General features: G+C 37.1%; 5 long non-coding RNA genes, 37 other non-coding genes and 6 pseudogenes across 43 annotated transcripts; all 48 read left to right on the top strand.

Annotated features, from left to right (window-relative positions):
- The first annotated feature begins 12,432 nt into the window (after positions 1-12,432).
- On the top strand, positions 12,433-12,504 carry LOC117071871. Its single transcript, XR_004432602.1, has one exon. It is a non-coding gene; the product is annotated as a small nucleolar RNA SNORD113/SNORD114 family (small nucleolar RNA).
- A 9,246-nt stretch (positions 12,505-21,750) lies between these two features.
- On the top strand, positions 21,751-21,822 carry LOC117071861. The gene has a single exon (XR_004432595.1). It is a non-coding gene; the product is annotated as a small nucleolar RNA SNORD113/SNORD114 family (small nucleolar RNA).
- Positions 21,823-28,604: 6,782 nt separating this feature from the next.
- Positions 28,605-28,679, top strand: LOC117071863. The gene has a single exon (XR_004432596.1). It is a non-coding gene; the product is annotated as a small nucleolar RNA SNORD113/SNORD114 family (small nucleolar RNA).
- An 845-nt stretch (positions 28,680-29,524) lies between these two features.
- Positions 29,525-47,905, top strand: LOC117071376. 2 transcript variants are annotated; one of them, XR_004432270.1, is made up of 13 exons: positions 29,525-29,611; positions 30,998-31,074; positions 32,487-32,572; positions 35,204-35,280; positions 37,539-37,602; positions 39,748-39,830; positions 41,704-41,790; positions 42,242-42,324; positions 43,479-43,552; positions 44,408-44,490; positions 45,365-45,449; positions 46,329-46,400; positions 47,878-47,905. It is a non-coding gene; the product is annotated as an uncharacterized LOC117071376 (long non-coding RNA). The 2 variants fall into 2 exon arrangements; XR_004432271.1 differs by having other exon boundaries at positions 29,543-29,611; positions 35,204-35,268.
- On the top strand, positions 30,306-30,383 carry LOC117071865. The gene has a single exon (XR_004432598.1). It is a non-coding gene; the product is annotated as a small nucleolar RNA SNORD113/SNORD114 family (small nucleolar RNA).
- Positions 31,676-31,750, top strand: LOC117071866. The gene has a single exon (XR_004432599.1). It is a non-coding gene; the product is annotated as a small nucleolar RNA SNORD113/SNORD114 family (small nucleolar RNA).
- LOC117071855 lies at positions 33,249-33,325 on the top strand. The gene has a single exon (XR_004432590.1). It is a non-coding gene; the product is annotated as a small nucleolar RNA SNORD113/SNORD114 family (small nucleolar RNA).
- Positions 35,894-35,967, top strand: LOC117071859. Its single transcript, XR_004432593.1, has one exon. It is a non-coding gene; the product is annotated as a small nucleolar RNA SNORD113/SNORD114 family (small nucleolar RNA).
- On the top strand, positions 38,381-38,452 carry LOC117071857. The gene has a single exon (XR_004432591.1). It is a non-coding gene; the product is annotated as a small nucleolar RNA SNORD113/SNORD114 family (small nucleolar RNA).
- LOC117071830 lies at positions 42,561-42,632 on the top strand. The gene has a single exon (XR_004432570.1). It is a non-coding gene; the product is annotated as a small nucleolar RNA SNORD113/SNORD114 family (small nucleolar RNA).
- On the top strand, positions 42,959-43,033 carry LOC117071864. The gene has a single exon (XR_004432597.1). It is a non-coding gene; the product is annotated as a small nucleolar RNA SNORD113/SNORD114 family (small nucleolar RNA).
- LOC117071827 lies at positions 43,891-43,965 on the top strand. The gene has a single exon (XR_004432567.1). It is a non-coding gene; the product is annotated as a small nucleolar RNA SNORD113/SNORD114 family (small nucleolar RNA).
- LOC117071853 lies at positions 44,815-44,889 on the top strand. Its single transcript, XR_004432588.1, has one exon. It is a non-coding gene; the product is annotated as a small nucleolar RNA SNORD113/SNORD114 family (small nucleolar RNA).
- Positions 45,812-45,881, top strand: LOC117071847 (annotated as a pseudogene).
- Positions 46,691-46,757, top strand: LOC117071870 (annotated as a pseudogene).
- Positions 47,906-48,665: 760 nt separating the features above from the next.
- Positions 48,666-50,962, top strand: LOC117071375. Its single transcript, XR_004432269.1, has 3 exons — positions 48,666-48,726; positions 48,998-49,084; positions 50,062-50,962. It is a non-coding gene; the product is annotated as an uncharacterized LOC117071375 (long non-coding RNA).
- LOC117071868 lies at positions 49,060-49,133 on the top strand. The gene has a single exon (XR_004432600.1). It is a non-coding gene; the product is annotated as a small nucleolar RNA SNORD113/SNORD114 family (small nucleolar RNA).
- Positions 50,963-55,226: 4,264 nt separating the features above from the next.
- LOC117071858 lies at positions 55,227-55,303 on the top strand. The gene has a single exon (XR_004432592.1). It is a non-coding gene; the product is annotated as a small nucleolar RNA SNORD113/SNORD114 family (small nucleolar RNA).
- Positions 55,304-56,941: 1,638 nt separating this feature from the next.
- LOC117071872 lies at positions 56,942-57,034 on the top strand (annotated as a pseudogene).
- Positions 57,035-58,191: 1,157 nt separating this feature from the next.
- Positions 58,192-58,263, top strand: LOC117071829. The gene has a single exon (XR_004432569.1). It is a non-coding gene; the product is annotated as a small nucleolar RNA SNORD113/SNORD114 family (small nucleolar RNA).
- Positions 58,264-59,231: 968 nt separating this feature from the next.
- Positions 59,232-59,303, top strand: LOC117071846. The gene has a single exon (XR_004432584.1). It is a non-coding gene; the product is annotated as a small nucleolar RNA SNORD113/SNORD114 family (small nucleolar RNA).
- A 983-nt stretch (positions 59,304-60,286) lies between these two features.
- On the top strand, positions 60,287-60,361 carry LOC117071854. Its single transcript, XR_004432589.1, has one exon. It is a non-coding gene; the product is annotated as a small nucleolar RNA SNORD113/SNORD114 family (small nucleolar RNA).
- A 759-nt stretch (positions 60,362-61,120) lies between these two features.
- Positions 61,121-61,195, top strand: LOC117071836. Its single transcript, XR_004432576.1, has one exon. It is a non-coding gene; the product is annotated as a small nucleolar RNA SNORD113/SNORD114 family (small nucleolar RNA).
- A 358-nt stretch (positions 61,196-61,553) lies between these two features.
- On the top strand, positions 61,554-64,611 carry LOC117071374. The gene is made up of 3 exons (XR_004432268.1): positions 61,554-61,718; positions 63,732-63,949; positions 64,445-64,611. It is a non-coding gene; the product is annotated as an uncharacterized LOC117071374 (long non-coding RNA).
- Positions 62,048-62,121, top strand: LOC117071837. Its single transcript, XR_004432577.1, has one exon. It is a non-coding gene; the product is annotated as a small nucleolar RNA SNORD113/SNORD114 family (small nucleolar RNA).
- Positions 64,285-64,359, top strand: LOC117071848. Its single transcript, XR_004432585.1, has one exon. It is a non-coding gene; the product is annotated as a small nucleolar RNA SNORD113/SNORD114 family (small nucleolar RNA).
- Positions 64,612-64,852: 241 nt separating the features above from the next.
- On the top strand, positions 64,853-64,925 carry LOC117071842. The gene has a single exon (XR_004432580.1). It is a non-coding gene; the product is annotated as a small nucleolar RNA SNORD113/SNORD114 family (small nucleolar RNA).
- An 852-nt stretch (positions 64,926-65,777) lies between these two features.
- Positions 65,778-65,847, top strand: LOC117071849 (annotated as a pseudogene).
- A 99-nt stretch (positions 65,848-65,946) lies between these two features.
- Positions 65,947-69,106, top strand: LOC117071373. Its single transcript, XR_004432267.1, has 3 exons — positions 65,947-66,391; positions 67,595-67,680; positions 68,241-69,106. It is a non-coding gene; the product is annotated as an uncharacterized LOC117071373 (long non-coding RNA).
- LOC117071832 lies at positions 66,994-67,068 on the top strand. The gene has a single exon (XR_004432572.1). It is a non-coding gene; the product is annotated as a small nucleolar RNA SNORD113/SNORD114 family (small nucleolar RNA).
- LOC117071835 lies at positions 68,010-68,081 on the top strand. Its single transcript, XR_004432575.1, has one exon. It is a non-coding gene; the product is annotated as a small nucleolar RNA SNORD113/SNORD114 family (small nucleolar RNA).
- On the top strand, positions 68,655-68,729 carry LOC117071850. Its single transcript, XR_004432586.1, has one exon. It is a non-coding gene; the product is annotated as a small nucleolar RNA SNORD113/SNORD114 family (small nucleolar RNA).
- A 1,824-nt stretch (positions 69,107-70,930) lies between the features above and the next one.
- Positions 70,931-71,019, top strand: LOC117071856 (annotated as a pseudogene).
- Positions 71,020-71,907: 888 nt separating this feature from the next.
- LOC117071869 lies at positions 71,908-71,982 on the top strand. The gene has a single exon (XR_004432601.1). It is a non-coding gene; the product is annotated as a small nucleolar RNA SNORD113/SNORD114 family (small nucleolar RNA).
- Positions 71,983-75,817: 3,835 nt separating this feature from the next.
- LOC117071852 lies at positions 75,818-75,889 on the top strand. Its single transcript, XR_004432587.1, has one exon. It is a non-coding gene; the product is annotated as a small nucleolar RNA SNORD113/SNORD114 family (small nucleolar RNA).
- Positions 75,890-76,815: 926 nt separating this feature from the next.
- On the top strand, positions 76,816-76,887 carry LOC117071831. The gene has a single exon (XR_004432571.1). It is a non-coding gene; the product is annotated as a small nucleolar RNA SNORD113/SNORD114 family (small nucleolar RNA).
- Positions 76,888-77,767: 880 nt separating this feature from the next.
- LOC117071841 lies at positions 77,768-77,839 on the top strand. The gene has a single exon (XR_004432579.1). It is a non-coding gene; the product is annotated as a small nucleolar RNA SNORD113/SNORD114 family (small nucleolar RNA).
- A 456-nt stretch (positions 77,840-78,295) lies between these two features.
- LOC117071149 lies at positions 78,296-80,458 on the top strand. Its single transcript, XR_004432162.1, has 3 exons — positions 78,296-78,377; positions 78,944-79,029; positions 79,911-80,458. It is a non-coding gene; the product is annotated as an uncharacterized LOC117071149 (long non-coding RNA).
- Positions 79,346-79,417, top strand: LOC117071844. The gene has a single exon (XR_004432582.1). It is a non-coding gene; the product is annotated as a small nucleolar RNA SNORD113/SNORD114 family (small nucleolar RNA).
- On the top strand, positions 80,338-80,409 carry LOC117071843. The gene has a single exon (XR_004432581.1). It is a non-coding gene; the product is annotated as a small nucleolar RNA SNORD113/SNORD114 family (small nucleolar RNA).
- Positions 80,459-81,480: 1,022 nt separating the features above from the next.
- LOC117071867 lies at positions 81,481-81,551 on the top strand (annotated as a pseudogene).
- A 903-nt stretch (positions 81,552-82,454) lies between these two features.
- LOC117071838 lies at positions 82,455-82,526 on the top strand. The gene has a single exon (XR_004432578.1). It is a non-coding gene; the product is annotated as a small nucleolar RNA SNORD113/SNORD114 family (small nucleolar RNA).
- An 889-nt stretch (positions 82,527-83,415) lies between these two features.
- LOC117071834 lies at positions 83,416-83,487 on the top strand. The gene has a single exon (XR_004432574.1). It is a non-coding gene; the product is annotated as a small nucleolar RNA SNORD113/SNORD114 family (small nucleolar RNA).
- An 890-nt stretch (positions 83,488-84,377) lies between these two features.
- On the top strand, positions 84,378-84,449 carry LOC117071833. The gene has a single exon (XR_004432573.1). It is a non-coding gene; the product is annotated as a small nucleolar RNA SNORD113/SNORD114 family (small nucleolar RNA).
- Positions 84,450-85,998: 1,549 nt separating this feature from the next.
- On the top strand, positions 85,999-86,070 carry LOC117071860. Its single transcript, XR_004432594.1, has one exon. It is a non-coding gene; the product is annotated as a small nucleolar RNA SNORD113/SNORD114 family (small nucleolar RNA).
- A 1,208-nt stretch (positions 86,071-87,278) lies between these two features.
- On the top strand, positions 87,279-87,353 carry LOC117071845. The gene has a single exon (XR_004432583.1). It is a non-coding gene; the product is annotated as a small nucleolar RNA SNORD113/SNORD114 family (small nucleolar RNA).
- Positions 87,354-88,297: 944 nt separating this feature from the next.
- On the top strand, positions 88,298-88,371 carry LOC117071874. Its single transcript, XR_004432603.1, has one exon. It is a non-coding gene; the product is annotated as a small nucleolar RNA SNORD113/SNORD114 family (small nucleolar RNA).
- Positions 88,372-92,523: 4,152 nt separating this feature from the next.
- Positions 92,524-92,596, top strand: LOC117071875. The gene has a single exon (XR_004432604.1). It is a non-coding gene; the product is annotated as a small nucleolar RNA SNORD113/SNORD114 family (small nucleolar RNA).
- The last annotated feature ends 24,391 nt before the right edge of the window (positions 92,597-116,987 follow it).

Raw genomic sequence — 116,987 nt, 5'->3', positions numbered from 1 at the left:
GAGAGAGGCATGCCAGCAGGAAGGATGGGAGTGGGTTGTAAACCAGGGATGGTGATTAATTCTCCACAACTGAGGGGCGTTAAAAAAAGAGATCAGAGCAGTTTGTGGCTATTAATTTTGTTGTTAAAAATAATCAAGGAATAAAGAAATAAGGTAATAAAGGCCTCGAACGGAACAATTTTGAGAATGTGTTCTAGGCAAAGGATTATGACTAATCCAGGTCTGGTAACCTGATATTAACAAACAAAAAAGGCCTCGTAGGCTATTTTCTTTTTTTTAACCAGCTTTATTTTCCATAGAATGGGCACACTGGGGTTTCTCTGCCAGAGAAGGTGAGTGCAGACAAAAGCCGGCTTCATGGGTGTTGATTGAACAGTTAAAAATGAATGAATGTGCAAATAAAACTAGAGACAGCCAAGCATGTACCAATGATGGCAATGTGTTCCTCACTCCCCAGCTTCATAAATATATCATTGACAAATAAATATTATATGTATTTGTATTGTATGTATTTAAGTTGTACAGTGTGACATTTTGATATACATATGTATTGTGAAATGATTACCATAATCAAGCAAATTAACATATCTGCCATCTCATATAGTTCCCTTTTACTGTGTGTGCAGTGAAAACACTTAAGGTCTACTCTTTTAGCAAATTTCAAGCATGCAGTACATTATTATTAACTGTAGTCACCGTACTCTGCATTGGGTCACCAGAACTTACTCCTAACTGAAAGTTTGCATTCTCTAAGATCTCCAGATTCCTCTCACGCCTGACCCCTAGTAACCACTTTTCTAGTCTCTGCTTCTGTGAGGTTATTCCAAAACAAAAGCCAGGTTCTAGGCTGTTGAGGTTGACAGCAGGCAGTCTATCAACAGGTATACAGAATAATCACTGGTCTTGGGCTAAATGGTGACTTCAGGTGTGGTGGCTGCATAGTTAAAAGTGAATTCATTGAGTACAAAAGTGATGAAATGAAAGAATGTCAAGAATGGACCACAAAGACAATGTTTTATGACCCAAAGATTAAGATTCATCCACTTACGTACAATTATGGACTATTTAAAATAAAACAAGAGTTTTACCTCAGTGGATAAGAAGTATTTGGATGTACTAATCAATATTTTTGTTTTGGATCAGTGATGGGTTCATCTGTGTTTACTGTGTTTAAAAAAATAAATGAAAAAGTTGAAAAGGGTGAGTAGGAGTCAAATATGATTGTTACTCCAAGTCTGCGTCATCTACATCTGTTAGGAAGAATATCTGAGTTGGCTCCTTCTTGGGTAAGATGCGTAGGGACCTATGTTTGTGATAGTCATGATTCTTGTTTTTGATTAGAGTGGCGAATTAATATATACTCATTGTAATAATACAAAATTAATAAATGAATAATTTAATACAAGGAGAGCTGTGCTTGGGCCAGTGGTGAAACTGTCATGAACTAAAGATTATGATTAATACTGTGCTTCTCACCTGATGGCCATTCAAAAAATCTAGTTTTTTTCATCCTTTTTAATATCTGCCTTGTGTTCCACAGAATGGAGGCTCCAGAGTGATATTAATGACACTTTGTCGATGAAGATCTTGATTGTGACCTCTGTGGGAAATGAGCCATGAACCAACCAATGTGAGTAATGTTTAGTGTTGTTGTTTTGAAGTTGGGTGGTTGTTGATGGTTTATTACATTATTAAACGTGAATCAACACATAAATAAAGTCAAAGATGACGGGCATGATGAGAATGTCATGAACCAAGGGTGATTAATTTCATTTAGCATAACTGTCACCAAATTAAAACACAGTATTACTGGGCTGTTCTCTGTAGCAAATGAGCAAAGAAAAAAATGCACACACACACACACACACATCCTACATATATATCACATATATCATGTGTTATGTTTATACATGTATCCTATATATATCACATATGTAATATGTATTATGTTTATTTTTTGTGTTTTCAGGCTGGGGGTGGGTTTATATATGTTTATGGGATAATTAAACATCAATGGATGCATGTATAAACAAGATCAAAGAGAGTCAAGCATGACTAATGAAGACAATATATCCTGATCTAAGATTTATGATTGCACAGTTCTGCAAATTGGAGAGACATCAAAACACAAATATTTATGCTGTTTCATTCATTTCAGTAGCATTCCACTATTAATTTATGCACTACACTTTTGCATCAACACTTCCCTATTGAAGAAGTTTGGGATGTTAAGTCGGTGGCAGAGGGTCACATAGAGAGGTAAGGTATTGGCCGTTTTCTGTTTGTTGAATAGGATTCATCATTGTTCTTTCATGATTTTGGTTTAAAGTGATAAATAAAATTTAAAAGGGCCAAGCATAGATAATGAGGATAATATTTCATGTAAAGTGAGGCTTATTAATTAAATTCTACACAAGTAAAGGCCATTAAAAATGATCCAGGGTGTTTAATTTTCTAATAGTTGCTGTTTGTTGCACAGAATGGACAAATCATAGTTTATGTAGTCATGCAACATTTATGAGAATTTTGACTCTTACTTGGGTAGATAAGGTACTTAAAGAAAATGTAATTAATAGTTGATGTTCTTAAATCTTGGCTGGAGAGTTGTTCAAGGGTGTTCATCAATAAGTAAATGAATGAATGAACAAACACATGAATAAAGCAAGAGAGAGCAAACATGGGACAAAGGTGATCATATCTCATTGTCGTAATTTCTTTTTATTGTATGTAGCTTCAACATCCATTTCAAACCTAAGTTTAACTTTCTCATTCCAGAAGCAGGCTTAGTCACCCTTGACACAGTTTGTAGTTCTCCACCTCCTCCCAGTTCTTAATGTGATAGATCCAGATAACTGCCTTGTACAGCCACCTCCAGGATACTACCTTCCTAAGGAACAGCTAGATACACTGACCCCACAGCCTATATGGACCACACAATTATACTGGCTTGCTCTAAATGCACCAGTGAGAACTCTCTGCAGGAAACCTGCTTGGGAAATGCCATAGCCTGCAATACAGGCTTTTCCCTTCCGGCTGGTCCTGTGAGGCATGCAGGATCTGTAAGTAATAAACTGCTTCTGTTGTTTCATTTCAAGTGTTTTGTTGAGTTGCTTCCTCTGTGTCTCACCTGACCAACACACTTCTATCGAACTTCTTTCCTGGTCAGGGATCTCCTAGAGAGTAGCTACCTTGGTAGGAATAGATTGGACATAGGTCAGACAAGAACCACAGGGGGACTGTCAGTGTGAATAAGTTTCCTGTGAGAGGGACACCTGGTAATGGATAGGATACTTAGACATTAGACTGTCTGCTGGGATAAAGACGTATCCCGTAAAAGACACACTGTAAACACCCATGACCACCCCTCCTGGATCCCCATCAGGCAGAGCTAGAATTTATATTCACTCTCTTGAGACAGACCTCAAGACCATGTTAGAGGAAAGTATAACACTCATTATCCTAGAATTATGATTATTCCAATTCAGTTCATCCAAGACCCCTTTAAAAGTGCATTGGTTAAAGAGTTAGTTAATATTCTTGTTTTTGCATGGTGGCATGTTGGATGTTGATTTTAGTACTAAAAATAAATAAATAATTACATAAGTGTGTAAAATAAACAAAAGGCCAAAACATGGACTGGCGATGAGAATGGTCCAAGAATGAAAGGATTATAGTTAATTAAATTCTGACTTCCATACAAATAACCTACCTCATTTAACTTCCTTTACCAGCTGTTTTGTATTTCATTTTGTACATGTACATAGTTTATTTACACGTTTGCCCATAAATAGAAATCTGGGCTGTTTACTCTGACCAAGGAGCACATAAAGAGATGAAAGATGATGTCAGTATTCTATTGGTGGAGTAAGAGATAGGATTTATGGTTGCTCATTACAACTTCTTTAGAAATAATCAAATCAGATAAAAAAGTGTCAGCATAAACCAGTGATGATGCTTCATGAAGCAGAGATCATGATTAATCCAATTAGGTTCATTAGAAAAAGTTCTAGAATATAACCTAAGTGTATTTTCTAGTATTGTCCAATGGAATTTTCTTTTTTTTTTTTTTTTTTGCCTTGAGACAGGTCTCACTCTGTTACTCAGGCTAGACCTCCCTAGGCTCAGGTGATCCTCCCACCCCAGCCTCCTGGGTAGCTAGGACTACAGGTGTGCACCACCACACCCAGCTAATTTTTGTATTTTTTGTAGAGACAGGGTTTCCCCATGTTGTCCAGGCTGGTCTTAAACTCCTAGGCCCAAGCAATCCACCAGCCTTGGCTCCCAAAGTGCTGGGATTACAGGTGCGAGCCACCATGCCCGTCCCACATAGAACTTTCTGCAGTGATGGAAATGTTCTGTAATCTGTTCTGTACAGTGTGGTAGCTACTAGTCCCATGTGATTATTGAGTCCTTGAAATGTGGCTGGTGTTCATGAGTAACTGAATTTTTAATATTACTTAATTTTTATTAATTTAAATTTAAATAGTCACATGTGGCTACTGGCCCATGCAAGTCTGATATCCAGTGGGGCAGTCAAATTTTAAAGCTACTACATTAGTCAGTTGTGTTAGGTGGTTGGTTCATGGCAGTTTTTTGAATATTAAATATGAATATATAAATACAAAAGTTAAATAAAAGAGAGTTAGTTATGAGGCAGTGTATTAGTCTGTTTTCACACTGCTGATAAAGACATACTCAAGACTGGGAAGAAAAAGAGATTTAATTGGACTTACAGTTCCACATGGCTGGGAGCCCTCAGAATCATGGCAGGAGGTGAAAGGCGCTTCTTACATGGTGGAGGCAGGAGAAAATGAGAAATATGAAAAAGTGGATACCCCTGATAAAACCAACAGATCTTGTGAGACTTATTCACTACCACAAGAACAGTATGGGGGAAACAGCACCCATGATTCAAATGATCTCCCACCAGGTCCCTCCCACAACATGTGGGAATTATGGGAGTACAATCAAGATGAGATTTGGGTGGGGACGCAGAGCCAAACCATATCATTCTGCCCATCGTCCCTCCAATCTCATCTCCTCACATTTCAAAACCAATCATGCCTTCCTAACAGTCCCCCAAAGTCTTAACTCATTTCGACATCCAAAAGTCCACAGTCCAAAGTCTCATGTGAGACAAGGCAAGTCCCTTCTGCCTATGAGTCTGTAAAATCAAAAGCAAACTATTTATTTCCTAGATACAATGGGGGTGCAGATATTGGGTAAATACAGCCATTCCAAATGGGAGAAATTGGCCAAAACAAAGTGGTTACAGGGTCCATGCAAGTCCAAAATCCAGTGGGGCAGTCAAATTTTAAAGCTCCAAAATGACCTCCCTTGATTCCAGGTCTCACACAGGCCACGCTGATGTGAGAGGTGGGTTCCCATGGTCTTGGGCAGCTCCCTCACTGTGGCTTTGCAGGGTATAGCCTCCCTGCTGGCTGCTTTCACAGGCTGGCACTGAGTGCGGCTTTTCCAGGCACATGGTGCAAGCTGGTGGTTCTACCATTTTGGGGTCTGGAGGATGGTGGCCCCTTTCTCACAGCTCCACTAGATGGTGCCCCAATAGAGACACTGTGGGGGGCCGTCAACCCCACATTTCCCTTCTGTGCTGCCCTAGCAGAGGTTCTCCATGAGGGCCCCACCCCTGCAGCAAACTTCTGCCTGGGCATCCAGGTGTTTCCATACATCTTCTGAAATCTAGGCAGAGGTTCCCAAACCTTAATTCTTGACTTCTGTGCACCCTCAGGCTCAACACCATGTGGAAGCTGCCAAGGTTTAGGGCTTGCACCCTTTGAAACCACGGGCCGAGTCTTGGTCCCTTTTAGCAATGGCTGGAGTGGCTGAGATGCAGGGTACCAAGTCCCTATGCTGCATGCAGTGTGAAAACTGTGGGCCCGGCCCACAAAGCCATTTTTTTCCTCCTAGGCTTCTGGGTCTGTTACGGGAGGGGCTGCCGTGAAGACCTGTGACATGCCCTGGAGACATTTTCTCCATTGTCTAGGGGATTAGCATTCAGCTCCTTGTTACTTATGCAAATATCTGCAACCAGATTGAATTTCTCCTCAGAAAAAGGGTTTTTCATTTCTACTACATTGCCAGGCTGCAAATTTTCTGAACTTTTATGCTGTTTCTCTTTTAAAATGGAATGCTTTTAATAGCACCCAAGCCCCCTTTTGAATGCTTTGCTGCTTAGAAATTTTTTCCACCAGGGGCCGGGCACGGTGGCTCAAGCCTGTTACCCCAGCACTTTGGGAGGCCGAGGCGAGCGGATCATGAGGTCAGGAGATCGAGACCATCCTGGCTAACACAGTGAAACCCCGTCTCTACTAAAAATACAAAAATTAGCTGGGTGTGGTGGCGGGCACCTGTAGTCACAGCTACTTGGGAGGCTGAGGCAGGAGAATGGCATGAACCTGGGAGGCAGAGCTTGCGGTGAGCTGAGATCGCGCCACTGCACTCCAGCCTGGGCGACAGAGCGGGACTCTGCCTCAAAAAAAAAAAAAAAAGAAAGAAAGAAAGAAAGAAATTTTTTCCACCAGATACTGTAAATCATCTCTCTCAAAAATATCTAGGGCAGGGGCAAAATGCTGCCAGTCTCTTTGCTAAAACATAACAAGAATCACCTTTGCTCCAGTTTGCAAAAGGATACTTAGGCATTAGACTGACATATTAGGAGATAATTCCTCATCTCCATCTGAGACCACCTCAGCCTGGACCTTATTGGTCATATCACTATCAGCATTTTTGTCAGAGCCATTCAACAAGTCTCTAGGAGGTTCCAAACTTTCCCACATTTTCCTATCTTCTTCTGAGCCCTCCAAACTGTTCCAACTTCTGACTTTTGGAACTGTTACCCAATTCCAAAATCACTCACACATTTTTGGGTATGTTTTCAGCAACAAACCCCACTCCTGGTACCAATTTACTGTATTATTCTGTTTTCATGCTGCTGATAAAGACATATCCGAGACTGGGAAGTAAAAGAAGTTTAATTGGACTTACAGTTCCACATGGCTGGGGAGGCCTCAGAATCATGGTGGGAGGTGAAAGGCACTTCTTACATGGTGGTGGGAAAAGAAAATGAGGAAGATGCACAAATAGAAACCCCTGATAAAGCGATCAGATCTCGTGTGACTTATTCATTACCATGAGAGCAGTATGGGGGAACCGCCCCCATGATTCAAATTATCTCCCATCAGGTCCCTCCCACAACATGTGGGATTTATGGGAGTTCAATTCAAGATGAGATGTGGGTGGGGACACATAGCCAAACCATATTAACCAGTTTGATGGGAATGTTCCTTGAAACAAATATGATTAATCCGGTTCTGTACAATTGAGACTCACTGGCAAAAAATGTCTTTCATTCATGAAAAAACAACATAGGCTTATTCATTTATTTTATGACTATTGAGCGTTACATGAATGTGTACCCCATAGTTTCTGTGAACATTTCTCTAATGTTGAAGGTCTATGTATCTTGGTGGTAAAGGATCAAAAATGTATTGTCAAAGTCATAGTGTGTTGAATAGTGGCTTTGTGGATATTCATCATATGAAGTTATTTACTTCAAAAATGATTAATAAACACTAGAGATTCCATTACATGTGGCAAGGATCATAATGTGACATAGACTAGGGCTTGTGATTAAGTCACCAGAAGTGTAGTCCATAAATAAAAGATCTCGTGTTACATTTGTTAGTGAGGAATATGTAGATGGATGCAACTCATTGTCATTATACATAAAGAAGCCTAAGCATGGACCAGTGATGAACGTGTGTCATGGGTCGGGTGTGTGGTGGCTTGCGCCTGTAATTCTAGCACGTTGGGAGGCCGAGGTGGGCGGATCACGAGGTCAGGAGATTGAGACCATCCTGGCTAACACGGTGATACTCCGTCTCTACTAAAAATACAAAAAAAAAAAAAAAAAAAATTAGCCAGGCATGGTGGCGGGCACCTGTAGTCCCAGCTACTCAGGAGACTGAGGCAGGAGAATGGCATGAACCTGGGAGGTGGAGCTTGCAGTGAGCCGAGATTGTGCCACTGCACTCCAGCCTGGGCAACAGAGCGAGACTCTGTCTCAAAAAATAAATAAATAAATAAAAGAAAGTGTGTCATGAACCAGATATTACACCCATACATTTCTGAACAGATTAAGTCCATTATATAAAGGTTTCTGTTTCTCCAGTTATGGTTAAGGATTAAAAGATTATCTATCTATCTATTAATTATATATCTCTCTCTATAATATACTACGTTTTTCTTGGTTTTGATGGTAGATTCATGGTGTTTTCCTTGATTATATTATAAAAATCAGTAGTGAATAGATTTTTAAAATTCAAAGACCTTAAATAAATAGGTTATCTGTCTCCTGTATGGTAAATATTCTATAGACATGAAGGCCACAAGAACCGCTCCCACTTACAAAAAGAATAGGAGGCACTGAGCAGTGCCACCCCACGGCAACTCTAGTGCTGCTGGGCAGATAATGTGGGCTCTCCCTACCTGGGCTTGTCACTCATATAAGAGGGGACACATAGACGGGGTTTGTATTGGTCATCATTCTCATTTTTATTTTAGGTGATTCACTCAATGGTGTTTATTAAGTTAATAATTAAAATAATCAATTGATTAAGTCAATTAAGAAGGAAGTGTTCATTGTGGGTCAGTGGTGAGAAAGAGGGCAAGCCATGGGCCAATGTTGGGAATGTGGCACAAGCCAAGGGTTATGGTTAATCCAGTATTTTGCAATTTTAGTATTTCTTTTAAAAGTTTAAATCTAGTCTCTTTCACACCTTTTCACGCGTGCTTTCTCTTCTACAGAGTGAGTGCACCGCAGGTGATCAGCTATTCTGTAATGATGAGGGCCGGGCTGCCTTCTCTGTGGGCAAGGAGCATGGAGGCTGATGACGGGACAGTCAGGCTCCTTGTTCTTGGTTTGGATAATTTGCTCACAGATGTTGACTGTATTACTTAAAAGAAGTAAATAGCTCCACATATTAAAATACCACAGAACACGCATGTGCCAATGATGAGAATGTTATATGAATCAGTGTTCATGATTAATCCAACTCAACACCACTTCCATTAAGAATACAGTCAGGCTATTTTATTTGTGCTGCTGGCAGTTTAATATTCGTATACATTTTACATCACTGTTGATTTAAACAGTCCTCCTCCGTTGATATAGACCTATGCCATTAACTGCTTAAGAGGGTAGCACATAGGAAGATTGAAAGTAATTATCAGTATTCTACTGGGCAAGAAGATGGTGGATTTATGGTAGCTCATTGTGTCATCTTTCAAATATAGGCAAATTACAAGAAAGAGGGCTAAGGATGGGCCAGTGATGATTGTGGCATTGCTATGTATGAAGAATGTTGGTTGATCCATTGATCCATGTGTGTCATACTTAGATGTATTATAGGAAGATATCTAGTGTATTATTTCTGTGGGAAATTAAAGACATGCACTGTCTAATACCATCACTGCTAGCCACGGGAACTACTGTGTACTTGGAATGTGACTAATCTAATTGACATGTGATTTACATGGAAAAATACATACCGAGTTTAGAAGCCTCAATATGAAAAAGGTAAAATATTTCTAGAATTATTTATATCGATTAAAAGATAGTATTTTAGATACTGGGCTAAATAAAATACACAATTACAGTTGATTTCACCTGTTTCTTTTTACTTTTTTTTTACTATTCTACTTTAAGTTCTAGGGTACATGTGCATAACGTGCAGGTTTGTTACGTATGTATACTTGTGCCATGTTGGTGTGCTGCACCCATCAACTCGTCAGCACCCATCAACTCGTCATTTACATCAGGTATAACTCCCAATGCAATCCCTCCCCCCTCCCCCCTCCCCATCTTTTTACTTTTTAAATACTGTAGCTTCTAGAAAATTTACAAGTATTTGTGTAGGTGGCATTAAATTTTTTATTGCTCAGCACTGCTATAATCCAATGAGAGGAATATTCAATTTCATGTTTTTCTAATCCATGGGTACTGATTGTATTATTATTGGCTAATCAGTGACAAATCACTAATAAGTGAATAAATTAAAGTGTATACTGCTGAAACAAGGATTACTTTCCTTTTTTTTTTTTTTTTTTTGAGGCAGAGTCTCACTCTGTCACCCAGGCTGGAGTGCAGTGGCACAGTCACAACTCACCATAGCCTCGACCTTTAGGCTTAAGCCATCCTCCTGCCTCAGCTTCCCTAGTAGCTGGGACCACAGGCGCATGCCACCACGCCTGGCTAATTTTTTTGTATTTTTTGTAGAGATGAGGTTTCACCGTATTGCCTAGGCTGATCTCAAACTCCTGGGCTCAAGCGATCCACCCTCCTTGGCCTCTCAAAGTGCATGAGCCACTGTGTCTGGCCTATTATAAATAGTTTTTATTAAGCACCAAAACCCGTAAAAATAATGGCTATGGTTTCATGGTTAATTCTTTTAGGTAAGGATGGTTAGTTTATTTAGGTAAGGAAGATATGAAAAGATCATGTAATAATCCATGCTGTTTTATTTTGTTGGTGGTGTCTTGCTAGTCTTCAGTTTTTTTTGTTTCAAAGATAATTACTAACAGCAAATACCTGATTAAGTAGCTGAGTAAATGGAAGAGAATTAAGCATGCAAGTGCTTAGTGAGGGCAGGATTAATCTATGTAGGCACCACGGAAATCCACTGTAAGAGATACCCAGTCTCTTACCTTCATAGGTGGGCCTGTAGCAGTATCTTGATCTTAACCCTTTTATGGCTCATGGTATTGATTACATTAGTATTGTTTAAGTGAATTGATGAGTAAATAATTAAACAAATTGAACAAATGTATAAAATAACTTTTTTTTTTGGAAAGGGAGTCTCACTCTGTCGCCCAGGCTGGAGTGCAATGGTGCGATCTTGCCTCACTGCAACCTCCACCTCCTGGGTTCAGAAAGTTTTCCTGCCTCAGCCTCCCGAGTAGCTGGGATTACAGGTGCCTGCCACCATGCCTGGCTAATTTTTGTATTTTAGTAGAGACGGGGTTTCATTATGTAGGTCAAGCTGGTCTCGAACTTCTGACCTCAAATGATCTGCCCGCCTAGGCCTCCCAAAGTGCTGGGATTACAGGTGAACTTATTAAACAAATGTGTAAATGAATAAAAAAAGAAAGCCAAGCATGAACCAATGGATTATTATTATGTTTTTGAAGCATTGAAGTCAATAAAATACACACAAGTACAGGGATGGATGGTTGCTCTTATTTCTAAGGTAGAGATTTTTACGGAAATAAGAAAATGGAAGACAACCAGTGTTGAGAATGTGTCAGGTGATAAGAATTAATATTAATCCAGTTCTATTCATTGAGTTCATTGAATAACAATGAGAATGAAGATCTAGTTGATTATCTCTGTGGGTAATGGGCAGATTGACAGATGTTAGTTTTATTCAGAGTTTTTTGAACAGTTTCTTTGGATTCTCAGCTATAGATTGTAAGGGAATGAATGAAGAAGTTTATGTCACAATAAATTAAAAGAAGACAAAGGACAGACCAGTGATGGTCATAAATTATGAAGCAAGTATTAGGATAAAGTCATTTCTACACTACTGATGTCCATATAAAGGATATAATGTCTGGACTCCTAACTGCTTAATGTCCACAGATGGGTTCATGTTATATTCAGTTTTGGATGCTGGTAGATTTATCCTTGTTAATTTTATTTCAAAAGATAGATGTAAGATTGAATTAGCCTATTACAAATTAAACAGTAAATAAGCAAATAGATGCATACATAAAGAGAGGCAAGAAGGATTTGTCAATTAAATACAATTTTATTTTATTTTAAGAAGAAAATAAAACTTAAAAAAAGAATGAGCATTGGTGAAAATGTGCCCTGAAACAAAATTTAAGATCGATATAATTCTGAACAAGTCGGTTCCACTAAAAAACGGATGAAAGAAGATACTTCATTCAGTTTACAATTGTTTAGTATTTCACTTTTTCACTACTCTTAATTTACACATTCTACCATTGATAAAGATTTAGGTTTCTAAGCTATTGGCAGAGAAAACACAGGGAAGGAAAAAAATGTTGTCAGTGAAGTAAAACAGTATGTTCCTTTATGTTCTTTGTTAAATGTTTAAAATTTGAAAATAGTTGAGGGAAGGCTAGAGAAAGAGGGCCCTGCCTGGGCCACGTTGAGTGTGAGACTGCATAAGGAGTTTGGTTGGTCCATACGTGTAACAGTGAGATCCTCTGTAGAAGGAGATCTGGTGGATTAGCTCTTGGAGAAATTAGCCTACATATATCAGTTATAACATTCATATATCTTATTCTTGCTTTGTTGTGATTCATGAATATTGATTAAGTAATTTTTAGTCAATTAATGAACTAAATCAATAAACAACTGTATAAATAAATAAAAAGTCTCAAAACTAAACCAATGATAAGTACTCTGGGGTGCTTGAATCAAGGATTTTGATTAAACTATATGACTCTGAGGTTCATTGTAAAAACAAACCTAGTTTACTGCCTCAGTGGGACATGAGCTTGTAGCTGCAGTGAGGAATATAAGCATCTCATGCTTAGGATTTTGCAGGTCTAATATGAATCCTACTATTAGTAGTAAATCAGTGCATGAGTAAATAAAGACACACACCAATGAATTCAACCAAAGAGGGCTGGATATGCACCAATTATGAGAGTATGTAATGAGATGTAAATTATTATTAAATATTTCTGAGAAGCTGAGTTCTAATAAACAAACAGTTCAAGGCTGTTACCATATTGGTTAGGAACATATGGGCAGATGTATGTTTCTGGGTTGCCAGCTGTTAATTTTGTTCTGTATTTTAATATGAAAAGGGAAAAGAAGGGAACATAAATAATTGCTTACAGAACTACCTAATTGAAAGATCAAGCAGGCACCAACTGTTGAGCTTATGGGCAGATGTTAGTGTTATTTAGAGCTCTTGTTCAGGGTATTTAGGTTAACAAATTTTGATGTTATTATTCTAAGTATATGAAGGAAGGGATTATTTATTTGCTTATTTATTTTTTATTGGCAGAATTTTTTTTATTAACTGTAGCATCAAGAACAATACTTCCCTCATAGCAATGACAAAATAAAACTATAATAATAAAATAATAAAAAATAATAAAACTGTTAGTAATATAGCTAACAATAATTGTTTACTATATATTAACCACTGTGCAATTTTAAAAATTTTTCTATTTTTATTTCAATAGTTTTGGGGGAATAGGTCATTTTTGGTTACATGGGTAAGTTCTTTAGTGGTGACGGTGCATCTGTCACCTGAGCAGTGTACACTGCACCCAATGTGTGGTCTTTTATTCCTCATCCCCTACCAGCCTTCCCCGAGTCCCCAAAGTGCATTATGTCATTATTATGCCTTTGCATCCTCATAGCTTAGCTCGCACTTACAAGTAAGAACATATGATGTTTGGTTTTATTCCTAAGTTAATTCACTGAGAATAATGGTCTTCAGCTCCATCCAGGTTGCTGCGAATGCCATTATTTTGTTCCTTTTTATGACTGAATAGTATTCCACAGTTTGTGGAATTTTTCCTTATCCACTCGCAGGTTGATAGGCATGTAGGCTGGTTTCATATCTTTGCAATTGTGAGTTGTGTTGCTACAAACATGCGTGTACAAGTGTCTTTTTCATATAATGACTTCTTTTCCTCTGGGTAGATACCCAGTAGTAGGATTGCTGGGTTAAATGGTAGTTCTACTTTTAATTCTTTAAGGAATCGCTATACTGTTTTCCATAGTGGTTGTATTAGTTTGCCCTCCCACCAGCAGTGTAAAAGTGTTCCCTTTTTACCACATCCATGCCAACATTGATTAACTTTTGATTTTTTAATTACGGCCATTCTTGCAGGAGTAAGGTGGCATCCTATTGTGGTTTTAATTTGCATTTTCCCTGGCAGTTAGTGATGCTGAGCATTTTTTCATATGTTTGTTGGCCATTTGTATATCTTCTTTTGGAAATTGTCGATTCATGTCCTTTGTCCACTTTCTGATAGATTATTTTTGTTTTTTTACTGATTTGTTTGGGTTCCTTGTAGTTTCTGATTATTAGTCCTTTGTCAGATCATAGTTTGCAAGTATTTTCTCCCACTCTGAGGGGTGTCTGTTTACTCTGCTGATTATTTCTTTTGCTGTCCAGAAGCTTCTTAGTTTCATTAGGTCCCATCTATTTATTTTTGTTTTTGTTGCATTTGTTTTTGTGTTGTTGGTCAAAACTCTTTGCCTAGGCCAATATCTAGAAGAGTTTTTCCGAAGTTATATTGCAGAGTTTTTATGGTTTCAGGTCTTAGATTTTAAGTCTTTGATCCATTTTGAGTTGGCTTTTGTTTAAGGTGTGAGAGATGATGATCCAGTTTTATTCTTCTCCATGCGGCTGGCCAATTATCCCAGCAGCATTTGTTGAGTAGGGTATGCTTTTCCCACTTTATGTTTTTGTTTGCTTTGTTGAAGATCAGTTGACTGTAAGTATTTGGTTTTATTTCTGGGTTCTCTCTCCTTTTCCATTGGTCTACGTGCCTATTTTTATATGAGTATCATACTGTTTTGGTGACTATAGCTTTGTAGTATAGTTTGAAGTTGGGCAATGAAATGCCTCCAGATTTGTTAGTATTACTTTGGCTATGTGGGCTCTTTTTCACTTCCATATGAATTTTAGGATTATGTTTTCTAGTTCTGTGAAGAATAATGATGGTATTTGGATGGTAATTGCATTGAATCTATAGATTCCTTTTGGTAGCATGGCCATTTTCACAATACTGATTGTATCCACCCATGAACGTGGGATGTGTTTTCATTTGTTTGTGTCATCTGTGATTTCTTTCAGCAGTGTTTTGTAGTTTTCCTTGTAGAGATCTTTCACCCCTTTGGTTTGGTATATTCCTAAGTACTTTTTTGTGCTTGTTGCAGTTGCCATACAAGGGATTGAGTTTTTGATTAGATTTTTAGCTTGGTGGTTGTTGGAGTATAGCAGTCCTACTGTTTGCAGGAAAGCAATTATTTAAAAGAGGACAAACATAGACGAATAAGGTTAATTTATCATTAAAAATGTCTGTATAAATAAAAGGGGTATGGGTTCTGCACACTGTGGATAAAACGCATAGAATCAGTTATTTGCAATAATATTTTAGGCCATTTTGCATTTTCTTTGAAGAAAATAAAAATATTAACAAATTATTCCATGAGTGAATAAAAAATAAACAAATAAATGAATAGATTCATAAGTTAGGCTCAAACACAGACCATTGGTGAAAATGTGTTAAGAAATGGGAACATAAATTTATCCAATTCTAATCAAGGAAGACCTATAAAAAAGATCACCTTGGTTCTTACCTATGTGGGTGGGGCTTAAGTGATAGAATTTGGAACATGCATAGTTTTTTTTATTTTCTTAGGATGTAGGTTCAGGAGTTTTCCCTATAGTGCCTAAATTAGTAATTAAACAAGTCAATAAATAAAACCAGAGCCATTCTTAGGCTAATCATGGGAATTTGACAAAAACTGCAGTTTTTTTTTTTAAATATATAAATTTGGTACAACAGGACTTAGGTACCTTAAAAAATCTAAATCTGTGCTGCTTCTTGAATTTTCTAAAAATCTGGTTTTCACTCCACATTCCATATGCCAGATCTGACTTATTTGTTATCCAGGGATGGAGATCATGTCTGTCACTTTTGTGGATAAGAAACAGAGAGGCACATGTGAGTAACAGAGTTCTTGTTCTTGCTTTGAAGGGGGCTATTCATGTTGTCCATCGAATTAATTCAAAGAATGAATGGCTACCTCAAACATAAATAGAATTAAAAAACACTGAGAGAGTGGATGTGAAGTGTTCTCACCACAAAAATGACAACTATGAGAGGTAATGTTTATATTAATTAGCTAGAGATAGTCAACCAACAACGTATATATACTTCAAAACATCATGTCGTACACTATAAATACACGTAATTTTATCTGTCAATTAAAAATAAAATAACAAAATCAAAACCAATTAAACAATGTCATGCATAGACCAATATTGGGAATATGTAATGAACCATAGGTTAAGATGAATTCATTTCAGTACAGCTGAAGTCCCTTACAAAGATGAATTTATTTTGGTACAACTGGAATCCCTTAACAAACATAATTGGAGGGGGTTGTATTCATTTTCATGGTTGCTTAATATTCTCCTCTATTGTGTACCATATTTTAAGAAGATTTCTCTATTGATAAAGATCTAGGCTTTTACATTGTTGGGAAGGGAGCACCTACAAATATGGAAAGAACTGCCAGTGTTCCAGTTGTGGAATGAGATGATAGACTGTTCATTGTATTGCTGTTAAGTTATGAATAAATTAAGTGAAAGATGATTGAGCAAAGAGCAGTGGCACACGGGATGGGTAGGAAGCAAGGTTATTGATTAATTATAGGCACAGTCTGAGGCCCAATTAAAAAGAGATCTTGTCTACCAGCTCTGTGGGAAATGAGCCTGGAGATAGCATTCTGCAACACTCAGAGGTCTTGTTGTCTTTGTGATACATGGGTATTAAATTATTTTGTGGGTGAAACTATTAATGAAATAATATGCATAATCAATAAACAGTGTATAAGTAAATACACGAGAAAAAAGTGAGTGATAAATAGTTCTGGGGCATATGAATCATTAATTTTGATTAAACCCTAAACTCTGAAGTCCATTAGAAAGAGACCTTGCTCTTCTCTGTAAGGGAGTGGAGTTCAGAGTAGAAGTTCAGATTCTTAGGCTTCAGTGAGTGCTTAGGTAGGGATTGTAAGTGAATCAATGAATGCATTAACAAAGAAATGTGTAAGTGAAGATAAAGACTATCATATGTGGACCATTTATGACAGCATGTCATGAAACAAGTATTACTAGTAATATATTTGTAGAATACTGAATTTCGATATAATACCTAGGCAAAAGCTGTCGTTTGGAGTACGTAGGAGCTCTAGACACACAGAAACACATAGACAGATGCATCTAAGTGTCCATGTTGGCATTCTGGATTGGTAAGAGGTTGCTGGTTGTCAGTTTATTAAGAAGGGAAAATATTTACATAAACAAAATATTACATGACTGTAACAGAAAAGGAGCAAATATGTGCCAATTTGAGGATGTGTTACATGACACCAGTTATGATCCATCTAATTGCATCTACTGAATTTTATAAAAAACAACAAAAAATGGCAAGGGATAGAGTCAGTTATTTCTATGGGTAATGAGCCTGTGGGTTGTTTTGTTTTGTGTTCAAGTATAGAATCTAGGATCTCTGGTAATTATATATTGTTTTTTAAGTTGAATGAATATAATTATCTCTCAAGGGTCAACTCTGGACAGTGTGGAGCATGTGATGTGGAGTAAAGCTTATGACTAATACCGTTCTACCCTACCGATGTCCATATAGGGAAAGTGGGATCTAGGCGCTTCTAACTTGGGTTTACTTGGGTTAAGTTCATAGAGAGAGATCATAGAGTATTTCAGTTCTGGGATGCTGGTGGGTTTACTATATTTTATTGAGATAGAGCCAAACATGAACCAATATTGAGAATGTGTCATATGACCAGGGTTATAATTAATCCAACATTATTTAGTGAGTTTTATTTTTAAGAAAATTAAAAGAGGAGGATTTTGTTGACTGTAGCTATGGGCTATGAACATGTAGACAGATATTGACAGTTTGTATCTTTCATCTTGGAGTCCACTGTTATTGATATATTGTTCTATGGGAATATAGGAGGTTGTTCATATCTAGATCAATTACTTAAGAGAAGGCCAAGCATGGGCCAATGAGAAACATGTGTTATGAACCAAAGATAATGATTACTCCAGTTATACTCTAATGTTGTCCAGATAAATAGAGCTCCAGGTTGCCCCTGCTTTGGGTAAAGCACACATTGAAATTTCCATGGAGTAATTCTTTAGAAAAACAGATACGTAATTTATTCCACGCATAATTGCATATATGAATAAATAAGCAAATCACTAGACATATAAATCAGAAAGATTCTGTGTCATTGATGAGAATATGCCATAAAACAAAGGTTTACATTTATCTAATTTTACACAAGTGAGATCCACCAAAAATGATCACCTATCTGTTAAATTTATGGATAGGGAGTATGTAGACAGATATTTATGATAGATATGGCTCCTATTCTCATGTTGATATTCATTGTATTATTTAAAAGTCCAAACTACACAAGTCAATAAATAAGGAGTGCCATTTTTGGGCAATGATGAGATGACCCAAGTTTATGATTAATCTAATACTGCCAAACAAATTTCCGTTAAAAAGTCTAACTGTAGGGTCTTTCTTTCTCTTGATAGTATGTATTTTACTTCACCAAATGAGCACATTATGGTGAAGAACTGGTTTAATCATTCTCTAATGCTAAAGATCTTGGCTTTTACGTCTGTGGGTAAGGAGAGAAGAGATTTATGTAAGTAACAATTAGCGTTTACTGTTCTTGGATTGGGAGGTTGGTTTATGGGTGTTGCCTGAATTTATTAAAATAATAACTGGATATATTAATAAATAAAACTAGGTAACACCAATATGGACCAGTGATGAGAATATGTTCAGAATTGGGATTTGTGATTAATCTGATTCAGTACTAGTAAAATTCAATAAAAAAGATACAGGGTGTTTCATTCATTTTCAGAGACGATTCAAATTCTGTTTTATTTTTGCATTGTGATTCAGTTAAGTACCTCTCCATTGATAAAGATTTAGGCCATTAATTCCTTGAGGGAGGAGCATATAGGAAGATGGACAATATTGTCAGTGTTCTAGTTGTGCAGCAGGATTATGATTCCTTGGTAATTTATTACGTCATCTTTGGCACTTGAAAAAGGGCCAACCGTGGACCAGTGAGTAGCATGGAACTGACATGAAACAAGGATGTTGATTAATTTATATGTGCAAAAAGTGCATATATGTGTGTGTATATATATGTATGCAAATACACACACACATATATGTTGCAAAAAGTGACCTCATCTATTAGCTCTGTGCTCAATGGACATATATACGATTATTAGTAGTCACAGATGTTGTTTTTGAGCTTTTTGATTCATGAGAATTGATTATACTATTATTAATGAATCAATGAATAAAGAAATAAACAATGCATAAAGTATGTCAAGTATCACCAATCATTAGTATTCTGAGCTGTAGGAATCAAAGATTTTGATTCTCAGAGGTTTGTTAGAAAAAAGAAACTAGTTATTTCTTCTGTGGGAAAGAGGCTTACAGCAAAAGTTAGGAATAGCCAACGATCTGATTCTCAGTTTTTCATGCCATGAATGGTATGAGAAGTGAACCAGTGCAAGAATAAAGATGCAGAAATTAATGATGGGCTAATTATGCAAGTCTGTAATGAAACAAGGATTATTACTAATTGTTATTATTTTCTGAAGCAGTGAGTTTCATAACATAGATTAAGTTTCCCTTACAATTTTCCATAAAAGACATATCTAATTTCACAAGAGTCCCTGTTGTAATTCTGGACTGATGTTGGGTTGTCGGTTTTATTTAGAAAACAAACAAATCATTTACATTAAAAGTAATTTTTCCAATAATTGCCTAATTGAGAGAAGGCAAGGTGTAGACTAATATTGAGAATATGATCGTAGGTATTATTAATCCAATTCTGTTCACTGAACGTTATTTAAAAAAATAATAATGATCTAGCCATTTGTATTTTTGGGCAAGTGAGCATACAAACAGATATTAGTCAGTGTTCTTGTCCAGTTTCTTGGATTTTATTCATTTTGATGTATTGTAAAAAGCGAATGAACAGATGAGTTTGTGTTTCAATTATTTAAAAGAATATGGAGGATTGACCAATGTGTCATCAAACAAAGATAACGATTAACCCATTTTTACAAATTAAAAAAAAAGAAATCTACATGGATCCCACTTTGGACAAAGTGCATGTCAACAGTTGCATGAAATGGTATTCCACTTCTGGATTACTGTTTGGTTTTATTCTTTTTTTTTAAAAAAGATGAATACATCATCAAATCATTTTTGGGGTAATTAAATAAAAGAAAGAACACAAGTGAATCAGTAAATGCTTAAATTAAGGTAAATCTTGGATCACTGCTTCATGGCACACTCTCAGCAATGCTCAAATATGGTCCCTTAAAAAAGATTAATGAGGTTTGGGTGTTTATATGGTTAAGGAGGATACAAATGGATAGTTGTAATGGTTACATTTATTACTCTTGTGTTGGATGGATTTAAGGGTTCATTATATTAAAAATTAAACAATAAATCCAAAAGGTATGGTTATTCTGACTCAATAATGAGAATGTGTTAGGAACCAAGGTTTATGATTAATCTAAAATAATTTCTAAAAGAAGTTAAGTCTTTGCTGTTTCATTTTTTCTAAAATGTGTATTTTCCTTCACACAATGAACATGCCACACCTAATTATTCATTAACAATAAAGATATGGGTGTTTCGCCTCTGTGGTTAAGGAGCTCAGAGACTGTTGCAGATAATAGTCACAATTCATGTCCTGGGTTTAGGTGGCTTGTTCATCACTAAATTATGTTAGAAGAATAAACGGCTAAATATATACGTATATGAAAAGCATACCATGCAAAAATCAGTAATGGAAGTGAACCAAAGTTTATGATTAGTCTTTATTCAGCCCAACTTAGGTCCATTACAAATGATGAGGGCTTTTATTTTTCAGAGGTTTTTAATATTGTATTTTATTTTGTGCCGTGGTTTATTTACACACATTTCTTTAATGTTAAAGATCAAGTCTATTCACTCCTCTAGGGCGAAGCAGATAGGAAGAGGAAGATAGTGTCAGTGTCCTCATTGTGTGTTAAGATGGTGGTTCCACAGTTGTTCATTCTATTGTATTATTATCTTCTACTGTGTAATGAATTACTGAACAATTTAATGGATTAAAACAACAATAACATTTGTTATTTCTCACGGTTTCTATGTGGCAGGAATCCAGGTGAGGCTTACTGGGGGCAGTTTTGGCTTAGGGTCTCTTGTGAAGTTGCGGGCAAGATGTCAGATGGAGTTGCAGTCATCTGAAAGCTTGACTGTGTTAGAGAGTCTGCTTCAATTACATGGCTGGAAAGTTGGTGCTGATTGTGGGAAGCCACAGTTTCATCACAGATGGACTCTTCCTCAGGACTGCTTGAGTATCCTCACAACATGGCAGTTGATGTCCCCTAGAGCAATCAATCTAAGGCAGAGAAATGTGGAACTCTCAAAGTATTTTATAATCTGGCTCCAGAAATCATACACCATCATTTCCACAGTATTCTATTGGTAACACAGGCGGTCATGATTTAATATGGAAAGAAGCTACACAAGGCTATGCGTACCAGGAGACATGGGCTTTGGGAGCCATTTTGGAGGCTGGCTACCTCATGTACTATCTTTAAAATATGGACAAATTAAATACAAGAAAGTCTGGGTGAAATATTAATGTGAGATTGGTATGAAGCAAAGAAGTGTAGTTCATTATTTGTATAATGCTTGGATCCATTCTAAAAAAATGCAGTATCACTTCTATGGAAAATAAGTTTATAGATCTCAGTAATATTCAAGGATCTTGTTCTTAGATTTTTTTGATTTGTGTCTATCGGCTTTGTTGTTAGTGACTCAATGAGTGAAACAATAAACAAAAGTATGAATGAATGAATAAAAAAGGAATGCTAGGCCTAGACCAATGATGAGTATTCTGGGGTGTCTGAATCAATGATTTTGATTAAACCCTGTAACTCTGAGGTCCATTACAAGAGGAGACCTAGTTAACACCTATATGGTAAATGATATCATAGTAGAAGTTAGAATTATTTGGGATTTTGTTCTTAGGCGGTTGAGGTTCATAGGTGTGGATTGTATTACTAGAAAAGATTAAGTAAATGAAAAATGAAACAAATATGTAAATAAAGGAAGACAAGTAGAGCCATATGTGGCCTAATTATGAGAATGTATAATGTATTTATTATTATTAACACATTTCTGAAGCACTCAGTTTCAACATAAATTGATTAAATCTGATACTTACTTGGGTAAGGAGTAGAAATCAATGTTGTTTGTCCTGCATTATTTAGGTGGTGCTATTTCTTAATGAATACAAGAAAATATGATCTAGTCTGGGAGTAATGAGCAAATGGACAGGTGTTAATGCCACTCATATTTCTGATGCAGTCTGTATGTTCACAGATATTGATGATATCATGAGTGAATGTATACACAGGAGTGAATGTATTCAGTTATTTGAGGAACGTAAAGCAGTGTTTCTTGACTTTGGCTCTATGGACATTTTGGGTAATTCTCTATGGTGCAGGATTGTCTTGTATATTGTAGGATGTGTAGTAACTTCATTGGCTTCTACTCAGTAGATGCCAATATTGACCCTCCTCCCAGTGTGACAATCAAACATTTCTTCAGACTTTGGCAATTTTCATCTGTGGGGGGCAACATTGTCCCCAGTTGAGAACCACTGAGGTACAACATGGACTGAAGAGGAGCATGTGTTAAAAAAGTGTGAATTATTTATCCTGTAGTATCTTACTGATGTTTGGGTAAAGAAAAAGCAAAACAAAAGACCTAAAACTAGGCTCTTCCCATACGGGGTCAGGTTCATGTGTATAGTTGCATTTAATTGTATTACAATTCTGGGTTGTTGATGGGCTGATCATACTGTGTTTTCTCTGAAAAAACAAATAATTGTTCATGAATGCTTACTAAATGAATAAGTAAAACAAAAAATGAATAAAGAGATACATAAAGTAGAGTCTAGCATGGACTATTTTGGCGAAATTTTGCCATAAAAAAGTGTTTAAATTTACCTAATTCTGTATTGTATAAATGAGATCCATGATTGGGAATAAAGTTCTAGACTTTTACCATCTGGGTAGAAAACACATAGATGGATACTTGTAATAGCTTTTATTCTTGTGTTGGGTGCCAGATGAATCAGTAAATAATATTCCAGGCCATTCTTTGGCCACTCTTTAAAATGTCGTGTGAATGAGAGTTTATAATTAATCTTGTCCAGTCCTACAAATGCCCCTTGAAAGATTTAAATGCATGTATGCTGTTCTTTCACAAATCTGCTCTTACTTTACACAATAGATGCACCATACCTGATTTAATTATTTTTCAGTGGTGAAAATTATGGCTCTTACTTCTGTGGTGGGTAAAGAGTGTAGGAATGGATTTAAGTTAATTTTTATCTTCTTGATTTGTGGGGAGTTGTTCATGCTTTTTATTATTTTAGAGAAATAAATGGGCACATTTTTAAATAAAGTAAAAAAGCTCTGTGCCGAGATGGCACCACTGCACTACAGCCTGGGCGACAGAGTGAGACTCCGTCTCAAAAAAAAAAAGCTCTGTGCATTGCCCAGTGATAGAAATGATTGTAAACAAAAACAAAATTCTATTTCCATTCAACACAATTGAGAACGTTAAAGAAAATAAGGGAGTTTTTAAATGACTTTTAGAGTTGAGGATTATTCCATTTTATTTTTGCACCCCAGCTAAACTACATTTCTGTTGAACATATATATATATATACATATATATATATATATATATATATTTATATGTATTTTTTTTTTTTTTTGAGACGGAGTCTCTCTCTGTCACCAAGCTGGGGATCACTGCAATCTCCGCCTCCCAGGTTCAAGCGATTCTCCTGTCTCAGCCTCCCAAGTAGCTGGGACTACAGACACGTGCCAACATGCTCAGCTGATTTTTGTATTTTTAGTGGAGACAGGGTTTCACCATGTTGGCCAGGATGGTCTCAATCTCTTGACCTCATGATATGCCTGCCTTGGCCTCCCAAAGTACTGAGATTGCAGGCATGAGCCACCTCGCCCGGCCAATCTGTTGAATGTTTAAGGGCAGCACATAGACAATGGTTTATATTGTCAGTGTTCCTATTGTGGGGTAAGATGGTGTGCTTGTGGTCATTTATTGTGCCATATTTAAAATACAGACAAATTAGGCCGGGCACTGTGGCTCACACCTGTAATCTCAGCATTTTGGGAGACTGAGGTGTGCGGATCACCTGAGGTCAGGTTGCCCAGGCTGGAGTGCAGTGGTGCAATCTCGGCTCACTGCAACCTCTGCCTCCTGGATTCAAGCCGTTCTGCCTCAGCCTCCTGAGTAGCTGGGATTACAGGGACATGCTGCCATGCCTGGCTAATTTTTTGTATTTTAGTAGAGACAGGGTTTCACCATCTTGAACTCCTGAGCTCAGACAATCTGTCCGCCTGGGCCTCCCAAAGTGTTGGGATTACAGGGGTGAGCCACCACCCCAGGCCAGAGACTTTATATTTTTTAGAGTAATTTTGGGTTCACAGCAAAATTAAGCAGAAGGTACATGTACAAGCCTCCTGAGTAGCAGGGATTACAGGCATGTGCCACCATGCCCAACGGATTTTTGTATTTTTAGTAGAGACAGGGCTTTGTCATGTTGGCCAGGCTGGTCTCAAACTCCTGGCCTCAAGTGATCCACCCATCTTGGTCTCCCAGAGTATTGAGATTATAGGCGTAAGCCATCATGCCTGGCCTTATTTTTTTAATCATGAATGAGTGTTGAATTTTGTCAAATGCTTTTCTATATTTATTGATATGATCTTGTGATATTTTCCCCTTTGTCTGTTGATGTAATGGATTAATTAACTGATTTTGAAATGTTGAGCCAAGCTTGCATGTCCGTGACAAATTCTACTTGGTTGTGATGTTAATATTTTTTGAGAATTTTAACAGGTATGTTCATGAGAGATATTGGCCTGTAGTTTTTCTTTTCTTTGAATATTTTTTAATGGTTTTGGTATTTGGGTAATGCTGGCCTTTGGGAATGAGTTAGGAAGTAGTTTATCTTCTGAAAGAGAGTACAGAATTGGCATAATTTCTTCTTAAGTGTTTGGAAGAATTAATCCGTAAATCCATCCATGTCTGGTGTTTTCTGTTTTGGAGAGTTAACTGTTGATTAAATTTGTTTTACTAGATATAGGCCTATTCAAATAGTTTTGCTTGTGTGAGTTTTGGCAGCTTGTATCTTTCAAGGAATTGGTGCATATCTTTAATGTCATCAAATTTGTGGGCATAGAGCTGCTTATATTATTCCCTTATTATCCACTTTAATGTCCATGGGGTCTGTAGTGATGTCCTTTCTTTCTAATATTAGCAATTTGTGACTTTTCTTTTTTTTCTTAGCTGTCTAGAGGCTTTTTGATTTTGTTGAACTTTCTAAAGAACCCATTTTTTTTTTTTGGTTATTGATGATTGTTCTCTACTGATTTTCTCTTTTTAGTCTCAATGATTTCTGTTCTAGTTTTTGTTATTTCCTCCTTCTGCTTACTTCAGATTTAATTTGCTCTTTTTTCTAAGGTGGAGACTTAGATGAATAATTTTAGATTTTCTTTTCTTTTTAAAATTTAATATTAATATTATTTTAAATGTAAAAATATAATTGTATACATCTGTGGGGTACAATGGGATGTTTTGATATAGGTGTACAATGTGAAATGATTGAATCAAGCTAGTTAACATAGCCACCATTTTTATTGTTTACCTATCATTTTTATTGTGAGACATTTGAAATTTACTCACTTATTTTGAAATACCCAGCACAGTTTCATTGACTGTAGTCATCCTGCTTTGCAGTAGATGTCAAACTTATTCCTCCTGTCTATCTGAGACTTTGTACTCTGTGATCAACAACTCCCCATTCCCTCCCTTACTCTCACCCCATCCTCCGTTAACCATCATCCTACTCACTACTTCTATGAGTTCAACTCAGAGAATATGTGGCATTTGTCTTTGTGTGCCTGGCTTATTTCACTCAGCATAATATCCTCCATGTTCATCCACACTGTCACAAATGACAGAATTTTCTTCTTTTAAAAGGATGGATAGTATTCCATTGTGTGTATATTCCACAATTGCTTTGTTCATTCATCCCTTGGTGGACCTTAAGTTGGTTCCGTATCTTGCCTGTCGTGAATAATGGTGCAATAAACATAAGAATGCAGATATGGGCCGGGCACGGTGGCTCAAGCCTATAATCCCAGCACTTTGGGAGGCCGAGATGGGCGGAACACGAGGTCAGCAGATAGAGACCATCCTGGCTAACACGGTGAAACCCCGTCTCTACTAAAAAATACAAAGAACTAGCTGGGCGAGGTGGCGGGCGCCTGTAGTCCCAGCTACTTGGAAGGCTGAGGCAGGAGAATGGCTTAAACCCGGGAGGCGGAGCTTGCAGTGAGCTGAGACCCGGCCACTGCACTCCAGCCTGGGCGACAGAGCGAGACTCCGTCTCAAAAAAAAAAAAAAAAAAAAAGAATGCAGATATTCCCTTGACATATTGGTTTCAGTTTCTTTGGGTAGGGTTTCTGGATCATATGGTAGTTCTATTTTTATTTTTATTTTTGAGGAACCTCCATAACTTTTTCCACAATGGCTGTACTAAACTACATTCCTACCAACAATATAGAAGAGTTCCCTTTTCTCTGCATCCTTGCCATCATTTGTTACCTTTCATTTTTTTGATGAAAGCCATTCTAAAAGATAAGAGATGGTATCTCATTGTGATTTTAATATGTGTTTCCCTAGTGATTAGAGTGACTGATAATTTTTTTATATATCTGTTGGCCATTAGTGTGTCTTCTGTGGGAAAATATCTGTCCAAATCCTGTGTCTGTTTTTAAATTGGGTTTTCTTGCTATTGAATTGTTTGTGTTCCTTATATATTTTGCATATTAATGCCTACGAGATGTATGGTTTGCACATTTTTTTCCCTGACTTGGAAGTTGTCTCTTCATTCTGTTAATTGTTGTCTTTGCTGGAAACAATTTTAATTTGGTTTTTAATTTGATGACATTCTACTTGTGTATTTTTACTTTTGTTGTCTGTGTTTTTGGGGTTATATTAAAAAAATCATTGTCTAGACCAATGTTGTGGAGCTTTTCCTCTAGTAGTTTTATAGTTTCAGATTTTATGTTGAAGTTTTTAATCCATTTTGAGTTGATTTTTGTATATTGGGTGAGATAAGGATCTAATTTCATTCTGCATGTTGATAACCAGTTTTCCCAACACCATTTATTGAAGATACTGTCTTTTTCCCATTGTGTGCTCTTGGCACCTTTATCTAAAATCAATTGATTGTAAATGTGTGAGTTTATTTATGAACTTTTAATTCTGCTCCATTGGCTGATGTATCTGTTTTTATGTCAGTATTATACTGTTTTGATTATAATCACTTTATAATATATTTTGAAGTGAGGGATTGTAATGCCTCCAGCTTTGTTCTTTTTGCTCAAGATTTTTTGTATGTAGCTATTCAGTGTCTTTTGTGGTTCTATATGGATTTAAGGATTTTCCCCCTATTTCAATGAAAAATGACATTCAAATTTTAATAGGAATTGAATTTAACCTGTAGATGGGTTTAGGTAGCATAGACATTTTAACAATCTTAGTTCTTTCAACCCATGAACACAGGGTATCTTTCCATTTATTTGTGTTTTCTTCAATTTCTTTCACTAGTGTTTTATAGTTTTCAATATACAGGTCTTTCACCATTTTGGTTAAATTTAGACAATATTTTTGGTGCTATTGTAAATGGGCTTATTTTCTTCATTTCCTTTTAAGTTAATTACCTATTAGCATATAGAGTCATTACTGAATTTTTTTTTTTGTTGATTTTCTGTCCTGCAATTTTACAGAAGTCAGTTCTAACTGTTTTTTGTGAGGTAGTTTGGATTTTCTGTATATAAAATCATGTCACCAGCAAATAGAGACCCTCTCACTTCTTCCTTTCCTATAGAGATGCCTTTTATTTCTTCTTGTTCTTCTAGGATAAGTCTACTTTTCTTCCATGTAACAACCACAGGATAGATGACATTCATTTTCTAAGAAACAAAATCTTGGCAGTTAGATCCGTGGGGTAAAGAATATAGATACTAATGTAAGTTACCACCTCAAGTTCATGTCCTTGATTTGGATGCTTTGTTCAGGAGTGTTTAGTGGTATTTCAAAGGAATTAATATCTATAACAGAAATTAAAATCACCAGGAATGGACCAGTGATGGAAATGTGTTCTGAAAATATGTTTAATATAATTTGGCACAACTGAAGTGACAAAATTATAGTAGTTAGACCATTTATATTCACAGTTATTGAACATTGTATCTTATTTTCTACCACAAATGATTTAATCTTTTCCATATTGGTATGGTCCTGGCTGATAACTCTTTGTGTAGCAGCCTGAGAGAATATGGAAGACATTGTCAGTGTTGGAAGATGGTGGTTTTATCTATCTTTAAAACATGGGCAAATTGACTAAGACTACGGAAGAAATAATGGTGGATGTGGATTTGGTATGAAGCATGGATGTCAATTAATCACACGCGTTCTCTGAGGTCCATTGTAAAAGGAGACCTAGTCTTTAGGGAGAGAGCCACTAATGGGGAGATCTTATTCCTAGAGTTTTGTGGTTATATTATTATTCATGAACCAATGAATAATAAATGAATGATATAAAGGAAGAAAAACGTGCTTGGACCAATGATGAGTACCATGGGGTATCTGAAACAGGATTTTTGATTAAACCCATATGCAACTCTGAGGTCCATTACAAAGAGACACGTAATTATTCCTTTTTTGGGAAGTGAGCTTATGGTACCCTGTCCTTGGACTTTGTGGTTCTTGGGGATGGATTGCATTTTTGTTATAAAATCAGCCCATGAATTAAAAATTTATCAGTGAGTAAAACAAAAAGCATAAGTCATGTACTTATTATCAGTGAATGTAATGAAACATGGATTATTATTAAAACTTATCTGAGACTCCCAATAAATTAATACCCAAGGCTTCTACCATTCTGGTAAGGAGCATATGGTCATTTGTATGCAAGAGTCAGAGTTTTTGTTCTGTGTTGGTGGTGGGTTGCTGACTGTTTTATTAAGAAAATGAAACATCTCTAATCATATAAATAGTTGGTTAAATAACCACTTAATTGAGACCAGAGACCAATGATGAGTGCATTAATCTAATTTTTAATGGATTTTTATTAAACAAATAAAAAAAGAAACATAGTCTGTTCTTCCTGAGGGCAATGACTCTAGACAGATGTAAATATTCTTCAGTGTTCTTGTCCAGTGCTGTGAGAGCACAGATACTGATGTCTTTTGTATATGAGAAGGGAGGTGCACTTCTATGTCTCTGTTTGTATTTTAGAGTCAGCAAACCGTGGACCAATTAGGAACAAATGTTATGATATGAGAATGCTGATTCATGTTCTTTTTTCATGACAGACATTCTGAGAAAAACTCTAGGCTCTTTCATTGTTTTTGGAATACATATATGGGCCTTTCCAAGTTGTAGTAATGTAGTTTCTTAGAAAAATGTTTTTAAAAAGAGGCTTTTAAAAAGAGCCTTTTAAAATGTTTTTGAAACAAGGCTTTATTTTTCTCTATAGAATGAAAACCATGTAGCTGGTTTTATTATTCTCTAATCATGAAGACCATTATTGTTATTTGGTGGACTAAGGAACAGAATGACTGATGTAAGTAAACATCAAATTGATGTTTTGGGCTTGGAGGGTATTCATTCATGGGAACACACTACATTATTTTGATAAAATAAATGGTTAAATAACACATGAAATTAAGGAATGCCAGCCATGGACTTATGATTGTAATGTGTCATCAACAAAAATTTATGATTCATTCAACCCAACCCAACTGAAGACCATTGTTAAATAAATGAAGAGCATTTCATATATGGCCAGAGTAATTTCAATTCCCATTTAATGTTTCTGCTATAGTTGCTTAACATATTCCTTCACTGACAAACATTTAGGTTGTTGACTTTTTGAGGTAGAGGTACCTTGGAAGATATTATGTATTAATTTGCTCAATTGTAGGCTCACATGGTAGGTCCATGATTTGCCCCCACATTAATGAGTAGACAAACCAAGTGGAAGAGAAGCTGGTAGACACCAATCACAAGTATGAGATTTAAATGCAGCAGAGTCGCTGATGAATATGCGTAAACTTGAGGTTCATCACGAAATATGATCTAGTCTATTTGTTCTGCGTGAATGGGAGTAATAAACAGATCTTGGTTCTGTTAAAGTCTTTTGTTCTCAGTTTTGTGTCATTAAGGAATATTGATCATATAATTATTATTCCTGAAACCATGAATGACTGAGTCAGTTCAAGAAGGTATAAATGAATGAAGAAATAGAATGCCTAGCCTGGATCAATGATGAGTATTGGTGGAGGTGTCTGAATCAACACTTTTGATTAAGCCCTCTGTGTAACTCTGAGATCTGTTATTGAATGAGAACCAGCCAATATTCTCTGTAGAAATTTCCTAGTAGAAGTTAGGAAAATTCAGTAAAACTTGTTCCTGAGGTTTTGTAGTTCAAAGGTATGGAATGTATTATTTTAAGCGAATTCAATGCATAAATAGAGGAATGTGTACATGAGAGATTAACAGGCCTACTTAAGGAACTATTCTTTGAGTACAATGAAAAAGTATTATAAATATTAACACTGGCAATAAAGCAAGTATAATTATTAATCTGAGATAAAATCCTATTATATGGAACATATTGTATCTACAGTTGAGACAATTTTTTGATTTTTATAGTTTGCTTTTTTTTAATTAAGAAAAGGGAAAGTGTTTGCATCAGCCAGAAATCCATTAAGTGATATCTACTTAACGGATTTTTATATAGACAAATGTTTATAATCATTATAGATCTTATTCTTGGGCTAGGTGATGAACTCAACAGTGTCTATTATACTATTTAAAAGTAAAAGTTTATTACTGGCCTGAAAAACATTGCATTTTTGAGCCAATGTTTATTGTTATCTAGTTCTGCTTGTCTAACATCCATTGAAAAAACCCTATATTGATTCTAAATCTGCCTTTTTCTCTCCAGAGTGGCCATAGGCCAGCTGATTTAATAATTTAAGAAAGAATTGTTATCCTGAGTAAGGAGCATAGAGACAAATATAAGTAAGTGCCTTATTTCATGTTCTTTCTTTGAATGGTTTGTTCTTGGGTGTTAGCTAAAGGATTTCAAAGGAATCAATGTCTACATACATGAAAGAAATAAAACACCCCAAATAGACCAATGATGGGAATGTGTAATGAACCATTAATTATGTTTAATCTAAATTGTCACAACTGAGGTGATTATAAAAGAAGACAAAAGTTAACTTATTCTCAGAGCAGCTCAGCATTATTCTTTATTTTATGCCATGGTTATTTTACACATTCCCTTATGGGTAGAGATCCTGGCTGACATCTGTTTTGGGGCAGCCCATAAGAATATGGAATATAGTGATTTCATTGTTTTTTATCGGACCATCTTCGACATATATACAAATTAAATAGAAGTGGGCTTTATCAGATTGAGTGCTGAATGTGAATTGAGAGCATGCAGGGGCGTTGAGCAATTCACATGTGCATCTTTAAGTGTCATTGCCTAAGAAATGTAGTCTGTAGCTCTATGGGCCAAGAGCCTAAAAGTTAATGATCTTGTTTTGGGGATTTTTGATTGCATCATTATTTGTGAGTCAATAGGTTAATCAATACATGAAAAAAATGCACATTATGGACCAGTGATGAATGTCATGGGGTTTCTGAAACAACAATTTTGATTAAACCCATCTGCAACTCTGAGGTCCATTACAAAGAGACACCTCTTTATTCTTCATGGGAAATGAGTCTATATGACCTTGTTCATGGGCCTTTTGTGGTTTGAGGGTATGAATTACATTATTATAATAAACTTAGTCCATGAATATAGAATTTTATCAATGAATGAGAATAAGAAAAGTATGCATGCACTTGTCTCTTAAGGCATGTAATGCAACATGGATTATTGAAACAATTTTGAGATTCTTAGTCCCAATAAATTAGTAGTTAAGACTCTTATCAATTTGGTAAGGAGCATATGGTCATCTGTGCACAAGACTGAATGTTTTTGTTCTGTGTTGAGGCAGGTTGCTGATTGATCATTTTATTAAGGAAAAGGAAATACATTTACATAAATAAATAGTTGACTGAGTAACTGTAATTGAGAGAGGGAGAGCATGGAATGATGATAAGATCTATATACAACCACACGCATGATTAATTCAATCTTTTATGGAATTTTACTTAAGCAAACAAACAAGTTTGGTACTAGATTCACAGTATTTATTATATTATCTAAAACAAAAAATTTCATAGTGGAGATATTTCATCTTGACAAAAACAATTTATGTAAGTTAATAAATAGAAAGCAGTGCTCTTTCTTCTCAAGTGTTCAGAATAGGGTACAAAACAAGGTTTATGATTGTTTACTACACAACTATGATTCATTTTAAAGAGCTAAACATATAGTATTTGATTCTTTTTAAAATTTGTGTTTTATGCTGCAGAATGAACGCACTCTACCTGATTTAATTATAGTCTTCTAGTGAAGATCTTGCCTTTATCTCTGTGAATCAGGAGAGAAGAGATCAATGTAAGTAAAAATCAAACTTTATGTTCTTGCTTGGGAAACTTGATCATGTTTATTCATTGAATTATTTCAAAGGAATAAATGGCTACATACGTAAATGAGTCAAAGGTGGTTATGCATGGACCAATGGTAGAAATGTGTTATGAATTAAGAATTGTGATTAATCCATTTCAGCACAACCAAATTCATTAGGACAAAAAGTTGAAAGGTATTTCTGTCATTTTCAGAATGCCTTAATATGCTGTTTTTGTACCATAGTGGATTTAAACACTTCCCCATTGTGATTGTTATTGACTGTTAACTAATTGAGGGAAGAACATAAGAAAATGGAAAATCTTGCCTATAACTGTGGTATAACTTGGTAGTTATACCATGATATAACCATAGTACTGTCTTAAAAATATGAATGTTAAATGAAAAAAGCCCAACCATGGACGAATGGCTAATGAGGAATTGATGTGGTGCAATTTGTGGAAAATAATTAATTCACCTTTGCAACACTCAGGCTCATTACAGAGAGAGCCAGTCCTCTAGTTCTGTGGAATATGAATCTTACAGACCTAGTTACATCTTCAAGGATCTTTTTACCCTCTAATTCATGGATAGTGATTTTACTATTAGTGAACCAATGCATAAATCAAGAACAGTATATTTGAATGAAAGCACAGAATACCAAGTCTGGATCAATGATGAGTATGCGTGGGGCATCTGAATCATATATTCTGATTATACCCTGTCTGTATCTCTGAGGTCCGTTCTATCTATGGGAAATGTGCTTCGAGAGAAAGTTAGACATATTCAAGGAATGTGTTCTTGGTACTTTTTGGTTAATGGGTATGGATTGTATTATAAGTAAATCAATGAATGAATAAAGAAAAATACAAATAAAGACAAGGAAGGCTACATCGCATTCAATCATGAAAGGAGCTAATGATGTTTTGAGTTTAAATAAAATAAGTCTGCTCCTCTTTTGAGAGCATATAGATAGATATGGATTCAATGTTCCTAGTTAGTGGCAAGTTTCTGGTTGCATGTCTTGTTTGATTTGGAAAAGGATAAAACATATACTTAAATGATGTATTTAGTTGAATAATACTTAATATAATAAATATTAGCCAATAAAATTAATATTTATATTCAATAATAACAATGTTACAAATCATGCTAAATATATCAACTTACATTTTTACAATAAACAATAATTTAATACAATTAATAGTAGACATTAAAATACTAATGATTAGGTTGTGAAGTATGGAGAAAGTCTAAGGATGAACATTGAAAATTTGAATATAATAACTAAAAATCCTCTTATGTTTGCTCATTATTATTTAAAAAGAAAAATGCAAATGCATTTTCATGACTTTTATGAGTAATAAGTGAATAAATAGATGCTAGTGTCATAAAGGGCTTTTGTCCAGTGTCCTTTGAATTCATGAATAGTGGCATTATTATTATGAGTAAAAGAATCATTTTATATCTCCATCCCTTATTTAAAAGAGGGTAGATCATGGACTAGTGAGAAGCATATGTAATGTGTGAAGGGGTGTGATTAATCTTGTCTATCCTCTTGAAGTCCACTTAAACAAAAAAGATCCAGGACCCTCCTTCCTTTGGAAGGGTTGTAAAGACCCACTCTCTAGACATATTTTGCTATTAACATTTAAATGAGCCGGGCGCGGTGGCTCAAGCCTGTAATCCCAGCACTTTGGGAGGCTGAGACGGGCGGATCACGAGGTCAGGAGATCGAGACCATCCTGGCTAACACGGTGAAACCCCGTCTCTACTAAAAAAAATACAAAAACTAGCCGGGCGAGGTGGCGGGCGCCTGTAGTCCCAGCTCCTCGGGAGGCTGAGGCAGGAGAATGGCGTGAACCCGGGAGGCGGAGCTTGCAGTGAGCTGAGATCCAGCCACTGCACTCCAGTCCGGGCGACAGAGCGAGACTCCGCCTCAAAAAAAAAAAAAAAAAACATTTAAATGGAAATTAATTAAAAAATAAAAATTCAGTTCCTCAATCGCACTAGCCACACCCCAAGCCACAGGTTGCAAGTGACCACCATTTTGGAATCGCCAATAGAGAACATTCGTGTCACTGAGGAACGTTCCAATAGCACATACAGGGCTAATAGGAACAGTTGCATGTAATAGCATTTAATTTTAGGTAGCAGATGACTTCACCATTTTGAGTTTTCTTTAGAAAAGAGAGTAGATAATTAAATTATTTTTTGAGTTATTAAATAGATGAGTAAATAAACGAATCAGTAAATGGCTTGAATTAAAATAACTGTGGCCCGCTGGTCAGATTATGTTATAAAACAACAAGTTAAATTCATCTTATAGTGAAAAGGTTTTCCTCATTAAAAATGTGTCTTCCCTTTATGCTAGGAGTACCTAGGCAGATATTGAAAATTGCTCTTCTTGTGCTGGGTGGTAGATTTGAAAATGTTCATAATATTATTTCATGCTAAGAATTAAGTCAATACATGAAAAAGAACTACTGTTGGGTTGATGATTAAAATTTGACACAAACCAATGTTTGTGATCTATCTAGTAATGGAGAACTAACTTCTACTTAAAAATGGATTTTAAAATGTACACTTCTTATTCTTATAAAAATCTGCCTTTTCCTCCAGAAAGACTAGATGAGATTGGATTTGGTCATTTCTCCAAGGTGAAGAGCATGACGATTTCTTCTGTGGTAAGAAGCAATGTTAGTAATGGAGTTTCTGTTGGTGGGTTATGCGGTTGGTTCATGTGTGATTATCGAAGAAAGGAACAAAAGGCCATATACACAAAAATAAAAACACCAAGTAACAACCAATAATAAGAATGTGTTGTAGGCCAAGGAGTAGGACTGACCCGTTTCAGCACAATAGAGACTTACTTTCTAAAAAGGTAGAAGGAATTTAATTTTCAGAAATGTTTCATGTTGCATAGTATTTCTGCACCATACTGGATTTAAGCATTTCCATACTGGAAGAGATTCAGGCTGTTAACTGTTCAGGAGAAGCTCTTGTAATGGAGAAACATGCTGTTTGTTCTAGTGGGGGATACCATTGTGGATTTTCATTGTTCATTATATCACCTTTAAAATTACACAAATTAAATGAACATAGCCCAGTCATTGGCCATTCATATTGATAGTACTGATATGAATCAACATTTATTGATTATTCCACGTGTGGCACTGAGATCTAGTCTGACAGCTTTGTGGGAATTGAGCCTAGAGATATATTGTAGTGATATCCAGGGTCTCGTTCTTAGAATTTGTGATTCATGGGAAAATGAAGGTATATGTGAATGAAGAAAAAGAGTGCCAAGCCTGGACCAGTGATGAGATTGGAGGGTGTCTGAATCAAAACTTTTGATTAAAGCCATCTGTAACTCTGAGGTCCATTTAAAAAAGAGGCCCCAATTTTTCCCTCTGGGGAAATGAGCTTATAACACAAGTTCAGAATATTCAGGTATCTTGATCGTGGGTGTTCACAGTTTTTTGGTATAGATTCCATTTTATAAGTAAATCAATGCATAAATTTTGCATAAATGAGTAAATATAAGGAGAGCTTGGCATTGACCAATTATGAGAGTATGTAATGATGAATGGATTAGTATTATATGCTTCTATAGCACTGAATTCCAGTGATATATACTGATAGAGGCTGTTGCCTTGTTTTGGAAGGAGTATGTGAACAGATATATGCAAGACACAAAATAATTGTTTGACATTTATGGTTGTTTACTGATTGGTTTTATTTAGAGAAGGGAAAATTGCTGGGCACGGTGACTCACACCTTTAATCCCAGCACTTTGGGATGCGGAGGAGGGAGGATCACGAGGTCAGGAGATCGAGACCATTCTGGCTAATGTGGTGAAGCCCCATCTCTACTAAAAATACAAAAAATTAGCCAGATGTGGTGGTGGGCACCTGTAGTCCCAGGTACCTGGGAGTCTGAGGCAGGAGAATGGTGTGCACCTGGCAGGCGGAGCTTGCAGTGAGCCGAGATCGCGCCACTGCACTCCAGCCTGGGCGACAGAGCGAGACTCCGTCTCAAAATGAATAAGTAAGTAAATAATAGGTGAAACAGTTATTTAATTGGAAATAAATGAGCATATTTCAACTTAAGAATATTCCTTATGAAAAGTTATTATGAATCCAACTCTGTACTAAGTTTTATTAAAAACTTAAAAAAGCATCTAGTTTCTAAATCTCTGTGGATAGCATAATGGACATATGGAGACATAATATTATTCAAGCTTCTTCTATAATGTAAGTAAATTCCCATATATTGAATTGTTATATGTGAATAGAATCTGTCCTTGTCACAGTTAATTTTTTAAAAGAGGGCATAACACAACTGAGTGAGAAATGAAAATGAAAGTTAATCTGTCTGTACTACTGGTGCTCTCTTCCTGGGTAGGTGTGGGAATATAGACATTGAACATGAAAAGCATTTGTGTTCTGGGTTCTTCATTAGTTTACTGCAGTGTGTGTGTGTGTGTGTGTGTGTGTATTTGTGAATGTATAATAAAATATTCCATGCGTCATAACATAAATGAACAAATAGAAACAATAAATGATTGAATTAATATGTAAGTAGGGTAAAGCATTTACCATTGGTGAAAATATGCCATGAATCATGAATTTAAATTCATTCATATCTACACACGTTGAGTCCGTTAAATAAAAAAGATGATCTAAGCGGTTGCCTTTGTGGGTAGGTGTCTATAGACAGATGTGGGCAGTAGTCCTGGTTTTTGTTTTGGGTGATGAATTTGACAGTGTTTATTGTATTATTTAAAGTTAATAGTTAAATCAAGAAATAGATGTAAGTGTAGTTCTTGGGTCAGTGATAAAAATGGGATTTGAGTCCACTTTATGGTTAATTTAATATCACACAACTAATGTCTATTAAGTCAATCTAAATCTGTACTGTTCATTCTTTTGAAAATTTGTATTCAACTCCACAGAATGAAGACCATGGCTGATTTAATCAGTCTCTGCTGATGAAGATCTTGGCTGTTACCTTTACGGGTAAGGAAGCTAAAGACTTAAGTAAATAACAGTCAAAAAGCTTCTCAATTAGGGTTAATTTTTCATTAATGTTCACTGAACTACTTAAAGTCAAGGCATATGTAGATCAATAATATGAATGTGTTACAAAACTTAGATTATGGTTAGTCCAATTAAGCACAATTTTGGTTAAAAATAAGATGAAAGACATTTTATTCATTTTTTACTTCTGATTAATCATCTTATTTATACTGCATTTAATTTAAGATTTATTCAGTAACAAAATCTACGGCTGCACAGTTCAATGTCGTTTCCTCTATTCACTTGCGGCTATTTATATTTAAAATAATTAAAGGTACATGCACTTTTAAATGTAATTTCTCGGTTGCATTAGCCACATTTCTAGTGCTCAGTAGCTGTATGTGGCTATTGGTGACTGTATTGGAGAATGCAGTTACAGTGCATTTACATTATATGCAAAGTCCTGTTAGACAGCTCCTTAATGAGGGAGGAATGCATGGAAAGGTGGAAGATAAGTGGAATGAGATGGCTAGGAAGCAAGGATGTTCATTGCTCTATACTTGCTTCACTGTGGGCCACTACGAAAGGAGATCTAGTCTACTGAGAAAAGGGCTAGTCTATGCAAAAAGAGTCTGTAAACAGATCTTGATCTTGGTTATATTCAAGGATATTGTTCTTAGATGCTAAAATAACAATGGGTATTGACTTTGTTACTGCTACTGAATCAATGAATGGATCAATAAGCAAAGGTATAAATGAAGGAAAAGATTGCTTATCCTGGATCAATGATGAGTACCCTGGGGTGTCTGAATCTTGGATTTTGATTAAACCCTGTAACTCTGAGGTCCATTACAAAAAGAGTGCTTTTCAGTCTATGGAAAATGAGCTTATTCCAGAAGCTAGCAATAATCAGGATTTAGTTATTGTGCTTCTGAGTATGGATTGTATTATTTTTAGTAAACAAGTACATGGATAAATCAAGAAAAGTGCTGTATAAATGAAAACAAAATGGTTATTCCTGTTCCAAATATGAGAGTATATAAAATAATAAGAATCATTACTAATACATTTCTGAAGCACTAAGTCCCAGTAAAATCAATTAATCAAAACTGAGCCTTTGGGTAAGGAGCATTTAGATAAATGGATGTTAGAGTCCATGTTGTTCTGGTTTAGGGTATTCATTTTTTGTTTTTTTAAAGAAGAGGGCAAAATATTTACTTAAATTATTGCTTAAATCACTACCTAATTGAGAGAGGGTTTACACATGGATCTATCTTGAGAATATGTCAAATGATCAGTTATAATAATGAATTCTAATAATGTTCACTATTTAAATTCAGTTCCTCAGTTTAATTTACGAAAACAAGGAAACTGATCTGAATTTTCTGTCTAATGAGCATTTGGACAGGCATTGATATTGTCCAGTTTCTGTGAAGTCACAGATATAATGATTTTATTATAAATGTAAAAAGGAACAAATTAATGTCCCAACCAATTATTTAAAATAAGGCCAAATTATGGACCAGTGAGGGCCGGGTATTGTGGGACAAAAAGAGTAATTAATCCAGTTCCATACAATGGCTCTCCAGTATTGTCGTTATTTCCATAAACAAAACTGAGGTAGGCTCTTGCGTTTTTGGAATGGTGAATGTATTTATATATTTGGATAGCATTTCCCTTTCAGTCTTGTTGGTGCAATTTCCTTAAGACACGGAATAGACAAATGACTCCATGTGTAACTATTTAACTTCATATGTATGTATGCATGCATGCACAGTTGTTCAGAATATATTCGAATCCAGGATTCAGATTAATTTAATTCTTTCTAGCAAGATTCATGTACCAAGGAGATTTAACTCTTTCCTGATTGGGTAGAAGGCAGATAAACAGACAGACATGTTTAAAAGTCACAGTTATTATTCTTTTGCCTGGTGTTACTTATAGTAGTTAAATTTCATACCTAAGTCAATGAATCAATGAATCAATGGATATGTTATTCATCTTTTAAACATATGACAAGTACCAGGGCTTATTTCTAATCAATAATTGTCAACCTGAACTGAATTGAAAAAATCTAAATCTAGGCTGATCCATTTTTCTCTCTCTCTCATCTACCTACTTTTATATTCACCTTGTACTCCACAGAATGAATGCGCAATGATTCAATTATTCTCCAGTGAGGAAGATCATGGTTATTGTCTGTTTGAGTAATGAGTGTAGAAACCTATGTAAGTAACAAAGTGATTGCTTTTGCTTTAGTGGTTGTTAAGAGAGTTAACTCTTACTGGAAAGGAATAAATGACTACGTACACAAATAAAATGAATAAAGTTTATATGTGAATCATTCAGCACATCTGTGGTCAGTTAGGGAGGAAAAAGCAAGACTATCTTATTCATTTTAATAGTTTATTATTGAGTTAATTAATGTAAAAATTAATTATTCAGTTTTATTTGAGTCACAGTTGATTTTAACTTCCCTCTATAAAGACAGCTTAGTCATATTCCAAGATGGAGGATATTGTCAGTGTGGAGTAAAATGGTAGGTTCATAGTTCTTTATCGTCACATCCTTAAAATATGGACAAGGTCAATGAAAGATGATCAAGCCTTGACCAATTAAGAGTATGGGATTAATATGAAGCAGATATGGTCATTAATCTGCTAATCTGAAAACCTGAATCTATCACACAAAGGGATCTATCTTCCTTCCTCTGTGAGAAATGACCTATGATGAGATGTCATGGTTGTCTGATTTCTTGTTACTGGGTTTTTGGGATTCATAGGAACTGATTACGCTGTTAGTAAATCAATGAAACATGAGATAATGTATAAATGAATGATGATGAAGAATACTAAATATGGACCAATGGTGAGTTTTTGTTGGGTTGAACCAAGGATTAAGATTAGTTCAAATATACAGTAGTAATGTCCATTTCCAAGAGGGACCGTCTATTCGTCTTGTGGAAAATGAGCCCACAGACAACGTGGCAGTACTCATGGTGTTTAAGTTTTAAGGTTTTGATGGATATTGATTATATTACTATAAGTGTATGATGATTGAATTAATGCCCTAATGTAGAATGAAAGAAGAAAAGAATCTACTATGAGCATATAGAATGAAACAATAATTTTTGATTTCTTTTTTACATTTTAATTTTATTTTAAGTTCTGGGGTACATGTGTAGGGTGTGCAGGTTTGTTACCTAGGTAAATGTGTGCCACAGTGCTTTGCTGCACCTATCAACCCATCACCTAGGTATTAAGCCCAGCGTGAATTAACTATTTCAAAAAATATTTCTGAAACACTGAATTTCACTAGGGCTTGATGAAGCATGTTATCCCTTTGGATGAGGAGAATATAGGCAATTTTTGTAATAGTCAATTTTCTTGTTCAGGTTATAGAGTGAATTCATAGTTTTTCATTTTATTTAAAAGAAAAAATCTGTTAAATAAATAAGTAAAAGATTAACCCAGTAACTAAACTAGAGGGCCAAACATTGACTGTTAAGAAGCCTGGGTTCCTTTTTATTTAACTGCTGTTCAGATATAGAAAGAATTTCAAGGATCTGTCCACTTAGGATATTTTACATGTAGACAGAGGCAAACATTTATATTTTAGTTCTTAGTTGTTGGTTTTCTTAACCTGTACACTTTCTTTAGAAATGTGAATGATGATTAATTAATCCATAAGGAAGTATAGACACAAATACATAGATACAGATGTATACAAACTGATGTATACCTAAACAAGGGATACTGTAGACCATTGATGAAACTGTGCCATGAAACAATCATTTAGATTAATTTCATTTAAATGCAGTTCATTTAAAAGTAAACTTAAATTATTGTTACCTATTTCAGAGAGGCATAGAGACAACTATTCATTATATAGTTCTTTTTCTTGTATTAGGAATGAGGTTTATTGTACTTATTGGTTTATTAAAACTTAACTTTGAGCTAGTAATAGGCCAATCATAAGCTAGTGATAAAAGTCTGTTACCTATCAAGAGTTTCAATTAATCCAGTAACAGACAACATCCATAAACAGAAAGAAAAATCACAGTGGTTTCATTCTTTCTAACATCTGGTTTGTACTTCACAGAATGGAGGCATGATGGCTGATCCAATCATTTGCCACTGATGAAGGTTTTAATGGCTACCCATGTGAGTAGGGAGGACATAGGCTGCTGTTAGTAATTGTCTTAAGTTCTTAAGTCTAATATCAAGGATTTTGTTAGTAAATTTTGCTTTTATTATTATAAAGGGATCAATGACAGAACCAATAAACATGCATATAAACAAGTAAAAAAGGAGACTGAAGCATTGTTCAACTATGAATAAATGTAATTAGGCAAGAAAAACTACTAATATAAATGGAAAACACTGAAGTCTCAAGAAATATATGTACCAAACATGATATTTCTTTGTCTAAGGGTCTTAAGACACTGCATATAAGAAATAGTCAATATTATTGTTCTGGATGAGTTCAAGTTCAAGGTTAATTTTATTAAAAGAAAAATATACAAATATCATCACAGATTAATAAATACCTAAACTATTGTGAAAATGAAAGGGTAATACAAAAGTGAATGAGGACAAGTTATCGACGTTTATCATCTGGTCTGCTTTGTACTCCTCAGAATGAACAGCCCCATGATGATTTAAGCACTGTGCTATGACCGTGAACTGTACGGTTACCTCTGTGTGTCACAGGAAGACTCTTGTGAGTAGCAGTCAAAATTCTTGCTTTGTTTTAAGGGTATTCTCTGTATTCTTAAGAAGTCTAAAATATAATCAAATAAGGTCAAGCATTTTTATTATTCACTACTTAAGTATAAATTTATTTTTAAGATTTCCCTCTTCATAGCTACTTATTTTAGTATTACAGCACTGTTAATGAATTGATTAATTAATCAAAAAACAAATGTAGATAGACATGAAGAAAGATAGCGTCAATCTTGGACCAATGATGATGACTGGTGGCGTATGAGTCATGGACGATGAATACAGGTCTGGAAGTCTGAGGTCCAATATAATAAAAAATCTGGTCTTCACCTTCTGATCCTAAGGATAGACATTAGGAATATTTGAGGATGTTGTTCTTCGTCTTCTTGTTCATGCATTTTCCCTCTATTTTTATTACTGGATCAATGAATCAATAAGCAAATATATTTTAACTGCATAAAGATAAAAAGAGTGAGGCATTGTCCAATTACGGAAATATATGGTGAAATGAGAAATACTATCCATGTATATTAAAAACACTGATGCCTTCTTTCTATTAAGAATGAGTGAGTCAAAGGTATTACTGCTTGCTGGAGGATGGCATATACGAATGAGGAGAAAGTGGTCCTTCCTGGACCAATAGTAACAACTGCCAGCGTATGCATCTTGCATGATGAATAATAGATGTCTGAAACTCTGAGGTGCAAACCAAAAGGAATCTAGTCCATTCCATCCCCTCTGTTTAGATGCTCCTATAGACAGATATCAGGAGAACACTATGGCCTATTCTTGTCTTTATGTTTATTAATTCTAAAAAGTATTTTAATTAAAGTAGCAATGGTAGAGTCAATAAACATGTATAAATAAAGATGAGACATAAATTACTGTTTGATGTTAAAATGTATAAGAACAAATAATACCAATATAAATTGAAATTGATAAGTAGATCAACATATCACATCTTTCACTAAAGATCCTATAGTCAGTGATAAGTAATAGTTATTCCTCTGAATCAGTTGCAAGTTTAACATTTGTTGTATTAAGAGAAAAATTAATAAATACATAAATAACTGTGTAAATGAACAGTGGAAAATATGGACCAATAGAGAGGATGTCTCAATATTTTCATCTTCTCTGCCTTGCACTCTTCAGAATGGATGCACTGAGCTGACTTAAGCATTCTTCTATGATCAAGATTAAATGTCCTTCTTAGGAAAGAGACCAATGTGAGTAACAGTCGAAGTTCTTATTTTGCTCTATGCCATTTGTTTCAGGGTGTTAGTGTTAAAGTAAATTTAAAAAGTGTTAAGCATATTTAAATAGCTAAATGACCCACTTTAGATATGATACAAAATATTATTTTGATTAACTGTCAATGTACATTGAGGTCAATTAATGAAAGATGTATAATCTGTGTGGGAAATGATTCCATAGACTAATGTTAGGGATTTTCAAGGATCTTGTCTTGGGCTTTTGTAAATCACATGTTTATTTAGTTATTATTAATGAATTAATGATTTATTCAAACAAATGTAGAAACGAATGAAGAAAAGGGACCCAAACATGGACCAATGATGACTACTGGTGGCGTTTGAGTCATGGACGATGAATACTGTGTGTCTGAAACTCTGAGGTCCAACAGAAAACATAATTGGATAGATATCAGAAATGTGGAAAGATCATATTCTTACTTTGGATTAATAAATTTAGATTTATCATCAATAGATAAATAATAGAACAATTAAACAAGAATTAGTAAATAGTGAATCATTGTTCAATTATGAATATACATGATGATGTAAGAAATATTATCATTAAAAATTTTAAACACTGATGCCCTTTAAAGAAATGGATCATGAATGTCACCTCTTTGGCTAAGGTTCATCTAGACTCTAATAAGAAGAGTCAGTTTCATTTTCTGGTTCGGTCTCATTTGTTATTTTTCCTTTTGTTATGAGAGAAAACATTTCCATTCTGAAAAAATAATCAATATCAAAATAACTGAATAACGGAAATGTGGAAAGGATCAATGGAGATAAGTTTTGAATTTTTTTTAGTTACCTGCTCTTTGTATTCTGCAGAATGGATGCACTTGAGCTGACCTAAGCATTCATGGTCATGAGCTTCATGGTTGCTACTGTTAGTTAGGAGCATAGAGATCGGTGTGAGTAATAGTTAAATTTCATGTCTTTCTCTAGGAGACTTTTTAAAGGGTATTCATAATATCATGGAAGTGTAAAAAAACATCCAAAAGAGCAACCTCAGCCAATGATAAATATGAGGTTAGTTGAAACAGTATATTTACTAGCTCATTTATGACACATTGAGGATAATTCACATAAGATATATCAAACTGACAGATTGTGTAGAAAGTTCTAGAATATTCTATACTCTTTGGATATTATATTTACATGGGTTATAAAATTAATATTAGTGATTTAATGTATAAATACATGTAGATGAGAATTAAGCTAAAGAGTCCTAAGCCTGAGCCAATGATGAAAACTGGTGACGTAGAAGTCAAGGATGCTGAATAATGTGTGTCTAGAACTCTGAGGTTCAATAAAGGAGGAAATATAGTCTATTGCTTTTGAAGTGATCCTGTAGTTAGGTTTTGGAAATACAAAAGGACCATCTTCTTGAATTGTTTTTGTGAATTTTGATTCTTCTTTAAAATAAATTCATTGATGTAATAATCAATGTACACATATAAAAAAGTAAAGATGAGGAATGTGAAGCATGTCCACTCAATGTAAATTGTGAGACAACAGAAATCATTAAAACCTACTGAAAAATCTGAATACCATTAAAAAAACAAACAGTTCAAGTGTTGTTTTTTGACTAAGGATGACAAAGGCAGTATAGTCAAGTTTCTTATTTTGCATCAGAACAAGTGTGTTATTGTTCATTTTTTTAAAAGAAAATTGATAAGTATTACCACAATTAATAGATACCTGAATGACTAAGAGAAGGGTCGAATGAATGAATCCATGAAAAATATTTCAATCCTGTCATCTTCTCTGCTTTGCACTTCCCAGAATGGACACATCTGGGCTGGCAGAACATCTGGCCTTGATCTGGAGCCCCATGTCTGTCTCTCTGTAGAGGTGCACATGGGCCAATGTAAGTTAATAGTAAAATTATTTTTTGCTTTTGCTTATTTGTTTAGGATATTCAGTGTAATATTTTAAAAGTATTATATATTAATGTAATGAAGGAAGGCCAGCCATGTCCCAAGGATACATATGGACTTGACATGAAATATTGTGTAGATTAACAGATGTTACGTTAATGAACGTGACTGATGAAGGAAGTATTAATATACTAATCGAAGCAAATGATTATATAGACAGATATTAGGGATACTTAAGGATCTTGTCCTTAAAACTTGGTGATCCAGAGGTATTTATGTTATTGTTAGTGAATTAATGAATCATTAGGAAACTACTTATAAATAAAAAGAGAGAAACAGGGCCAATTCTGGCTGGACTAATGATGACCACTGGTGGCCTATGAGTCACACAATGAATATGTATCTGGAACTCTGAGGTCCATCACAAGCAGTATCTAGCCTAGTCCTTCTGTTTGAAAAACTCCTGTAGACAGATGTCAGGGAAATACAAGAACCTTGTTCTTTTTCTTTATGTTTATGAATTATAAAAATATTATATTATTAAAATAGCAATGAAAAATAAACAAACATGTATAAATTAATACAGATGAAGGTGGAGTATTGTTTAATGTTGAAATGTATAGTAAAGAACAATAATACTAATATAAATTGCAATGGATGGATAATTAATGGACCAAGTGTAATACATCTTTGACTAAGGATCATATAGACAGCAATAAGTAATGGTTAGTGCTCTGAGTTAGTTGCAAGTTTCACATTTGTTGTATTAAGAAAACATAAATACTCAAATGACTATGTAAATGAATGGTGAAAAATATAGATTGATGGAAAGAATATTCAATTTTTTAATCATCTACTCTGCTTTGCAGTTTTCAGAATGGATGCAGTGAGCTGATCTTTTCTCTGTCATCAAGGCTATGTTGCCTCTGTGTTAGGCCAATGTGAGTAATGGTTCCTGTCTTGGTTTAGGTTGTTTAATAGTACTCCTGGTATTATTAAAAATTATTTAATATAATAAAAAGTTAATTGGTTCAATGACAATGTGCAACATTGCGGTTAATTAATCAAAGAGATATAGTCTCTGTGGGAAATGATCCTGTAGACAAATGTAAGGATTCTTCAAATATCTTGTTCTTGGGTTTTTGAAATCGTGTATTCATTTTATTATCAAAGAACAAATGATTTATTCAATAAATATTTAGAAATGAATGATGAAAGAGAGACCCAGCTATGGATTAATGTTGACAACTGGTGGCATAAAAGTCATGGATGATGAATATGAGAAGAAAATAATCTAGGTTTTTGCTTCTGTTGGAAATGATCCTGTAGACAATGTCAGAAACATATAAAGATCGTTTTCTTATCTTGGGGTCATAGATTTAGGTTTATTATTACTAATATATGACTGATAGAACCATTAAACAAATAGATAAAAATACAAGTAGAGGTTAACTTCTTGGACCTCAGAGTTCCAGACATGTCTTCATCATATATGACATGAGTGATGTGATTCCATAGATAGATGTTAGGGATATAAGAATCTCTTTTCTTTGAGATTTTTTGATTCACAGATAATTATTTTATTATGTTTGATGAATTGAGAATTAATCAATAAGCAAATATAAAGTAGTATGAGGAAAAAGACATGTAAACCTGAACAAATGATTGATGGTTTAGAAGTCATGGGTGATGAATAATATGTGTCTGGAACCTAAAGATTTGCAGAAAACAAAATCTGATCTATTTCCCAGGGTCATTTGCAAATGACAATCAATGTTTGAAATGATAGATTGATGTTAAGAATATGTAAGAATCTACTTCTTTTATTTTGGATTCATGGATTTACATATTATTATTATTTAAAATTGATCCATGATGAAAGTATTAAATGTATAATTTGACAAATATGAAGATGGTGTGATGGACTTCAACCATGTGATGATTCAAGATATACTATCAACATAAAATGAAACACTAGCTCCCAATATGGTGAAATCCTGTCTCTACTAAAAATACAAAAAATTAGCCAGATGTGGTGGTGCACGCCTGTAATCCCAGCTACTCGGGAGGCTGAGGCAGGAGAATCACTTGAACTCAGGAGGCGGAGGTTGCAGTGAGCCGAGATTGCACCATTGCACTTCAGCCTGGGCAATAAGAGCAAAACTCCATCTCAGAACGAAATGGACCCAAGGGTGTTACCTCTTTTTGATTAGTGATCATATAGATACTGGGAAGTAGAAGTCAATTTTATTGCTTGGATCAGTCCATTTGAGGTTGTTTGTTTTGTTCAGAATGAACATATATGTTATGAAAAGTTAATAAATAACTAACCTACTGGTTTGGAATAAAATATGAAAAGCAAAATTGACAAAGAGGTCTTAGTTTTTAAAATCACCTGCTTTGCTTTGTACTTCTTAGATGGGATGCACTGGCGCTGATTTTAAAAAAGGATGAGTTTGCGTCCTTTGTAGGGACATGGATGCAGCTGGAAACCATCATTCTTAGCAAACTATCACAAGAAGAGAAAACCAAACACCGCATGTTCTCACTCATAGGTGGGAACTGAACAATGAGATCACTTGGACTCGGGAAGGGGAACATCACACACTGGGGCCTATCATGGGGAGGGGGGAGGAGGGAGGGATTGCATTGGGGAGTTATACATGATATAAACGTCATGCACATGTACCCTAGAACTTAAAGTATAATTAAAAAAAAAAAAAATAAGGAAAGGTAAAAGTTTTATCCTTCACATAGAATAATAGATTTCTGAGAAACCACTTCTTTTTCTTTTTCTTTTTTTTTTTTTTTGAGACGGAGTCTCGCTCTGTCGCCGGGGCTGGAGTGCAGTGGCCGGATCTCAGCTCACTGCAAGCTCCGCCTCCCGGGTTCACGCCATTCTCCTGCCTCAGCCTCCCGAGTAGCTGGGACTACAGGCGCCCGCCACCTCGCCCGGCTAGTTTTTTGTATTTTTTAGTAGAGACGGGGTTTCACCGTGTTAGCCAGGATGGTCTCGATCTCCTGACCTCGTGATCCACCCGTCTCGGCCTCCCAAAGTGCTGGGATTACAGGCTTGAGCCACCACGCCCGGCCTGAAACCACTTCTTTTTCATATACAGCAAACACATTCTATGTATTTGATAACTGAGTAGAATTACAAATAAAAAAAAAGCACAAACAGCATAAGTAAAAAAAAAAAAAAAAAAAAGAATTATCTCATAGTCACAAGACGTATGGTTGCCTCTGTGTAGGTTCCTGAAGACCAATGTGAGTATGAGTCAATATTCTTGTCTTGGTTTGAGTGTTTTTTTAAGAGCTATCACTGTATTATTATACACTTTGACATATAATCAGTTAATATCTTAAGAATGGAATTGATGTAATGCATTATGTTGATTAATCTGTATGTGAAACACTGCATTAAATTAATAAAATATTTCTAGTGTCTATGGGAAATAATTTGTAGACAGATATTAGATATTCAAGAATCTTGCTCTTGAGTTCTTCTGACTCTTTGGTATTTACTTATTTTTATTAGTGAGTTGATGAATTCATCTATCAATAAATGAAGACATGAATGAAGAAAAAGAGCTCCCAGTCTGGACCAAAGATGAAGTTTGGTGATGTATGAATTATGAACAATAAATACCTGTGTCTGGAACTTTGAGGTTCGACATGAAAACTAGTCTGCTCCCTAGTATAGACTAAGTATGTCCCCTATAAAGTTGCTGTGATTTAGAAACAAATTTTTGGATTTAACTAGTTTTATTAAGATTGGCTAGGCCGGGCGCGGTGGCTCACGCCTGTAATCCCAGCACTTTGGGAGGCTGAGGCGGGCGGATCATGAGGTCAGGAGATTGAGACCATCCTGGCAAACGCGGTGAAACCCCGTCTCTACTAAAAGTACAAAAAAAAAATAACTAGCCGGGTGTGGTGGCGGGCGCCTGTAGTCCCAGCTTCTCGGGAGGCTGAGGCAGGAGACTGGCGTGAACCCGGGAGGCGGAGCTTGCAGTGAGCAGAGATCACACCAGTGCACTCTAGCCTGGGTGACAGAGCAAGACTCCGTCTCAAAAAAAAAAGATCGGCTAGGCATTTCTGTTCTAGATTTCTGAAAATGAAAATATTACTCATTTTCTTGAAAAAGAATAGATGGTTGGAAAAATTAATTCATTTGTTCCTGAATTATAAACGTCATTTATACTAATAATGAATGAGTTAATAGATAAAAAGGTCAAGAACTGACCACTCATGAGAATGTGTTATAAAGCTAGGAATGAGAAGAAGCTGATTCTGTAAGTCGAAGCTAACTTGCAGAGAATACCAAGACGATTACATGTGTGAGTGGAGGCACTGAGGCCAATATGTCCCATAGTCAGATGTTTTTCTTAATGCAGGTGATGGATTCAAGAATGTTCACTATTTGATGTAAAATTAATAACTGAAATAATTCAATAAATAAAAGGATTGTGAATCTAATCTAAGGATAGGGAGTGTCATGAACCAATGTTTGAGATGAACCTAACCCTTACCATTTCATATTTATTCAGACACAGCCTGAATCTTGTTGTTTCATAACTTTAACATTTACTTTGTACTTTTCAGGGTTGATGTTCATGGGTGATTGATCATCCTGTAGCGACAGTGGTATTGACTGTTCCACAGCGGACAAGGAGTGTGTTCTTACATAAGTCATAGTTGACATTCTTGTTTTTGATTGGGTAGTTTGCCTGTTCATTGATATTCATAGTACTATAGAAGGTAGATAAATGGCCACATACCTAAATAAAATCAAAGGAGACAAAAGGTGAGAATCTGTTATAAACTAAGGATTATAATTAATCTAATTCAGTACAACTGTGGACAATTTTGAAAAGATAAAGATTGATGTCATTTTAGTCATTTTATGAGATAAACTAAAAATGGGACATTTTTGATATCCCATTTTAGCATTTTTCATAGTTTACACAAACGTTCCTATATTGCTAGATAGCCTAGTCTGTTAACCCCCTGAGGAAGAGCATATGTGAAGTAAATACTTGTCATTATCATAGTAGGGTCAAGTGGATTATTCTTCCAGTTTATTGTTACATCTTCATAGAATATATAATTTAAACAAAAAGGTTCAAGCATGGACCAATGACATAACTGAAATCAAATCTGGACAAACGTATAAAATTATTATATTTCACAATATTTTTATAGTTCATTACAAAAAAAGACCTAGTCTATTACATTGTTTATTACCTCTCTTGGATGAACCCACTGACAGATATTAAGACTATTCAAGAAACTTGTTTAGGGGCTTTAGTGGATTGTTAACACATACTAATTTTATTATCAGTGGATCAGTATGCAAAAACATCATGTAAATTAATATAGATAAGTATGTCTAAGTGTGGTCTCATTTTGAGTGTATTTACTGGAAGAAGAATTATTATGACATGTCTCAAAGGTTATGATCCATTAATAAAAATAGACAAAGCTTGTGACCCAAGTCAGTAACCTGCATATACGCATATGTGAATACTCATTGTCTTTATTTCTGGAGCTTTTTAGTTTATACTTGTTTTTGTTTTCTCTTTTAGTAAATTGAAAACATTATATAAATACATAAATCAAAACATAGGTAAGGAAATGAGAGGAAGCTAAGCATGGACTACTTATGAGGATGTGTTTTGAAGCAGGGATTATAACTTAATCCATTTTAGTATAATGGAGCACAATTTAAAAAGAGATCAGTGTTTTCCATTCTCTTTTCATGGCTATATATTATTCCATTTTAGGTTTTACTCCTGTTTATGCAACATTCCTTGATGGATAACAATCTATGGGTTAGATCCAAGGCTTACAATTTAGGCAGTTGTGTTTTTGTAAGTCATTATCAGAGTTTTAGATGTTGAATGCGGTGGTGAATTGATGGTTGTTCATTGTTCCATCTTAAAAGTATGTACACATTAAATGAAGAAAAGGCCAAGCACCAGTGATATGAATAGATTGATTGATCAGTTTTATGATTAAATTCATTTCTGCACTCCTGCAATTTATTTAAAAAGGAGATTTGGTATATTAAATCTACAGGAATTTGTCTGCAGACATATTTCAGTAATAATCCAAGAACTGATTTCTGGGGTTTTGCTGGGTTGATTATAATGCATCAATGGTAATATCAATAAACACATAAATAAATGAATAAAGAGGAAAAGGACAGAACTGGACTAATTGTCCAAATAGATTATGATGGAAAAAATTTGTTAATGTAATTCTGAAAACTAATATTTATTAAAAAATAAACAGAGTATCTGAAGGATGATTTAGGAATATGTACATAATAGTCAAGGTTCTTGAATTTGATTAGTGATAGTCTAGGTTTTTTGCTTAATTAAAAGTAAGAAAGTAATTATTATATTAGCTAATCCCTATGTCAATGTCTTAGAAAATGAAACGAGGATGGCATGAGGTCAGTGGAGTGATTGTCTCGTGGTTTGCACACCTGTCCTATATTCCACAGAAAGGACATCATGATTGTGATTGTCTTTATTAACTTTGTCAGGAGAGTAAAGACCAATGTGGCCAGGCCTGGTGGCTCATGCCTGTAATCCTAGCATTTTGGGAGGATCAGGTGGGCGGATCACATGAAGCTGGGAGTTCAAGACCAGCCTGACCAACATGGATAAACCCCGTCTCTACTAAAATTATAAAATTAGCTGGATGTGGTGGCACATGCCTGTAATCCCAGCTACTCAGGAGGCTGAGGCAGGAGAACCTCTTGGACCCAAGAGGCGGAGGTTGCGGTGAGCTGAGATTGTGCCATTGCACTCCAGCCTGGGCAACAAAGTGAAACTCCATCTCAAAAACAAACAAACAAACAAACAAAAAACCAAAAAAACAATGTAATTAGCTGTTAAAGTTCTTGTTATGGTTCAAGTGGTTTGCTTCCTCACTGTGTTTTTAAGAAGTTTGAAGTATATTTAATGAATGTCCTCCCTTCCCACTGGCCCTGCCAGGCATGCTGCCTTCTGTTCTCTGGGACTTGTGAGTAGTTCACTGCTCCTGGTATTTCATGTGATTTGTTAAGTAGTTTCTTCTGTGTCTCACCTGACCAACACACCCAGACCTAACTTATTTCCAGGTTGGGTCTGTCCTAGAGAGTGCCTGTCTTGGTAGGAATAAACTGGACACAGACAAGAGCCTCCAGGGTGTCTGCCTGTATAAACAAGTTTTCTATGAGGGGGACCCTGGGTCATAGATTGAACACTTGGGCATTACATCTGTGAGAATAAGTCTATAGTAGATTTCAGTAATTTTCGAGTATCTAATTATGGGGTTTTGGTGGATCCTGGGAATTTATTGCATTATTCGAAGGAAATAAATGAAAGAATCAGCAAAACATACAGACACACATATAAATAATTAAAGATGAAGAGGATAAAGCTGGATTAATTATGAAAAATGTTATCAGACAGGATTTTTGGTTATATAATTCTGAAACACTGCAATGCATTAAGAAACCAGTACATCAAGGGTGTCACCTGTCTAGGGTAGGATAATATAGAGTAGTGGTTCTCAAATGTGAGCATTGAAGTGACCTGGAGGGTTTGTAAAAACACAGAAGGCCAGTTACATTCCCAGGATTTCTGATTCAGTAAGTTTGGTGTGGGTTCTGAGAATCCAAATTTCTAATAACTTACTTTCTATAGGTTCCAGGAGTTTCCCAAGTCATGCTGATGCTGCTTCCTGAGAAGTATTTTCAGAATCACTGAGAAAAATGTATGAAATAGTTAATGTCTTTGCTCTATGTCAGTGGTAATTTCCAGTTTGTTTGTTTTATTGAGAAAGAGAAGGTAATTAATTAAGCAATTAATATTTATTTATTTATTTATATTTGAGATGGAGTTTCACTCTGTTTGTTCCCCAGGCCGGAGTATAGTGACATGATCTCAGCTCACTGCAACCTCCGCCTCCTAGGTTCAAGCAATTCTTATGCCTCCGCCTCCCAAGTAGCTGTGATTACAGGTGTGTGCCACTAGGTCTGGCTAATTTTTGTATTTTTAGTAAAGACGGGGTTTCACCATGTTGGCCAGGTTGGTCTTGAACTCCTGACCTCAAGTGATCTGCCCACCTTGGCCTCCCAAAATGCTGGAATTACAGGCATGAGCCACTGCGCCCTGTCCAATTAATATTTAAAAGTCTAAGTAAATGAAAGAGGAACAACATGGTTCAATGGAGGAAATGTCTAATTTATGTAATATCATTGTTATATTGTACAAAATGGATGCACCTTAGGTGATTTAAGCATTCTGAAAAGACCAGGCTTTCTAGGATACTGCTACATTTTAGGAGATTAGCAATCAATGGAATTGGCACAGTCTTTGTCTGTTGAGTGGGTTTTCATGGGTGTTCATTGTACATCTTTAAAATGAGTAAATGACTGCATACATGAATAAAATCAAACAAGGACAAGCCTATACTAACGATGAAGAACCACAATTTAGGGTTAATTTGATTTAGTGTTATTTAGGATGGTTTCTTAAAAAGATCAAGTCCCTATAACAGATTGTTCTGTTTAGAATTCTACTGCAGGTTTCCCCTAAGCATTCCTCAAGTGATAAAAATGTAAGTTATGAAGAAGGGACACATAGGAACTAGAAGCACTTGTCAGCGTTTTAGTTCTGGTGGTTGATTCATGTTATATATAGAAAGAATATACAAATTATGTGAGAAAAGGCCAAGGAAGGACCGATAATGTGAGTGGAATACATTCTGAAATGTGTTTTATGATCAAAATATCTGTGACCTACAGCGGTCCACTACAAAGAGGGATTTAAGTGTTTACATCTGTAGGAATGCCTACAGATAGATTTCAGTGATATTCAGGAATCAGGTTCTCAGTCCTTGGTGCTTCATGGATTTTGATTTTGTTGTTATTCAATAAGTGAAAGAATAAACAAATATGTCAATGTATAAAAATGAATAGAATGAAGTGTATCTAACTACGAAAATATGGGGTGAGGCAAGAATTATTGTTAATATACGTAGAACCACTGGAGTTCGTTAAATAATGATATCTTTACCCCAAAATGTAACACCTTAATGCATGAAAGGGGTTACATTTTGGGATAAGGATAAGTAGGCAAGGTAGTGATATAGAGTAGTCAGGGTTCTTGCTTTGAGTCAGTGACGAGTTCAAGTGGTTACTTACTGCAGAGGGAAAAAAATAAATTATGCCATAAAATAATAAATATCTAAATGACTGAGGAAATGAAATGGGGAAGGCATGTATCAGTGGAAAGAATATCTCAGCTTTCTATTATTTGCATTGCTTATATTTCTCAGAATGAAAGCTCCTAGCTGATTCTCAGAATGAAATGAAAGCTCCTAGCACATTCTACTGTGGTCATGAACTCTGTGTTAGGAGCATAGAAACCAATGTACGAGTCACAGCACTTCTCTTATTATGAGTGGTTTGTTTAAAAATACTCAGCGTACTATTTACAAAACATGTTAAAGTTAGTCAAAGAAGTTGACTATGGTGTACTATGGCATTGATGTGAAACGTATGTTCATTAATGGATATGTACAACACAAATTAATTAATGAAGGTTATAGATACTGAGTGAATTTACTCTGTAGACAATTGTTATGGATATTTAAGAATATTGTTCTATGGAATTTGTGATTCATATACATTTATATTATTGTAATTATTCTATTGAAGAACTAATAAATCAACAAATATAGAAATGGATGAGGAAAAAGATGTCAAATCCTGAACCAGTGATGATGGCTGGTGGCATATTTAGTCACAGATGATGAATAAATACATGCCCGAAACTCTGAGGTTAGTACCTAGACAGAGATCTAGTCTGCTATTTTTGATGGATGTAGTCCTGTAGAATGATTAGTTATGCACGAAGGTATGTTCTTGGACTTTTGTAGTTTATGAATTTTGATAGTATTGTTACAAAACAATTAATGACAAAGTTTATACAACTGCATGAAGATGAAGACGGTGAAACATTGTCCAATTATGAAATATGAGGTGAGGACTGAAATACTATCAATATAATTTGAAAGTCCTAAGGTCCATAAGTAAATAAGTGTCACCTCTTTGGTACAGTATCATATAGACCAAGAGTCCCTGACCTCAGGGCTGCAGACCAGTACCAGTGCCTGGGGTGTTAGGAACCAGGCCACACAGCAGGAGGTGAGTGGCGGGTGAGCAAGCATTACCACCTGAGCTCCACCTCTTGTCAGATCAGTAGTGGCATTAGATTCTCATAGGAGCAGAACCTGTTGTGAACGGTGCATGCCAGGGATCTAGGTCACATGCTACTTATGAGAATCTAATTCCTATGATCTGAGGTAGAACAGTTTCATCTGGAAATAACCCCTCCCTGCCCTGGTCCATGGGAAGTTTGTCTTCTACAAAACCCATCCTGGGTGCCCAAAACGTTGGGGACCACTGGTATAGACAGTGAGAAGTAACAGTCAATGTTATTGTTCTGCATCAATGGCAAGTACCATCCTGTCCTATTTTTAGAAGAAGAGACAAATAATAACATCAATTAGTAAATATTTACGTGACTAAATAAATGAAAGTTGGAAAGCCATTGTCAATGGAGAGAATGTCTCAATTTTTAAATCACTGGTTCTCCTTTATATTCCTCAAGGTGGAAGCTGTCTGCAGTAGGAGCATGGAGACCAATGTGAGTAACAATCACATTTTATGTCTTGGTTTGCATGGTTTATCTCAGGGTATTCATTATATAATGGCATTTGAAATATAATCAGACAGGGCCAAATGCACCCCAGTAATGAAGTTGGGATTGATGTAAATTATGTTCTTTGGTGTATATAAAACATTGAGTCTTTCTGTATCAATCAAATTTTATTTTCTGTGTTGGTTGCAAGTTTGACATTGTTCCTGTTGTTGAGACAGAGAGAAAGAATACAAATATATAACGAAAAATTAATAAATAAGTAAGTGAAATTTGGAAAGGAGGGATAAATGCAGATAAGGTCTTAATTTTTTTTATCAAATGTTCTGCTTTGTAATCCTAGAATGGAAGCTCTTAAACTGATTTAAGTACGCTTCCATGGTCCCAAGCCCTATGGTTGCCATGGGGCATTAGGAGCATGGAGACCAATGTGAGTAATAATCAAAGTTTGCGTTTTGGTGTGGGTTGTTTGCTTAAGGGTATTATTCACTCACTGTATTATTGAAAAGAGTGAAATATGATCAAAGAAGACCAATTGTTGTGCAGTGACAAAATTGATATAAAGCACTATATAAATTAATGGATATATAAAAAAACTGAAGATAATAAAGGAGATACGATGACGTAAGATGACTTTATATACGGACTAGAAATATCAAGGGTCTCCTTGGGTTTTGTGAATATAGGGCTTTAAAATTATTAGTGAACGAATTAACTAATCAATGGATAATGTGGAAGTGAGTGGAGAAAAAGAGAACGAGTCCTGGATCGATGATGTGATGACCACTAGTGGCGTATGAATCTTATGTGGCATATGAGTCTTATACAGTGAATACATGTTTGAAACTCAGGTCTGTTGGGGAAGATACATGGCCCATTCTCTCTTTCAAATGATGCTACATAAATGTTTCAGAAATGTTTTTCTTTGTGATAATTTCATTCTATTTTTATAATTGGATCAATGTGAGAATCAATAAACATATATATAAATAAAGATAAAGTGGATGAAGCATTGTTCAGGTATGGCAGGATATATTATTAATATGTATTGAAAACAGTGAAGTCCAAAGAGAAATAAATGGCACATGTCTGTCACCTCTTTGGCCAATGATGACATAGATAGTATAATTATAGACAATGATCAATTTTTTGGTTAGTGGCAAGTTCAAAATTGTTCATTTTCTTAAGAGAAAATGAAATAATATACTCCAGATAATTACTGCCTAAATGACCAACTAAATGAAAGGTGAAAGGCAAAGATCAATGGTGATAATGTCTCACATTTGTTATTATCTTCTCTGCTCTGTACTCCTCAGAATGAACCTAATTGTACTGTTTTAAGAATTCTTCCATGGTCCTCTGTTTGCACCATGCTTAGGAACGAGCATGCGGACCCATGTGATTAGTGATCAAAGTTCTTGTCTTGGTGGTTTGTTGAAGAGTATGTCATGTGTTATAAAAAAGTTTGTAATAGGCTGAGCATGGTGGCTCACACCTGTAATCCAAGCACTTTGGGATGCCGAGGCAGGTGAATCACCTGAGGTCAGGAGTTTGAGATCAGCTTGGCCAACATGGTGAAACCCCGCCTCTACTAAAAATACAAAAATCAGCTGGGTATGGTGGCCTGTAATTCCAGCTACTCAGGAGGCTGAGGGAGGAGAATCACTTGAACCCGGGAGGAGGAGGTTGCAGTGAGCTGAGATTGCATCATTGCACTCCAGCCTGGGCAGCAGAGTGAGACTCCGTCTCAAAAAAAAAAAAAAAAGTTTATAATACAAAGATGGCCAATGTTATCCCAAAGATAGATATGAGAGTTATATAAAGTATTATATTGATAATGCATAGATGAAAAACTGAGGACAATTATATCAATGTTAGAATGATTCTACATACATATATGGAATATCCAGCTTATTCTTGGTTTTTTTTTTTTGAATCATAGGGACTTACTAGTGAGTTAACAAGTCAGTCAGTAGACAAGATAGAAATGAGTGGAAAAAGAGATGATCAGTCCTGGATCGATGATGACTGCTGGTGGCGTATGAGTCTTACATGATGAATACGTGTCTGGAACTCTGAGGTCCATCACAAAAGAAATTGAGCTCCTTCTGTAGTTTGAAATAATCCTGTGTATATAGATGTCAGAGATATAGAATTTATTTGTTTTTGGTCTTTGTTTTTACTTATTTTCATTGTATTTTTATAGTTGCTCAATGTGAGAACCTATGTGTATATATATATAATTTCCATATATTATATAAAAAGATGAATAATGTTAATCATTGCCCAATTATTAAAATCTGTAGTGAGGCAAGAAACATTTCATATGTATTGAAAACATGGAGTCCAAAGAGAAATAAATGGGACATGCCTGTCACCTCTTTGGCCAATGATAATATAGCCGGTAGAATTATAGACAGTGTTCAAATTCTTGGCCAGTAGCAAGATCGAATTTGTTAATTTTCTTAACAGAAAATGAAATTACTACGATTAATGAAATGAAATTTTCTTAACAGAAAATGAAATTAATATGAAATTGAAATAATGATTGCATGAATGACTAATTATAGGTGAAAAGCAAGAATCAATGGTGACAATGTCTCAAATTTGTTATCATTTTCTCTTCTCTGTACTCATCAGAATGGATGTTCTTGTTCTAATTTGAGGATGCCTCCAAGGTCACATACTCTGTTTGCACCATGCTTAGGAAGGAGCGTGCAGACCAATGTGAATAATAGTCAAAGTCCTTACATTGGTTTGGGTGGTTTGTTTAAGAGTAATCAACGTATTATTTAAAAGCGTGAAATACAGTCAAAGATGGCCAATGTTATTCCAGTGACACAGGAGTGACATGAAGTATTATATTGATGATGCATATATATAAAACAGGATAGTTAATGAAACACACCACTGTTTGAGTGATTCTGTATACTGATGTGGAATATCAAGAGTGTTACTGAGTTTTGTGAATCATGGGCCTTGAAAGTATTATTAATGAATAAATGACTTAATCAATAGACAAGGTAGAAATGAACAGCAAAAAAAGATCAACCCTGAGTCAGTGATGACTACTGGTAGTGTATGAGTTATATATGATGAATACATATCTGGAACTCTGAGGTCCATCACAAAAGAAATCTGGCCCATTCCTTCTGATTCAGATGATCCTATGAATATGCAATGTGTTTGCTTTTGGTCTTTGGGTTTGTTCACTTCATTGTATTATTATAATTGGATCAATGAACTAATTTATACATATACATGTACATATATGAAGGGGGTGAAGTAGTGTCCAATTATAAAATAAGTAGTGAGGCAAGATGTACTATTATTATTATATTAAAGCATTATATTAAAGCTTTAATATATTAAATAAATATCTAATATTAGTTAATGCATAATAAATGCAATATGTAATATATATTAAATATAATAATATATTAAAATATTAAAGCATTGAAGTCCCAAGAGAAATAAATGTTACACTACTGTAACTTCTTTGACTAAGGATGATACAGATAGTATTTATAGATAATGGTCAACCTCAGGGTCAAGGAAAGTTGCACAAGGTGTTCATTTTCTTAAGAGAAAATGAAATAAGTATCCTTCAGATAATGATTTCTCAAGTATCTTCCTAAAGGGAAGATGATAAACACAAATCAAGGAGGACTGTTTAATCTGTTTGTGATGTGCTCTGCATTGTGGCCTCAGGATGAATGTTTGCCAGCTGATTCCATGGTTACAAGCTCTACAGCTGCATCTATATTAGGAGCATGAAGACCAATGTGAGTAATAGTCAATGCTCCTTCTTGTTTTGACCATTTAAAAATGTTATTTGCTATATTATTAAAAAGTATTAAACACAATAAAAGAAGGTGAAATATGCAATATTTAAAAATTGGATTAAAAACTTTAGGTTAATTAATGCATATGTGAAACATTGAGCTCAGTTAATGAAAGAAATATGGTCTTTGTGGAAATGATTATATGAATGAATGCTAGGAATATGCAGGAATCTTATTCTCTTTTTGAAGACTTATGTGTATTTCCTTGTTAGTGAATTAGTCAACAAACAAATTGAGATGGTAATAGAGAAAGAAGGCTGATCCTGGAGCAGTGATGGCGACTGGTGGTATGTGAGTCACGCTCAGTGAATATCATGTGTCGGGAACTCTGAGGTCCAATACAATGGGATCTTGTCCATTCCCCCCTTATAAACAGATGTCAGGATACAGGATATACAAGGATCTTCTTCATGATCTTTGTGCTCATGAATTTAAAAAATATCATTGTAAAAGAATCAAGGGCAGGATGAATAAATCAGAGTGTAAATGAAGAAGATGAGGTGAAGCATTGTTTATTACTAAAATATGTACTAAGAAAAATGGATTTTAATTTAAATTGGAATGGACAATATAGGCATGGATGAAAGGTATCATGTCTTGGACCAAAAATAACATAGATTGTGATAGGTTATAGTTATTACTTTCAATTAGTTGCAGCCTTGAAGTCTATTTTTTTAGTAACTATTACCATTAATTAATAAAAGCCAAAGTGACAATGTAAATGAATGGTGAAGTGTATGGATTGATGGAAAGAATGTCTCAATATTTTGATTGTCTTCTCTGCTTTGCACTCTTCAGAATGGATGCACTGAGCTGATTATGAATTTAGCCCTGATCAAGACTTGTGTTGCTGTTATGCTATGAAAGATTCCAGTGTGAGTAATAGCCATGTTCTTGTGTTGTTTGGGTGGTTTGTTTAAGGATATTTACTGTGTTATTGAAAATTTTAAAAAGTCAGGTAATGTGTATATATATATATAATGAATATCAATTATAGACGAATTATGGGAACCATAAATTTTTATAATTATTAGACATGAATTACTGAATTAATCAACAAATAATATCTAACTGAATGAAGAGAAAGTGGGCCCTTCCTGGACCAATGATGACAAATACCGGCGTATGAGTCTTGGATGATGAATAATACATGTCTGGAACTCTGAGGTCCAACACAAAAGAAAGCCAGTTTTTCCTGCTCATGTATTTTCACTCTATTATTATAATTGGATCAATAAAAGAATCAATGAACAAATATATAACTAAATAAAGATGACTCGTGTGAAGCATTGTCCAATTATAAAAATAGATGATGTGGCAAGAAATAATATTAATATATACTGGAAACTCTGAACTTCAAAGAGAAATAAATGGTACATGATTGTTAAATCTTTGGCTAAGTATTATGTAGACAGTAATAGGTAAATATCTGTGTTCATTTTCTGGGTCAATGGCAAGATTGACATTGTTAGCCTACATAGGAGAAAAATAAACATTATTACAAATTACTAATTATGTATGACTGAATACCTGAAAAGAGGAATTGAAGGACCAGTGGAAAGAATGTTACAACCTTTTAAAATCATCTGCTCTGCTCTGTGATCCTCAGAATGAAAGCACTTGAGTTGAATCAAGCACTCTTCTATGGTCATGATCTCTGTGGTTGCCTCTGTGTGTTAGGAGCATGGAGACCAATGTGAGTAGTAATTAATGTTGTTATACCAAATCCACCAGTTTTTAGAATGGTATTTGCTGCATTATTTTAGAGTTTTAAAGATAATCAAATAAGGGAAGTCTGTCTATGTTAAATATCAGATTGATATGAAACATTATACTGAGTAATGCATTTATGCAATAGCTCAGTTAATGAAAGAAATTTGGTCTCTGTGGAAAGGATTATATAGATGGATGTTAGGGATATTCAGAATCTAATTCTTATTTTTCTTTTCAGATTTCTGTGTATTTCTTTGTTAATATATTAATCAGTAAACAAATTTAGATGGGAATAGAGAAAGAGGGCTGATCTGGACCAATGATGACCACTGGTGGCGTATGAGTCATGCACATGAATACCATGTTTCTAGAACTCTGAGGTCCAACACAAATGGGATCTAGTCCATTCATCCTTTGTGAAGGGATCCAATGGACAGGTATCAGGATATGCAAGGATCTTTTTCAGGATTTTTGTGTTAGTATTTAAAAAATACTATTTTAAAAGAATCAAGGGCAGGATAAATAAACGAATGTATAAATGAATAGAAATGAAGAGAGTGAAGCATTGTTTATTGCTAAAATATGTAATAAAGAAAATGGATTATTGGTGTAAGTTAGAATGGATAATATATGGATGGAATTTATTATGTCTTGGACTAAAGATGACATCAACTGTGATGAATAATAGTTATTACTCTCAGTCAGTTACACATTTGAAGTTCATTTTATTGAGAGAAAAATAAGCAAATATTTCTATAAATTATTATTATTATTATTACTTTGAGACAGAGTTTGGCTCTTATCACCCAGGTTGGTCTGCAGTGGCACAATTTTGGCTTGCTGCACCCTCAGCCTGCTAGGTTCAAGTGATTCCCATGTCTCAGACTCCCAAGTAGCTGGGATTACAGGCGCCTGCCACCACGCCTGGCTAATTTTTGTATTTTTAGTACAGATGGGGTTTCACCATGTTGGCCAGGCTGATCTTGAGCTCCTGACCTCAGGTGATCCACCTACCTCAGCCTCCCAAAGTGCTGGGATTATAGGCGTGAGCCACTGTGCCTGGCCCCATAAATTTTTAAAAACCAAAAAGATGACACAAACGAATAGTGGAATATATCAGTTAGTGAAGAGAAATTCTCAATCTTTTATCATCTTCTCTGCTTTGTATGAAGATGGATCAGAATGAATGCATCAAGTGGGCTTAAGCATTCTGCTTGATGGAAAGCTGTATTGCTGTTGTGTTTGGAAAGAAACTAACATGAGTAATAGCCAAAATTTTGGTCTTCCTTTGGGTACTTGACTAAAGGTATTCATAGTATTATTAAAAATTTTAAATTATTATAAAGTTAACCATGGCCCAATGGTTAACATAATATAGAACAGTATGTTTATTAATCAATAATGTGCCACATAGAGGTGAATGAATGAAAGCGACATTGTCTAATGTGGAAAGGATTCTGTAGACAGACGCTTGGTATGTCTGGCATCATGTTCATAGGTTTTTGTGAATCATGTTCTTATTTTACTCTTATAAATTGATTAATAATTTATTCAAAACAAAAGTAGCAATATATGAAAATTGAGACCAATGATGGCGTGAGCCATATACAATGAGTTAAACATGTCTGGACTTTGATGGGTCCAACACAAAAGACATATAGTCCATATTCTTGATATACGCATCCTCTAGGCCCATGTTGGGAATATCCAAGGATCTTGGGCTTGATCTTTGGGTTCATATATTTTCATTCTACTATTATAATTACATCAATGAAATAACCAATGAATAAGTAAATTAATGAAGTATTGTTCAAATTAAAAATATGTAGTGAGCAAAGAAACACTACTAATATATTATGAAAACACTGAACTCTAATTTGGAATAATTTTACATGACTTTTACCTCCTTAGCTCAGAATGGTGTAGATGGTATAAGTTAGAGACACTGTTCATGTTCTGGACAGATGATGATTTTGAATTTGTTCATTCTCTTAAGAGAAAAAAATACTCGAAATGTGTGATTACTGAAATGACTGACTGAAGGTGAAAAGCAAGGATCAGTGGAGAGAATGTCTCAGATGTCTGTTCTCCTTCGTTTTAAAATCATCTGTTCTGTCCTGTATTTCTCACACTGGACCCATCTGAGCTGATTTAAGAATTCTCCCATGGTTATGACTGTATAATTGAATCTCTGTTAAGAGCTTGGAGACCAGTGTGAGTAAGAGTCAAAATTTTTGTCATGGCTTGGGTGGTTTGTTTAAGGATGTTCACTATATTTTAAAAAGTGTGAAATATAATCACAAAAGGCCTAATGTAAACATCATGATTTGGGATTAACATGAATCATTATACTGATTAATGCATATATGAAAAACTGAGGATAAATAATAAAATTTAAATACTGATTTGTGAATAATGATGGATACCTAACAAATAGGTATGCTTTTGTTGGAGGTTTGTGAATCATCAGCTTTAAAAAATATTATCAGTGAATTTATGAATTAATCAATAAACAATGTTGCAAAGAATGAAGAGGAAGTGGGCCTTCCTGGACCAATGATGACAATTGCCGGCGTATGAGTGTTAGGTGATGAATAACACGTGTGTAGAACTCTGAGGTCCAACATACAAAACACCTCAATAAGCAAGGTTCAGTGGAGGAATATCTAATTTAAAAAAAATCATCTTCTCTTTTTTTGTACTCCTCAGAGTGATAATCTGGAGGTGATTTATGCATCCTTCCATGGCCACCAGCCTTATGGTTGCATCTCTGCGTTAGAGTTTAGAGATCAATGTGAGTAATAGTCAAAGTTCTTGGTGTGGTTTAGGTGGTTTAAGGTATTCACTGCATTACTAAAAAGTATGAAATATAGTCACATAAGGCCTGCTGTTACAAATGACAAATATGAAGCATTATATTGATTAATACATGTGTGAAAAGCTGAGGATAATTAAAGCAGGAAATACATGGAGATGAGATGATAATATGTACAGATTAAGAATATCAAGGCTGTTCTTGGGGTTTTGTGAATTATAGGGTTTTGATTTATTGTTAGTGAACTAATGATTAAGTCAACAGACAACATAGAAATGAATGGAGAAAAGGAGGCCCAATCCTGGATCGATGATGACCACTGGTGGTGTATGAGTCATACATGATGAACTGTGTGTCTGGAACTCTGAGGTCCTTCACAAAGGAAATTGAGTCTTTTTGTTCATTCTTTCTTATGTTATTATTATGACTGGGTCAGTGAAAGAATCAGTAAACAAATACATAAATGAATCAAGGTAAAATGGGGGAAACATTGTCTAATTATAAAAATTTGTAGTGAGGCAAGGAATTTTGTTAATATGTGTAGAAAACACCAAAATCCAAAGAGAAGTAAATGGTGTATAATGGTTTATTTTGGCAAAGGATGATATGGACAGTATTAATTAGGTAATGTTTTTGTTCTGGGTCAGTGGCAAGTTCAAAATTGTTCATTTTAAGAGAAAAGGAAATAAATATACTCCAAGTAGTGATTGCCTGAATTAATGACTAAATGGAAGATGATAAGCAAGGATCAATGGAAGATTTTCTTATTTTTTAATCATCTGTTTTGCTCTGTACTCCTCAGAATAGATGCTTTAGAGGTGATTCAGTCTCTTATCCCTGCTCACCAGCAGGTTGGTTGCATCTCGTTTTGGAGTATGAAGGCCAATATGAGTAACAGTCAATGTTCCTGTCTTTCTTGGTGTAGCTTTTTAAAAAAGATATTTCCTATATTATTAAAATGTGTTAAATATAACCAAAGAGGCCCAAACATGCCAATTTTACTATCAGATTGATAGATGTATTATAGTGATTGGTCAGTATATGGATCAAAGAAGATCATTACCATGGAAGACAATAATGAAGAGATTTAGTCTGTGGAAATGAATCTGTAGATGAATGTTAGGAATCTTTATGAATACTATTCTTGTGTTTTCTGACTGATGTGTATTTATTATTAATGAATTAATCAATGGATAAATTTGTATTAGTGTGAAATCAAAGAGATCCTGGACCAATGATGACGACTGGTGTGAGTCATGCATAATGAATACCATGTGTCTGGAACTTTGAGGTCCAACACAAATGGCATCTAATCCATTCCCCATTTCGAAGGGATCTTATGCACAGATGTCAGAATCTATGAGGATGTTGTTGTTGATATTTTTGTTCATGAATTTAAAAAATATTATTGTAAATGAATCAAGGACAGAATAAATAAACAAATGTATAAATTAATAGAGATGAAGAGGGTAAAGCATTGTTTATTACTAAACTTCATAGTAAAGAAAATGAATATTACTAGAAATGGAATGAGTAATAAATTGATCAGGATATTATGTCTTGAACTAAGGATGACACAGACTGTAATAGGTAATAGTTCTTGCTCTCATTCAGTTGCAAGTTTTGAAGTTTATTATGTGAAAAATATATAAATATTAGCATAAATTAATAAAAGCCTAAAAGGCAGTGCTAACAAATGGTAAACAATGTGGATCAACGGAGAGAACATCTCAATGTTTTTCTGTGCTTTCTACTCTTCAGAATGGATGCAGTAAGCTGTTTCAACCATTCTGTTGGAATCAAGATTGTTGTGTTGCCTCTGTGTTTGGAAAGAGACCAAGGTAAATTATAGTCAAAGTTCTTATCTTGGTTTCAACAATTTGTTTGAGGATATTCTTGGTATTATTATAAAATGTATTAAATTATTCAGTTAGAGAGGAGAGATGCGCTCAAGAGAAATATTATACAACATGGTGATTGTAGTTAATGTTATACATCATATTCTTGAAAAATGCTAGAGGGTAGCTGTTAAGTATTCTCACCACAAAATGATAACTATGAGATGTAATACATATGTCAGTTAGATAGATTTAGTTATTCCACAATGTATATATACTTCAGAACATCATGTTGTGCATGATAAATACATACAATTTTATCTGTCAATCAAAAAATTAAAAAGTATTAAATTAATACACAGTTAACCACAGCTCTATGATGAGTATGACCTGAAACAGTATGTTGTTTAATTTATCATGTGCAACATTGAGGTCAATAAATGAGAGAGATCTAGTCTATGTTGAAAGTGACTCTGTAGATGTTATACTCAAAGACCTTGTTGTTGGCTTTGTCTGAACCATGTATTTGTTTTTATTAATGTCATTAATATGATTATTTAATTGATAAAAATGTAGGAACACATGAAGGATTGGAGACCCAATCATGGACCAATGATGACAAATGGTGGCATTGGAGTTATGGACGATGAATAATATGTGTCTGAAACTCTGAGGTCCAACACAACACATAATTAGTCTGTTCTGTCTGTTGAAATTGAGTTACAGAGGAATGTCAGGAATATATAGATAATATCCATGTATTGATTCCATAGATTGATATTTATTATCAATGGATCAATGATAGATTCATTAAACTAATATAAATTAATGTATAATGAACAAGAGGGTCAAACATTGTCCAATATGAACATACGTGTGGAGGCAAGAAATGTTATTAATCAAAATGTAAAGCACTGACATTCATTTACAAATAAATGGATAAAAGATATTACCACTTTTGGTAAGAATCATATAGAAATTGATAAGAGTTGATTTTATTGTTCTGGATTAGTCCCGTGATGGAAGTATTCCTTTGCATAAGATAAATAAATATATATACACACACACACACACACACACACACACCAGTGAACAAATAATAAATACCTACATGACCTAGTAAATGAAATGCAGAAAGCAGGAATCAAGAATCAATGGAGATAAGGTCTTAATTTTGTTATCATTTGCTCTGCTTCATACCCTTAGAATGAACACACTCAGGTGATTTAAGTACTCTTCCATGGCGATGAGCTCTGTGGTTGCCTCTGTATATTAAGAGCACAGAGATTAAAGTGAGTAATGACTGACATTCTTTTCTTGGTTTCAATATTTCTTTTATCATAATATTATTCACTGTATTATTAAAAAGCATGAAATATAATGAATGCAATTATAACCAGTAATAAATATGAGATATATGAAACATTATATCCATTAATGCATGTATTAAAAATAGGATAATTAATGAAGCTGTTAAGTTGATGTGAGAATAATTCTATATAGAAATTAGGGATATAAGGGCTCTTCTTGAGTTTTTGTGAATAATAACACTATAATTGTGTGATATAATGAATTAATCAATAAACAAATATAGGTGACAATAGAGTAAAAGGGCCAATCCTAGATCAATGATGACTACTGGTGGCGTATGAGTCATATACAATGAATACGTGTCTAGAACTCTGAGATCCAATGTGAAAGGATGTAATTCATTTACTCTGGTTGAAGTGACACTGTAGCCAGTTGTGGCGACTATACAAGGATCTTGGTTTTGGTCTTCAAGCTAGGCAGAGAATGTCTTTTTTTTTTTTTTTTTTTTTTTTTGCCATTTTCTCTGATTTGTATTTCTCAGAATGGACTCACTCAAGCTGACTTCAGAATTCCTCCTTGGTCACAAGCTTTTGGGTTGCATGTCTGGATTAGGAGCCTAGAGAACAATGTGAGTAATAGCTAAAGTTCTTGTCTTGTTTTGCATGGTTTGTTTATGGGCAGTCACTATATTATTAAAAAGTGTGAAATATAATCAAAGAAGGTGAGCTGTAGCTTAGTAATAAGCATGGGATTAATATGAGGTATTATATTTTTAGTGTGTACATGAAATACTACAATTATTATTAACATAAGAGATATTGAAGTGAGAATGATTTTAAGTACATGTTAGGGATATAGATCTCTTGAATTTTTGTGAATCAGAGTTTTAAAATTATAATTATTAAATTAATCAATAAATAACTTAGAAATGAACTGAGTAAAAGTGGGCCCTTCCTGGATCAATGATGAAACTTGCCAGCATATGAGTCTTGGATAATGAATGATATGTGTGTGGAACTCTGAGGTCCAACACAAAAGAAAAGTGATTTTTTTTTCATGCACTTTCATTCTATTATTATAATCGGATCAATGAAAGCATCAATGAACAAAAATATAAGTAAATCGAGATAAAATAGATGAGGCATTGTCCAAATATAGAAATATGTGGCAAGGCAAGAAGTATTATTACTATATGTTCAAATCATGAAATTCAATGAGAAATTAATGGTATGTGACTTTTACCTCTTTGGCTAATGATACACAGACAGTTTAAATTATAGGCAATGTTCATGCTCTGAGTCTGTGGCAAATCTGAAGTTCGTTTTTAGAGAAAATGTAATATCCTCCCAATGAATGTTTGCCTTAATTACCAGCTAAACGGTAGACACAAAGCAGGGAACCATGGCCATAAGGTCTCAAATTTTTAGTCAACAGTCCTACTTTGTGCACCTCAGAATGGGCTCACTTGAGTTGTCTCAAGCACCCCTTCATGCCCACGGGCTGTACAGTTGCATCTGTGTGTTAGGAACTTGGAGGCCACTGTAAGTAATAGTCAATGTTCTTGGCTTGAGTACTTTTTTTAAGGATAGTTACTACAGTATTAAAAATTATACAGTATATTAAAGAAGGCCAACTGCAGCCCAGTGACAAATGTGAAATTGATATGGAGCAGTCTATTGATGAATTCATTCAATTAATTAATTTAAGAAAACTGAGGATATTTAGTAAAGGAGGTACACTGACCTGAGAATGATTCTATACACATATTAGGGACATCAAGGTTTTGTGCATTATAGCACTTTAAACACATTATTAGTAAATTACTGAATTAATCAATAAACAATGTAGAAACAAATGAAGAAAAGATGGGCCATTCCTGGACCAACGATGATGACTGGTGGTATACGACTCAAAGGTATAAGAAGTGTTTTTGTTAGTGGCAAGTTCAGAGTCATTTGTTTTAAGAGAATATGAAATAAACATATTCCAAATAATGATGATTTAAGTGATAAATGAAAGGTGAAAGGCAAGGATCATTGGAGAAATGTCTGAATTTTTAAATCATCTGTTCTGTTTATACTCCTCAGAATGGCTCCACTCCATCTGATTTAAGCACTCTTCCATGGCATGTGCACTGTGGTTGGTTCTGTGTGTTAGGAGCACACAGACCATTGGGAGTATGCATTCATTTCCTCTCTTTACAAGGTCCAGTAAGTTGGTGTCAGTGACATACAAGAATCTTTGTGTTCATGCATTCTTTTTTTTTGAGATGGAGTCTCTCTCTGTTGCTCAGGCTGCAGTGCAGCAGTGCGATCTCGGCTTACTGCAAGCTCTGCCTCCCAGGTTCAAGCAGTTCTCTGCCTCTGCCTCTCGAGTAGCTGGGATTACAGGCACCCGCCACCACGCCTGGCTAATTTTTGTATTTTCAGTACAGACGGGGTTTCACCATCTTGCCCAGGCTGGCTTGAATTCCTGACCTCGTGATCCACCCTCCTCAACCTCCCAAAGTGCTGGGATTACAGGCATAAGCTGCCACGCCTGGCTGTGTTCATGCATTCTTAAAAATTATAAAGAATCACTGATAGAGTAGATAAACAAATACATAATGAATAAACATCAAGGTGGTAAAGCGTGCTCATTGTTAAAATATACAGGAGGGAAAAATAGTATTAATATAAATTGGAACAAGTGTATTTTGTCTTAGACTAACAGTGATAACTGAAAGTGAGAAGTAATGGTTTTTGATGATTCACTTGCGTATTTCATGTTTGATTTATTAAGAGAAAAATAAATATTGATATAAATTTATAAATGCCTGAATGACTATATAAAGGGATGGAGGCGTCTGTGGCTCAATGAAGAGAATATGTAATCATCTCCTGTGCTCTGATTTGTATATTCTTCCATGCTCACGAATTCTGTGTTTGTATCTATGTGTTAGGAGCATAGAGATCAGCATCAGCAATGGTAAAAATTACGTTGGTTTGAGTGATTCAAAGAACGTCAATCATGCTAATGTTTTATTTCAGATTGATGTGCAGTATTACGTTGATTAATGCTATGTGAAAAACTGAATTCATTTAAAGAAAGGGATTTAGGCTCTTTATGATAGTATAGATGAATGTGAGTGATATTGAAGAGCTTATTTTTTGTGGTTTATGTGTATGTCTTTATTAATGAATTACTCAATAAACAAGTGTAGGTAAGAATGAAGAGAAAGAAGGCCAACCCTGGACCATTGATGACAACTGGTGGCTTAGGTGATTGTATATGCTGGTTGTATATGAAGAATAGTACGTATCTGAAACTTTGAGGTCCAACACAAATAGAATCTAGTCCATTCCCATGTTTAAAGTGATATAATAGACGGATACCTGAAATGTACAAGGAGTTTGTGATTAGTCTTGTGTGCGAGAGGTTTAAAAATATTGTAAAAGTAGCAACGGCAGAATAAACAAATAAATGTACAAATAAAATAAAACAAATAAAGATGAAAAGGACAAAGCCTTGTTCATTGCTGAAATATGCAGTAAGGAAAATACTGTTGATGTACATTGGAATGGATAATAAATGGACCAGGTGTATAATATTTCTGACTAAAGATGGTAGAGGCAATAGTAATAATTACTGATAAGTAATAGCCAGTTATTGCCCCAAGTCGATTATAAGTTTGAAGTTCATAAGAAGAAAAATAAATAAATATTACCATAAATTAATAAATACCTAAACGACTAAGTGAATGAAAGAAAGAAATTGTAGATCAACAGACAGAATGTCTCAATCTTTTTATCATCATCTCCACCTAGCACCCTTCCATGTAGATGCAGTTAGCTGATTTGAGCACTCTGCAACAATCAAGTTTCTCATGTTAACTCTGTTCAAAAAGAGACCAATGTGAATATAGTCAGTCAGTGTTCTTGTCTTGGTTTCATTTATTTGTTTGTGAGTATTCATGGTATTATTAAAAAGTATTAATCAAATAGTTAATAACAAGTATAATGTAAAATATGCTGTTGATTAATCCCTAATTCTGACATCATTAAATGAAAAAGATGGCATGTATATGGGAAATGGTTGTATTGTTAGCTGTTAGCACTATTCTAGCATTTTATTTTTGCGTTTTTCTGACTCACTGATTTTCAGTGAATTAGTGATTCAGTCTGCAAATGTAAGATTGAGTGAAGAAAAAGTTGGCCGATGAGTACACATAGAACAACGATTACAAATAGTGGTGCAGGAGTCATAAACGATGAATAATATGTGTGTGGAACTCTGAGCATCAACACAAAACGTATTTATTCTTTCTGTTTGGAATAATCCTATAGACAGATGTTTGGGATATATAAGGACCATGTTTTATTTTAGATTCATAGATTTAGATTTATTAATATTAAGGAATTAATGATAGGGCCATTAAACAAATATAAATAAATAGATAAAATTGAAGAGAGTGCAGCACTATTCAGCTATAAAAGTATGTAGTGAGGCAATCAATATTATTAATATAAGTAGAGAAAACTAACATCCATTAAGGAAATATTGGATCGAAGATGTTCCCTCTTTCTTTGGCTTAAAATCATATAGACACTAATAATAGTAAGAATCAATTTTATTGTTCTGAACCAGTTCCTCTAAGTTCGAGGTTGTCCCTTTTGTTAAGAGAAAAAACCTATACTTCATAGAAAATTATTAAGTACCTGAATGATCAAGTAAAAGAAATTCAGAAAGCAAGAATTATAGAGGATGAGGTGTCTGTTTTTTATTTTTTATTTTTTAATCCATTTCTGATTTTTATTTTTGTTCGTCACTTGGATCTGTTTTGTATGCCTGCTGGCAAGTCTGTCTCTTGGTATCTTTGACAATCCAAAGTGGTATGACTTTAACAAGGAATAAAAAACTTCTCTCATTTGATAGAAAATAGTATCTTGTTTTATTTTATACTTTTTTGATTAGTACTGGGATACATTTTAAAAATATATTTAGTGACCACTTAAAAATATCTCTGTTTATGTCCAGCTGAACATTTTTTTTCTCATGATAGCAAAATATTTGTAAGCTCTATCTCTGTATTAAGGATATCAAATAATTTATTTTTGTTGGAAATATTTTGCCTCTGTTTTTCTTTTTTTTTTTTTTTTCTTTTTTTATTTTTTATTATACTTTAAGTTCTAGGGTACATGTGCATAACGTTTATATCATGTATAACTCCCCAATGCAATCCCTCCCTCCTCCCCCCTCCCCATGATAGGCCCCAGTGTGTGATGTTCCCCTTCCCGAGTCCAAGTGATCTCATTGTTCAGTTCCCACCTATGAGTGAGAACATGCGGTGTTTGGTTTTCTCTTCTTGTGATAGTTTGCTAAGAATGATGGTTTCCAGCTGCATCCATGTCCCTACAAAGGACGCAAACTCATCCTTTTTGATGGCTGCATAGTATTCCATGGTGTATATGTGCCACATTTTCTTAATCCAGTCTGTCACAGATGGACATTTGGGTTGATTCCAAGTCTTTGCTATTGTGAATAGTGCCGCAATAAACATACGTGTGCATGTGTCTTTGTAGTAGAGTAATTTATAATCCTTTGGGTATATACCCAGTAGTGGGATGGCTGGGTCATATGGTACATCTAGTTCTAGATCCTTGAGGAATCGCCATACTGTTTTCCATAATGGTTGAACTAGTTTACAATCCCACCAACAGTGTAAAAGTGTTCCTATTTCTCCACATCCTCTCCAACATCTATTGTTTCCTGACTTCTTAATGATTGCCATTCTAACTGGTGTGAGATGGTATCTCATTGTGGTTTTGATTTGCATTTCTCTGATGGCGAGTGATGACGAGCATTTTTTCATGTGTCTGTTGGCTGTATGGATGTCTTCTTTTGAGAAATGTCTGTTCATATCCTTTCCCCACTTTTTGATGGGGTTGTTTGTTTTTTTCTTGTATATTTGTTTGAGTTCTTTGTAGATTCTGGATATTAGCCCTTTGTCAGATGAGTAGGTTGCAAAAATTTTCTCCCATTCTGTAGGTTGCCTGTTCACTCTGATGGTAGTTTCTTTTGCTGTGCAAAAGCTCTTTAGTTTAATGAGATCCCATTTGTCAATTTTGGCTTTTGCTGCCGTTGCTTTTGGTGTTTTAGACATGAAGTCCTTGCCCATGCCTATGTCCTGAATGGTACTACCTAGATTTTCTTCTAGGGTTTTTATGGTATTAGGTCTAACATTTAAGTCTCTAATCCATCTTGAATTAATTTTCGTATAAGGGGTAAGGAAAGGATCCAGTTTCAGCTTTCTACTTGTGGCTAGCCAATTTTCCCAGCACCATTTATTAAATAGGGAATCCTTTCCCCATTTCTTGTTTTTGTCAGGTTTGTCAAAGATCAGATGGCTGTAGATGTGTGGTATTATTTCTGAGGACTCTGTTCTGTTCCACTGGTCTATTTCTCTGTTGTGGTACCAGTACCATGCTGTTTTGGTTACTGTAGCCTTGTAGTATAGTTTGAAGTCAGGTAGCGTGACGCCTCCAGCTTTGTCCTTTTGACCTAGGATTGTCTTGGCAATGCGGGCTCTTTTTTGGTTCCATATGAACTTTAAAGCAGTTTTTTCCAATTCTGTGAAGAAACTCATTGGTAGCTTGATGGGGATGGCATTGAATCTATAAATAACCTTGGGCAGTATGGCCATTTTCACGATATTGATTCTTCCTATCCATGAGCATGGTATGTTCTTCCATTTGTTTGTGTCCTCTTTGATTTCACTGAGCAGTGGTTTGTAGTTCTCCTTGAAGAGGTCCTTTACATCCCTTGTAAGCTGGATTCCTAGGTATTTTATTCTCTTTGAAGCAATTGTGAATGGAAGTTCATTCCTGACTTGGCTCTCTGCTTGTCTGTTACTGGTGTATAAGAATGCTTGTGATTTTTGCACATTAATTTTGGGAAGTAAAGCACTCCTCAGCAAATGTACAAGAACAGAAATTATAACAAACTGTCTCTCAGACCACAGTGCAATCAAACTAGAACTCAGGACTAAGAAACTCAATCAAAACCGCTCAACTACATGGAAACTGAATAACCTGCTCCTGAATGACTACTGGGTACATAACGAAATGAAAGCAGAAATAAAGATGTTCTTTGAAACCAATGAGAACAAAGATACAACATACCAGAATCTCTGGGACACATTTAAAGCAGTGTGTAGAGGGAAATTTATAGCACTAAATGCCCACAAGAGAAAGCAGGAAAGATCTAAAATTGACACTTTAACATCACAATTAAAAGAACTAGAGAGGCAAGAGCAAACACATTCAAAAGCTAGCAGAAGGCAAGAAATAACTAAGATCAGAGCAGAACTGAAGGAGATAGAGTCACAAAAAACCCTCCAAAAAATCAATGAATCCAGGAGTTGGTTTTTTGAAAAGATCAACAAAATTGACAGACCGCTAGCAAGACTAATAAAGAAGAAAAGAGAGAGGAATCAAATAGACGCAATAAAAAATGATAAAGGGGATATCACCACCGACCCCACAGAAATACAAACAACCATCAGAGAATACTATAAATGCCTCTACGCAAATCGACTAGAAAATCTAGAAGAAATGGATAATTTCCTGGACACTTACACTCTCCCAAGACTGAACCAGGAAGAAGTTGAATCCCTGTTTTTTAAAATATCGACTCTGCTTTGTTTTCATCAGAATGAGTGCACTTGAGCCGATTGAAACATTCCTCGTTGCATCTTTGTTCTATGATTGCATCTATTTGTTAGTAGCACAGAGACCAATGTGAGTAATCATTAAAATTCTTCTCTTGGTTTGCGTGGTTATTTCAAAATATTCAATGAATTACTGAAAAAGTGTATACTATAATCAAAGATGACCAGTGGTATTCTAGCAATAAATAGGGGACTCATGTGAAGCGTTTTATTGATAATGCATCTACGAAAAACGGAGGATAGTGAATGAAACAGCTATGTCCATATTAGAATGATTCATTGTAGGGATTAGGAATCTCTAAGCTCTTATTGGGATTTCATGAACCACGATTTTAAAATTTATGGTCAGTGGATTAATACATCATTAGTAAGTAATCAGAAGTGAGTGGAGAGAAAGAGCACCTATCCTGTGGATTGTTGATGACTACTGGTGGCGTATGAGTCATCTACAATGAATATGTCTCTGGAACTCTGAGGTGTGTCACAAAAGAAATGTAGCCCATTTTCTATGTTTGATACAATCCTTTAGATGGGTATCACGAGCATAGAGTGGGTTTGTTTCTGGTCTTTGTACTTATACATTTTCATTCTATTTTTATTATTGAGTTAATGTGAGAACCAATAAACAAATATAAAAATAAAGATATATTAGGTGAAGTGTTGTACAATTGTAAAAATAGATGGTGAGACAAGAGATACTATGAATATGTATTGGAAATAGTGAAGTTCAAAGAGAAACAAATGTCACATGTCTGTCACCTCTTTGGCTAATGATGATATAGAGAGGATAACTATAGACAGTGTTTATATTCTGGGTCAGTGGCAAATTCAGAATTGTTCATCTTCTTAAGAGAAAGTGAAATAAATATGCTATACTCTAAATAATGGTAGCCTAAATGACTAAAGAAATGTAAAAAGCAAGGATCAATGGTGATAATGTCTCAAATTTGTTATCATCCTCTCGGCACTGTACTACTCAGAATGGACATTGTTGTTCTGTCTTGAGAATTCCTCTAGGGTCACATGCTCTGTTTGCACCGTGCTTAGGAAGGAACGTGCAGACCAATGTGAGTAATGGTCAGAGTCCTTATTGTGGTTTGGGTGGTTTGTTTAAGAGTAATCAATGTATTATTAAAAAGTGTGAAATACAGTCAAAGATGGTTAATGTTATCCCGATGGTAGACATGGCAGTGACATGAAGTATTATATTGATAATGGATGTATGAAAAACTGAGGATAATTAATGAAACAGATAATATCAATGTTAGAATGATTCTGGGTACAGATCAGAAATATCACGGCTGTTCTTGGAGTTTTTCGAATCATAGGCTTTGAAATTATTATTAGTAAATTAATGAGGCAACCAACAGACAATGTAAAACTGAATGGAGAAAAGGAGGGCCAATCCTGGATCAATGATGACCACCGGTGGCGTATGAGTCATATGTGATGAATACGTGTCTGGAACTCTGAGGTCCGCCACAAAAGATATCTAGTCCATTCCCTCTGTTTTACGTGATTCTATAGACTGATGTCAGGAATATAGAATGAAGTTGTTTTGGTTTCATTTTCATTCTAATGCAAGAATCAATAAACATATAAATAAAAATAAAATAGGTGAGCATTGTACAACTATAAAAATACATGTTGAGGCAGGAGATACTATTAATGTATATTGAAATTGGTGAAGTCCAAAGAGATATTGTACATACCTGTTACCTCTTTGGCTTATAATAATGTAGACAGAATAAATTATAGATAATGTTCAAATTCTTATTCACTTGCAAGATCAAATTGTTCTTTTTCTTAGGAGAAAATGAAATAAATATTAGTCCACCTAATGAATGCCTAAAGGACAGACTAAAGGCAAGGTGAAAAGCAAGGATCGTTAGTGAGAAAGTCTCAGTTTTGTTACCGTCTCTGCTCTGTATTCCTCAGAATAGATGGCCTGTGCTGATGGAAGGATTCCTCCCTGGTGACGTGGTGTGTCTGCCTCTTGACTGGGAGCACGCAGACCAATGTGAGTAATCAAGTTCTGGTCTTAGTTTGGGTGGTTTAGTTAGGAGGACTTGATGTATTATTAAAAAGTCTGCACTATAATCAAAAATGGCCAGCTGCAGCCCAGTGATAGAAATAGAAGTGATATGAAGCATTATATTAACAATATGTATTTGAAAACCTGAGAGTAATTAATGAAACATTTATCAGTGTGAGAATGATTCTATATGCAGATAAAGAATATTAATATTAATGCTGTTCTGAGGCATTTGTGAACCAAAGGTTTTAAAATTATTATTAGTGAATTAATGAATTAATCATTAGACAAGGTAAAAGTGCACAGGGAAAAATAGGACACATTCTGGATCGATGATGACTACCGGTGGCGTATGAGTCATACGTGATGAATGCGTATCTGGAACTCTGAGGTCCGTCACAAATAAAATCTGGCTTATTCTTGGTTTCGAATGTTGTTATAGACAGATTTTAAAAATATAGAATGTTTGTTTTTTCTATGTGATTACGTACCTTTCTTCTATTTTTATAATTGGATCAATGTGATAATCAGGAAACAAATACATAGTAAATATAAAATGATTGAAACACTGCCCAATTATAAAAATTTGTGGTAAGGTTAGAAATGCTATTAACATGTATTAAAATCAGTGAAGTCTAAAAAGAAATGAACGGTATATGATACAGATAGTATAAATTATAGACAATGTTCATATTCTGAGTCAGTGGTAATTTTGAAGATTTTCATTTTATTAAGAGAAAATAAATAAAACAAATATACTCCAAATAATGATTGCCAAAATGACTAATAACAGGTGAAAATCAGGGATCAATGTTGAGAATTTTTTTATCTTTTCTGCTTTCTATCCTTTCAAAATGATGCACTTGTTATGATTTGAGAATTCCTCCATGGTCACATGCTCTGTTTTTATCATGGTTGGGAGCCTACAGACCAATGTGAGTAGTAATCAACATTCTTATCTTGGCTTGAATGGTTTAAGAGGAATCGATATTATCAAAATATCGGATTGTCTTGAACTCCTGACCTCAAGTGATCCACCCACCTCATCCTCCCAAAGTGTTGGGATTACAGGCATGAACCACAGCATCTGGCCAGAAGCACTCTTAATATCTTTTGACACAGTGAAGTCCACAGAGATATAAATGGCATCTTCTGGTGACCTCTGTGGCTAATGATGGTATAGACAGTACAAATTATAGAAAACATTCAATTTCTGGGTCAATGGCAATTTCAGAATTATGCATTTCTTTAGATAAAATGAATATACTGCAAATAATGACTGCTGAAATGACTGACTAATGTTAGATGATAAGAAAGGGTCGGTAGTGACAATATCAAAATAGGATAATAGGATAATATCAAATATATTTAATATTTGATAATAAATATTTTTTATATTTAAAATAAGATAGTATAAAAATACAGGATAGGATAGATAATAGGATAATATCAAAATAGAGGATAACAAAAGTTATCCTCTTCTCTGCTCTGTATTCCCTAGAATGATTGCACTTTGCTGATTGAGGGATTCCTTCAAGGCCATGTGCTCTACTTGCGCCGTTTTTAGGATGGAGCCTGGAGACCTAGGTAAGGAATAGTGGAAGTCCTCAGCTTGCTTTGGGTGGTTTCTTCCAGAGGGTTCAATATATTATAAAAAGGTGTATACTATACTCAAAGATGAGCAACTGTATTTAAATAAACATGGGCATGATGTGAGGATTATATTGAAGATGCATACAAGAGAAACTGAAGATAATTAATGAAATAAATATTCCTACATATTGGGATTATCATGGCTATTCTTGTGGTTTTGTAAATCATAGGGCTTAAAATTATGATTAGTGAATTAACAAATTAGTCAATAGACAAGGCAGAAATGAATCCAAAAATAGAAGATCAGTCCTGGATCGATGATGACTACTGGTGGCGTATGAGTCTTTTGCGATGAATACGTGTCTAGAACTCTGAGGTCCGTTGCAAACAAAATCTAGCCTATTCTGTATGTTTGGAATTATTTTATAGACAGCTGTCAGGAGTATAGAATGCATATGTTTTTGGTATTCATGTTTACATGTTTTGATTCTATTTTTACAATTGATCCATATGAGAATTAATAAACAAATGCAAATCAAGATGAATAAATTCAAGCATTGTCCAATTATAAAAATTAGGGACAAAGTAAGAAACATGATTAATGTATATGAAACAGTGACATCCACAGAGAAATAAACGATGCATTCCTGTGGCTTCTTTGGCTAATGATGGTATAGACAGAATAAAATATAGGTAATGTTCAACTTCTGGGTCACTGACAGTTTCAAAATTATTCATTTTATTTTCAGAAAATGAATTAAATATACTCCAAATAATGATTGCATGAATGGCTAACTAATGATAGCTGAAAAGCAAACATCAATATTGAAAATGTCTTACTTTTGTTACTCTCTTCTCTGGTCTGTATTCCTCAGAATGAACAACTTGTGCTATGTTAAGGATTCCTCCATGATCACGTGCCCTGTTTGTACACCGTGCTTGGGAAGGTGCCTGCAGACCAATGTTAGTAATAGTCAAAATTCCTGTGTCAGTTTGTGTGGTTTGCTAAAGAGGACTCAATGTATCATGAAAAAGTGTATTATATAGTCAACGATGGTCAACTATGTCCCAGTGGTATTTATGAGAGGGATCTGAAATATTTATTGATAATGCATATATGAAAAAAGGAGAAGAATTAATGAAACAGATATATCTATGTTAGAATGATTCTGTGTAAAGATAAGGAATATCAAGTCTGTTCTTAGGGTTTTGTGAATCACAGAGTGTAAAATTATTACCAGTGAATTAATGAATGAATCTAAAGACAACATAGAAATGAATGGAGAGAAAGAGGGTCAACCCTGGATCGATGATGAGCACTGGTGGAGTATGAGTCACATACGATGAATATGTGTCTGAAACTCTGAGGTCCATCACAGAAGTCAGTTTCCTCTGTTTCAAGTAACTCTAGACAGATGGCAAGAATATAGAATGAATTTTTTTTGTTTATGAGTTTTTATTTTATAGTTGGTTCAATGAAAGAATAAAACATGTGAATAAATAAAATAAATAAGCTAAGCATTGTCCAACTATAAAAATGTGTGGTGAGGCGTATTTAATATGTATTTAAATTGATGAAAGCCAAAAAGAAATCTAACATACCTAACCTTTTTGGCCAATAATGAAGAGACAGTATAAATTAATATGCTGTTTTCATGTTCTGGGTTAGTGGCAAGTTCAAAGTTGTTCATACTTCAAATAATGATTGCCTAAATGTTTAACTAAAGATAGGTGAAAAGGGAAGATCAACAATGAGAAAATCACATGTTTGTTATTATTTTCTCTGCTCTGCACTCATCAGAATGGACATACTTGTGATGATTTAAAGATGCCTCCAAGGTCATGTGCTCTGTTTGCACCATGCTTAGGAAGGAGCATATAGACCAATGTAAGTAATGGTCAAAGCTCTTGTCTTTGTTTGAGTGGTTTATTTAAGAGGATTCAGTGTATTATAAAAAGGTATAATATATTATAAAAATATATTGCAGGAATATATTATATATATTTCTATAATATAATGTATTATAAAATACATTCTAAGAAGATATAATACATTGTAAAAGATATAATACATTATAGGAATATAATATAGGCATATATTATATATAATATATTCCAATATAGTATAGGAATATAATCCATATATAATATATTCCAACATATTTTAGAACTATAGTCTACATCTAATATATTCCAATATATTATAGGACTATAATCAAAGATGGCCAACTCCTTCCCAGTTATAGGAGTGATATGAAGTACTATATTGAAAAAGCATATATGAGAAATGGAGAACAATTAATGAAAATATATATCAAGTAGGGATTAGGAATATCAAAGCTCTTGGGCTTTTAAAAACCAAAAGATTTTAAAGTTATTATCAGTGAATTAATGAGTTAATTATTAGACAAAGTAAAAATGAATAGAGAAAAACAGGAAGAATCCTGGTTCAGTGGTGACTACTGGTGTCGTGTGAGTCATACGATGAATATGTGTCTGGAACTCTTGAGGTCCATCACAAAGTCAGTTTCTTCTGTTTCACATGATTCTATAGGTAGATGTCAGAAATATAGACTCAGTTTGTTTTTGGCCTTTGTGTTTTATGCATTTATATTTTATTTTATAATTGGACTAGTGAGAGAATCAATAAGCAAATATTTGAATACATAAAGATGAATAAGGTTAAGTATTGTCCAATTATAAAAATATTTGGCAAGGCAGCAAGCACTGTTAATATGTACTGGAACAGTGATAGCCAAGGAAAAATGAGTGATGCATGCCTGTGGCCTGTTTGGCGAGTGATAGTGTAGACAATATAAACTATAGATAATGTTTAAGGTATGGGTCAGTGGCAAGTTCAAAACTGCTAATTTTCTGAAGAGAAAATGAAATACACTTCAAATAATGATTGCCTAAATGACTCATTAGATGAAGATGAATCATGAGCGAGAATGTTCCATTGTATGCTCTGAACTCCTCTGTGCTTTGTGCTCTGCAGAATGGATGAATTGTGCACCTTGAAAAGTTCTTCCCTGGCCACCTGAGGCACTTGCATCACAGTTAGGCTCAGGCAGACTAATGTGAGTAATAGTCAACATTTTTGGTTTCCTTCTGGTGCCCTTTTAAGAGGACTTATTGTATTATAAAAATTGTATGATATTATCAAAGATGTCCACCTGCATTGCAGTGAAAGATACGGAAATGATGTGAAGCATTGTATTGATAATGCATATATAAAAACCTGAGGATATTTAATTAAGAGTATATCAATTTTGAAATGATTCAGTATACAAATTAGGAATATTAAAATTATTCTCGGGATTTTTTTGAACCATTAAGACTTAAAATTGCTAGTAGTGAATTAACAAAATCAATCAATAAACAAGGTAGAAATGAATGGAGAAAGAGATGAACAATCCTGGATCGATGATGACTGCTGGTGGCGTATGAGTCATATGCGATGAATACGTGTCTAGAACTCTGAGGTCCATCACAGAAGAAATCTAGCTCATTTTCTGTGTTTGATATAATCCTTTAGACAGGCATCAGGAATATGAGTTTGGTTTTGGTCTTTGTGTTTACATGTTTTAATTCTGTTTTTATAATTGGCCAATATAAAAACCAATAAACAAATATATAAATAAAGATGAGTAAGGTTAATCATTGTCCAGTTGTAAAAAATATTTGGTGAGGCAAGAAACACTATTAATATGTATTGAAAATAGTGAAGTCTGGAGAGAAGTAAATGTACATGTCTTTCACCTCTTTGGCTATGGTGATATGGACAGGATAATTATAGACAGTGTTCAAATTCTTGGTTAATTGTAAGTTTGAAATTGTTCATTTTTTAAAGAGAAAATGAAATAAGTTTACTCCAAATAATGATAGCATAGATGACTAACTAGTGATAGGTGAAAAACCAGGATTGATAGTTAAAATGCCTCTCTTTTGTTATTATCTTCTTTGCTCTGTACTTAGAATGGACGTACTTATTCTGATTTGAGGACTTCTTCATGGTCATGTGTTCTATTTGCACCATGCTTAAGAAGGAGCATGTGTACCAATGTGAGTGGCAGTCAGATTTCTTATATTTCTTTGGGTAGTTTATGTAAGAGGACTCAATGTACTGTAAATAAATATGTAATATAGCCAAAGATGGTGAATTTTATCTAGTGAGGGATATTGGAGTCAAAAGAAGTATTATATTGATAATTCACATACGAAAAACAGGGTAACTCATGAAACATATATTAATGTCAGAATGATTAGGGATATCTTTTTGGGGTTCTGTGAGTCATAAAGTTTAAAGTTATTATTAGTAAATTAATGAATTAATCAACAGGCAATGTAGAAAATAACAGAGAAAAGAAGGGCCAGTCCTGGATCGATGATGACTGCTGGTGGCGTATGAGTCATATACAATGAATACGTGTCTGGAACTCTGAGGTCCGTCTCAAAAGATACCTAGTCTATTCCCTGTTTCAAGTGATCCTACAGACAGATAGCAAAAAACAGAATGTATATATGTTTGGTTTTCATGTTTATGAATTTTTATTTTATATTTATAATTGGATCAATGAGAGAATCAATTAATAAATATATAAATAAGATGAGTAAGGTTAATCATTGTCCAGTTGTAAAAAATATTTGGTGAGGCAAGAAACACTATTAATATGTATTGAAAATAGTGAAGTCTGGAGAGAAGTAAATGTACATGTCTTTCACCTCTTTGGCTATGGTGATATGGACAGGATAATTATAGACAGTGTTCAAATTCTTGGTTAATTGTAAGTTTGAAATTGTTCATTTTTTAAAGAGAAAATGAAATAAGTTTACTCCAAATAATGATAGCATAGATGACTAACTAGTGATAGGTGAAAAACCAGGATTGATAGTTAAAATGCCTCTCTTTTGTTATTATCTTCTTTGCTCTGTACTTAGAATGGACGTACTTATTCTGATTTGAGGACTTCTTCATGGTCATGTGTTCTATTTGCACCATGCTTAAGAAGGAGCATGTGTACCAATGTGAGTGGCAGTCAGATTCTTATATTTCTTTGGGTAGTTTATGTAAGAGGACTCAATGTACTGTAAATAAATATGTAATATAGCCAAAGATGGTGAATTTTATCTAGTGAGGGATATTGGAGTCAAAAGAAGTATTATATTGATAATTCACATACGAAAAACAGGGTAACTCATGAAACATATATTAATGTCAGAATGATTAGGGATATCTTTTTGGGGTTCTGTGAGTCATAAAGTTTAAAGTTATTATTAGTAAATTAATGAATTAATCAACAGGCAATGTAGAAAATAACAGAGAAAAGAAGGGCCAGTCCTGGATCGATGATGACTGCTGGTGGCGTATGAGTCATATACAATGAATACGTGTCTGGAACTCTGAGGTCCGTCTCAAAAGATACCTAGTCTATTCCCTGTTTCAAGTGATCCTACAGACAGATAGCAAAAAACAGAATGTATATATGTTTGGTTTTCATGTTTATGAATTTTTATTTTATATTTATAATTGGATCAATGAGAGAATCAATTAATAAATATATAAATAAAGATGAATAAGGGCTGGGTGTGGTGGCTTACACCTGTTATCTTAACACTTTGGGAGGCCAACGCAGGTAGATCTCTTGAGGACAGGAGTTTGAGACCAGCCTGACCAACATGATGAAACTCCATCTCTACTAAAAATACAAAAATTAGCCAGGCATGTGCCTCTAATCTGAGCTACTTGGGTGGCTGAGACACATGGATCTCTTGAACCCGGGATTCAAAAATCTGCTTGAACCTGGGAGGTTGCAGTGAGCCAAGATCACGTCACTGCAGCTTGGGCAATAGAGCAAGATACTGTGTCAAAAAAAAAAAAAAGATGAATAAGGTTAAGCATTGTCCAATTATAAAAATATGTGGAAAGACAACAAACACTATTAATACGTACTGAAATTGGTAACAACTAAAGATAAGTCTTGCATACCTGTTACCTCTTTGAATGAGATAGACAGTATAAATTATTGACCTTATAAATATAAGTTCTGGGTCAGGGACAAGTCCAAAGTTATTTATTTATTTTATTTATTTTTATTTTTTTTTGAGATGGAGTATCACTCTGTCACCTAGGTAGAGTGCAATGGCACGATCTCAGCTCACTGCAACCTCCGCCTCATGGGTTCAAGCAATTCTTGTGCCTCAGCCTCCCTAATAGCTGGGATTGGAGGCATGCGCCACCACGCCTCGCTAGTTTTCGTATTTTTAGTAGAGATGGGGTTTCACCATGTTGCTCAGGCTGGTCTTGAACATCTGACCTCAAGTGATCCACCTGCCTTTGCCTCCCAACATGCTGGGATTACAGGCATGAGCCACCACATCCTGCCAGTTATTCATAAAAAAATGAAATATACCTCAAATTAATGAACATGCAAATGAGTATAAATGTTTACACATTCATTAATTTGAGGTATATTTGAAAAGCAAGGATTAATGGAGAGAAGGTCTCATTTTTGTTGTCATCTCTTCTGCTCTGTACTCAGAATGGAAGCACAGAAGCTGGTTTTCACTGGTTAAGAGCTATCTCTGTGCTAGCAACTAGAGACCAATGTGAGTAATAGTCAAAGTTCTTATCCCATCTTGGGTGTTTTGTTTAAAGGTTTATAGTGCATAAACAAAAAATATGAAATATAATCCAATAAGGCCAATGAGTAGCTCAGGGATAAATATGGGATGGATATGGAATGTTACACTAAGGGATGCTTGTATGAAAAGCATGTCCTGTGTTATTATGAAAGGTAGTAATGAGGGGATATGCTACTGTGAGGCTGACTGTATATACAAATTAGAGATATCAAGGCTCCTCTTGGGGTTTTGTGAGTGATAGTGTTTAAAAGTTATTAGTGGTGAATTAATGAAGTAATAAATAAAGTAACAAAGAATGAAGAGCATCAGAGCTAATCCTGGATCAATCATGACTACCGGTATTGGGTGGGTCTCAGTCAGTGAATACCTATCTGGAACTCTGAGGTCCATCAGAAAAGAAATATGGTTTTTTCCCTCTTTTGGAAGTGATCATGTAGACAGATGTCAGGAATATGCAAGGGTCTTGTTTTTGCTGTTTGTGAGCACAAGTTTTCAATCTATTATTATAATTCGATCAATGAAGGAACCACTAAACAAATATACAAATAAATTATGTTGGATGGTACTAAGCATTGTCCAACTATAAAAACAATTTGTGAGGCAAGAAAAGCTACGATATGTCCAGGCGCGGTGGCTCACACCCGTAATCCCAGCACTTTGGGAGGCCAAAGTGAGGTCGGGAGTTTGAGACCAGCCTGGGCAACATGGTGAAACCCCATCTCTACTAAAAATACAAAATTAGCTGGGCGTGGTGGCATATGCCTATGATCCCAGCTACTTGAGAGGCTGAGGCAGGAGAATCACATGAACCCAGAAGACGGAGGTGGTGGTGAGCTGAGATCATACCACTGCACTTCAACCTGGGCAATAGAGTGAGAAGAAAACCTATGATATATATTGAAAACACCAATGCCATTAGGAAATAAGTGGTATGAGGTTGTTATTTCTTTAGTTAGGGATGTTATAGACAGTGATAAATAGTAATGAATGTTTATGTTTTGTGTCAGTGGCGTGACTGATACTGTCTGGCTGTGTAGAGTAAATAAAATAGATGTTATCCCAAATAACCTATATGACTGAATCAGTGGAAGATAGAATGCAAAGAGTAACGCAGATAATGTCTTAATCTTTTCTGATCATCTCTTGTGCTCTGTACTCCTCAAAATAAATACACTCTGGCTGATTTTATCATTCTTTTTAATGGGAAGATCCATGATTGCATCTATGTGTTATATGGTGTATGGAGACAATATGAGTGATAGTCAACGTTCTTGGTTTCAGTGTTTTTTAAAAAAGATATTCGTAGTATTATTAAGAAGTGTTAAATATAATCATTGAAGGTAAGCTTTGGCCCATTTGTAAAAATAGGATTAATATAAAGCATTATGTTGATTAATGCATATATATGAAACATTGAATTTAATTAATGAAAGAGATGTATTGCTGTGAGTAATATTGACAGAGACAGATATTAGAGCTATTTAAGGATTTTACTCTCAAGTTTTTGTGGCTCTAAGGTAATTATTTTATTGTTAGTGAACTGATAAATTAATCAATAAAAACACATAGACACGAATTAAGGAAATGAGGTCCAAGCTTGAGCCGGTGATGACAGCTGGTGGCGTGTGAGTCATGGATGGTGAATACTAAGTGCCTGGAACTCTGAGGTTCAATATAATAGAAATCTAATCTATTCCTCTGTTGAAAAAAATCCTTTAGATAGATGTTAGTGATATCAAGGGCTATTTGCTTCCAATTTTACAGTTCATTGATTATGATTGTATTAATATAAATGAATTAATGAAAGAATCAAAGATTTAAATGATTAAACATGAAGAGAGAGAGAGGCATATCCTAATTGTTAACATATGTGGCAAGGAAAGAAATACTATTAATTAATTTGAAATGGATAATAAATGGGCCATCGGTTTTAACTCTCTGGCTAACAATCATAGAGCCATTGATAGAGCAATAACACTGATTAGTAGTTATCAATGGCTATGTGATTTTTTAGGTCAATTCTCAGGTCAACTGGGTCCATTGTAAGTTCAATATTTATTTTATTAAGGGGAAAATAAACGAATATTAACATAAATCAATAAATACCATCTGACAGAGTAAATGGAAGGTAGAATGGAAAAACGAATGGAGAGAAAGTCTCACATTTTGTCTTCTGCTCTTCCTGGTAATCCTCAGAACAGTCACTCCCTGCACTGATTCTGCCATGAGCACTTGCTCTGTGGCTGTTTTAAGGAACCTGCAGACAAAGGTTAGTAATCATTAAAGTTCTTGTCTTAGTTTGGGCCATTTAAGAGGGGTCAATGCATTATTAATAAGTAGAAAACATAATTAAAAAAGACTAACCATGGCCCCAAAATGAACATGGGGTTGATACAAAACATTATGTTGAGTAATGCATGTTTGAAACAATGAGGTCAGTTCAAGAAACAGGTCTAATTTCTGTAGGAACTGATCTTCAGATAGACAACAGGGTTATCACAGCTCTTGTTGTATTTTTTTCTGATTCATGTCTATTTCTTTATTATAAAGTAGTAAATTAATAAATAAATGAAATAGACAAAGTCTAAATGAAGAAAAAGATTGATGGTCTGTGGCCTGGTCCAGAGATGATGACTCGTGGGTATGAGTCAAGGATGATGAGTAACAGGAGTCAGGAAATTTAAGCTCCAGTATAAAAGAAATCTAGCCTATTGCTCAGTTGGAAATTATCCTGTAGACAGTAGTTAAAAATATTCAGTTATTGGCTGGGTGTGGTGGCTCACGCCTGTAATCCCAGCATTTTGGGAGGCCGAGGTGGGCAGATCACAAGGTTAGGAGTTTGAGACCAGCCAGATCAACATGGTGAAACCTCATCTCTACTAAAAATATAAAAATTAGTTGGGTGTGGTGGCGAGTGCCTGTAATCCTACCTACCTGGGAGGCTGAGGCAGGAAAATCACTTAAACCAAGAGGTGGAGGTTGCAGTGAGCCGAGATTTCACCACTGAACTCCAGCCGGGGCAACAGAGTCAGACCCTGTCTCAAAAAAACAAAAAACAAAAAACCCAAAATCAATTATCCTATACCCTATTCTTATGCTTTTGTAACTCATGGATAATGATTATATTATTACAAGTAAATTAATGCATGAATAACTCAAGTAAAAGAAATAAGTGAATAAAAACATGGCCACATCTGGAGCAAATATAACATGTGTAATAAAGCATGTCACAGTACTGATCTATTGCAGGAAGTGGGAATCGTGTCAGATTTTTAATCTCTCACAATGAGAAACATGTAGATAAATATATGAGTTGTCTATGTTTATGTTGAGTTGTCTTTGGTTTCCTGGTTGTTTGTCTTATCCCTAAATAGGGATGTTGTTTATATAAATAAAAAACTAATTTTAAAGAGGGCCAGTGACAAGAATTTGTTCCACAACAAGAGCTATTGTGCTCACTAAATTCCATTACAAAGTGACATCATCTGTTATTACTTTGGTCATGATCAACTATGCATGTGCTACGATGATCCATGCTATAATCTAGATCATGTGTAAGGATACTGATTTTATCTTAATAATGAATAAATGCATGTTAATAATAATCATTAGCTAAAAAGGATAAAGCAAGGGCCAGTAGCAAACACGTCTGGAAATAATGGTTGTGATGTAACTGGGTCCAGAGATTGTGTTCTTCTTAAGGCAAATATTTTGGCTCTTACAAGTGTTTGTATAAAGAGGCTATACATAGATGCACATTATCAGACATGTTCTGGGTTTCTGAGAGTTTACATATTGTTCTGTTTCTTTACAAAGAATGAATAATTGGCCAAATTGGTTTGTGAATGAATGAATGAAGTGGTATCAAGCACTGTTCATTGGTATGAAATTGCTCTGAAACAAGTATTTAGATGAATCTAATTGTGCATATGGGAGGTCCAAAGATTTAGGTTGTTGAGTGCATGGGTGGAGGCATTGAAGCTGACATGTTTTGTAAAGAACTCTCATTCTTGATTCAGGTGTTGGATTCAAAGGCATCCATTTAATTTATTTAAGTGCAGGATGTGGATGTTTGTTACTTGGGTAAACGTGTGTCACGGTGGTTTGCTGCACCTATCAACCCATCACCTAGGTATTAAGCCCGGCATGCATTAGCAATTTTTCCTGATGCTCTCCCCACCCTCCCCTGACAGGCGCCAGGGTGTGTTGTTCCCCTCTTGTGTCCATGTGTTCTCATTGTTCAGCTCTCACTTATAAGTGAGAATGTGCAGTGTTTGGTTTTCTGTTCCTGCATTAGTTTGCTGAGGATAATGGCTTCCAGCTTCATCCATGTCCCTGCAAAGCACATGCTCTCATCCCTTTAATGGCTGCATAGTATTCCATAGTGTATATGTATCACATTTTCCTTATCCAGTCTATCATTGATGGCCATTTGGGTTGATTTCATGTCTTTGCTGTTGCGAATAGTGCTGCAATGAACATACATGTGCATGTATCTTTATAATGGAATGATTTCTATTCCTTTGGGTATATACCCAGTAACGGAATTGCTGGGTCAAATGGTACTTCTGCTTCTAAATCTTTAAGGAATCACCACACTGTCTTCCACAATGGTTGAACTAATTTACATTCCCATAAACAGTGTAAAAACTTTCTTATTTCTCTTCAACTTCATCGGCGTCTGTTTTTTCTTGACTTTTTAATAATTGCCATTCTGACTGGTATGAGGTGGTATCTCACTGTGGTTTTGATTTGTATTTCTCTGATGATCAGTGATGTTGAGCTTTTTCTCTTGTTTGTTGGCTACATGTATGTCTTCTTTTGCGAAGTGACTATTCATGTTCTTTGCCCACTTTTTAATGGGGTCGTTTGTTTTTTTCTTGTAAATTTGCTTAAGTTCCTTGTAGATTCTGGATATTAGACCTTTGTCAGATGGATAGATTGCAAATTTTTTCTCCCATTCTGTAGGTTGTCTGTTCACTCTGATGATAGTTTCTTTTGCTGTGCAGAAACTCATTTGTTTAATTAGGTTCCACATGTCAAATTTTGCTTTTGTTGCAATTGCAAAGGCATCTATTTCAAATGCAAAATTAATAATTGAATTAATGTGACAAAAAAGAGGGACTTTCTGGCCAATTGTAAAAAGGGCATGACCCAATTATAAAAATTGATCTAAACTTGCTTACCTTTCATTTATTAGAATATTAGAGCACAGTCAAAATTTAGGATGTTTCATTCTTTTTACCATTTGCTTTCTGCCCTCCAGAATGTATTATCGTTGGTGAAGACCTTGGCTGGTAAGTCTCTGGGAAAGAAGACTATAGGCTCATACAAATAATGTGCAAAGTTCTTGTCCTTGGGTGGGGTGTTTACTCAGAGGTATTCATTGTATTATAAAATAATGCATAAATGACTACATCTATATACAGAATTAAAAAAGAAAAGGGATGAGAGTGTGTTACACACCAAAAATTAGAATGAGTCCAATCAGAACATCTGTGGAATTATATATTTTTAATATCCTGAAACACTGAATTTTATGAATAAATTAGTAAATCAGGAATGTTCCTTCTTTTGGTGAGGATCGTATACACAAAGAATAGTAATAGTCAACGTTCTTGCTCTGGGAGAATGGTGAGTTCAAGTTTGTTTTGTTAAGAGAAGCAAATAAATAATTTCACAAATTTACCAATACCTAATCACAAATAGCTAAGCAAATCAAGGAGGGAAACATGGATCAGTTTTTGATATTTTCACTCCCTTTTTGTAAGGGATATTCCTGCGTATTTTGTGTATAAATTTTTAAAGGTATAAAGTAATACATATTTATTTTTCCTTTTTTTCACCATCTGCTTTCAATTCCATAGAATGAACACACTGATCATTACAATGATTCTGTAATGATGAAGACCTTCATGGGTCAGTGTGAGTAATGATCCAAGTTCTTGTCATTGTTGGATGGTCCATTTAGGGTATTTAGTGTATGATAATAATAACACATAATATAATCAGTGAAGGCTACATAAGGACCAATGGTAAGATTGTATTATAAATCAAGTTTCACGATGACTACTGTTTTACACAACAGAAGTCCTTTTTAAAAGAGGAGCTTTACATTTTTAGCTCTGTGAGTATGGAATATGGAGTCAGATGTATGTAACTCTCATCGTTTTTATGTTGGGTGGTTCATATAAGGGTATTCCTGATATTGTTAAAATGGATAATATGTTAATTAATAAGATGGCGCTCCATTCACAAACCAGAGATAAGAATGTGGCATAAATCATTGTTTGTGATCAATTTCTACGATGGTTACTTCATGTTCACTAAATTGAAACCTAAATCTAGGTCTTTTCTTTTGGTAATATCCTCTTTCATTTGGTAATATCATCTACAGGATGGATAGACCAGAGCTGATTAAATTATTCTTCCATGATGAGGAACTTTACCTTATCCCTTGGAGTAAGGAGAATGTCATGCAATGTAAGTAATAAAGTTCTTGGGGTTGGGTTGTTAGTTCATGATTTCTACTGTCATTTAAAAAGATAATTAAATTTTAAAAGGTCATGCATAGGCCTATGATGAGAATGTGTTATGGACCGAAATTAATCCAATTTAGCACAAGTGAAGTATAAGAAAAAAAACCTTAGCTTTTCCATTCATTTTCAATAGTTAAATGTCACACTGTATGTTTGTCTCACTGATTATTTAAAGACGCTTCTCTTGATAAAGGCTGTTACTCATTTATGGAGTCAGTATTCTAGTTGTTGAGTAGGATGGTGGTTCAAGCTTGTTCATTTGATATCTAAAAATGTTTCAAATTAAATGTAGAGGGGCCATGTCTGGACCAATGATGTGAATGGAATGCATCTGAATAAAAATTATGATCAATCATTTTTGAACAACTGAGGTCCACTGCAAAAAGAAGAACTAATATGTAAACCTTTGTGGGAATAATGTCAGGCAAGTTTGAGAATCTAGTTCCGGAGCTTGAGAGGGTTCACAGATACTGATTTTATACAATTAGCAGATCCACTTGTTTGGATCAACACACAAGTATATTCATGAGGAATATAATTAATTCAGTTCTGAAATACCTTGGTCCATCAAGAAAAAAAAACATTAAATTTGTCACCACTTTGGGTAAGAAGCATCTAGATAGAAGTATTTAATAGTCAATGTTCTGTTCCTAGTTTGCTGTGGATTCCCAGATGTTTGATTCATTAAGACAAAAAAAAAGTGAAAATTAAACAAATATGTGTATAGCTAAATAAATGGGTGCCAAGTATGAACCAATGATAAGGGTATTTCATTATTTTCTACATCTGCTTTGTAAGCCCACAGAACAGAGGTAACTTGGCTGTTTTAATAATTATTTAAAGGATGAAGATCTTGACTGTTACCTGTGTGGCCAAGGAGAGTGTAGAACAGGGCGAGTCAGATTAAGTTTTTATTCTTGGTTTAGCCTTTTGTTAGAGATGATGATTATTTATTATTTAAAAAGAAGAAATGACTTTATGCAATCATAAAATCCAAGAAGACCATGCCTGAACCAATGATAAGAATGAATCCTGCCAAGTGTCATTTTGCAAAACGAGATCCATTTAAAAAGAGGTTTGGTTTGCTACCTCTTAGATTAAGGAGATTATAGGCAGATTCGAGCCTTAGTCAAAGATCTTGTTCTTGGGTTAATTGTGTTCTCTTGAGTTTTATTATTTTATTAAAAATAATAAATAGTTAAACAAGTACAAAGCGTTTATGCTAGTAAAACTACAATGGCCACTCATGACCAGTTGGGAGATTATATCATGAAACAAGGATTTGTTTAACTTGGGTTAACTGTTTTACCACTGTTTGAGGAGGTCTTGGAAAGATTTAAATGATAGTCAATTTCTCCCCTCTTTCTTGGGAGTAGATTCTTTGTTGTTGACTTTGTTTTTGAAAATGAGTAACTGACTAAATTAATGAACAACAAAAACACTAGAATGGACAAGAATATTCAAATGATAACATTTCATGAAGCAAGAATTATGATCAACACAATTCTGCTTCTCTGAAATCCATTTAATAGAAAAGAGTCAGTCTGTTTTCTCTGTGTATAATGAGGTCAGAAACAGGTGTTAAAACATTCAGTGTTCTTGTTTTTGTATTTTGGTGGGTTCATGGAGTTGATTATTATGATTAAGGAAATAAGTATATAAAAAAGTAAATTAGAAGAGGGCGAATCATGAACCAGTGGTTAAAATGTGTTTTGAAACAAAGATTATAAGTATTTCAGTTCTGCACCATGGACTTTTATGAAACGAAACCTTCATCTTTTATATCTTTATTTTAATAGTACATAGTACCATTCTGCATATACTACGGATATATTTTAGACATTTTTGCATGCTACTTATATTGAGTTTTTTTCACTATCTCAGTTATAAATTCTAGTGAATTGATTTATTTGGAGGTGGTAGTAGGAAACCCCTGTACCCCATATTTTAAAATTTTCTGGCAGGTGATATCGGAGAGAGTACTAAAATAACTAATATTAAGGTATTAATTTCATCTCAACAAGTATTGATGCTAATTCTTGTCATACCCTATGTCAGGAGTGGCATTTATATATGAATTTAGTTCCACTCATTAAGTAGCTCTGTGAGATTAGATAGAGACCCACTTATAAATGCAGCAATTTAATAGAATAGGGAAGGTAGATGGGCTCTCTGTGAGGTTAGAGGTAGACCCACTTATAAATGCCACAATTTGATAAGATAGGACAGGTAGATGGGCTTTCCAGAAGCACAGAAGGTATGCCTTCAGCTCAATCTTAGTGTCAGGTGAGTTGTGGAAGAGATAACTCCTGAGCCAGTGACAGACTCACTAGTCTATAGCTCCGCAAAGCTGGGGACCACACTCCTTTCCTTCACTGCTCTGCCCCTTGTGCCTTACATGGAGAGCACACACAATAAGCACCTGTTGAATGAGTAGGTGAATACATGGTGAATAAAAGAATGGAGGAGTGAAGCAGTACATGAACAAATGAGTCTTCGAGTAAGCACAGGAATGAATAAATGAAGTAATAAAAACGGGAAGGAGTACATGAATGAGTGAATGGATCAATGATAGGTCCATGAGTGACTGAGTCAGCGATAAGTGGATAAATGCATGGTGAGTTAATGAGTGGGTGAGTTCATGTGTAAGTAGAAATGTCACAAAGTGAATGAGTGGATGATGAAAGACTAAGTCAATGAGCAAATGAATGGAAGACTAACAGGTCAAGGAGTCAAGAAATGAAAAAGGAACATGTAAATGGATGAGTGAGTCAATAGGTCCATGAATTCCTGAATGAATTTATGAATTAACGGATAAATGAAAGTCAATTAGTAATAAGGAAATAAATGAATAGATGAGTCAATGTATGAATCAATCAATGAGTTAATGACTCAATGAAGAACCAAATGAATGAATTAATCTATGAATGAGTGAGTTTACAAATGAATAAATCAAAGAAAGAGGAAACAATTGAATAAATTAACTGGGTAGATAAGTCAGTGAATGAAACAAATTATGAGTGAATAGATAGACAAAGGGATGGATAAATGATGGATATATTACAGCTAATGAATAGAACAGTGAATTAGTGAGTGAGCATATGAGTCAGTGAATGAGTATGTAATCAAGGAATAAATTAGCTCTGGGAATGAGTAAGTGAATAAGTGAATGAGTCAATAAATTAGTGAATTAGTCACTTATTGAAGCGTAAGGCAGTGAGTGAATGAACTCACACTGGGACTCTTTCCCTGACTGTTCCACAGAGAATAGTCATGCCCCAGCTTCACACCACAACATAAATAATCAGAGCACCCACCCTACACTATCGTGGGCGTTTGTTTACGTGTGATCACTAAACTGATGTGCCGCAGGAGCCAGGAACTGGGTCAAATTATTCTCTCTATCCCTGGTGCCTGCCCAGCTCTGAGCCTCGGAAGAGCACAGTAAATTGTTGCTGAATGAATGAACGATAGCTAAAAATACATGTGCTTTTTCGGAACCAGGATGGGCCGTCTGAGAATGGCCTGGGAGCTTTTCTTTGGGGAGGTGTGCTGTGTGTCAGATGGTTTGTGGCATCCTCCTACGCAAGTCCAGAGTCTGCCTTGAGTCCAGCTTCCTGTGTCCAGTGCCAGACAGTGAGACAGGATACTGGCAGTTCGAACTGCCCTGGACGTTGGCCCATCCTTGGGCAATGCTGGCTTGGCATGGTGGAATGGAAGCCCTAGGTCTTCCCGAAAGCTGCCCTTGCCTCTGCCAAGACAGGAGATCAGAAATAACCCGGTCTTGTTTTTATGCCTTCAGCAAGTGGGCCCACTCCATGCCTTTCCAAGCAAACCACATTCCTCCTTGCTGTAATTGTGGGACACTGGGTTGAAGTACCCCTTGACCTTTATCTGGTAGATGAGAATAACAGTCTCCTGCCTGGGTGGATGTGCTGCTTTACAGGAGATTATTTAATACATGTTACATACATAGCGTGGTACCTGGGAGGAAACAGATGTTTCAGAAATGTTACATGCCAATTTTCTTCATCTCCACCCAACGTAGCTATTTTTGATGATTTCAAATGCATTAATTTAAAAGCTCTCAGATGGATGTGATACTCAAATTCCCCTCTTCCAGAAGATTGGAGAGTTCAACTGAGTTCTAGGAAGAATACCAGTCTGGATGGTATTCTGGGTCAGTCCAGACCTTCAAGATGGCGTGGCATGCCCTTCTACCAGGGAACAGTCAACCAGAAAAATGAGTTGGCAATATCCACGCTCTATGTAGGACACATACACGAGACCCACCCTTCATCTCTCTACCCTTCCCTCCCTTCCTTCATTCAACACATAGGTATTCAGGGCCCACTGTATGCCTCACACTGACCATTTCTTGTCTTCTCTTATCTTGGCTGGCTCCTGACCCTGGATTTCATCTCTCACTGCTGTTCTCACGTCCTTCCTTTGAACTTGGCGATCGGTTCTTGGTCATCTGGTGTGAATACTGCCCTCTCCTTCGTGAGGACTTGATTTGGACTTCCTACTTCAGAGCACATCAGGTAGACTCCCCCTTCTTAATTCGGGGCATTGGGAACTCCTATTCTGACTCTTCTAGGTCAGCTGTTTTCCATCTGGGCAAGCTTCAGCCCCTTATAAGAGGAGCTTAGGTTGTGTTGGTGGCAGGGTGACATCTGAATGCTGGGGTTGGGTGGCAGCGTCAGCACGGAAGGCTTCGGGCTAGACTCTGAGATTCGCCTGGTGCCTGAAAGCTGGTCTAGGAGAGAGGAGTTAGGTTGTCACTGCCCCCTTGTCCACTGAATTCCTTGAGTAATGAGGCAAAACAACCTTTCAACATTCAGCAACTTGCAATTAATTTAGTTTTCCCATCCCTCCCACTGGTTACTCAGCCTGTGCTGGGCCTGACACACATGTCACCCCCTCTCCTATCTTCACAGCCCCCCGCCCTCTCCCCTAGCTTCCTTCCCACAGTCTTCTGTTCACATCTGCCCTTCCTCACTCCTCCATACCCACGCCAGAACCCACATCACATTGTCTGCTGTGAGCTGCCAATTTATCCCAAAGGGCTATGAGCTTCTTGAGGCAGGTGTTCTTTTTATGTCATTATAATCCACAGAAGGTCTAGACATCAGGAAATGTTAGGTGAATCAGGTGTTCATCCAGTCATTCATTTATACAAAAGGTATTGGGCTCTTTCTGTGTGCCACAGGCTGGGTGGTAGAAGTAAGTAATCTATCTTACAAGAAGTAAGACAGATACCACCTCTGCCCTTATAGAGCTCCAAGTCTTGGGTGAGAGATTTTAAGCAAATGTTTCCCGCAAAAGAATTTAATTACACTCGTGATAAGTGCTATGAAGCCATGGCTCTGGGGACCGTCATTTGCTCGGCCACCTGGGTTGGTCCTGATGTTCCCCTTGCTTCTCTCCTTGGCTTTGAGGAGAGCCTGAGAGAAGGACAGGACTCTAGCCATGGTCAGAGATGGCCAGTGGCTTTGGCTCCCTGGGCTCAGGTCCGTGGGGTGTTTGGACATCTAGGAGGAAAGAGGAATGACTGGACCTGGGGGTTTACGCTTGGCTGTTAAGCTTGAATTCTGCTTGATAATGACCTGGGCAATTGTGAGCCGTCGAACCCTGCCCTTTGCTCAAGCACCTCACCTGTTAAAGTCTCTGCCGAGTGTCAGGGTTTAGTCTTCCCTGTCAACTTCCAAGTATTTCTCTCAGATATTTTGCTAAATGACAAACTAAAGGTAGACTGGAATATGAGTTGACCTTTTCTTTTTCCTCCACTGCAGTTCTGAGTTTCTTAAAGTGGTTGCCTGAGAAACAGTGATATCCTGCAGGCAGCTGGGCCACTGGACATGCGCTGTTCCAAGCATCATCCCTGCTGCCTCCTCCTTCTGCCTTTGTTGTTCAGTCTCCACCCAGGCACCCATCCCTCCTCTGTAGAACCCCCAGTGAGCCCGCAGGTCCCTCTTCTCATCTGCACCACCATGCCACCCAGGCTTCCCTCACCTTGGGCTGGTCTTTCTGCTCCCACCTCCACTCTGTTCTCTTCCTGGGAGGTGGAGTTAGAGCAGTCTTTCTAGAATGCATGCCCCAGAGTCCCTGCTCCTGAAAGCCTGCTCATGACTCCCATAGACCCCAGGATGGAGCCCCAGTTCCTTGGCCTCCTGCCATGCTTCCCACTACCTGCCCCCTGCCCTTGTGTGCTGCCTGCCAGAGCCTGCCCAGGTCTCCGGGTGTGTGCGTCTTTATGCCTTTGCCCCTGAACCCCTCTCTGTGGCCACCCTCCCACTGCTCCGTAGATGCAAGACTGCTCTTGCTTTCCTCCCTGCGGAGGGCTATGTTGCCCCACACTTGAACTGTTACATGGTCATGAACTTGACCTTCATTCATAACATTTGTTGCTTGGTCATGATTTGTTTAGGTGTCTGCTTTCACAACCAGACCTTCAGCTCCCTGAGTATAGGTGCTCTGTCCTGGTCATCTCAGACTCCCCCACTGTCCAGTACAGAACCCAGTGCAGAGGGGCTGATCATTCAGAACGTTAGTTGAATGAAGAAATGAGTGGATGCACAAAAGGGTAGTTGTACTGTCATACTGGGGCACAAATTATATCCCTGGCGGAGAACTGGGTTCCCTGGCATGGCGGAATATCACCTCCTTCTCCAGCCAACTCCACTTTGCCTTCCACCTGTGACTCATTAAGAGCTATGTGACCTTAATCCTTGAAATTGCCTGGGACGGAGCATGTTTTCACTCAATGGCATGGACATGGGGATTTTATTCCTTTCTTAAATAAATCTCACTCCCCTAGGAAGCTTGGACAGGATGTGGGCAATCGAACTAGGGCTTGAAACTGAATGTTTTGCAAAAGGCCCCTTTCGAAATTTGAAACCCTGTGGCCACTGGCCAGAGCTGAGTCTGGCTTGTGGGGGTCGCGGGGGCCTCCTCTCAAAGAAGAGAAGGGAAGATTGAAAATAAACCTAGGCTGATGGTTTGTGAGACAGAATTCTGAGGTCTGGTTTTGCTTCTCTGACGAAACTTGAGTGAGCTTGGCCATCCTCTTGAGCTCTTCTTCCGAGCCTTTGGCCGAAGGCTCCAACCCTCCCAAAGCCAGAAGGGAGATTGATTTGATCCTGAAATGGACGGGACAAGTGTGCAGGCACTAGGTGGGATGGGAGCTTTGGCCCAGGTTGGGAAGAGAGGGAACTCAGGGCCAGGGCCAGCGATCGTGCAGTCCTGCTCAGAGGGTGGAGTGACTGGGGGCTGACCTTTCTCCCAGGGAGCAGGCACTGGGCGGACCCTGACACTGGGGAGAATGAAAGGAAAATTATATCATGCCTATTGTGTGCCAGGCAGAGGCGGCCGTTCCCCTTTCATCCGGGGAATGTCCCGGGTGGGTGATGCCAGTTCCTCATTGTGCAAACAAGGAAACTGAGACCCGGGGCCCATCCCATCCATGATCAGGGCCCAGGCAGCTCTGACTGAATGTTCAGTGCTCTCTGCCGGCGTCCGGGCGCTTGCCACGCAGAGCAGTGACCGAGGATCACAGATGCAGTGGGCTGGGGGGATGGCAGAAAACAAAGGGTTAGGGTGCCCGGATGCCAGGTTCTCAGTGCTGGTGTCCTCACAACTGGCTGTCCCTATGCCCCTGCTGTCCTCAGTGGGTGGACACTAGACCTGGACTGACCCCTGGGACAGGAGGATTCGAGATGTCTTATTTTCTTTTGATTTCTTTTGTCTTTTCTCTGCCAGGAAGATACTGGTCTCTGTTCTTGGTTAAGTTCCCGGAACCATCTAAGTTTCGTGCCCCTCAGCTGTAAAAGGGAAGTGCATTGCATTTGTTTATTCTGTAAAACTCTTGGTGTGTGCCATGGCTATGCACTGATGACGAGCACATGTGTGCGGCCCTGCCCCCATGGAGCACGTACATGGTCCTTCAGCCGGAGACCGCGCTGGGAGAACTCAGGGGTTCACTCCCGGTCAGAGGTGAGCATCTGCCTCTGCCTACAGGAAGCCATTTCATGAAACCCCAAAGGCCCCGCAGCCCCCGCACGTGGAAGGAGTCACTCTCCTCCATGTGGGGTGAGCTACGCTGGCCTTGTGGCATTCACATGTTCTCTCCACCTGCTTCTCCAGCCTGAAGGGGACCTCAGTGTCCTCTGATGACCTTCTGGAAGAGAGACATTTCCTCCCTGCCTTCACTGGAGCCTTTAGACGGAGCCGGTGACAGTCCAACTCAGCTTGTTTCCCATCTGTGAAATGGGAAGAGGGAGGAGGGCGCCAATCCCTTGCCCTCACCCGTTGTCCGCTGGAGAGAGGAAAGATGTTTCCATTCTGATCCCCACACACCTCTACCCCGTCCTTCCAGGCTCCTGATCCTCATTGTAATTTTGGGGCTATTTGGTGATATTTTCTTTGTCCTTGGATCTGAGGCTTCTCCTACCAGCACGTGTTTTTTCAATATGACAAAACAAAAGCCCTGGGCCAGGCGGGGTGGCTCATGCCTGTGATCCCAGCAGTTTGGGAGGCTGAGGCAGGTGGATGACGAAGTCAGGAGTTCGAGACCAGCCTGACCAACATCGTGAAACCTCATCTCTACTAAAAATACAAAAAATTAGCTGGGCGTGGTGGCAGGCGCCTGTAATCCCAGCTACTCAGGAGGCTGAGGCAGGAGAATCGTTTGAACCCAGGAGCTGGAGGTTGCAGTGAGCTGAGATCACGCCATTGCACTCTAGCCCAGGCAACAAGAGTGAGACTCTGCCTCGGGGGATAAAAAAAAAATAAGACAGCCCTGCTCCTGCAGCAGGGTCTGAACCCCATCCCTGACAGATGTTTCTGGTATCAGCAGCAGCTGGTGACCCCGACCAGCCCCCTGCCAGCCGGGGCTGCTGGCAGCCACCCAGAGGGGACAAAGGCCATCCTGGGCACATGTGTCCCTCCTGTGGCCTCCCTTCCTTCAGCTGCCCGACCCCACCCCCACCCCATTGCTGCTGGGCTCCTGGCTTCATTTATTGATGGACTCTCCTGTGGGGTTCTCTGGGGAACCCAAGCCAGAGTTCAGACTTCCTAAAGGGCTGCTTAACTGACTCCCTGTGTCCCGGGGTTCCCCTGTCCTCCTCTGCGACCCTGGTCCCTGGCCCCCTCATTTGCACGCAGCTGTGCTATACATTCCCTTTGCATCACCCCCAAAGGTGCTGCTCCCTGCAAAACCGTGCTGCTCCCTGCAAAACCCCACTGCTCTGCAGGCCACAAATCCAGAGATTTAATATCCCAGTGAACTGTGGGCCACGTTCCTTGGCCCAGCTGTTTACTCAGCTGGTGGGTGCTCATCAGAGTTGGAGAAGCCATATTGGAGGGGAGGGGTCCCAAAGGTAGCAGCAACCCCTCTAAAGCCATGGAGTTGGGTGCCAAGGGCCACCCGGGGCCCTGTGGTCCTACGCTGCTGCAATAACGGTCACCTGGCTTCTCCTCCCAGGCTTCCTCCTTGCCATCCTTTCTCGGAGACTGTGGCTGTGTGGCCTGGGTTTGGATTTGTATTGTGAGGAAGAAGACACAGAGTGGGGTGTGTGACAAAGGCTGGGGTAAGCAGGAAATCAAGCCTTGCTAGTTGGTTTTCTGGAGTGGAATTGAGTCTTAAGAAATGAGATTTGTGAGGGCCAGGTGTGGTGGCTCATGCCTGTAATCCCAGTGCTTTGGGAGACCCATATGGGAGGATAGCTTGAGGCCAAGAGACCAACCTGGGTAACATAGCAAGACCCCGTCTCTACAAAAAAATAAAAAGATGAGCTGGGTGTGTTGGTGCACGCCTGTGGTCTCAGCTACTCAGGAGGCCCTCGGGATGCCCCTCTACCCTGACTTCTAGTATGGCTTTGTGCCACTGTACTCCAGCCTGGGTGATAGAGCAAAGTCCTATCTCTAAAAAAAGAAGAAAAAAAAAAAAAACAACGAACTTTGTGAGCTGGAAACAAGGGAGACAGAGGTCCTTCTAGTTCCCCAGCCCAACCCTGCAGGACCCCCAGGGAGCTGTCCCTCCCTCCCTGCTTCCCTGACATGGGTGGAGTCTGTGCTGCCACACTGGCCACCTTGCTGAAGCCTGCCAGTGCTGCAGGGGGGTGTCACTGGCCTTCCTTACAGAGAAGGAAACTGAGGCTCAGATGAATGCAGACAGCCTAGGCCTGCGCCAAGTCTGGGGTGCATCTCACGTCCCCACACCTGCCTCCAGTACTGCTCACTGCACTCGGGGACACACAGGTAGGGGATTGAAGCAGAAGCTGGCAGCGGCTCTGTCTGCAGAGGCTGGTTGCCTTGTCTCCCATCTGTGCGCCTGGGTCAGGGCCTCTTTCACGAGAAGGCCTCCGTCCCGAGAGCACTGCAGCACATGTTCACGGTTTGCTCAGCAGGATGAAAGAGCTCACCAAACTTTCCTGGCCGAGTTGACCGATTTGGTGATTTTTCATAAAGCCCCACAGCAAAGCATCTGGAAAGCTCCTTTCCTGCTCCTGACAGTCACCCCAAACAGCATGTTTCCATATCCACAGAACATATGGGCTGCAGAGCTGAGAGCCTCGCTCCTGGCCCAGCCAACAGAATGCCGTCTTCTTTCCTTGGCGTGGGTGCAGGAGCCACTCTCAGCTGCCTTGCCCCCAACCTTAGAGCCTTGCCTTTGGTACCCACTCACTTGCCTCCAAATTCCTGCGTCCAAGACCTCAGGGACAGCCCCCATTGGGTACTCATCTGCTCTTAATACCAGCCCATTTCTTTCCCAGCAAGGAGAGCCTGGCTGAGTCAGTCCCTGGGCCAAGATTGGTATGGAAGGAACTCTACTGATATGAGCAAGGCAGTGAATATGCAAAGCACAGCTCCTGAATCCAGGATCAGGTCATAGCCAGTGGCTATCAGAGCCTCAGATGGAAGAGCCAGCGGGAAGCCCCAGACCCACCTGGCTGTATGGGACTGACCCAGCACAGCGAGAAGACCCAGGTGGATGTAAGTTATAGTTACTGTTCTCATTCTGGGTTGGAGGCTGGGCTTATCCATGGGTACTGAACCCTTAAAAAGTTAAATGAAGATACTAAAATAGAGCCACTTATGGACTCATGTTGACTGGTGTCAGAATAAAGACTATAACCAGTCCAATTCTGTGTATATCTGAGTTTGAGGACAATGATAGTAATAATAACAATAGCAGTAACTTGACTGGTCTAAACCTCAATGCATTGCTCTACTTGGCCAAACCTTTATACCCCACTTCCCCCAAGTTCCTTTATCTCGGTGAATGGCCTCAGAAATCCTGAAACCAAGGTCTGCTGCATCTTGTTCCTCCCCTGCACCCTCCAGGAGCAATCCATCACCAAGTCCCATCAGTGCGACACCCTGAATGTCTCTCCTCCTCACTTCCTTCCAGTTGCCCCTGCCTGGTCAGGCCTCATCCTCCCTGTCTGGCTCCATTGGATGCTCTCTGCTTGCTTGCCTCATCTCTGGCTGTATCCTGTGGGTGACATGCATGCATAACCGGCACCACTTAAACCCCCGGTGGGCTCCAGGCTGCACCAAGCCACGCCATCCCATTGGTCCCGTGTCCTTTCCTTTTCCTCTCTTGCTCCAGCCTTACTTGTAATTCCTCAGTTCACACCTCCATCATGTCTGTCAGTCTCAAGATCTCCTCGAAACCCCCAGCCCTTCTCCAGACCTGTTCAAGTGCCCCATTCATCACTGCCCGTGTGCAGTTCCGTAGTTGTCCATTTCACATTGACTTCCCAGTATCTGGAGGCAGGAGCCGGCTCTCACCCAACTTGCCATTCCCAAAGTACCCTCTCAGTGAATGTGGCAGGTCCCCCTACCTTGTTAATACCCTCTCAGTGAATGTGGGCAGGTCCCCCTGCCTTGTTAATACCCTCTCAGTGAATGTGGGCAGGCCCCCCTGCCTTGTTAATAAGTCATATGATTGGGCAGGTTGTGTGACTTGTCCCTCTTGTCTCGGAAGGTCGTCCTGCCCAGAGCCTGTGAAGGTGCAGTGGCCTGAGCCAGGCTTCGAAGAGGACAACCGTGATGGGCTCAGTGTGTACATTGCTGGGTGAGCTCTGCTTTTCCTGGTTACACTCGGAAATACTTGTGTACCTGTGACTAAGGGTCAAACTCGGACTAGATGATAGGCGATCAAATATGGGCTTTGTGACAGGCTGGAGTGCCTGCGATGGCCTCAGAGAGGGGCTGGAATGTATGTGTTTCTCACCAAGAATGTTAGCAAGCAGAGGCTGGGTCATTTCTAACAGCTGCTTCTCTGAGTGGAGGGAAGGGCTGGCTAGGGAAGTCCCTCATCTCTGGTCCCACCTAAGAGGTGGGAGTCATGTTACTGTGCAGCTGACCAGATGCCAGCTTGAGAAGGGGCTCAGGGTAACCTTCACATCCCTGCCCCAAGGCTCTTTTAGAAATTATGTAGCTAATTGCATTCTATTAACTCATTACCGTAATGGAGAGTGCAATAAGCAGGGGTCATGTACATTTTCCCCATAAAATAACCTGAGCTAATGGCTGACATTTATTGCACATAATTTTAAAAAATATTTTTCCCATTAAAAAAGAAATACATGTTTATTATGCAGAGCTTGAAAAATATTGAAAAGAACAAGTGTAAGAGCAAGACTCTCCCTGGTTCCCCCACTCACAGATCACCGTTGCCAACATTTTGGTGGCCAGCCTCGGCCTTTTGTTTTTTTCTATAAATTAGGTGTGTACGTGTCTGTGTGTGCTTAATTGAGTTTATCATTGCCATCCTGTCTTTTATTTCCACTAATTATATATCCTGAACATTTCCCATGCCATTAAGCAATTTCTTATCTTGTGCTTTTTAATGGTTACATAGGGTTCTAGCAAATGGCTATATTGTAATTAATTGGTTTGCTTTTATTGAATATTTAGATCCATTTAGAAGTTGAATTGCGTAAATCGGGGAGGACGTCTTTGTTTATTCACTGTCATATACGTGTCTGGCTCACTTTCTGCAGTTCATTCTGTGTCAAAAGGTGTGAGCGTTTTATGGCCAAATTGCCCTCTTAAAGCTTGTATCAACTTACATTCTCAGAATTAGTTTGAAAAGTACCTGTTTCTCTGGGAATTTTCAAGGTTGTTCACCTTTGCCAATTTGTCAAAACAGTATTTCATTCTTTTCATTGGCAGTTCTTTTATTACCTGTGATAAAAAACATTTCCCCCTATCTCTTTTGGTTATCTGTATCTGAATTGCCAGTTCACGTTTTTTTTTTTTCATTTTTCATTTAGTTTTTACTTTTGTCATAGTCGTGCATATGCACCGTTTTAAGAGTCAGATAGTTCTACAAGATGGTTGTAGAGCAGCAGGCTTCCAACTCTCCCAATTCCACCCTAATTTTCTGCTTAACGGAAGCAATAGTTTTTAACTCCTTTAACTGATTCTCTTGACATTTACATCCGAATATCTAAGTAACATTGTTTTTCTCTTCTACTTCTTGATTTTCTTTTTCTTTTTTGAGGGTTAGGCATTATCGTGACTTTACAACTGTAGAAGATGAGGATTTGACTCCTTGGCCTCACCGCCCCCTCTTCTCTTCTTTCTGTGCACCATCCTCAATATATTTAGTACATAGTTCGGGCTTGATCCAAATTCAGAGTTCACCTTTTTATGAGAGTGTAAGCACTCCTGAAATCTGAGCAACGTTAGCACTACAATTTACCTTTCCTTCACGACTGTTTTTTCTCTTGGAGTTAGTAATTATCTTGTATTTTTTTTCTCTTTGATTGGTTAGTTTTTTTGTGAGCCTAGCTGATTTATCCCTAGCCTCTCAATATATTCAAACACATAATTTTTAATTTTTTAAAAAATGTGTTTTATCCTATCTAGAAATGTCTTCCTAGAACCTTCTGGCCAGTTTTGTTATGAACCGGGTGATCTTTAGGGTTCTGGATACCATTTTGGAATATCTTTCACATTCTCCTTCTGAGGATTCCTTTGATCCTCTCTCCTTACCTGGATTTTGTAGATTGCCTACTTTTGTAGATTCCATGTTATTATCCTTTTTGGTGTACTCTTTTGTTTTGCTAGAGTGCATCCCCTAGCAGTTTCTGTAGAAATGCTTAATGGAAGGTAAATTTTTAGAGCTCTTTCACATCTAAAAAGGAAAATGTCTAGCCCACACTGACATTGAAAGATTGGCTGAGTATAGAATTCAAAGTTGGAAACCTTTTTTTTTATTTTGGCTCAGATTTTGAAAGAACAAATCATTATCTTCTGGCTTTCAGTGTTATTGGTGAGATGAGATGTCTTTGTGATTCCTCATCCCTTCTATGTGATTTTTTTTTTCTTCCTTTCTGGAACTTGTAAAACTTTCTTGTTGTCTTCCAGTGTTTTAAAATGTCATGTGTTTGTGTATTGATGTACATCTATGTTTACCCATTTTTCCAGGTTCTTTCAGCCTGAAGACACTTGTCCTTCAGTTCTAGAAACTTGTCTTGAACAACTGGTTGGATCATTTCCTCACATTTGTTTTCTCTTCCTAGCATTTCCTTCTTTTTTTCTTTCTTTTCTTTTCTCCCCTTATTTATTTATTTATTTTTTTGATGGAGTTTCACTCTGTTGTCCAGCCAGGAGTGTAGTGGTACTATCTTGGCCCAAAGCAACCTCTGCCTCTTAGGCTCAAGCAATTCTCCTGCCTCAGCCTCCCAAGTAGCTAGGATTACAGGTGTGTGCCACCACGCCTGGCTAATATGTGTATTTATGGTAGAGATGGGGTTTCATCATGTTGGTCAGGCTGGTCTTGAACTCCTGACCTCAAGTGATCCACTTGCCTTGGCCTCCCAAAGTGCTGGGATTACAGGCGTGAGCCACCACGCCCAGCCTCTCTTCCTAGCATTACTATTGTTTGTATGTTGGAACTCCTGACTAGTTTTCTAATATTTCCATATTTTTCCTTTGATTTTTAACTTTTATTATTCATGTTCTGTTTCTAAGAAGGATTTCCCTATCTTCATGTTTTAACTTATTTTCATTTCTGCTTTCATATTTCTAATTTTTAGTTTTTAAATTATATTCTAAATATTATATAGCATTTTTTGTTTTATGAGTGCAATTGCTTCTTTAATATCTCTGATAATATTAATAATAGGTCTTTTGAAACTTTTTTCTCCCCGCAGAGTAGGCAAGCTTCATTCAGTTTACCACTTTGACCTGGAAATCGTTTACCCATTTTGCTCTATAGGTGTGTTCATTTTTTATTTTGATTTAGTAAGACCTTTTTTTAACAAGAATAGTAACTCTTTTTCTGTCATATGTTACCTGGATCCCCCACTTTTTCATTTGCCATTCCATTTTGTTCATAAATTATTTTTTATTTTAAAAATTACTATGTTCAAAAAATGTATCATTAATTTTTCCTTACAGTTTCTTCACTTGCATTTTTCTTTTGGCTCAGAAAGTCCTTTCCCAAACTGAACTGAATATTTTTTTTAGTTCTTTCATGATTTCATCTTTTATATTAGAATCTTTACTTATCAACGTAATTATTGTGAGAAATAACTAATTGTTCCACTTCCACATTTATTACATGCTAGATACTTTTATAGTTTGGGTTCTTGTTCTGGTTTTCTATTATCCATTGGTTTGTCATTGCTTTATTTTAGTTTATTGTATTATTAAAATGTGTTATTACTCAGTAGCAATAGTCTTCCTTAATTCTTATTTTTCAAGATTTTCTCTGTTAGTCTTATTTGTATATTCTTTCAGATGAACTATAGTGATATTATAAAGTTAAAAACATTCTTTATGGATATTGTGTGGAACTTTATAAAGCTGTCAATTAATTTAAAGAGAGTTAATATTTTTTGAAACAGGCTTTGCATGATATTTTGCAGCTTTATGTATACATATATATTCATAAGTTGTCAAATTTGATAGATTCACAATTTGTAACTTTTATTTCAGGGAATTAAGTGTGGCTTCTATTGTGAATTTGATCCACTTTCTTTATATTTTGTAACTGGTTGTTATTGGTACGTAGGGAAGTGTCTGTATATTTATTGTTACTGTTCATCTCACTGAATTCTCTAATTTGTTCTACAAGTTTCTAGTTGAGTGTTTTGGAATTTCTAGGTAAAGAGTCATTCATGGCTGGGCGTGGTGGCTCATGCCTGTAATCCCAGCACTTTGGGAGGCCGAGGTGGGTGGATCACCTGAGGTCAGGGGTTTGAGACCAGCCTGCCCAACATGGTGAAACCCCGTCTCTACCAAAAATACAAAAAAATTAGCTGGGCGTGGTGGCAGGTGCCTGTAATCCCAGCTACTCTGGAGGCTGAGGCAGGAGAATCGCTTGAACCCGGGAGGCGGAGGTTGCAGTGAGCCGAGATCGTGCCACTGGACTCCAGCCTGGGCGACAAGAGCAAAACTCCATCTCAAAAAAAAAAAAAAAAAAAAAGAGTGATTCATATCTATATATAATGCAATTTTTGTCTGTCATTTTATCTCATCTATTTCTTTTCCTTTGGCTAGATCTTCTAAAACATTGTATTATTGATAACAGAAATCTTGTCTTGTTTCTGGTTTACTTTTAAGTATGGTTGCAAATCATTTTTTAGTTGAGATTTTTTTAAATAAATGAAGTATTTATACCTAGTTTACGTAAGACTTTAAAATCAGGATTGGAGTTAGAATTTTATGAAATGTTTTTCTGATATCTGTAGATAACATGTTGTGTTTCTCTGTTGATCTGTTGATACAATAAACTGTTTCGTAACTTTGAAACATTTTTGGATTGAATTCTACTTGATTATGGTGTATTGTTGTTTTAATATACTACAAGATTTGCTAGGCTAATATTTCATTTAGAATTTTCCAAGTCAATTTTTTTGTTGAATTTGGGTGTCAAAGTTATGCTGATTTTGTAAAATAAATTAGGGAACATTCCATCTTTTTCTATGTTCTGTACCATATATGCATTATTTGAATGATTTAGTCCAGGAAGCTTGAAAGAACTCACGTATGTGACTATCCTGGGATAAGTCTTTGGCAATGTCTCTTATTTCTTCTGTATTTATTGGATTCTTTAGGTTTTCTATATCTTTAGAATTTTTGCTTCTTTTTCTAATATAGCTCAGTGTTTAAATGTGCAGGCACTGGAATCAGACAAATTCAGTTTAAGATTTTGGCTCTCTCACTTTCCATGTGATGGGGACACTGTGTCACCTCCCTAGTTCTTAGTTTCCTCATTTGTTAAATGGTTAAAACGAAAGCCTCCAAGGGCCCTAATAGGACCAGTGTGAGGATTAAGAGATGTAGTTACCTTGCACTGGTTCTGGCACATAATGAGTGCTCAATAATGTTTTTAGATATTATTTATCCTAGAAAATAATAGATTTTTCTGAGATTTAAACATTTATTCATGTAGGATTATAGTATTTTTATACTAGAATTTTAATGTATTTCTATGATTACATCACTTCTGTCATTCTTAATTTTGTATATGCATACTTTATCACTTTTTTATTAGATGACCTGGAAGAATATCTATTTCAGAAGTTTTTCAAAGAATCTGTTCTTGGGATAACTTGTCAGTTCAACTGGTTTTTGTGTGCCTGTGTTCAGATTAAATAATATCTGTCTTTATTGATTTCTTTCTTCTGTTTTCTTTGTTTTATGGGTTTGTCCATATATGCCCTATTATTATTCTTCTTTAATAATGAAAATATTTCATGGTGTGAGCTTGCTTCTGCTTGCAATTTTGACTACATTTTCATATGGCTTAATATGTAGTCTTCAGTACCTTAAAATATTTGTTATAAGGCTTCTTATTTCTTCTTCTTATTAGAAGAAATAATTATCTGAATTAAATGTGCAAAAGTAGAGCTGATTTTAAAAATTAATTTCTAATTTTTTAAAGTTGTAAGTTGTTTATACTTTTAATTCAATTGTGGTTACCTTTTATTGTGGCTTGAGAATGTGGACACAAATTCTACTTTGGGGGAATTTATTGATATCTTTTTTCTGCATAATATAATTGATTTTGTAAATGTTTTTTGTGGGCATTTAAAAGTAAGATGTACTCCTTGTTTATAAGGTATGGATTTTGATGTAAAGACATTTAGTTTTATTAGCTTTTTAGTCTTTATTTGGATTTTCTTTTTTTTTTTTTTTTTTTTTTTTATTCTTTTTTTTTGAGACGGAGTCTCGCTCTGTCACCCGGGCTGGAGTGCAGTGGCCGGATCTCAGCTCACTGCAAGCTCCGCCTCCTGGGTTCATGCCATTCTCCTGCCTCAGCCTCCCGAGCAGCTGGGACTTTTGTATTTTTAGTAGAGACGGGGTTTCACCGTGTTAGCCAGGATGGTCTCGATCTCCTGACCTTGTGATCCGCCCGTCTCGGCCTCCCAAAGTGTATTTGGATTTTCTTAGCAAAGAATTACGTCATGTATAAGGAACCGTATTTTGAATCTCAATCTAAGAGTTTACTGGATGTATCTGGCTTTTGTTTCATTACATTGGTTGGAACTTTTTGGATGGTGACCTAATGTTGATGAGGTAGGCTTCTTTCCTGTTTTTCTCACGTTCTGTTAAGTTTGTTGTTGCTTTTAGATTTGGGGTATGCTTATCATTCATGGACTTCCTACCTATTTGACATTTTTAGGACTGGAAGAGTTTTGGAAACGATGTTTCTATTCTTTTTCCTTGTTTGGGTGCTATTTTACTTCTAATGCAAATGTTCATGAGTGCTGTGTCACTGTTGTGGATTATACCTTCCCTCTCTGAGAGGTGTTTAACGACCTGAAATCACAGAAGCACGTCTGTCTTCTTTTCCTTTGTGTTCCTAAGCTAGGTAGCCTCACTTGCTCATGGAATTGTTTCTGGAAGCCTGTAATGAAGGCAAAGTGTTGTTTGAAAGTTGAGCTGGAGACTTGCATGTTCCAAAGAATTTTGCTCCTCGAGAGCTCAGTCTTCCAGGCAATTTCTAACATTCCATGGATGTTCTTTAGTTTTGTTCTTTTCAAACACGCAGTCAGCTCCCTTAAATTCAATTATTGAGGCCAAAGATGGGCCATGTTGGGTCCGCTTAATAATGCCCATGTTTGTACTAATTTCTTAAGTATATAGGAGATCTGTGCTCTTACCACAGGTATCAGCAACTTTGTTTTTCCATTTTCCACTTATTTATAAAACAATGGAGCAAAATGTAATTAAATACTGGTTTTCAAAGGCAGCCAAACCCTTTATTCAGACCAAATATTACCCAGAAGGCCAGTAAGTAAAATAGATCAAGTCAGGTCTGCCTTGTTTGGGGCTGTGCGGTGACCCCAAGCTGTTGGTGCTGGGCACCCTCCTTGAAATGCTATGGGGACCCCAGATGCCCCTGAGAATACCCTTTGAAAGCCTCTGCAAAGAAATATTTAAATAATTGCACAAGCAAACTGAAAAAAAAATGGCGATGTATGCAAAACTGGGGTTGCCATTGACTGCTTGCTGGTAGTCAGCTGCTGACTGCATTCCGTGGTTTGGGGGATGTCAGTGCATGATTGTGTGGGCTACCTGGGATTCCAGTGCATGGAAATTGAGGCCATCCTGTTTATCTCTGCCATCCCTTGGCTTTGGATTTTCTTGAGTTAATTTATTTAAATTGTGTCCCAAATAGACAATATATAGTTTCTATTAGAGAGTCTTTTGACCCAAACTGAGCATTGTGTTTGGAAAGAACGTGTAACCCGGCCGGGCGCGGTGGCTCAAGCCTGTAATCCCAGTACTTTGGGAGGCCGAATCACGGGGTCAGGAGATCGAGACCATCCTGGCTAACACGGTGAAACCCCGTCTCTACTAAAAAAAATACAAAACACTAGCTGGGCGAGGTGGCGGGCGCCTGTAGTCCCAGCTACTCGGGAGGCTGAGGCAGGAGAATGGCGTGAACCTGGCAGGCGGAGCTTGCAGTGAGCTGAGATCCGGCCACTGCACTCCAGCCTGGGCAACAGAGCGAGACTCCTTCTCAAAAAAAAAAAAAAAGAACGTGTAACCCATTTACATGTGGTCCCTTAATTGTCATGTTTGCGCTTTAAAAAAAAAATTGTACTTAATGCTTGTTTTATTTTTTTCATCCTTTCTTCCCTGCTATCTTCTGTTATATCACAGAGACTACATTTTTTTTTTTTAATTTTAATTTTCTCTGTGATTTGGAAAGTACATAACCAGTTTCTATGTCTGTTGGTGCTTACATTTCAGTTTTTGAAAAACTACGCTTACATCTATTATTTCTCTATGGTAACAAATGAAATAGTGTTCTCTGACTTTGCCCTGTGTGGAATAATTAAGTTTCGTATTCATCTGCTTCCTCCCTTTCCTCCCACTGTTACGCCCTCCCAAACGCTAAGGAAGGTGTCGGTGGGTTTTATCCCTGCCTCCTCTACTAACCATGCCCCTGGTCCTGTGCCTTGTGGTTTGGGGGGCACAAATGGCCTCTCTCTGCCTCTGTGGTCTGCCCTCCCCCCTGCAGTAGGTGGGGCTGCTTACTGTTTCTGGACCATAGATCGTGTAGACCTCAAATCCTACTACTTCATGCGCTTCTGAATTCACCGATCAGCATTGTGTGGGTTGAGTCTCTGTTTTTCCCTTATCCAGCCTGTGAGCCCCTGGAAGGCAGGAGCACTGAGTCAGCCTCAGCCTCTGCACAGGGCAAATGCTAGAAAATGCATCAATGGTTGAGTATCCAAGAGAGTACCTGGGCGAGCCAGTGAGAGGATGCGTAGCTGAGGAGTGGATGACTCTGTGAAGGAGTGGGTTCTTCAAGGAGAAGAGTGTGTGCAGGAGTGGATAAGTCTGTGCACCTTTGCAAGAATGGATGGGTGAGGGAGTGGAAAAATGACTGGCATCTGGGGAATGAGAAGGGTTGCCAGCCATCTGCGGTCAGCAGGAGCTTCCAGGCCCAAGTTTGGTGTGTTGGGAGGCTGGGTGAGAAGGTGGGTCCACTCACCTCTCTAGATACCCAAGAGGCTAGTGGGGACCCAGGCCACTTTCTCCAGGAGGACATGGATGCTTTTCGGGTCTCTCTCGTACTCCTTCCTTCCTCACCATGCTGTGGCATGCACGGCCTGTGCTGGGAGCTAGGGGTACAAAGCTGAGGCCAGTACAGCCCTTTCCTGCCCCAGAGGAGTTCCCATACCAAGGGAGGACCTGAGTGAGTTCCCCCCACACTGGAGCCCCCGCTTGGCTCTTCTCGTGTTCTAGTCCCTTTATGTTTACAGACCTCAAGAATCCACCTTAGCTCCCCTCACCTAGCTGCCATCTGCTTGGTGGCTTCTCTGTATCTCACTTCTTTGTGGTTCCCAACCCTACCACTCCACCCAGAGAGCTAGGTACAGATCATCAGGGGCCTCCACCAACTGCCAACTCAGAATCTCCACTAGGAATCCCAGCACTTTGGGAGGCCGAGACGGGCGGATCACGAGGTCAGGAGATCGAGACCATCCTGGCTAACACGGTGAAACCCCGTCTCTACTAAAAAAATACAAAAAACTAGCCGGGCGAGGTGGCGGGCGCCTGTAGTCCCAGCTACTCGGGAGGCTGAGGCGGGAGAATGGCGTAAACCCGGGAGGCGGAGCTTGCAGTGAGCTGAGATCTGGCCACTGCACTCCAGCCCGGGCGACAGAGCGAGACTCCGCCTCAAAAAAAAAAAAAAAAAAGAATCTCCACTAGGATTTCTTGGTGGCACTTCAACCTCAGCACACTTAAAACTAAGTGTGCCCAACCAGCACTTGGTCCACATCGAGTGATCCCCAGCCCCGAGAGTGGTCCCACTCTCAGCCAGCTCCCGGGCCAGACACCCGCAAGGACATCCGATGTTTTCTCATGGCCCACCATGCCTTGTCCACATCTGGGCTGTTGCCAAGTCTCTTGTGCTCTTCTTCCTAAATATTGGGAAACATGGCCGCTTTCCTGTCTCCATGACTCCTACCATCCTCTCTTTGGGGTCCTGTACTCTTTCTTCCTGCTCCTACTCCCAGCAACACCAGCCAGAGATTTCATATCAGCCAGAGAAACCTTGTAAAAATAGGAAGCTCGCTATGTCCTTTATCAGCAAATAATGGCTTCCGCTTAGCCTGAGGAGAAGTTGGGAATTTTACCTTTGTTTTAAGGTCCTGAATGATTTGGCCCCACCCAGCTCCTCAGACTCATTTCTGGCACGTTTCTGGCTCCCCAGGCTCAGTTCACATGGATACTCATCCAGACGACGCCCCATACAGTCCTCGCCCCATCCAGACCACACCCCATCCAGACCACACGGCGTCCAGTCCACGCCCCATCCAGACCACACCCCATCCAGACCACACCCCATCCAGACCAAGCCCCATCCAGACCACGCCCCATCCAGTTCACAGCTCATCCAGTACACACCTCATCCAGACCACACCCCATCTAGACCACACCCCATCCAGACCACACCGCATCCGGCACTCATCCCATCCAGATCACACCCCATCTAGACCACACCCCATCTAGACCACACTCCATCCAGTCCATGCCCCATCCAACCACACCCCATCCAGTCCACACTGCATCCAGACCTCACTCCATCCGGTCCACATCCCACCCAGACCACACTCCATCCAGTCCACATCCCATCCAGTATACAACCCATCCAGACCCCTACTCCATCCAGTCCACGCTCCATCCAGTCCACATCCCACCTAGACCACGCTCCATCCAGTCCACACCCCATCCAGTCCACACCCCATCCAGACCACTACTCCATCCAGTCCACAATCCATCCTGTCTACACCCCATCCAGTCCACACCCTGTCTAGTACACACCCCATCCAGTCCACACCCCATCCAGTCCACACTGCATCCAGACCTCACTCCAGCCAGTCCACACCCCATCCAGACCACTATTCCATCCAGTACCTGCTCCATCCAGTCCATGTTGCATCCAGACCACTCCTCCATCCGGTACGTACTTCATCCAGTCCACAACCCATCCAGACCACTACTCCATCCAATCTGTGCTTAGTCCAGGCCACATCCCATCCAGACCACACCCCATCCAGTCCACTACTCCATCGAGTCCATATCCCATCCAGACCACTACTCCATCCAGACTGCACTGCATCCAGTCCACACCCCATGTAGTTCACACTGCCCCAAGTCAACACCCCAGCCAGTCAATGCTCCATCCGGTCCATCCAATCCACATCCCATCTCAACCACTACCCCATCCAGTTCATACTCCATCCAGTCCCCTCTCCACCCTGACCATGTTCATCTGACCCATGCTCCATCTGGTCCATGCTCCATCTGGTCCTCTGCTTTTACCCTACAGTGTCCAGTCTTGTCCTCTCTCTTATTGGCTTAGTCCCATCATCCTTCATCTTCGAATCTAAACTTCTGAGAAGTTTTCCCTGATTGGCGAGAGCCTCTTGTTAAATGCTGTCAGCTCCTTCACAACACTTTAGCCTCCTCAAATTTTGAAACCAATTCTCTGCAATCACTATTTTAACGTTGGTTTCCCCCACAATGCTGGAAGCTACAGGAAGGCAGAGACTGTGTCTTATTTACTGGTCTAGCTCCAGCACCTCACAGATGTTCAGTAAATACAAGTTTATTTCTATGAGTGACCACATGGAAAATGTGAGTGTGCTGCAGTACAGGTGCAGGCAGGGTGCTGTGGAGGGTCAGGGATGCAAAGGCCTGAGTTGGCTGAGGCGGGGTCAGGGCTCATGGAGGAACTGCCATTTGCCTGGGCTTGAGAGAGATGTAAGCAGACATTGGCTGTGGGTGAAGGAGTAGTGCCAGCGAAGGCATGTGGACAATGCACGGGGTGTGGAGGGTAATCTCTTAGACTGGACTAGCTCATGCGTGGAGGGAGCAGGGGAGGATGGTGCCTTGAATGACTTCCTAAGGAGTTAGGACTTCCAACAACTGGGTTGCAGGGCCCAGTCTACACTGGGGATCAGGACTTTAGAGGACAACTGTGTCCTCCTGCAGGGCTGCTGGGGGGTCTGCCCTGTCCTTTCCCTGGAGGCTAACCAAGCATTGCTTTGCATCCCATTCACATGGGATAGTTGTGCCATGAAAGGGGATGGAGAAAATTAAGGAAGACCTCCTGAAGGAGGTGGAGAGGTTGATGAGGATGTGGAGGAACACACTGCCCACTCAGCTCTGGGGTTTGAGTCTCCAAAGGTGGTCTAGAGCATGGTGAGGACCATCAGAACTTGGGTGAGCTTGGGAAGTTGTTACCTAGAGGTTGAGGGACCCCCTTTCATATGATGAACTGTGCCCTTAGAGTGTCCCGTTTGCCATGCAGAACAAAACACTACCCTTTATCTTGATGAAGAGATAGTTGGCCACATGATGGCCAAAGCATGGTCAATATTGTACACTTTGCCTTGTCGCAATCTTTCCGAGTTGACATGGCCTTCCTGGAGGAATTATCACTTAGGGTAGAGGCATCCCTTCCCCCATCAATGCCACTACCCCACATTGGAGGAGGGGTTGTTTATGTTCACCATGTACCTGCTTCCAGTGCCAAATCAGGCCTCAGAAAGCTTTCTGGAAGTGACGCCAACTTCAGGGGCAAGGCCCTGGTTCTGGGGTCAGCACCATTCCGTGGTTCCTGAAGAGATGGTAGACTATGGAACGTAGGCGTTATGATTTTTGACCTATGTAACATGGTCCACTAACTCTCAGTATCCAATCCATCCTCGGAGGGCTTCCTGGAGGTGTTGCCAACTTCAGGGAAGAGAACACTGGGTTTAGCTTCAGCAC

Source organism: Trachypithecus francoisi, unplaced genomic scaffold, assembly GCF_009764315.1.
Source record: "Trachypithecus francoisi isolate TF-2019V2 unplaced genomic scaffold, Tfra_2.0 Lachesis_group3, whole genome shotgun sequence".
Classification (NCBI taxonomy): domain Eukaryota; kingdom Metazoa; phylum Chordata; class Mammalia; order Primates; family Cercopithecidae; genus Trachypithecus; species Trachypithecus francoisi.
The sequence above is the reverse complement of the archived record's forward strand: the minus strand, read 5'-3'. Positions and strand labels throughout refer to the sequence as shown.